The 119,462-nt window shown below is 41.0% G+C and overlaps 3 protein-coding genes and 1 long non-coding RNA gene across 8 annotated transcripts in view; 2 read left to right on the forward strand and 2 right to left on the reverse strand.

Moving 5' to 3' along the window:
• The first annotated feature begins 1,997 nt into the window (after nucleotides 1-1,997).
• igf2bp1 (insulin-like growth factor 2 mRNA binding protein 1) lies at nucleotides 1,998-49,622 on the forward strand. Of its 2 annotated transcripts, none has more exons than XM_020103674.2 (15): nucleotides 1,998-2,410; nucleotides 3,546-3,606; nucleotides 37,415-37,463; nucleotides 40,730-40,781; nucleotides 42,519-42,582; nucleotides 43,293-43,586; nucleotides 44,372-44,506; nucleotides 44,796-44,918; nucleotides 45,415-45,550; nucleotides 46,101-46,223; nucleotides 46,437-46,553; nucleotides 46,671-46,745; nucleotides 47,189-47,320; nucleotides 47,425-47,538; nucleotides 48,883-49,622. In XM_020103674.2, exons 1-15 carry the CDS (start codon nucleotides 2,236-2,238, stop codon nucleotides 49,033-49,035), a joined length of 1,803 nt encoding a protein of 600 aa, XP_019959233.1. In that variant the 5' UTR covers nucleotides 1,998-2,235; the 3' UTR covers nucleotides 49,036-49,622. The 2 variants fall into 2 exon arrangements, with proteins under 2 accessions (XP_019959233.1, XP_019959234.1); XM_020103675.2 differs by having other exon boundaries at nucleotides 2,084-2,410; nucleotides 46,107-46,223; nucleotides 48,883-49,182.
• A 9,255-nt stretch (nucleotides 49,623-58,877) lies between these two features.
• On the reverse strand, nucleotides 58,878-63,643 carry LOC138407791 (uncharacterized). Its single transcript, XR_011241125.1, has 3 exons — nucleotides 63,538-63,643; nucleotides 63,404-63,454; nucleotides 58,878-61,177 (listed from the first exon to the last, which is right to left on the reverse strand). It is a non-coding gene; the product is annotated as an uncharacterized lncRNA (long non-coding RNA).
• A 33,383-nt stretch (nucleotides 63,644-97,026) lies between these two features.
• On the reverse strand, nucleotides 97,027-111,996 carry LOC109639950 (coatomer subunit zeta-1-like). Of its 4 annotated transcripts, XR_002203457.2 has the most exons (11): nucleotides 111,531-111,996; nucleotides 107,464-107,532; nucleotides 106,416-106,500; nucleotides 105,375-105,466; nucleotides 104,370-104,425; nucleotides 103,051-103,128; nucleotides 102,791-102,842; nucleotides 102,459-102,563; nucleotides 101,829-101,867; nucleotides 100,849-100,881; nucleotides 98,153-98,194 (listed from the first exon to the last, which is right to left on the reverse strand). XR_002203457.2 is itself a non-coding variant. In XM_020103690.2 (10 exons), exons 1-10 carry the CDS (start codon nucleotides 111,879-111,881, stop codon nucleotides 98,147-98,149), a joined length of 903 nt encoding a protein of 300 aa, XP_019959249.2. In that variant the 5' UTR covers nucleotides 111,882-111,992; the 3' UTR covers nucleotides 97,027-98,146. The 4 variants fall into 4 exon arrangements, 2 of the variants coding, with proteins under 2 accessions (XP_019959249.2, XP_019959250.2); XM_020103690.2 differs by lacking the exon at nucleotides 102,459-102,563 and having other exon boundaries at nucleotides 97,027-98,194; nucleotides 111,531-111,992; XR_002203456.2 differs by lacking the exon at nucleotides 100,849-100,881 and having other exon boundaries at nucleotides 97,994-98,194.
• Nucleotides 111,997-115,598: 3,602 nt separating this feature from the next.
• praf2 (PRA1 domain family, member 2) overlaps nucleotides 115,599-119,462 on the forward strand; it is a 5,411-nt gene continuing 1,547 nt past the window's right edge. Inside the window, exons 1-3 of the mRNA XM_020103670.2 lie at nucleotides 115,599-115,828; nucleotides 116,673-116,890; nucleotides 117,268-119,462. The exon at nucleotides 117,268-119,462 is cut by the window's right edge and continues 1,547 nt beyond it. Coding sequence (XP_019959229.1) covers nucleotides 115,650-115,828; nucleotides 116,673-116,890; nucleotides 117,268-117,407 — 537 coding nt within the window. The 5' untranslated portion in view covers nucleotides 115,599-115,649 and the 3' untranslated portion in view covers nucleotides 117,408-119,462. The remainder of the gene's footprint in view (nucleotides 115,829-116,672; nucleotides 116,891-117,267) is intronic.

The following is a 119,462-nucleotide window of genomic DNA, read 5'->3' on the forward strand; positions in this document are numbered from 1 at the left end:
CAGAAATGCTCTTGAAGCTGCGATTACTACATAATCACACTAATAGCTCTACTCCATATTCTTCCACTTCACACAGCACTTCAGGCTGTTAAATCCAATAAAGATATGTCCCTGGCTTGGATGTGTCTTAACGTTACATGATTATTATCATTCATTTAAAAATAATATATGATACTTTTACTTCCATGTAGCTCCAGGACTAATACAACATTTACATATATGCTGAATTAGACAAATGTGTTCATAGCTTGAAAATATTCTAAATAAGCTTACACATGTACATACAGTAAAGTTCCCCTTCGCACAATAGATAGAGAACGTGACATAATTTCATGATCTAACGGTATTACCACCACATATGGACACAGCAGCCTGTTTATTCATATATGCCACTGAGGAAAAAAACACTGTTATGTTTTTATTTTTAAATTGCCCTCGTGTGTATGAAGCCATGGCGAGGCAACAGTTAGGCCGCTGTCCGACAACTTCCAGGGTTTGGATCCATTTTGTGGATAGAAGCCATTTTCTAACCAGGCGAGCGCACGCGTCGCCTCCTGGCCTGTGCAGTTGTGCCTTGAGTCTAGAAGGCGCCCGTCGTGGAGGACGGAGTGTTTTAAACGCCAGCCCTGGATCCGAGAGACGTGGAGGCAACACAGGCGAGCGGGAGACGTGCAACACACAGAGCGCCAGTGTGTGTGTGTGTGTGTGTTTGAGTGCGCAGGGGGAGAGGCAGGCCTCTGCGCCTCCATTTTGAGAAGCCGTCTTCCACGCTGTGTGCGCGGTGCTGTTGCCCGGGCGACTGCGCCACTTTGCAGGAGTGCGGCAAAATGGAGCAGGCGGAAGTTGTATGCTAAGTCATGTGTTGGAAGCCATGACCTCAGTGAGCCAGCGGTAACCGTAGCCATGTTTCAAAAGTGCCTGTGGAGCAGAGGGGGCGGTGCGGTTGAATAGCCAAAATGAGCCACAGAGACCCCCGCCCGCCTCCTCTTCACCAGCCTGCACCGGGTGCTGTCATCGCCGCCATATCTGGTGCGTTAGTTGCAGTGGATGAGGCTCCGGGCGGAGATAACAGTGTACCGGAGTGAGTGGAGAGATAAATACAGTGAGCCCTGGACTTTCTGCCCGGGGTTCACCATAGGTCATTTACGTAAGGTCATGACAAGTTGACCGTATTCATGTCACATTCACTGGGAGGGCGGGGGCCTGAGTGCAGGGCCACAGAACAGGGAGGCGGTGCTCGGGTAGTGAAGAAGACCCTGTGACATGACGGCGGAGTGGTTAGATCACATTACTCTGCAGCGTTAGAAGTCACGTCTCTCTACGTTGCCTGTAATCTCCGCATCAGAGCGCATGTGTTGTCCGCCTGTGCGTCATGTTGCGTAAAAAGGCCCCCCGCGCCGTGCACGCGTACAGTACGGAGTCGGGGGGGGGGGGTGGGGGCGAGCACAGCGCAGAATTGAGAGAGGAGGCGGAGGAGGGGGGGTGGGTCGCATGTAGACTACGCACGCGCTCATCTGGTGAATACCCCGGGATAAGATTGGAGAGGACCCCTCCCCTTCCTCATCGCTCCAACCTACTCCAAACGCACCACGTGGTTTCCTCTTTGCAAACAAAAAGAGAGAGAGAGAGAGAGAGAGAGAAAACGTGAATTGGAGTCGGCGGAGGGGCGGCGTCACCGGAGAGAGAGAGAGAGAGAGAGAGTGGGGCGGGGTGGCGGGGGGGGCGTTTTCTCCGGGCTCGATCCTGCCACAGTTTCCCCCCACTCTTCCACCGTAGACCATCATCCAACCCACCTCCTGCACAGTGCGGTACAGAGCCCATAGGCTGCTGCTGTTATTCGTCTGCTGGGGCTGCAAGTCAGAGGATTCCACTTCTTCTCCCGCTCCACTTGTTTCTGGATTTACAAGCTCGGTTCCGAACCATCTGCTTTCTCTTTTTTTTTTTTTAAACACTTTTCAAAATCTCATTTGTAGTTTGCTGTCGAGAATTAGTATTTGCCTCCCCCCCTCCTCCTCCTCCTTTTTTGGTTGCATTTATTTTAGTCTTTTTCTGTAAAGCGACCCAGCGTGATTTCCACTTTCAGTCAGTGTGGCAAGTGTGACACTGTCTTGTTGCGCTAAATAGAGAACTTTTTTTTCTCTCCTCCTCCTGGCTTCGATTTGACTTCTCCCCGGGTTTGTCCTTTTCTGAGTTTTCTTTTTTTCTTTTGGACTTGGGACACGAACAGTTTCCACCATGCACAAGCTGTACATTGGGAATCTAAGCGACAGCGTGACCGCCGAGGACTTGGGGAAAACCTTCGATGAGCACAAGATCCCATACTCCGGACAGTTCCTCATGAAAACCGGCTACGCGTTTGTGGACTGTCCGGACGACCAGTGGGCCATGAAGGCGATCGAGACGTTTTCTGGTGAGTTCAGGTGGACTAGTGACAATAGACGACACCCCGCTACTCTCTCCATCCTTAGTTTCATTCATTCGGCACGGGGAGCGGTACACGGCCGGTGTTCAGCCCGGGCTTCGTACCCACCCTTGAGCGGCTTGCTCCGGTTTAGCCCCACGTCCAACTCCGGGTCTTCTTCACGAACATGCAGAATGATGATCGTAATGATTTTTATCGACTGAGTGAATTGTGGTGTGCGGAGAGCGACGTCCCCAGGGGAGCCATTCAACTTTTGCAAGGGGGAGGGACAGGAGTAGTGTAAACGTAAAGCTACGCGGAGGAGTGTGAGCGTTGTGCTGCACTTCACAATACCGATCCCAATGAAGAGTGTTCTTTCGTTTCTAATGGCAGCTCCACGAATTCACGCTCGTGCTGTTTCTGGTTTTTTGGCTAAAAACGTGCACGTGAGTGGCATTCTGATGTGTCGCACGCCTCGCGCTGGCTCCTGTGGTGTAGAACGAAGCCTCGCTGCCTCTCCTCCCCCTTTAACTCGACTGTGACAAAGATAGAAAATACATCTTAACTCCTGTGTAGCCCACTTATCCAAACAGGCCCCCCGACATCCCCTCGGCGTGTGACCGATCGACGAGAGGCCGCCTGAGCTCCGTGGCTTATGCCTCATGATCTCCCACGTAGGGTGACTGTAAAGGGAGGAGGCAAGGTCGCCATGCCAGTCAGCGTCTTCCAGTCCACATGAAGCCTCACGAACACGAGCAGCCATACTCCCAGGGCCGCAGGACAGATCTTGTAAAACACCCACCCGCCAGCTGTAGGCTAAAATTAATATCAGTGTAGATGTGGGTCCTACATTAGATCAAGTGTGTGTAGGGGGGGGGCAGGGTAACGACCACTCGTTCTCTCCAGGACTCATAGGTCGTGTTTTGGGCCCTTTGAACCTTCCACCCTTCCCCTTGACCCCTTCACACACTTCCTCCTCGCTCAGTCGCAGCTCTAAAAGTAAAGTTGGCTGTAAGGTGCCATTTTCTTTAGCCACATACCCCACCTCCCTCCCTCTCTCCCCCTCCCCCCTCACATACATGACTGTTAGCATGTATAGCATGTAGCCCCATGCTGATCGTGACCTCGTCCTTTTTTCTTCCAGGTAAAGTGGAACTTCAAGGGAAGCGCATCGAGGTCGAGCACTCCGTCCCTAAGAAGCAAAGGTACTAAACAGTACACCCCCCCCCCCCCTCTCTCATGTGTTGCATCACCTCTTCCAGGGGCCCTTTTCTCTTTCGTGTGACTCTTGGTGGCTGTCACGCTTTCACTCATTACTTTGCTTTAAGTGGGGCTCGAGGAAGACGCCATGTCCGCAGCAGCCACTGTGGAAAGTTGTGTCCGGGCCCTAGTTTTTCGGGAGGGGTTGTTGTTTTGTTGGCGTGGTTGTGTAGAGAGCTTCAACTTTGTTGGCCATTGCTGCGAAACTGAAGCAGTGACAGCATGCCCCAGGTCCAACCCTTTCCTCCCCTGCTTATTAACGGGATTTAAAAAAAAAATACACTGGGAAATTCACATGTGTCACGGAGCAGCTTCATAGTGGCTTTTAAAACTCCGAGTTTCACACGTGACGCCATATCAGTGCGCATTTTTGACCATTAATCCAAATTCGTGCATGAACGTGTTTCAGGTTTCAATCGTCTCTGCTAATTAATCCATATCCGTTATGAGGGATTCACGTTAATTCACGTGTGGTTTCCCTGGTTCAAAATGCACTTCCACTCCAAAGGCTAAGTTTTCTGTGATTTTTAATTAGATTAAATTATTTCAAAATGCTCAACACACTTCCCATAAGTCTCCAGTTAAATCTAACTCATTTCTCATAAAAACACAGCCATATTTAAAAAAAAAAACTGCAGTCAGTAATTGTTGTATTTATGTTTTCTCTTTTAAAATATAGAATAAGAGTAAATATTTCACCATTAAACATAGTGACTGTGAAGCTTTTTAATAGACACATTATAACTGAAGCTTAGTCATGTGTGTTTATTTTCGATCAAATTACAGGGATAAACTGGCAAAGTGAGGTCCACAGCAGATCAGCTGCTCGGTTTTAAGAGCCTGACTTGACCTGCATTAAACTGTATATCGTGGAATTTGCCTATAGACCATATTTCATGCCTGTAACCTTTGGCACAGATATGAGATGAACCGTGAGCACAGCTCTCCCATGTTCTGCTGTTTGGCCACATGTGTGTATTCATAGATTTCAGCCTAGTGGTTACTTGTCTGCCACAAATGAAATCTAACATTGTTTGTGAATCAGCATTTAGAACATTTCTTTGTGAATGTGGCTGAATATTGAAATTGAGCTGGTTTTGGGTGCTTGCTCTTCGCCATAAATGTTGCAGCATGACTGTGTTGCAAAATAATGTCAGCAGTGTGTTGGAACTGTTGGATTTCTCTGTATCTGGTCTGGACCACACTATTTTGAGTGCCTTGAGATGATGTATGTTATGATTTGGCGCTATACAAATAAATGGAATTGAACTGATCAGCTGACCGAGGTTACGCAGGGAGGCTGAATCTCACAGTTTATGTCAAACTGCAGAAACAGGTCACTCGTCATGCTTAGGGAACCAACATGGCAGCAGGCTGTAATTTCTTATAATCTCTCAGCGGGTCAGTAAATTATTCTGATGGTGCTGTGTGTCGTGCACAGTGTCCCAGACCTCCTGTGTGATAACCTTGAAGAGCCATAATGATAAAGGTGATTTGTGAGATGAGGGGCCAACATGGGCGAGCCAAGGCCTTCAGTGGTTCCACAACACGTGGTGCCTCCACGCAAAGAGGAGTCACTGCACGTCAGCCAGTGAGGGTAAAATGGCGAAGCTCTGAATGAGGCAGAAACACTGCACAGGCTGCTGTTTTTTTCCCCTTTTTCTTTCACTGTAGTGCGTAGCTCTGGGTCTCCTCATTGCCCAACTTGCCCTGTAGTAACAAAGCAGGGTCCAGTAGTTGTTCATGTTGAAAAAACAAATGCCTAAGCACTGGGTAAATTTGGTGGAAAACAAATTTTTGAAGCCCCATTTTCAAAATGGCTGTTGATGTGATCGAGCTAACAAGAGAAAAATGATGCCCCAAAATGATTCTTTAAATATTTATGTCAAACATCTGTTCAACTGCTGTACCCATACATGTGTACATAATGTTTGAGTCCTCACAAATGTTTAAAATAACCCCTCTGTGACGCGACAGCGGCCTATTTCTGAATGTTAATCCGAGCCAACAAATGTATTGTTTTTCACAAGGTGTAAATTTAGACTAAATAAGCAAGATGATAATTAATAGTAACAATTGTTTAAGTGGCTTCAGTTTCATATCATTTTGACCTTTACCTTTAAATCTGACTGCAGTCGTGTCCAATTCTGAAAGTGGGTTTAAGTTGCTGCTGGGAGTAGTGGGTGGTGTGTGCAGTTTACTTTGTCATAGAATCCCAGTGGAGGTGTGTGTTTGTGTGGGAGGGGCCGCTGTTCAGTGGGAACTAAACCCTTTATTTGAGGGATGGGGTCTAGGGGGAGGGGGTACGGGGAGGTAATTTTCTCTGTTTCGTAAGAATCAGTGTTGAACCCCTTATAGGCTACTGTCCATGGCACCCCCCCACTCGAGCCGGACCCCTGGGTGTGCATGCTATGGGTGGGTGTATCACAGGGACCTGCTGTAAGATAGAGATGGAAGGGTTTTAAATTTCGGAGATGGTCATAATATTCGTCATTAGGCTGACTGAAATGTGTGTCAGGTTGGAGAGGTTTGTGGGAGGTCAGTGAGAGAGGGAGCAGGACGGGGGAAGAGTCGCAAGGGAGAGCAGGAGTGGAGGGGGGGTGGATTGTATGTATAAGAGTGTGTGAGTGTGGGGGGGTGCTCATTCAGAGAGAACAAGCCATCCTGTCTGCAGAGACCAAAATGTACACAACACATGTAGTGTAGAGATTGCTTGTGTGGGCAAAGCTAAACAACACAAACCAAATATCATCTTAGTATTTTCAGTTTTTGAATAATAAAATGTTTGTGTGAATCATATGGGTCAAGTCTTCAAGAAGCAAACATCAAAAAGGATTTATTTATTTCTCTATAATTACAATTTATTTTCATTTATTTTAAAGTTAGCGTTAGCTTAGAGTTGCTGAACTAATAAAAGCTTTAAAAAAATAAAATTAAACACAAGAAACATTTACAGGAAAATGTAAAATATCTATTTATTTAAACGTTTTTCACAAATCTAATTCATTCACATTTTAAGAAAAAAAAAGGATTTCAAAATGAGTTTCACATTATCTAGAAAGTAAAAGTAAGTTGACCTGTTTGTATAATTTCTAAAGAGATTTTAAAGTCTAAAATGAAGTGAAACTTTGAGTCTAAGTTATTTTTTTTTTTTAAACTTGGAGAAAAAAAATGCAATTTTGAATCTGCAGCCTGAATACATGAGAACCTACTGAGGTCTTTGTTTTCTACATTATACAATAATATGCTGTAAAAGGGTTTGGTTCATTCAACACCATCACCATCTCATTTTCTTTTTTTCTGTAAATATGCAGCATACCAGACTTTGTTAAAACCAGAGTTAATGTTGTCCAATTTTCTTAGTTAGCTTTGTCTTTTGGTTTGGACAGACAGGTCCACGTTTGCCATGAGGAGTTCCAGCTGGAGCCTCACTTCATTCAAAAAGTCAATTCAAAGAAAGCAACAAATCTAAATCAACTGTAGTTTTTTGGTTCTGCACTTTTACATTGTTCCTTAGATTGTCAAAAAAAAAAACAAGAATCCAAATACATTAGTTTTTAATCTTTTTGTCACTGCACTGACATGAAAACAAATTAGTAATTTAGGAAAATAAAAAGTAGTGTGAGAGTGTGTGTGTGTGTGTAAAACCAAAAGGCAGAATCAGACCCTTTCTCTCTCATCCTATCCATGTTCCCATATCCTCCCTCATGATGTAAGGCTGAAAGATGGTTACCTTCCTGTGAAGTACCATCCACACCCCCCAGCCCCCGACAGTAAACCAAAGATCCTCATGAACCAAAGCAACAACACTTTGGTTTTGTGAATCATTTCTTTTGTCCTTTCGCTGCCACTTCCAGCCCCCTTATCTGATAAACTCTGTCACATTCATGTTGACATTTTAAAAATAATCTTTAAATGGGTCACTGTTATTTAAAGCGCATCATTTTATTTGTGAAATGAAATTGAAAGACGTCTTTATTTTGCTTTGTAATTTTCACGAGAAGAATGATGTCCTCAGCTTCTGTGTAATTAGTAGAATAGTTTAGTGTGGCGTGGCGCCTGAAGCTCGAGAACCAGCCTGCTTGTTGCTCCTCTGGAGCTTTGAATATGGGGCAAGTCAACATATCAACTGTCACCACTTTACTGTCTTAAGAATCCCTCTTGATAGTTATGTCAGTGTCCTTCACAATGAGGGTGGTTTGATCAAATTTCGTGATTGAATAATAAGACCAGGATGTCTGCCTCTTCCTGCTACAGACAGAGAAATCACTTTGAAATAACACTTTAATCTCATAGGTTATAGTGGAAACCAGTCTTAATATTCTTACTTACATAGCTTCTAAAAAAACCAAAACTATGCAAATGTTGTTAAATATCACTTATCTGTTTATATCAGTAGTTCCTCTGCACCATCACAATAGCACATTCCTGAAATACAGGTTATAGTTTTATTGTAATCTTATACAGGTTGAAACTAGATTTTCCACTAAAATAGAAGAAGCTCAATCATGTCCTCTGTATTTGTAATGATGAACCCACCATGGGAGTTGTTACACCCAATCCACACCCAGCTGTGAAGATGCCTCTCTGGTCCAACAAAGGAGAAAGTTAACTCTAAAACAGCTCTTTTCAGAGTTTTCAGCTGTTTCTGTTTCATTTTGACATGTTCCCTGCACCTAATCTTTTTGTCGTGGAGAAATGTCTCACTTAAATTCATGTATTGACTGTTGGCCAATCTAGCCCATTTGTCATTATGCACACAAATGGCTTTGAGATAAGTTGTGCAGTGTGTGACGAAGCCTTGTGACGCTTGGCAGAGGGAAGCAGAGGAGACGATGAGTAGCAGTTAGACGACTTAAAAACAAGCACAGGACACCTTTCTGTGATTTCTACTGTAGATAAGTGAAACCAGCTCAGTATTCATGTGGACCCCCCCCTTCTCTTTTAAATAATACAGTTTGACCCAATGAGCTGTAATGGCCAGCTGATCTCTGTCTTTAGCTTTGTTATTTTGTATCACCTTCACAGACTTTACCTTCATGTCTGCATTTTCCCTTCTTTATAAAATCTGGGCTTGAAAAGGAAATTAACCTTTTTTTATTTGATTTATTTATACACATTAAAACAATTGCAACATAGTTTATACATAATGAGTCTAAACAGAAGCAAAATTCAACAGATAAAACAATTCAAACGTTCGGCTGCACCATCCTCCTGTATGAAAATAATTATTTGGTGTTGTATACAGATAAACATTGTGTGTTTCATGGCACAGCTTCTTTTATACCTCCCACACTTTGTAAATGTCAGCGCAAATTCACAATGAGTCTAATTGACTTGACAAAAAAATATATTTTTGATCCCTGTGTGTGTGTGTGTGTGTGTGTGTGTGTGTGTGTGTGTGTGTGTGTGTGTGTGTGTGTGTGTGTGTGTGTGTGTGTGTGTGTGTGTGTGTGTGTGAAGCAGAATCTGACATTCAGTACCACAGTGATTGCACTTTCTTTAAATCAATCAACATATCCTCACTCACCTGCAGCCTTGACATTGTTAATGCAAACATGTATTGAATGTAATAGCTTCTGTGTGATCAAACAGGTTAACACACATTTTAATCATCGCAGTGGTATTTTTTTCAACAGGCTAATTTTGTCCATTCCAATGTTCCTGATTAATCATTTGGTAAAATGGATGCTGCCCTCTCTTGCTGTCATTCTGTCCTGTTGAGTCAAGTAGGAATGTCACAGCCCACTGAAGCTGGTGGGGATTTGGTGTTTTGCTCAAGGACACTTGAGCAGGGCGGATGCTTTAACCCCAGGTTAGAATGGCTCACAATCCTATAGAATCTGCTGAAATCCCGCTGAGGCTTGTGAGTCATACCTCAACTCGCCTCAGTGGCCTCAATGGCTCTCATTGGAAACGGTTGTTGAGATCTGCGTGGTCTCACATTTTTACACTTTGACTGCTCATAGTGTGTCATGGTGTAGACTTGGCTCTGTGCCTGGTTCAGATGTGTACCCGTCTATGCAGGAAGTTCCAGTTTTTAGCAACAGGAACATTTATTTTTCTTTTGTCTGAGTTTGTGTTCAAACCTGACTGATGTGGCTTTTCACTTGAGGGAACGGGTGTGTTGTTTGTATTTCCATTCACTCTTACTTTGCAAATCGTAAAGAATTGTGTTATTCATTTTGTTCATGTTAAAGTTTGTATTTTGTTGGATTTACAGGATATATAAATATCTTATGTTCTATTCTCTAAGTAGAAGAGCGGCGGCAGCATTCCTTATTTCTTTTTCTGTGCATTATGTAAACTCTTGCAACTTTAAAGGCTCTCAAAATATACCGTGCATGTGAGGAACTATGTGTGTGTATGTGTGTGTTGGGTCTTTCAAACAGCAGCACACACAGAAACAGAGAGGGGCTCGGTGGAGCACACCATGGTCTGTCTTCCTCTCCTCTCATGGCTGGAGAGAAGGAAGAGGAGGAGGGGTCGGTGGGCGGAGGCAGTGAGGGGGGTGCGACCAATCGTCTGGCAGCAGCACCTGCAAGCAGCTTAAAAAAAGAGAGGTCCTTCCTCCCTCTCTCCCTCCTCCCTCCCTCACAGGCATGGACTGACTTTATCCTCCTCTCTCTCTCTGTTCATGCCTTCACTGTCTTTTTTTTTTTTTTGCTTTCTTCTCTCCCTCTCTCTGGTACAGTATGTTCGTTTCTCTCTTGCTCTCTCTTGTTTTTTTTTCTTCCACCCTCCCTCTCCCTCCCTACCTTGGCATGTTGCCATTTTCTCTGCACCATTCCAGTGTTTTCGCGAGCGAGACCAGAGCAAGCAGCAGAATTAAAGGCAGACAGACACATGAAGGGGTCCAGGGAGAGTGACTGCACACATAGATGCATGTGTTTTAGATTTGACTCGAGCCGAACTACATTTCTTCAGCGAAAAAAATGGAAAAAGGGATCTAGCTGAGTTGTAATCTGGAACATTTATTGCGTTCCTAATAAAGTTAAAGAGGGAATCCCTGGTGGATTTGGCAACTGAAACATGATACTCAGGCCTGCAGTGATGAATCAGAAGCGTAATCAGAAAAAAAATGGAAACTGCTCTGCTAAGTAGTGAATTTTCTTATTTTTTTTTCTTTTCCAAGCAAAAACATCCTCAGGTTCTGCATAATATCAAATTGGCCTGTGAGAAATCATAGGATATTTCATACTGATGAATCCGTTGATTGAAAAAACAAACAAACAATGGAATGTAAAGCATTGACGTACTTGTATCGACATACTGATCCCAAAAGAAAAGTATTTTCACATTTCACCCCTGGGAACTTGTCTGACAGCGAAAGTTAGTTGCACCACAGATTTAAATACTTCATACAAAAACGTGAATACCTCGTAAAATGTGATGCTGTGTAACAAATAGAAGAATTTAATATATGCCCCAGCTTGACTTACTGCAGCATTAAAATACAACTTATGGTCATGCATCAATAATCATAATAATGATAATTATACAATGCTATAAGCCCCTACCAGGGGGTCACTCTGCACTCTGCTCTTGTACATGTGTACTTAAATAACAAATCAAATAACCGCCTTAATGATGTATTTTAAATTTTGTTTCATATAGCATTTCAATGTCACCTCCACTTGCTTTTATTTCTCAGACAGGAGGTACACCTAACTAGTTAATCTGTGTGTTGTCAAAAGGAACTTCTGAACCTTTGGATGGTTTGTCCTTTATTAATTGTTGTCACACTAGATGATTTTTAAAATTTTATTTCATGTGTACATTTTATTGCTTATAGGGCCCAAAGCTTGTACATTGTTTGTGTGTGTGTGTGTGTGTGATTGATATTGCTGAAGTAGGTCTTCCTGTGACTTGTATCTCCTCTTCCCCTCTGGCTATGATTGAAGTGATCTAATTCAATGTAAAATGCATTTTTTTCTGTAAAAAGACGCCTGTTTTGCTGCTGTGACATATCCAGTCCTGACCCTGTTTTAGATCAATTAGACTGTTGAAGTCATGGCGACGTCAATGGAGTAGACAATACAGAACAGAACTCCTTGGTTACAAATGGAGGCGTGATGTTTGAGGGACCTGGCCATTTACCCGGAAAGGGAGCCAGCTGAAACGGTGCTAACATGTTGCATTCTGGGCAATGTAGGATCCAGTGGGTTTTTTACAGCTTGACTCTTATAGAGTCTAAAAAAAAATCCAGATATCACACACTCTTCATATTTTTGATAAATTTCGTTTTATGAGCACACACAAAAAAAAAGTACAAACGTAAAATAAAAAAAAATGAGTGTGTGCTCACACTTTTCTAAATCACCGGAGTTAGCCTTTAACCAATGAACGGTAGATAATAGTGAATGACTGTGAACATGCAAATGTATGTTCAGAATAAGCTGATTAAACCTTTACACTTGTATTTTGTTTTTTACAATAAGCTGTAAATGAAGCACTGGTGGTTTGAGTAAGCAGCGATCGTAATGAGGAAAAATAAACCCAGACTGACAAAGGTCTTATCTTATCTCTCAACGGTACAAGGAGGCCTTATGTAGGTGAAGGGGTAAATGGGTCCTGTCTCTTTAAGAGGGAAACACCCCCTTCCCCCCACCTCTCTCCTTCTGCTCCGCCCCATCTTTCTGATTGTTTCTTCTCTCTGGTTCTAACCATCTGTCCCCCCCTCTCACTCTCCCTCTGTGTCTCTCGCTCTTTTTTTCCCCCTCTCTCACTCGGGCTGTTGCGTTTTAATCACAAGCAATGCTATCAAGAAGGAAAAAAACGTAAAGAAAGGAATAGGGGGGAAGGGAGGGTTGTTTTGGGTGGGGGGTGGTTGGGGCCCAGGGGTCGGGGTCTGCTGGGGCCTCTTGTGCATATGTGTGTGTGTGTTGTAGAGATTGTATGCATGTACATAAGTGTAGAAACCGCCCCGGAGCCCTGCCCTGGTGGTCATCCTCAGTCATGTCATCCTGTGTGTGTATGTGTGTGTTTTGTGTACTGTAATCTTTTTTCCATACCTGTAAAATAGATCCAGCCGTTCCATTTTCTTCTGTAGTCCACCCTCCATCTCTTGCTTTTAAGGCACCAACATGTGTTCCAGTACCACTAGTTGGTTGTATAAGAGCAGGAGTCATATAATTCAGATGTAAACTCTTTAGTACTTGTGTTGTACAGAGACATGGTATAAATATGAATCTACTGTATCTAGTTTCAAGGGGAAAAGAATTCAACAGCAGGGAGGACAACAAACCATAAACCCCTGACAAAAACCTTCTCGAGGCTTTTGAGACCAAGTTATTCAACTTAAAACAGAGTAATTTAGGGTTTTCATGAACAATTAGCTCCTCTTAAATATTATTTGTGGTTTAATGTAAAAAATGTGGCATCACTAAACCCTCATGTGTACAGTTGTTTTGTCCAACAAATTGTTTCCATCTTAAAAGACTAAAATCCAACTTTATCATTTAATATATATTTGATATCTTTTAATCCCTTTTACAAATTTGCCATTTCCTGGAATTATATTTGAACCATGTAATACTATATGTACCTTTTCCTCTGAATGAGCTCAATCAGTGGAGTGGAAGACAGACTATGCCATAATTTATTGCTGCAACATTAACTCCATGATCGCTTTTGGAAATTCCACTTCACCACTAAAAACATGTCTTTGTGTAATTGAGGTGTGGGCCTAAGTGGGAGTTGTCTCTTAAAATAAATTAAACAAAGCCATGACCAAAAAGACCAATTTGAACGAAGTTTGCAATAACAAACTCATACAGATACGTGGAAACTGTTCCGTGGACTTTTGTGCTAGTTTTCTTTCTAATGAGATCGTATACCAGTCTTTAATTGAGTAATTGGCTGAGGAAGTTCGAGTTAGGGAAACTCTTCATGTGTAGTGCCTACAGACAAATAATTAATTGACTAAAATCCCTTTGTAAAAGGAGAAATAAAATGTCTGAAGGCTGTATTGTAACACTGTAAAACAGTGAAGGAAATGACCTTCAATATATCGAAGGAGGATACTGACTAACTTAACATTCAAAACCCCTAAAAACAACACATGCGTTCATTCTGCCTCAGTCTAGAATAAAATAAATTAATCAAGGGAAAACCATGTATTTTGCTGTAGGTTGAGCACACACACACTCATTTTTTGAGAATAGAAGTGGAGCTTTCGCCCCATGTGACTCTTCTTATAGAGTACACAAAAGAGGCCATTTTGCTTGTATTAAAAATAAACAAACCCCCTAGAACTGATTCAGATTTCAGATTTTAAACCACTGTGCATCATCAAAATACATTCATGCACTCAACACAATTTTATGAAGCTGCATTCAGACATTTGGAACTCCATATTTCCTTACGGACATTCTCCGGGGGGGCCGATGTGAGAACACAGCAGGAGATCCTCTGCAGAATTCACAACGAGCGAGTGAGAATTCTGGTGATGTTTCTAACACTCGGATGACAGAAAAATCAAACGAAGAAAAAGGAATACAAATATTTTTGGGTGATTTCAATCACAGAGAAGACACCAGGGCTTTTGTTTAAATACCGGTGCTGGATGTGCTGTAAACAAAAATGGAATCTTTAGACCAAAATGTATACGTTAGTCCGGCCTCTGCCTTCTGCACCACCCCTCACCTGAATGCTTTGGAGATTTTTGTGTTGTTTACGTGAAGAATCTCCTGCTGCGCTTTTAATATGTGAAAGAAAACCTCCAGAGAAAGTCAGAACCATTTTCTATCTGCGTCATTGGATTTTTTTTTGTCCTTTTATAAGCTTTTAAAATTTGCTCTTATGTCGTGGTTCAGTTTTGCACTAGTGTATCAACAAGGGCATGATCCCTCTCTGGCTTCCCACTCACAAACTGGGTGGAACTTTTACATAAAAACTGTAACTGGAATCGATGCAATTTTTGCTCAGTACATGTAAATTTGTACGTGCATGATTATATTTTAGGCGACAACCTGGGATGAGACAGGGACATGACAAAGAAATGATCCCTGACTGGCTTCCTACCTGTGGACATGTTGAAGTTTAAAAAAAATGAAGGATTGCTGTGTAAGTCAGCTGCTTGTGTGCAGTGAATTCAGGCTGCAGATAACTGCACAGAGATGTTTTCCTCTGTACTTTACGAAGGCCATTTTAATATTTTGCACGGTGTGGATCCTATAAATGTAAATTGTTTCCGTGCATAATTGTAATATATGGCTGTCACACTCACTGCAATGCATTGCTAATTTAGTCAGATTTGTCAAAACCAAAGATCTTTGGAATAGGCTGAACATAATTCACTCTGATTTAAGAACAGTATAAATTACATTTGTCATAACACAGTTTAAAGATGTGAAATACAAAGGAATTTTTAAACTAGTGTGAATAATTCTCAAAGCAAATGAAGAAACCAAATTTTAGACAAAAGAAGAATCCTTTATTATTCATATTGCATCTGATACAATGGGCTAATAATATTGGTATATTGGTACTTTCATAATTTTTAACTACAGAATACCAATACAATTGATTACAGAACATATTATCAGTTGATGAATTTTAAAGCAAAATCAGAATATGTAGTTCCAGTGTAAGTAAACACATGCCTTCGTTCTAGTTTAAGTATTTCCTCTTTTTGCATTTTATCTTGTAAAAAGTTTTAGTTTTTTTATGATTAAAAACAAATATCCACACAAATGAAAAAACTGTTTAAGATGCAGTTTAAGAATAACTTCCTCGATGTGTGTTCTCTGACGTAGAAAGAGTGGGAGTTATTCCCTCTTTGTTTTCAACTCACAGCCACAGTTTATTTACTTGTTCATCTCAGAAACGGAAGCGTTTTCTTTCTGTCAATGGAAGCGAAGCTAAACTGAAATGATTGCTGACATTCTCCCTCAGCTCCTCAGCCTCTGAGAGCAGCCGGCCTCTTGTAAACTGTTGGACTGCCTATTGTTTGTTTTTCCCTCGCTAACAGTTTTCCTCCCTTTGCTTTTTGTCTTTCGTTATTTCCTTAGTTTTCCTTTTCCTTTAACTCTTCCCCCATCTGAGCACCATCAGATTGAAGTGTGTGTGTGTGTGTGTGTGTGTATGCAAGAGGGGGTGGGGGTTCTTAAATTCTTGACATTTTTTGCTGCAGTAATGAGAAAGAAAGTGGAGGTTAAGGAGCCTATAGGGCACCCAGCTTTGGCTTGACCGGGAGGCATGTTCCCGCTGGGCTGTGATTGGTTGAGAGGACTTTCTATAGTTGCTGTTTCGCATATAGAACTTCCTGTGCTGGCTGCTTCCTGGTTGCGTGTGTCTGTCTGTTTGACTGGATTTCTCTGTTTACTTTTCCACTGAGTTTCTCTACAAAGTTTAAGGTCTTGACCTTATTATGATTTAGTGCTTAACATTGAACTGAAATGAATACCTTTTATTTTAATTCATTCATTTTTTGCTGTGGATTTTGTGGAGCACTTTGTAACCTTGTTTAGATAAGTGCCAAACAAATGAAGTTATTATTATTATTATTATATCATTACTTCAGTCGTATCGATCTCTATTATTTACCAAAGATGGGTTTGATCCTTAACAACTGATGGTAACAAGAACAAAAACAATGCTCTCCAAAAAATGCATACACACAACTAAATGAAACACACCCTGTTTGAGAGGGGAAAAGTACAATTACCTTTTTTCTTTTAAATAGAATAAAACATTTTAAGGATGGAAAAAAAATTCACTGACCGTATTTAATTAAGACCGAAATACAGTTTTTACACATCTCATTGCATTGTTGTCTCAGAATAAAACTGATGAGTGAATAACCTGTAGATCAGAATGCAAGTGTTAAATGTTGGGAGATGGAACAACAAGATTAGTTATACTCAAACTGAAAGGTGAAAAATCAGTGGAAGAGAATGCAGAGGAAAAGTGAGGAGTTTTTGGGGGGAATTTATTTTGCAGGCTCTGTAATCACTTATTGCTATTGCTGCAGCGTACAGTGATCTGTGAAGGCACCTATGGGCGAGCAGCAGAGATTTGAATGATTATTTTAAAACGATGTGGTGCGCGTCGTCGTTGTCTTTGGTGGAAAGTGCAGACTTGGATATGATTAGCTCAACAAAGTTGGGCTATCTTGCAAACACACAAAGCGGGGGATTAAGTAAAAGTCACATGTCCATAACATTACCGATACTCCAAAAAGAAGCAGACATGAAGAGAAACATTTAATCTATAGTCAACAGGCGCCTCCCTCCTGCCCTTTCTGCAGAACCATCAGCCTGTGAAATACACTCCATTCTGTTGCTTTGAAGCCTGAAAGACATCCATTCTGAATGATTATTGTGATTACAGAGCTCCTGTGCAACATAAAGACATCTATTCAGTTTTATTTATTGAAGATATGCAGTTTCGTTTTTTTTTTTTTATCACATGTTCTGGGGATCTCCTGCCTGATGGCTAAAATACTCCAAATGACTGCTTTGTTTGGATCACACTGCAGGAATTTATGTGAATAGAAAATACACTTTTAAATATCAGTCTGGAAAGGTTTCAGTCCACTTCTGAAGCACACTGAAGCTTTTAGGTCTCAATTTTATGCATTTATTTCAAATGGATTTAATGCCTCTATGTTGACTTAAGTCTTTTTTTTTATTACAGTAATATGTAGAAAATTATGTCAGCTGCCCCAAATTTCCACAAAACATAGCAGTATTTTTCTCAAACCTCATCGGTGAGGTAGTGCATCAATTGGAGGGTGTTAGGTTGGGTCCCTGTCCACGTGCTTGTGTTCTTGATTAAGACAGAGTTGCTCTCAGCGTGTGTTCATGTGAGATGAAAATGTAAGTCTCTTTTGATGGACGAGTTTGCCAAATGAATGCTTTGATAGGCTGGCTGCTCTATATTTAGTCATAGAATGAGGTGTTTTTCAATCCAAAGTGGAGTAATGGTGTAGCACTCTGGGCTCCAGCAAAAAGGCCAGTACTTGTTGAGTCCATCTCCTCCATATATGTCCATCTGTCTGTCATGCTTCCATTGCAGAGAGTCTGCAGTGTCTGCTATCCTTAATTTTATTTTGATGTTTAAGTAAAGATGGATTCTGTAACATGGTTTTATTGAGTCTCTAAAGCTTGAGAAACACATTTTTACTCAAATGTTACCCGTGTTTATTCCCACTTGCATCCTGTTGAGCGGATTGAGTCTTTGAGTCTTTGAATTGTTTAATTGTGGTTGTTTCAGGACTTTCAAACTTTTGAGTCAGGGAGATTCAGAAACAGCAAAGCAATGACGAACAGAGAAGGAGGGGCCTGATCAGGACATATCACTAAACAATTAGACAAAATATCTAACATGCACTTAACATTTTTCATTTGCATATCTGTTATTTTCTGTTACAATGCTACTGGTTCAGGTAAACATGAACATTATCAAGGTATCATAAGTTAAATTTCCTCAAAGCCACAGTGGTGGAAAGAGCCTGGCATGAGTCAGAGCATGACCACAGCAGGGGTTCCCCCGCTAGTTTCACCGTGAGCGAATGGGGGGGGTGGTTCTTGACGCTTCTACCGCGAGAAAGACGTAAACATGGTGAAAAAGTGTTGCCATTCATGTAGAGGACACAAACGAAGATATCTAGAGAGTTTGTGGTGATAAGAACCGACGATGGTGTCGAGTGCTGTAAACATGATCATGTGATCACTGCAGCGTTACTTCCTGTCTCTGTGTGCTGCACCCGGCTGCTCCACCTCTTGCCTGAATAATGTGGAGGATTTGTTGCTGTTATGAACGCATCTGCATTGTGCATGTGTGAAAGGCAAAGTCTGGGTAAAGTCCGGACCCAATTCTCCAACAAATTTTCCAGCCCAAGGTGAGAAAACTGTGAAGAGCTCACCAGGCTTATGCATTTTTCTTTTGAAACTTTGAGCCACAGAAGACATGAAGCTACTGTGTAATGTAGTCAGCCGTCCTTCACAGGCTGAGTGCTCCACATGATGTCAACACTTTACTTGTATTATTTAAGGCCTCAGTGTTTCCTGTCCACTCTGGAGAATCTTGAGCAGCTCTGTTTTCGGATGTGAAAAATACCAAGCCTATTGCTATTTGAGACAAAACGAATTCTGTTCAGTTTGTATTCTCCACTCAGGAGAACGCAAATGTCCGAATGAGCCCCTGTGAGAACACGGCAGTAGATTCTCTGAAGAATTCCCCACGAGTGAGTGGGTGGCGCAAAAACAGAAAAAATGAATTAAAACCAATATCTCAGACTGCGGTGCAATACACATAGAAGATAGAAAGATGTTAAGAGAGCTTTTGGTGATGAGGGCTGACGCTGGTGTTGATGTGATGTAAAGAAAGACATGTGATCTCTGCAGTGGAATGTATACGTCCCGGAGATGTCTGCGTTGTTGTGAACAAATGTGAGCTGAAAATCTCCCGCTGCATTGTTAATGTGCCGACAAACTCCAGAGAAATTCTCCAGACATTCTCCGGAATTCATGTCTGAAAATGTCTTAAGTTACAGAAAATATTGCAGACTAGGAACAGCAGTAGTAAAAAGTAAGAACAGGGTTGTCTTCTGTTGGCCTGAGATGGAACAGTTACTGACAATAAAGATGCTTCCAGACATGACCTCTGCAAAATGTCCGCGCAATGGGGTTCATTAGCTACGGCTGGAATCCGAGTCTTGACTGATATTAGCCAATCAGGAAGAGACTGTGAGTGTCAGCATGTAATTTTTTCCATAAGTCTCAGTTACTTTCGGTCCAGACGAAAACACAACGCTGCAGTTTTCAAAATAAAACAAAAGTCTCTGGAGTCATGTGGGTTTTCGAGGTCAATGTAGCACAAGTCATGTATAAACTAATGTTTGAGTGTGGACGTAACCTGCACATTACACATTACAACATTGTGCGAGGGCTGCTGGGACACAAATGTTTCACAGTCTCACTTTAACAGAGACGTTTGATCCCTTCCTGCTTCGCTCCTCTGCACAACTGGACAATCACCATGCAAATCGGGTTTGTTTGTTTTTAGAAGATTACGACCATTGTAGCATCCCTCCATCCTGACAGAGTTTGAAGGCTCTGGGGGCCTTTGAGTGGGTTACACCCATACGCATACATTGTTCCGTAACTGCAACTAGTATGTGTCGGGAAGGACACATTTGTAATGTACACAAACTTCAGTTGGGGACAATGCCCGCACCCCGGCAGAGAAGTGCATGTGCTCCTTGTTAGAGCCCTTAGTGGATGTGGTCATAGCTCAAAACTGATTATTTAAAAATGGTAAATTATTTATTTCATGATGTAATTAGTTGCTTATTTGGTGAATGACTTAACAAAAGATGAGCATTAAAACAACTCAGCTGATCATTCGCCTGTCAACTTTCCTCCCATGATTCTCTCCTTCCCCCTTCTCTCCATGCAACTCGGATTCTCAAAGAGTTAAAATGGAGGCTCTGCCTGCTGGTCACATGTCTGACACACTGGCATGTGCTACAGCACACGCACACACATACACACGCACACACTCAGGCACATATGCAGGCATGTATGAGCTGCAGAGGGAGGCAGCCAAAGGATAGAGAGCCAAGAAGAAGAAGAAGGGGGCTAGAGCAAGCCAGAAAGAGAGGGATCCCCTCCCCCAGTGCAGTAATGTGTGCTCACCTCCCCCCACTGGAAGTGGGTGTGTGCAAACGGTGGGTGTGCCGTATCACATCCACTGTACTCGCTCACGTGGTCTGGAGGAAAGAGAGTGTGTGTGTGTGTATGTGTGTGTGTGTGTGTGTGTGTGTGTGTGTGTGTGTGTGTGTGTGTGTGTGTGTGTGTGTGTGTGTGTGTGTGTGTGTGTGTGTGTGTGTGTCTCACAGTAACGGTACAATGCTATGTCGGGTGGCAGCCTTGGAGAAAATACTGTGACGGTTTGATAGGCGAACTTAGATAAGATGAAAAATGAAAGGACAGGTTTTAACAGTAGAATTCATTATTTTGATGACTGCCACTACTGTGTCTTTGGGATGCTACAGTTCTAAAGACAAAATCATCTGTGTCTGAACAGAAATTATTAAAAAAGCTGTATTTCCAGGCTGTCATTGTGCGATTTAAGAATCAGGTTTCTCAGCATATGTGTGAGTAAATCGAACTGGCATTTAAAAATAAAACAGAGCACCAGTAGATATCTGGGGGACAGTTTTTTAGAGGAAAGAATCTCAATCCTCTCATGGTCTCAGCCCCACTGAAAACATCTTGTTTTAAATGCTATTCATGCTGAAGTCACACTTGTAAATTATAATTTTTTTATCCTTTGTTATTTAATTGTCTGATTATTCGTTGACTTTAAATTACTGTATACGTTTGATGAAGGAGGCTCTACTGACCTGATGTTGCACAAAGTCCATTTATTATAATGTATTTGAATAATATTTTTGATTTAATTATTTTAATTAAGAATAATTTGTAACAGTCCCCCCCAACCTAAGTTAAAAAACAGTTTGCGATGAATCAATGTCATGAATAAGTCTGTTCAGCTTATACAGAGGCAGCAGTTATCTCTGACATGTGAATTCAAAATCAGGCTTGGGCATAAAATGCCACACTCAGGAATATATATTAATTTCTTTTGACCGGCACCGGTCAGAAATGCATTCTGCTTTTAGGTCCTTTCGGCAGTGGTTGAGCGTCACTGTGCAGAATGACGTGTGCACAGAGATTATCTTCACACATATCTGCTGAAGTTTTCTCTGTGCTCACCTCAAATCTCAGTTTGACACATGGGTGAACATGCATGGCTTTTGTGACATCACAACTACATTTTAAGCCAAACAAGGTCTAGTTACAACCCACAAGTGATTCAAAGCTCCACTTCACACACCTAAGTCAAAAGCAAGGATGCATTTTCTCTTTACATAATTTTATAATAGTAATTTTAATGCATAGTTTATTTGTGAAGTCACAGATATGTCGAAAGTAAAACTCAGGTAAAATGTTCACAAATAATATATAAATGTTTTTAAGAAAGTATCTGATCTCGCAGCACAGTATCAACTTGTTTTGTGGCTTTAGCAAAATTAAACAGTGTTTCCTAAACCTCTTCAAACCTTCACAACACCACCAGCTTTGACTAATTTTAAATAAAGTGCTTTTGTTACCTGAGTGCAACCACAGAAGGGACTGTGGATGCAAACCCTGATCTCTGGTGTGACAGTTTTTATTTAAGCGGGAGTGGCAGGTTCATTCGAAGAATAGTTATGTTATTTTGTTTCCACAAAAGGCCCTCATATCAGATGTCAATTATTATTTGAAACAGAGCATGTTCAAGTTTTAAACATGCATACAAATTTACCGTAATTACTTTTTCATGAAATAATATGGGAAAAGGAAGAAAAGTGTCAATGGCCAACTTTGACTTAAGCAGGAAAGTCACACCATGTGCACTGAGAGTGAGAAAAGAAAATGTAAATTAAACTATATCAGGTTTCTAAAGAACCATTAGATATAAATGGTCTGTATTTATATTGCACTTCCCTAGTCTCCATGACAATTCAAAGTGCTTTATAGTCGTTTTTCGGTGTTAGCCATTCACAGTCAAATACAATGCATCTACGTGCAGCACTTTTCTTTCAAGACCACACGTGACCAGAGAAATGATGACATAATTCACCGTATTTACAGGGACACTGAGGAGGGGGAGAGGGACTCAAATCTGCTTACAGGGCCCCAAAAAAGGTTTGGGGCGGGCCCTGCCCCGTGGTATGACTTCAACAATGTGTGGATGTTAAAATCTGAACTTTATCCTAGTTAAACTACCGTGCTCTTCTTTGCTACGACGCATTATTGTTATTTTAATATTACTCCATACACATACACCATATTATTAATAACAGTATTTAGACTGATATTTGTATGTATTTCAGCAGTTTATCACCAGCTCAGGTAAGTGGGAGGAAGAAGAATATCAGGATCAATTCCCCTCTTAGATCAGCATTTCATCGGTAATATTACAGTAACATGGTTTGCAGGAGTTAGAAGAGAAGAGCCGACCAGTGAGGATCAGGGTGACTCAGTCGGCCCTCTGCTGTTCAAAGCTGCAAACAAGGAAATGAAATCCAAGGAGGCGAGGCTGCTGTGTGTGCGTACATGCATGCGCTTGTGGTATAGAGACAGCTCCTCTCCATTCTGCTTCTCTATAGGCTGCTGTTGGTCACGCCCTGTTCCATGCTGATTCAAAACAAAGTAAAGGCTGACATCACTTACACACACACATGCACACACGCACACACAAACACACACGCATCATTTAGACAAAGCAGGAACCCCCTCCTTTCCTCCTGTCTTCCTCCTCTCTCCCCCATTTTGTTTTTGAAAAGGGGCGCCCACAGAGGCTGGGCCCCTGGTCGCCTTACATTCACTTAGTCCAAGTAGAAAAACCTCCAGGAAAAAAAATTACAATTAATCAGGTTAATAGTAACATGAACTATCAATAATCAATCAAGAAATCCAGAAGAATTTTGCCTTCAAGTGACATTTTCCATCCCATACACAGAACTGCTGACCTAGACAAAGTAAAATATATTTTTAACCAACAGGAAATAACTAAAGAAAGTATAAGATGTGAGGTAATTATTACAAATACTCTTATGGTTACAGAATAGTTAACAAAGATTGATTATTTGTTAATATTTATACAACTGTTATGACATAGAATCTGGCAATGCGAAGACAGAAATTAAGGAATAATTAAGCCGACTTTAACATGATTTAGTCTAAAACAATTTATGTTTGCATCAGAATTTTGAGGCAAAGCGACTTCCTGGTAGAGGGGTAACCGCCCGACTAGTAGTAAACTGCACGGGTTGAAATGACTGGGGCCTGTATGTATCAACGAACATCATCATGACTCACCCTGTGCTCCTATCGTACTATGTCCTCTCTGTGTTTGCTGAAATCCAGCTACAGCAGAAACCTCCTCAGCCTTTCAGCTGTGACTCCATCATAAAACAAGTTAAAAATAGATTGTTTTTCACCCTTTCCTCAGTTTCTGTAGCACTTAAAATCAAACAGGGTGAGTCTGATTGAACTTTTAAGACCAGGTTTAACAAATATTCTTTCAATTCATTTTTGGTTATAGAAGTCATGATACATATCCACTATAAACAGTCAGCAAGGGAATTATACAAAAACCAGTGAGTTAGATTGTGTCTGAGGTTTTAACACTGAAAAGACAGATAATGAATTGGTTAAAATGCCTTTAAAATATTATTATTATTCATTTATTTGCAGGCAAAAATTGAACATATTAGAATGTTTCATTTTCAGCCTTACTCACTGCTCCTAATGTCCTAAAATGACATTCATGTCACTTAGGCCTTCATGTGGAAAAAAGCTTTAAAGGCAAACCTTGTTAGAATAAAACATATCTCATAAACTAAACACATTTAAAAAAAATCCTGGACTTATTTTCCTTTCAGTCCTCTACACTTGTTCACCATGCATTTGAAATGTTGACAAAACATTCTGTCCTCTTTTCAGTTTTAAAAATGGCAAGACTGGTTATTAAAATGCTTTCTGAATGATTGAGTTTAGAAAATAGCTGTAGATTCACTGATGCGTATAAAAACCATTTCCATCTTATAATTCTGTTTTAACTACTCAAAGATTCACCGATTTACCTTTTTTCTTATGTACGTATTTGTTCATTTATTTTTTTAATCAACTATTTCCTTCAGATCAAGAATCTGCCTGGTCAAGCCTTGGTTTTACCTTTACCAGTCCTCCCTTATTTTTGAAAACAAAAAAAAAGTTCCTACTGCAAGACTGGACAAATTAAGTGTTTATTTTTCTTTATCAAATAATGCAAGTCCAGATATAAGTTTTAATTTAAAAAAAACATATTGCAGTTTAATTGCAAAAAGCTGTCTTGGAAATCAGAGTCCAACGTTCTTCTAAATATTAACAATAATACAAAATAATGCTCTTTCCTTTATGTAAGCGTGTTAATGACACGGTGCACATGTCATTAAGAAAGAGCGGTGTGGATTTCGAGGCGAACATTGAGCCATTGTTGGAGCAGGGAGTGGCCTTCGTGTCTGAATTTCTCTTTGAGTTTTTGACGCCAACATTGTTGAGCTCGCTGCTTCAATGAAGAAGCTCCTTTGAATTTGTGTGAAACCGATTTAAAAGGTTAAAAGAAGGAAAGAGCTCCAGTCTCTGATGTTTCCTATGAAATGATACAAACGGAGAAGGTGACTGACACCAGATTCATAAACTTGCTATGTGCTCATGTTCAGTCATTCTGCTTTAGCATGTGCGTCCTCCTTAATAAAAGAAGACAAACAGTGTTGATAAATAAAGGACACAGAGGGAAATGTCATCGTTTAGTCGTTTGGTTCTGAGATGGAAGCATTACGTGGCATGGATCTGTTGTTATTACGCCTCACTCCTTCAGTTTTGTGCCTCACTAAATTGGAAACAAATGTCGCCTCCTGCCAGAAAAGCGTCGGGTTTGGTTCTTTGGCTCGTTGTTTTCGATGTGAGACCTGATCTGTTCACACAGAAACCTCCAATGTGCGTCTTTAACTCAATTCCTCAACCTTCACCTGTGCGCCGCGGAGCGCGTCTCCCCCCGCGGTGAGCGAGCGGAAGCCCCGTGAGCTGAAAGCACCGGGACGGGGAAACCTTCCCGTGGCCGCCATGGCACCGACACCCCCGCGGTGTGTGGAAGGCGTGAGCGGCTCATGGCACACATTCTATAGCATGGATAATCCCCCTCCCCCTCCTCTGTCTCGGCCTCCCTCTCCTCCCCCGCCTGTAGTAACTCCCGAGTAGTTTTTACGCACTTCATGAATGGAGGGACGCGCGCGTGCTCGCCCGCTCTCCTCCTCCTTACGCGCAAAAAAAAAGAAAAGAAGCAGAAGGTGCGCGCGCTCGCGAGGATGAGGTGTCTCCGTGTCGAGATAATTGGACAAAATTAATTGATATGCATTTTTTTTTGACGTTGCCATAGAAACGACAATACCCACACAGATGCTGTTTGGTGCATGTGAAGTTGTGGAGAACCTCAGGGTGAAGGTGCGCGCGCACGAAGGGAGGTGTGTCTCCATGTTACTGGAGTTAAATCATTAACTATTTATTATTTTTCTCTTTATGATTCCATATCCACGAATCTATACATGTGTATGATCCCGATGTGTTCCCTGTGCTCCGGCGGGAGAAACCTGGGTGTGCATGATGGTGCCTTGTGCCACACAGCGCCCGCATGATCCCATGTTCACGTAATGGCGCATGTGGTTCGATCGCCTCCTCCTCTTATGTATGCTGCGTGCTCACCCACTTCTTCTGGTGAATTCTCCGTTGTCATGTGACCCGCACACTCATTGTAGTAAATGGGCGTTGCCTGGTCAAGATGGCCGCGCATTGGCTCTCACGTGCATCCATGGATTTGTGTGTGGGGGAGAGTGGGGGAGAAGACCAGGGAGGAAGGTGTTGTTTTTATTGAACCAGGGAATGTGGCTGCTGTCCACACACCTGTGGAAATAGAATGGTGGGAGAAAAGAAAGCACATATGGAAAAGTAGCCTGTGGAAAAGCTGAGTTGCGAGTTGTGTTTGACCTACAGCCTCTTCTGGTGAGGTTTTTCAGATGATGGTTTCTTCTCAAGAAAATATAAATCACGAATATGTACAAACAATTTCACGCAAAATAAAGGAGAAACATTCTCATGTCTCAGGCCTTTACTGAGCAGCCCCACCTTCCTTTCATTACTATTAGTTACACATCCACACTGGGTCTCATATTTGTGACGCCCTCAACGTAAAGACTGTTTCAATTTGGTTACTTAAAATCATAGCAACTGTAATAACTGTAAAATGAAAGCGCACATCAGAGTCAAACATGGCAACGCCACAGCTTTATTGCAAGGGTGAGTGTTAACTGAAATGTTGAGAACCCTTCTGTTACGTAGTTTTTTATATATACAAAATTCACCAACTTAAAGCCTATGAGTCATCAGGCCCAGAGTTCCGTTTATAAATGAGAACCATAGATTCATTTCACTGCCTTCCTGTGGGCTTGCAGCCCCCTCACACACACACACACACACACACACATCCCCCTCCCTTGCTCGCAGCGAGTCCATAACATGAAGCGGCGATATAAGCAGCACAAAATGGCTAATAGGGGGAGGAGGCTGAGGGGGAGGTGAGATGTAGAGCATCTCCTCAGCAGTGGAGGGCTTTCCTATCGAGGGCACAGGTTATGATTTGAGGGTTTCTTTTTAAGCCTAATGTATTTCAGTCAACTTTCTCAATCAATCAAATCAGCTTTTTCTCCGTACCATCTGCTCTTTGTTTGAACCTGAATCAATGTGAACATATTCCTCACATTTTTGACATGATTTAAAAGGTCAGTTATTTGAGAATCACCATCATCAATCATCATTAATGTTAAACGTATCGAGAAAAGGCAGGGGATTTATCCATACTTTTGTCAATAAGCAGATGTGTGACACGATTGATCGTTTCTCTTCAATTTTATTTGGAAAAACAAGAAAAAATCTACTTATTATGAATAATCTGACTCAAATTACTTGATTTCACAACTCTTTAGAATACCTTTTAGGATTAGCCGTATAAAGCAGTTTCTAGATAATTCTACATCTATTTGTAATTTAATTCGAAATTCTATTTCTTTCTTAGTTTAGAGGCGTTTCATTTATACTGTCATATAATTACAAATTAGAAATATGTCTTGCTTTTAGCCTGGTGTTCTTCACAAACTCAACTTTTTGTTTTATCTGGTAATAGTCACAAGAAAAACCTATACAATCTTTGCTCAAATTGTGTAATTCTAGTCAAACAATGATTCACAATGGCTTGTTGATGACCTTTGTGAACCCGAAGGTGTTTGTCACAGTTAGGGATGTGATTTCCTGCACAGTTCTTTGAAAGCAGGCAGAAAAACCAGTTAGCCTGTCTTCACTACAGCCTAAGATAACACTAGTGGTAAGAGATGTGCTGGAATACTGCAACAAGAAATGATAACGTTGCATACGGTCATTAATTAAAAAACATATCACTAGTTTTCCTGCTGCCATGTCCAGATTTGTTTGTTATCTATATTGGAAAATGATTTGGACTCTATCAGCAGTTTGCTCAGATAAAACCCTGCGAGTCAATATCTGCTTAAATTTAAGACAGACATTTGTGTGAACTGTTTTTGTGATGAATGCCCAGAGACATTGTTACACCTTTCTGTCCATACATTATTACTATCAGAAAAATGTGTCCCGATTGATTGTTGGTAATCGTTTCTTGAGTTTTCTCCTTTTCTGGAAAACAAACATAGTAAAAAAAACTTCCATGATATCAATTTGATCATTTTATTAGTCAAATACAGTATTCATAAATCTCAAGTTTGCTACTCCAAACCTTAATTTCTGGTAATTGAAGATGAGACCAAAATGTTACATTAAAACAGGAAACTTGTAAAACCAATTTATTTATGTCCTTACTTTAATATCTGCATCTGGAAAAATACCCCTGTTGTCTTTTATTCTAAAAATAAAAAGGAAAAAAAAAAAAACCTTCTCAAAATGGAGACCCTCGCTTCTCCAAAATGGAGGTCTGCCGCACCAGCTGCAGGCGGGGTCAGAGTGGAGAACGGAGCCTGAACTTTGACCCATACTGTTGCAACCCCCTCCTCTCTTTTCCCTAAATGAATTCCAGGGCCGAGGCCTCCCTCTCTCTCTCTCGAACATGTCGGCCACCCTGCGTTACATTGTAACTTCCCCTCGTGCCGCCTCCTCTTCAGGCTTTGCAATAGTAAAATGACGTGGAGCAATTCTACAGCACATGCACATGTTTTCTGTTCAAGTGTGTGTCTCTAAAGATACCTGCAAACACACAAGCAACATTCATCAATATCACTTAATGTGCATTTGTTTGAATGTTTCTCCTATATTGTGGCTGCGGCACTTTCTGTTGCGTGTTCTCCTGATATGATTGTGAGGAGAGCAGCCACAATGAGCATAATAAAAAGGATGAGTAGAAGAAAATGTGAGTAAAATGTAGATGTATTTTAGTTAATAGAAAATAAAGTGTTTTGCTCCACTATTTATGCCACCTTGAGTAATGTGAGGCTTTTCCTTTTCTTGCGCTCTTCTATTAGGTATAAAAACATTTTAAAATTACTTCATTGGAAGGAAATTTTGAAATTTTACACTTGAGTGAGCTGAGTGTAGATTACATCTGCACTGTCAGGCACTCTCCAATGGAAGAGTTGAGTTCAGGGGCATCATTTTTTGGGAGGGGGTCTCAATTTGACATAATTTGCAGGAAAAAGTAATCTTGTTGGCTGATAAATACCAATTACAATATCAGAACCACTGAACCCACTCCTCAGAAGTAGTTGTTCCTTGAGTAAAATTGTAATTTAAGATTTATGGTGAAGGTTGTAGCAGTCAACAGTATATTTATAGTATCAGTAAAAAACAAGGTAGTGTATTTTTTAAAAGAGAAAAGACAGTATTATGGGGAAAGCAGCTGAGACATTCTTAGTTTTAGTGAATAAAATGGAGCGAATCAGCTGCAGCTCCATCATGAGCATCATCTCAGGTCACTGAGGATGTTCCACCCTGAGCTCATAAATTACACATTTCAGTCACTTCTCAGCAGTTAACACGATTAGAAAGTGGCCTGTTTTATTAAACAGTAGAAGTATTGAAGAGTTTTATTTCAATGACCGTTTCACGCTTGTAACAACTATTGAAACATGATAAGTTTACTTGGATGATTATTTAACATCAGTTTGAGAGTGATGCCGGTTTCAGATTTACTTACCATGGATTGTGTCTTTAGGTTTCTAAATTTGATTTTGTTACTAAGTTGCAACTTCACCTTAATTCTATTATAAAACAAGTTTCCAGTTAGATCTATATTATGGATTTTGATTTATTATGAAACGCAGTAGAGGAGTAATCCTTCCCATCGTATAGGGAGTGTGAAAACACCCTTGCTCTTTTGCTTTACACTTCTTTTTCACACCCATGCATTTCCACATATTTGCAGCTGGCAGCTGCCACGCTTTCCTATACATGACTGATGAGCTCCGCTCAGGTTAACCAGTGTGGAGTCCCTCTCTTCCAGTACCATTACCTTCTCCGTCCTTACACTTCCTCCTCTTCTTCCTTACGCTTCATCTCACTTCCTCCTCTGACTTAATATCCTCTCGAGAAATATTCAGTTGATGAAATTAAAGGAACGCTGATGAGGAAGTAATGGCATACGTAAATACAAATGATCACGTAATCTACTCATAAATACTTATTAAGATTAATCTCACTAATTACTCTTTGATTGAAATTTAATTGTTGTATATGTTTCAAACCTGATACCACAATAATGAAAATCTGTTAAACATACAGTGTCTTAGCACAAGGTTACATTTTATTTTACCCGTGAGCTCTTCATCATATCACCCTCAGCTGGCTCTCTGTGAGCCTCCTCTGAAGAACGCGTGAGCCGCATTCTACCTGCACATGACTCTTGTTTAAATTCCAGTTCATGTGCAGAACATGGCGTAGGCATGATTTTTATGCATGCATCTGTCCCCAGGAGAGGGACTGGAGATGAACGGAAGAAGGGAGGGCAGAAAAGGAAATGGAGAGGTGTTTGGAACAGACAGTAGAAAGAGAGCGGGAGATGCGAGAGAGAGGAGACACAATTTGTGTACATTTTTTTGCAAAAACTACTCCTGCGATTTCCATGAAACCTTGTGGAGGGCTGGGGCACAACCCAAAGAAGAACCTAATACATTTAGGTGCAGATCCAAGACTCTCTTTTCCTCTTATAAACATTGCATGATAGATATCTTAGACAATACAAAACCCGCCATGTAAAGGGGTCTGATATTTATGAGTGTGTGAGGTTTGGTGCAGATTCAGATAAAAATCCAGATCTAGTGAATTGAAATGTGGTTTCATAAGCGGACTGTTGGGCCTGGGTGGAGGTATGTACACTCTGAGTGGCATTCTAATTCTGAAAATGCTTTTTTATTTTGCTATTTCTTGAGCAACTAAGACTGACGCCTTCAATTTTTCTGTCCAAGGAAGTGTTGCACAGCTCAAGAAAAGAAAAATACAACTTAATTGGCGATTTCTTTTTAATACTATTAGTAATCAGGAGGGGGCGCAACGAGTACATCGAATAGAGACAGTGTTGAAAAGCTTGTTAGTAATCTTTGTAGTGTATTGTAGTGCATCGCTGCTGTGTTCAAGGTCATTGTATCCAGGTTGAATTAAAAAGTGGCTTTATGATAAAGCAGAGGTGTCAATTTTTTTCCACATGTAGTAGAATATAACCGAAGCTTTCGCTTGCAGCTGACCTTTTTTCATCTGCACAGTATTTAACTTAAATCATCAGTAAATGAAACGGCAATGATAGTGGTGTGTCTCATAAGGGTCTGAGGGAGAAGCGAAGACGGGCAGATGGGGTTAGGCGACGGGATTTTTGGCCGCTGAGGAGGTTAATATAGATGCTGAATGATGGTGTTTGGTGGTCTCTCGCCATTAGAAATAAAAAATTCATCTGAGATTTTCTGCTGGCCACATAGCTCTTATAAAATATTAACCCCCTGCACTTCTCCTCGAGCTTGCAGCCAGCACTTGCGTTCTGTTAAAGGACGTCTGAGAGTAAACTGTGTGCACAGCCGTTTTCAGGATGGTTTACAGGTATGAGATATGCTGGACACCACAGTATCTCAATGTGTTTCATGTTCCATGCTCAACAATAGAAAAAAATAAATCCTGTCCCGTGATTATCTTTTAACTGCGTCATTCGCGGTGTTAAGTTGTCTTTTAGTAATAGTCGTTAATTGTTCATATCCTACTGAGAGTTAGAAAAGAAGAGAGCGATACCACTCCAAAGCTGTCCATTACAAATAAGATATCAACCAGTGGCTGATTAGCCTAGCTTAGCATAAACACTAAAAACAGGGGGAAACTGTTAGCCTGGCTCAGTCTAAATAATGTAGCAGAGCTCACTGATTAACATGTCTTTTGTTTGTTTAATTTGTACAATAACCAAAGTGTGTCAAGAACCAGTAGATGCCACGTGTGTCTCGAAGAATAGTTCTCTCCTTTGACTGTCTCACTGTATGGAAATTGTGTTTATATAAGTGTCGATTGTGGTTGGCCGTCTAACAAGAAGAGAGAAGAATGCCTTTATTGTCATTGAACAGGGTGTACAATGAAATTATAGAGCCACTCCTTCACAGTGCAAACAAATAATAAAAAGTACAAAAATACGTTACGATGACTGATCTGGAATAAAAGAGAATAGACAATGCTCGAGTTGTTTTAAATTTGACCGGAGCCAGATCTTAAACCTAGCAGCAGTGTCTCCCTTTGTTTATTGAGTCAGATGCTGAGTTGTTCAGTGTGGCCTGGAAGCAGGTTCGGCTCTTATCACCTCAAACTCTCTTGACGTCTTCCCCTGTGTCTTCTACATGTGCGGAGGTGCTTTTTCATTTGTTTTGTTTTTGTTTATTTTCCATTTTTACTTCTGTTGTGGGCTAGAAGTGTCAACCCCCCCCCCAGACTTTCTCCGCAGAAACTCTGGAGACTCTCACCTGAACATTTGCGTTCACACCTCCTCAGGAGAAAGTGTGGAGGATCCCTGGAGTTCAGCGCATGTCTGAAAGCAGCTTTGGTGAAGTCACTTGCACAACTGCAGACAGCTGCAAGGGCTCAGTACAGTAAAACATGTTACCGCAAATACTGTATGTGCTTGATCAGTATGAAAGAATCTGATGGTAGCATGTGAGAGAAGTAGTTATCGGAGTCGTATGCACTTCAGAAGAAAGTCAGTCAAACATGCCCCTTGTGAGTTCTAAAGCACAACACATTTATTCTGACGAGTAGGAATTCATCTCCAACTTGAAATGCTTGTGTGGCTGTGAGTGACATCATGCCCACGTTACATTCACATGAAGATATGTTAGTGTGTTTTATTCAGAACAGTTGTCATTGACTAAAATTGCTGCTTTTAATCAACTTAAGAAGCACTGCTGCTTACTACACTAACACACATCCTGTTAGTGGTATACTCATTTAGCTGCACAGCAAGTGGATGCATCTATGTGTTTATAGGAAAGACAGTATTGCCAGGGTTTTACTGTCAATTCGTGGTGGGCAACACGCTCAATAAAGCCAAATTTGTTCATTTGTGTTTTACGGTGCCAAGAGAACACACACACACACACACACACACACACACATACACACACACACACACACACACACACACACACACACACACACACACACACACACACACACACACATACACACACACACAGTCCACATTTAACAAATCTACATCCAACTGGCAACTTCAGTTGTGTTAATGTGAGGCCTCCAGATGTGGGAGACAAACAATTTAATTAAATAAATGTTATTTTTTCTACATTCTAAAACGTTTTTAAAAAGTCTTTAGCTTTTGATGGAATTCTTAGATTATCAGAAAAATTCACTGTTACAAAGCTGAAAACAGGGCAGTCGTTGTAGAATTAATGAAAGTGGACATAATGTTGGCAAATTTTAAAATCCCATGTGAAGAGTCTGAAGAACACAGTCGATTTTAGAGTTTGTCTCCCGTGTTTTTGATGTGATATCTTACATATTCACATATATGTCAATACAACAATAGAGCACTAGGGCCACTTAAAATCCAAATATCGGAGAGTCCGGGAAAAACAGTAAAAAATTAAGAAGGAAAAACTCATAGTATTTTACGAGAATAAACAAATCATTTTAGGCGATGTCATGATAGAGGGGGAACATCAGTAGATCAATCAGGTGAAGCATATGTCACCAAAGCAGCGTGAATACAATAATTTATTAGTAGAGACGACACATAAACAATAACTCCTGTGGCATCGAACAGGCTCCAAACGTTAATACTGGTACTGAAGTTCTTGGACAGTCTGTCAGTTACAGTTACTTGTTGCAATGAATTGTGAAACACCTCCTCCAGAAGCAAATAGCTCCACACGTCTGTGCCTTTTCACAATGAACGTGCAACGCTGTAAATCTGTCTCAAAATGAGATGTAACCTGGTTAACGTGGTAAGATTTAGATCCAGGTGGAGAGGTTGTTTATTCCTTGTTCAGAGAATGGAAAGGAAAGTAACGTTGATGTTGAATTTACTCTTTAAAGGTCATGCTGATTGGGTTTGCATTTACTCCACTGGCTTCTAGTTGTCCGGGTCCATGTTGTGTTTTGTGTCTATGAAAGGGCAGCACAACACCCTCGTACCCACAGACACAGCTCATTGTGGTCCTAGGGGGCCACCTCTGTCTGGTCTGAAGAGCTCTGACCCCTGACCCTTGACCCCCCCCCCAGAGAAGCAATGCCTTCCTCTCCTCTCACCACTCTCCTCCACCTCCTCCTAGAGGACCACACTCTTTTCATTCTCTTGGCCTCTTTTCTTTCTCCTCCTCTTTCTCTCCGCTCCTTTGTTCTGCTGGAGATGGGAGCTGAGCGTGGCTTTAACGCCTTCACAGCTGAGGGAACCTCAACACCGCAGTTTTTTTTCTTATGTTCATCTTCAGACATTTACAAGCATCATTGACAATGTGTTTCCATCTTTGCATATCAACAGTGAGTCAGGGTCTCAGCCAAACTTTACATTGTCTCCATTGACAGTTGTTACTCACTTCCAAATCTATTCAACTATGCTGTTGCTTTTCAAGTATATGTACAACAAAGGATTCAATTCAATTTATGGATGGCAACTTTTACCAAGGACGCTTCATGTACTTCTAAAAAGCCTTATGCTAAGGATGATAACACAATGCCATTGTGTAGAGTTATAATTTTTAAAGTGTATTCGGCATTCAGCTCAGGTTGAACGCAGATGGGAAACCTAACAAAGCGGGCTGCCTTGGGTACGGGTCATAGATATTTAAAATGACATGAGGTAACTGATGAGTACAAGCAAATGTGAAGCACGTTGTTTTGTCATCCATCCGCCCGCCCATCCACCTTCTTTCCCCACCCATTCTTAACCTGTTGCCATGGTTTCAGCCAATGGGGTAGTCCGTGGGTTGGCAGGCAGGGATGACAGGGGTCAAGCAAGTTGGCTTGATGGGGGTTGGGATGTGTGTGTGTGTGTGTGTGGGGGGGGTGATGATTTGGAATGGCGCAAAGAGGATAACCAGGGATTGATGTGGTGATAAGTTAGTTGTGTGTTTGTGTTGTGGGTCATTATTGGGGGTTTGTTGTGTATGGTGGGAGATATATATGTGGAGCTCTAGGGGACAGGGCTGTTTAATGTGTATATAACAGGTTTTGGGGGGGGGGGGGGGTTGCGATTTAACTGAGCATTGATTGAGGTTCAAAGGGCTTTTCCATTTTTTTTAGAATGGGGGGTGGTCAGGTATTCTCAATGCACAAAAGACTATTGTACTGGAACCTCCTGGGGGGGTTTGGGTGAGGTCTAGTTGGGGGGTTGGTTGTTGTTGTTGGGGTTTCAGGGCCACTGATTCTCACATGGGTGGGGCGTGGATAAGGAGCGGTGAATATCGGACACAGCACTGTGGCATTGGTACATTTAAGTTATTCGAGAGTGATTTCCAGTGAGGCCCACCTCCAAATATCCCACAGCTCTTCAACACAAGGAGGCCGGGGGTCAAAAATGCAGCACTAATACAACATATACAAATTTTGTTCTACGTAGGGTCGGGTATCAAAAACAGCTTCACAATCTCAAGAGTGAACCCTGTTCCAAGCACAAGACAATTTTCTAGAGTTTGTGTTTTACATGGGACTTTGAGTCTGGATAGAAACACAGAGATTGACACTCAGTAGAGCGCATACCTCCGCCAAGGTCCCCTTAAATACAATCAAGCTGCACCAAATAGCACACTCATAGAAATCGGTCCTCTAAAATAATCAAGATCCCTGAATTACCCTCTGGGAAATCAGAGAAAATCTCAATCTTAAAATGTCCTCCATCAGCCCACTGATCCAAATCTGCTCAAAAATGTCATTTGTTCTCTCCTGACCCACTCATCCTCCTGCCAAGTATGTGGTAATCCTTCCTGAAGTTTTTGTGTATGCTTTTTCTTACAAACATACAGGCCAACAAATGGACAGGGGTGAACACATATGCTCCTTGGAGGAGGAAGTGGAATTGTTTGGGTTTCCTGTATACATGGACCACTTTCTGTTGAGCTATACAGAGAACAAGCATTTAAAAGGAATGCAATAAAATGTGTTTGAACATCTTTTTCTGTGGACAGATATATCAGAAATAATTATTTCCACTCAGATTCTTCAGCATTTATTTGTGTCAATGATGAAAGCACAACACTGTGTGTTCCTTATGTATTGAAGAGGAGATGGGGTTATTTCAGAGGATGTGTATATGCAACAATGAAGCAGTCAAGGATAATACACACACACACACACAAGGGTGATTATGGGGGCAAATCTGTGTGCACACACACTCACTCTCAAAAACTGATTCAAATATATTTACTGGCAAAACTACAACATCAAGATGTACCTGTGTGTGGGTGGCTGAGCAGGACACTGTCCCACTGCTTGCTGTGGATTCAATGGTTTTTACTCAGAACGAGTGGAGCTGAATCCCCATCAAGGCAGACTGTGGCAGTTGGACTGGGATGGAGGATGTAGACATCCTGTCCTGTCTCCATCCATGTAGGAAATGATGTTTCACTTGTTTCCATGTGACCGAAGCAGCTGCTCTTTTAGGTACGAGCACAGTCCTTCTCCTGTTGTGTGTCATGTTCACTCTCATGCACATTTCCTGCCTGCATCCGTGCCAAGTCCACAAACAATATAGCTGTGAAAAGCAATGTGATTTGTGGCAAGACAAAGTAAACAATAAATCATTAGATGACAGGATAGACACTTTTCTCTGGTCACATGTATATATCATTATATCACACATCATTCCTATCTGGGTTCAAAGCGACAGTGATAAAGATGGTGTAAGGACATCAGAGGAACCACGTGGGTGATGTGCTGTGATGAGACGAGAGATATCTCCACACAACTCGCTTCTCAGATGCTGAATCTGTGAGCAGGTTTGTTTCCAAAGAAAATGTTTGGTTTCTCAAGGTGGCTGTGGCTCAGGGGTTAGAGTGGATCATCCACATCAAGCAGGCCGGTGGTTGGATCCCCAGCTCTCCCAGTCCTCTAGATTCGGCACCAGAATTGCCCTGATGGCTGTACTGACAGTGTGAGAAGCGCAGCATATAGAAACACTGTATGAAGATGTGTGTGAATACGACTTGTACTGTAAAGCGCTTTGAGTGGTCGACTAGACTAGTCCATTAACCATTTTATACACTGTATGTGTATAGGGGTTGTGCGGATGGTCACAACGAGCTCATTGTCCGGGTTCAAACATTCACTTTGAAGCAGTCAGAGTTGGTCGTTCAGCCATTTGCTTTAATTGTTGGTATCAGTGGAAGTTACTTCAAAAAGACTCGTCTTCCTCTTTCTGTCTGTTTTGTCTGCTTGTCTCTCCAGACACGTTCTGCTTTCATTCAGGGGCCTCCTCTTCCTTTCACTCTCTCATCCCCCCAACACCCTCAGTATAACAGCCGGGGCAGTGTTACACCTGTCATCGGCACACACACACACACGCACTAACACACACTGATGTTTGGTGTGTCTCTTCATTCTTTCACATCATGAAAATGTGCAGAATTGTTCAGACTTGCTCATACTGTGTGTTTTGTTTTCACAGGACTAGAAAACTGCAGATCAGAAACATTCCACCTCATCTACAGTGGGAGGTAAATTCCTAATTCTTTTTTTCTCTCGCTGTGATCATTTACATGTGTGTTCCTGTGACCTCAAACTCCTCACACCCACCTCCCATTACTACCACCTACAACAACATGTTGTGAAAATTGTTGTTCTGTAACGAACAACTTGTCAACGTTCTGCACGCCTGGTTTCCAACGAGGAAACTAACTTGGTTTCTTTTTGCAGGAGTTTCTTTAACGGGTGATTTGTGAATCCCCCATAATATTATCACTAGCTGCTTTCAGACACGCACAGATCTCCGGATAATCTCCTGACATTCTCTGGTGGGTGCTGTGTGTGAGAATGTCTGTGTTAGAGACTCCAGACTTTTTTTGGAGTTTCTCCTGCCAGCCCCCTCGTAAAAAAAGACACAGAAATTAAGAGAATACAAAATCTCAGGATAATGATAATGGTGTCGATGTGCTGGAAACAAAAACAAGTGATCTTCACCACAGAATTGATACGCCTGCTGCTCCACCCCTCACCTGAACGCTGCAGAGACTTCTGTGTTGTTGTGAACGCATCTGAGAGGAGAATCTCCTGCTGCGTTGTTCATGTGTGAACAGCACACTCCGGAGAAAGTCTGGTCCCAATGATCACGTCTAAAAAAACACCTTCTGGTCGTCCTGCACGGACAAAATCATTCAACAAAAAATTGCTGTTTTGATTGCGTTTGAAACATGTGTCCATCTGCTGCTGCATCGTGTTTCTAAGCTGATTGACCATCAAAAATGCTCCTGCATCTGTGTTGTTAATGACAAGTTTGAAAAGTAAAGGGTTTTCGCAAGCATTGAGGATTTGAGCCACTTTCAAACATAGACACCTTTGGAAATAAGTGTATTTTTCTGTTTGAACAGAGCTGAGCAGCCTCAATCTGTCGCTCTTTGGATTGTTAAAGCAAATGAGTCCTCGAGGTGACCAACAGGTCTGCGCTCCAGGGTTCTGTCAGTGTGACCTGCAGCATGAAGCAGGATCAATGTCAGGGCAAAAACTCTGAATTGTACATGAGTGTAAAGAAATGATGACTCTGGCAGCCATGGGAGGTAGGGAGAATGCGGCTCCTCTCAGATAGCCAGTGCTCTCTGCTACCGGCTGCTGTCTACTGTCTGGCTGCTATAAACTTATCATGCGGCCAAACAGGGCTGTGTTTATGACAGGATACAAAAAAATAAATAATCTAAATCAAACGCAACCTCCTCATCCAGTTGTACACAACCACACACTCGGTTCATAATAGATTTGTCTCAACAGTCACTCACGTAAAAAACAACACCACGTAGTTAACAAATCATCGAGATCACTGGCAACCTCCTCCCATCTGTTGAACCACTGCACCACAAGAGCAGCATCACAAAAACCATCCCTGACCTTCCCAGCCTGCTCGGCACCTGTTCCAACTGTTACCCTCTAAGAGACGCTGCAGATCCTTATCCACCGAATCATTCCATTTCAAAAACAGTTTGTTCCCCTCCTCCATAAGGACTCTGAACTCTCACCATCATGTACGTGCACTTTAAATACTCTGCACTATATATTGTGTCATTGTGTCACCGCTGTCTATGTTGATGTCTTTGTTATCTTTTATGTTGAGATGAGCTTTTCCATACTGTACTGAAAAAGAATTCCGTCAACTTGATGGAATTGTGTGGTCGTTAACAAATGATTTAAATTAAGGTTTGTTTTTCTAACTTTTACCATGAGAGTAATTGTATTGAATGTAGAAATTTAAAAAAATGAATTAATCCTGAGTAGTCTGGACAGTGTGTGTGACTGTGACAGCTACAGGTAACTACTTATTGCTTCAATGTAAGAATATTCTAGAGCAGTGGCTCCTCTACAGAGCTGAAGGACCAAACTCAAAAAGCATTTTAAAACACTGTGATGTTCTCTCACTCAGAAGTGAAGTGAATCTATTCCCTTCATTTAACCTGTTGCTCACTAAACCCCCACTGACTGCAGGAGCAGGGAGCGCTGGAGAATCAGGGTGATGGATTTCTTGTGTGAATGTCTGTGTGCAGAGGGGTCGAGCGAGAGCCATTTGTAACTCATGCTGGATCCTCGCTCTCCCTCTCAATAACTCTGCTGCTCTGATCCGGCCAACTGTGTCCACACGAGGGCGACATCTCACCCCCCCAAACAACTGAAATGTTTCAATTAGCATATAAATTAACTTAATGAACAGGGTTAAGTGTCAGACTCTCTGAAAGTAAAAGGGTTAATAAAGTCAGTATTGACTCCGAGGAGAAAGGCAATTATTCCCTTCAAAATAAAAGCATTTTAGGCACTGTGTACAAAAATGTAATTTGTAGAAGCTTCAGCTTTAGTATTGCATCACTGCAGTAAATTGCAAACATTGTGTAAATGTTTCAGAGGCAAAAGCAAAAGTAGGCGAAATTCCCATTAAAAACAGTGACGGCTTTGTCATATAAAGAAGTTTTATAGCACAGCTTGAATCTACACGAGTATTTGTTTTGTTGGCATTTGACCTCAGTCAGTCATCATGCCACACCGGATCATTTAAGTGCATCGCTGCCTCTAAATCTTCAACCTCTAGGAGTTAGAATCACATCTTCAGCTGCACATCGAGATTGTTCATAAGCAGCTGTGCTGTTTATAGCTGGAATACTTATCAAACATATTAACCTTTTTTTTAAGTACAAAAACTTCTGACAAATGTTCTTGAATCAGTGTACAAAATCTGACTGACCTCACTAACAATACATGATCAGAAAAGGACATTTTGGACATTAAATATTAAGGTTACGTCCATTAAAAAAAATAGTTTATCAGGGTTTCAAAAAATAAATAAATAAATAAATAAATCTGACATGGAGTTTAATTACAAAATCAATCACATCCCATGCAGCTTCACTGTTTGTGTGTCTTAGTAACATCTCTCTTGTGTACATTGTCCAGTAGCAGAATTGATTTACTTCTGCAGATTTAGTTTTCTTTCTCATATCTATATCTGCACATATTAATTATCCATTTGTTTGTTTCATCTTTTCTCCCTTTACATATGTTGGACAAAAAGATTTGTGTGTCTTCAGTTGCTTTGTGTTGTCCATGGAAGATGAACTGAACTTTCCTTGTTTCTCGTTCTGCTCTGTAGCTTTTTCCAGGTGTATTTTTGAGCTTTCCTTTGCTGCGGAGGCTCATTAATCATTGTTTATTCTGCATTTTCTGTCTTTGCCTTTTCCGCATGAACTGACAGTGTCTCTTTTCTCTCTCTCGCCTCCTTCTCCTCTCCCAGGTGCTTGATGGTCTGTTGGCTCAGTGTGGAACTGTAGAGAACTGTGAACAAGGTAACGCTTCACTGAACTCCAAGCTCGGCTGATCTTTACAACTCTAACTTACAAGGAGCCAACAAGTCGAAATTATTTCAACAACTATAACATGAGATCAATCTGCTGCCCCCAGGTGGCAGCAGATTGGTAACTGCAATGTTCATTCCCAGACTCATGCAAAGTGTCATTAGGCCTCACAGACACGGCCTCTCTGTTTCAGTTTGACTATTATTTCAAGAAAAATTATTCAGCAATTTAAAAAGACAACAATTGATGCAGGACGACTGCTACTCAAGTATAGATAGGCTAAAGATATTTTCTCAAACAAGAATGACAATGTTTAAAAAATAAATATAGACAGACATTGATTAACATTAATAACAATTGTAATGTCCCAGATTTAATCTATAATTTTGAGTTTTGCTGGGAAACCGAGCTGAATACTTAATTGTCTTATTCATATGTTATGGGACTGAGAGCAACTGTGACTGTGCAGCTGTTTGGGACAGATGTTTGGACATCATCTCCTGAATGGCCAGGATGAACTCGTAATGATGAATAAAAAAAGATCTGGGCTGCAACTTATTCTTTTTCATAACCAATGAATCTGCAGGTTTTCATTTAAGAAGTCCACAGTGATGTCATCAAATGTATTTTGTCCAACCAGCTTCAGAGTTGTCATCACTTAAGACAAAGGAAAGATGCAAATTGTCACAATTTAGATGCTGGAACTAGGAAAAGTTTAATGCTTTTGAATGCTGTGATCATTAAAATTGTTGCAGTTGATAAACAAAAAATAATTTCATCCGGAACTAAGAGAATGAAATCAAGTTTTTATGGTGACAAGAAATTGTTCATATGATTACTCGATAATTTGGAGTACACACTCATTTAGTTAACAATTCATTTTGAATTCTTAATTTATTTTATGATAAACCACAAGATCTATTCCGTTATCTTGCAATGATAAGATCTCTTTATTACGTCACAGATCAGCTGACACACCACAGAGTCCAATGAAAGTTGCTGTCAGTTAACATATTGTTTTTTGGAAGCTTCCTCTCTCCACATTCCTTTTCTCCTTTATGACACATTTTCATTTAAGTGACTGCAACTGATAGTGAACCCTGATGAATTCCCAGCTCATAGGCAGGAAGGACGAGTGGCATAATAAGCTGGAAAAAAGCAGCCACTTGAGATGCATTTGATCAGGAAACCTCCTTGATGCCTACCTGTGGAAGTGCTTTGAAGATAATCCAGCTCAGAGACATAAATGCACCTTCTGACTCATTATTTTCTTATCTTGTGCATTTTTCTAGAGTTTGCTGACTATCATCGGACTGGTGATATTTAGTGAAAAGGCCAAGCCCTGGGAATTAGCAATTCATTAACTTTAACATACATGTAATGTTGTTGAAACACAAGTAGAAGCATCTTAATCAGTTTTGCAATGTTCTATTATCACAAGTAATGTTTGAATTTTTCTTGCTGGATCCGTTTGGAAATGCCTCAACAAGTGAGTGAAACATATTAGCACTGGTGTGTTGTGCAGACCTCTGCCACTATGACACCAGCATTAAATGGAGGTCAGCTTAATTTTACTTGATTTAATAAACAAGACTGTCACGAAATTCTTGCAAATTACCAATGCTATTACAAAAAGCTGTATTTACCCAGTGAAGCCAAATGCACCCTTATTGTGTTTTCACCCATTATATAAAAGCAACGTGTGTCTCTCATCTTTCTTTCTCGTAGTGAACACAGAAAGTGAGACTGCGGTGGTTAATGTCACATACGCATCCCGGGAGCACGCCAGGCAGTAAGTTCCTCATCCCTCTCTAACATCCTGTTGCCACTCAGTGTGATTCACTCAATCTCTGTCTTCATGTATTAGAAACAGAATAGAGAGCTTTATGTTGAACCTATTACATCTGTGTCAAGATAGTTTATAAAAGCACAGAAGACTAGAAGGGTCATTCATCACTGTCACCAGTGAGGATCTCAATAAAGCTGCGGTAACAGCAACTTGTATGTTCTGTGCTCCACTTGTGACATCTAGTGGTCATTTGATTGAACTACTGTATGAAATGAGTTGGAGTTACAGTGGCGGAAGAAACTTTCCAACATTTGAGTAAAAATACCACAAAAAAAAAAGAGAAGTAAAAGCTCTGAAGTCATAGTGTTTAAAATGCCAATTAGATAATATAATGTCTATATCACTCTGTTTGATTCTATCACTCCATTAAACACAACTACTACAAACATAAGATAGTAAATTAAGTACTTTTTTAATGGAAAACCTGTCTCAGACCAAAGTCATAAGGTGTTTACATAAAATAACACCAGAAAGTAATGATACACTATATATATATATATATATATATGCATTATTATAATTTTTTCTTTCAGTGATATTGTGGCTACTGATAGTTTAATAATTATCATTACTGTTATCATTACTATGGTTTGAACTGTTCAAAAAGACACTACTGTCTTTGACCCCCCTGCTCACGTGCTGCCCCCCCCCAGAGCCATCCAGAAGCTGAATGGATACCAGTTTGAGAACAACGCCCTGCATGTCTCTTACATCCCCGATGAGATCTCCGAGCTGGAAGGAGGACAGCGGGGGCCTGACAACGGCCGGCGATCTGGCTATGGGTCTCGTGGCGGGCCCCGTGGTGGGTCCCCGAGCTCCGGGATGCCCAATAAACCACCACATGCTGACATCCCTCTGAGGCTGCTGGTGCCCACACAGTATGTCGGAGCCATCATCGGCAAGGAGGGAGCTACCATTCGCAACATCACCAAACAGACGCAGAGCAAGTGAGTGCAGTCTTAATATGTGCGCGTGTGAGAGATTCCACAGTACTGGAGTCGTATGTCTTCAAAAATAGATTTTGTGGATACATAAAACTCTGAACGTCCACTTATACACACGTCTACCTCAGAGGAGGACCTGAGAGTCATTCATGAAGTGTCCAACACTGATTCCTCGCAGGAAAAGGAATATTCTTAAGAGAAAATGAAGCATTCTCAGCAAAGTAGAGACTTTGATGATGTGCAATGACACTTGTATTGTGCAGTATAAGACAAAGGTTAATAACAAAATATAGCAACTAATAGCAACATTTGTATAAGTAGAAATGTACATGAAAATAACTATAATTGTTAAGGTTATACTTATGCAAAAATATGTATTTAGGGTTTGTTTGCAATCTGGTAATGATTTTAAAAGTAATGTTATATGATTGTAAAACCTGCTTTTTGCTCTGTGCTGTTCAGGCAAATGACAGAACCAGTGATCATTCAGCATGCAAGGCCGTTTTAACGACGGTGTTGAAAGTTAGATGTCCAGTGTAACATGTTGCTTCAGCAAAAGCAGGATGTTTAAAGCTCCATGGAGCTGCAGTGCCAAATGTGCCGAGCCTGAACTGTCATGTTGTCGTCATGAATGAGGAACCACTAGTGTTCCAGCCTGCAGCCACATATGTTCTGATTGCCATACAGACCTCCCATGAGCTGTGTCCTTGATACAATTGAAGTTAATTGAATGCCCGGTGAAGACGACTGATTTAATAAACTGTCCATGATCTTTTCCGTCGATGCAGGATTGACGTGCACCGCAAAGAGAACGCTGGTGCTGCTGAGAAACCAATCAGCATCCACTCCACCCCCGAGGGCTGCTCATCCGCCTGCCGCATGATCCTGGACATCATGCACCAGGAGGCCAAAGACACCAAGACGTAGGTTTTCAACAATCAATATGTAAATAATGTGACTCATCAGAGTAGCATAACATGATATTAGGCACAGTTTTCCTTTCCTTTGCTCCTTCCTTTAGGGTGAGAGATATGACAACAGACACAAACATATATGGATTTAAATAACAGTTTGATTCAATGATTAATTTGATGATAATCACAACGTTTGTGCAGTAATGGCCTAACATAACAGAATCGTCTCCCTGTGAAATATTGTTTTCTTGGTATTCAATATATATATATAATTTGAAATGCTGATATTTGTTTGCAGCGCTGATGAGGTTCCTCTGAAGATTCTTGCTCACAACAATTTTGTCGGACGCCTCATTGGAAAAGAGGGACGCAACCTGAAAAAAGTCGAGCAGGACACAGACACCAAGATCACCATCTCCCCGTAAGATACACACACGCTACATACTATACACATACGCTACTACACACACACACACGCACACAGACATGGGGGGGGGCATTTAAGATGTGCACATTTTACGATACTTTTTCTACGATCAGCACTTTTATATTATCTTAAAACAGATTTTTGTCTGAGTCTAAGGTCCGGGTGAACAAAAGTATGGTCAGGAAAAAAATAAAAAAAGGAGAGTTGGATGGAACAGAGAGAAGAGAAGCGGGGGGGGGGGGCAGGCACAGTTGTATTACTGTTATATTGAAGCTCTGTCAGACAGTTTTTTTATAATGAAAATAATAAGGGTGATATTTATATCTATATTAGAGTTTGACTTTGTAAAGTGTCCCTATGCACACATATGTCCCCTCCCAGTGCAAGACATGTTGGACAGCAGCTGTTCAGTTAGGGAGCTGAATTCACTTCAGACCAAAGTGATCACCTGTTTTTTACAATAGTAACCCCCCCCCTGGGGTTTGTTTAGTCTGCAGGACCTGACGCTGTACAACATGGAGAGAACCATCACAGTTACAGGCACCACTGATGCCTCCTGTCTGGCTGAGGGGGAGATCATGAAGAAGGTCAGAGAGGCCTACGAGAATGACGTCGCTGCTATGAATGTGAGTCTACACACACACACACACACACACACACACACACACACACACACACACACAGCAGACAATACGGTCGGGGAAAATAAAGTGTAATTCTTCTTCTTAGGATGCACTCAACAAACAAATTGTTATGCTATGAAGGATTAAAATCTTCCGACTTGTAAAAGGGAAAATTTTATTCCATAATTGTGTTTAGAGTTTTGAAAAGAAAAGGTGTTATCTCCCAGCATGCAGAGGGAACACCTGCCTGAAGAAGCTCTGGAGATTTCCCAGTGTAAAATCATTGCTCCAAGTCATGGTTTGAAAAGTGGCAGGACGTACAGTTACACCACCTGAGAGTGTGTCACATTGTGTTCCTGCATTGAATTGTTGGTTACACATGATACACAAAAAGATGTTTAAAGGAAGACTTTTACTCTTGTGTTTACATTTGAGTCAATGACCACGTTTACTTTTATTTCCTCATATTATCATATAGATTTTATGTTATTTCCACATTATTTTCTGTTCATTTTTATACACGGCCCGGAAAGTAAACCTGACTTCTTCACAGCAACAGACTCACCTGATCCCTGGACTCAACCTGGGTGCTCTGGGCCTCTTCCCCTCTTCCTCTAACATGCCCCCTCCTCCGCCTGGCAACTCTGGATCTGGTGCCCCCTACAGCTGCTTTGGGGTAAGAATATATGATTTGCAAATTCGCAACAGATGTCACCTGATCAGTCTTCAAACGCTCAGTTGGCTATTTTTGTATGAATGAAGATTTTATTTCCAAATCTGAACCTCAAATGAGGAAATCCACCAGCTGCCCTGCAATTGCATTTTCTTAATAATTGAGTCTCAAGCTGATCAGGTTGTGTGATGAAATTCTTTCTTTGCGTTTCCTCAGTCTCCAGAGCAGGAGACGGTCCACGTATACATCCCAGCACAGGCAGTGGGGGCCATCATCGGAAAGAAGGGCCAGCACATCAAACAGCTGAGCCGCTTCGCTGGGGCCTCCATCAAGGTTTGTAATGGACCACAAGGTTTTAAGACCTGCTGCCTGTTGACTATAAGGAAATGTACAACATGACAGGACAACATGCAACCCCCACATTTACCCTCCTCTCCTCCCCTCCCCCAGATTGCTCCAGCTGAAACTTCAGAAGCCAAAGAGAGGATGGTTATCATAACCGGACCCCCTGAGGCTCAGTTTAAGGTAACACTAACCAGACATAGCCAGCTGATCGCTGTTAATCACTTCTCATGGAAATGAATGTTGATGCTACATCCACACAACTACGTGTTCCTTTGAAAACACATCAGCTCTTCTATGGATCCGCCTGGCGTCCACACTACTCTGTGGTTTTAGAGCCACTAAATCTGAGAAGTTTGGAAACACATCAGGCCCTGTTTCAGTTTAAAAACTCCTGGGCAGCAATTCAGGCCTGGGTCAAAGTTCACCAAAGTTGAAGTCAATGCAAAGCCATGCTGCGTGCGGATTGTTTGTTTTATTTGTGCCCATATGAACGAAGATTAAAAACTGAGAAGCAGCCAGAACGCTGATGTGGACAGAGACTGTTTTAGTTTGTAAAAATGCAATTTTCATACAAAATGTAATAGTTTGTCTGAAGCCTTAATCTCTCCATCTCCCTCGAACAGGCCCAGGGCAGACTCTACGGCAAACTGAAGGAGGAGAACTTCTTTGGGCCAAAAGAGGAGGTCAAGCTGGAGACTCACATCAAGATGGCTGCAGCCGCTGCCGGAAGGGTCATCGGAAAAGGGGGAAAGACGGTTAGTGACCCTCTTCCATTAAGTCCTCGATTCTCAGCTTTTGAAATGACCCTCGTCATCATCAACACTCCACCTCCTGAAGTAACCAAACTGTGTGTCTCCAGGTGAATGAGCTGCAGAACCTGACAGCAGCCGAGGTGGTCGTCCCCAGGGAACAGACGCCAGACGAAAATGACCAGGTCCTCGTAAAGATCAACGGACATTTCTACGCCAGCCAGGTGCTCCTCTTTTTAAAGTTTGTGATAAAATCCACTTATGCTCACATGTTTGTAAATTTGCCAAAGGGCAGTAAACATGCAGATCCTGTGAAAAGTATGTACCGTATTTGAATAATTGCTTCAACCGCTGTTTCTTCCATACCTTGTGTTGTAGCTTCACCAGCTTTGCTACAGACAAATATTAGATACATCAGTGAACATCATCACATGCTTGACTTGTTGTCCTGACTTTGTGAAACTCACTCCCTTATATACAAAACATGTGGTTTACTGCCAATGCAGATTTTGGGCCCTTATTGGTGTCTGGATTTACATGCTTCCCCTCAGTTTAGAACATATACCAAGTACATCTACCAAGCACACTTACCATTACATTACAACCTCACAGTTTTCTCAGGGAGGGAAGCGTGAGAAGTTGTGACAATCATGGCCAACACAGTCACTTCTTTCATTGCGGTTGAACACAGGACTGATACGTTGGTTTTCCTGTGAAGACGTAGTGGTTTGTCGGGTTTCAAATGTAAATTCAGCAGCTCACATGTGATACCAGGAGCAGATCGTGTTTCTTTTGACTTTGAATAGATTTAGTAAGAAGTAGGGTTTTGAATCTGTTGTTGGTGTTTATTAGTCCTGTCATGACCTGATGAGGTTCCTCTCATTGCCTTCAGTGCTGAGCGATAATGGTATTTAGTCTTGTTTCCCCATTTTACATATATATATATTACAAACTATAATAACATCCTCATAATGAGCATATTCCTCTTATTTTTTTTACATAGGTCTAGGTTTAAACAGGGTTTCGGTGCAATCTGCTAATAAATCTAGGAAAATAGACCCACACTCATCTGATAGACTTGATCTGGTGAACCTGTTCATTTAGTAGCATCTAGTGGTGAAATCGCATATTGCAGCTGAATACCCCTCACCTCACCCTCCCTTTCCAAACATGAACGAGAACTTGTTGATCGTCATGGTCATTTATCATAATAATTAAAAAGATGTTTAGTTTGACCAGTTTGGACTAGTGTAAAAAACATGGCGGCCTTCGTAGAGAGGACCCCCTGGATGTAAACACAAAGTATTTAAATATAAAGGGCCTGTTCTACAGAAAACTACAATTCGTACAATTTAGATGAAACAGTAATGAAAACATCACAATTATTTTATATTCAATTTCTGCCAAAAGATCCCTTTCACCTGAATCTTACACACTGAACCTTTAAAACAGAGAGATGTGTAATGTTAAGTCACATTCATAGAGTTTTGTCTTTCTGTTGTTTGCTGCTATATAAGTTATATTTTTACACTGAAATCTTGATGAATAATCTTTCATCTGTCCTCCAGTTGGCTCAGAGGAAGATCCGGGACATCCTGACCCAGGTCAAACAGCCACAGAAAGGTGGGGGCATGGGCTCCGGCCCTAATCCACAGGGCTTCACAGAGATGGGCAGTCCTACACAGGGGCTGACTCCGGACCACCAGCCGCGCAGGAAGTGAGGGTCCCCACATCCTCCTCAAACACTGTGGGACACCCCTGCCTGACTGACAGACAGACAGACAGACACACGCACGGACGGATAAGACAGACAGACGGATATAGGAGAGCGACACACGGACCCAGCGATAGACAGGGAGAGATATAAAGAGGGAGGGAGTACGCCCGATAGCCAGAGAGAAAGATAGGTGTTTTGGAGAGGAGGGAAACATAAAATCAAAAGATGAAATGAATAAAAAAGAGGATTAAGATTGAAAAGAAACTTGACAACAGAGACCAGATGCCAGGCCAGAAAAGACTGATTGAAGATGGATGGATAAAGGAGAGGAGGGATGGAGAGAGGGACGAGTGGTGTCCTCCTAGTGTGTCTTGGTAGGACTACAGTCAGCTCCACTGATCCTGGATCAGATAGGTTTAAACTACATGGGCAACATTATTCACCATGTCAGGTGGAGCCCTGCTGCTGTGGTTTACACCTGTCTACAATCTATGCTCTCCTGGGACACACTAGCAGGGGCCCATTTGCCCCTCTGTCGCCCCCTACAGACCTCTCCAACCATCTGCGGTCAGTCCTATATTTTAAGGGTGGTTTTAAAAAAAAAAAAAACATAGAGATATATGTATAGAAATGTTTTATTCAGAGCTATTATTGATAATATGCAGTGAGGCGGAGCCGGGAGAGGGAGCTGGGAAACTGCTGCAGCGGCTCGGAGGGATAGGTCACAGGTCGGGGGCTAGCCCCACCCACCCCTTACCCCTGAGCCAATGAGAGTCTGGAAGAGGGGCCGCAGATGTTAACACTGCTCTTTAAAGACCTTTCTGAATAGCGGAGAGATTAGAAAATAAAAAAGAAGGAAGAAAATATGAGGTTGTAAATATATAATCTTTCAAGTAAATGTAAAGAAATGCTGCGTCTGGCCGTCTTGCCTTTCTTTAAAAGGGGTCCTCAGTTTATTCCCCAGTCCCTTGTCTATGAAATGTAGCATCATGTAGCCTACACCAAGGCTGGGGCTGGGGAGGCACTGAGCCCCCTCCTCCACATTTAGCTGTGTGGCGGAAGGCGCAGCGAGAGACAGTAAGGGGAGCTGAGGTCGCAGCTGGTCCTGCAGTTCTATTGCAGTGGCTTAGCTCACACATATGAAACCATTAAAAACAGCCAGCAGCTATGCTAGCTGGCTAGCGGCCCGCACCTTAAATGGCATATTTTATATATATTGTATATATATGCTATGTGAGTTAGCCCGGCCCCTCGGGTGAATGTATTGAAGGCAGGGAGTCAAGTGTGAGGTTTCGCCACACCTGTATGAAAAAGTCCTGCAATGACAGACAGACAAGAAGTGTCTGAGACTTTCTGCTCATTGTCGTCCTCTAGCGCTGGACGCTCAAGGCCAGTCTTAGACAGGATGGCATCCCCAGAAGAGCTGGGGTTCTTAAGACGACCACATAATTAAAGTCGTCTTTGTGTCTGACCGACATGGCCTCTAATGTGTGGCCTGTGGTAGTAAAGCAACTGTGAGACTGGCCTTAGTCGAGTGCCTGAACCCCAAAAAGAGGCGAAGTCTTCCAAAGCTCCTTGCCTTGAGCTCAGAGGAGGTAAAATCTGACCGAAGGGGAGCGGCTTCCTTGTTCTCTCTCCCAATCTGCCGAAGGCCTGTGGGCGGAGCCTCCGGACCCTGCCTGCGTATGATAATGAGGGGCGGGGTCTATGCCTGGACGCTCTCGCCAAGATTAAAACAGATTAGAGAAGAAATGAAAAAGAAAAAAACCTACCTCAGGGTAAATTTACCTCAGTATTCCTAACTTTTTTTTTGCTTGCTGGTGTTTTATATAAGAAGAAAAAAGAAAAGAAGAGCTGAAAGTCCTGAAAATTTTTATTTTTTTAAGGAAGAAATATTTTTTTTTAGGTATTGTCTTGTTGCTTTGGTTATTTTTTTCTGTTTTTTTTTGGTGTGATGCTGGTTGAATGAGCTCAGGATGATGAAGAGGCAGTGTTTTCTTTTTTTTTTCAAAGCAGAGGAGAGACAAAATGCTGTTGTTGAGGAAATGGGTTCAGTGCCATTTTGCCTTTTTTAGGTGAGAAAACATGCTCTCTGTCTTCCTGAAGTGTGACTGGAGCAGCTGTTGTCTGAAACAGAAAGTTGGCCAATGGGGAGTGGTATTAACTTGAGAGGGGGGTCCTAAAGTGCACACTGGGGTCTCTTGTCATCTTTGGGGGGGTGTTACTCATTTTTATCGTGCAGAATGACGTTCAGACAACCTCATCCTCAGGTCGCATTAAGTCACTGCGAGTCTCTTTTCTCGTGGCTCCCAGCCCAACCTGAAGGACCCTCTTCTCCTGCCTTATCGTGATGACATCATCATGAAGCGCCAAACATTATGACAAGGCTTTAAAACAACAATAATGAGTTAGTTACCCTGAAAGAGGACACGTGAAAGTGAGCTTTGGAGACAGATTTCACCTCGTCTTTCTTTACCTTTCTCAGTGGCAGGTTGGGAACTTGTCAGATAAGCAGTGGATGATCCATGTACAGTGTAACTGCACATGGAGACAGGAGAGGGCATTACACACACACACACCTACTCACACACACCTGAACTAGCTCTGACTTCTCTGAATGTGAATATTTATTACCTGTGCACTGACCACGACACCTCAGATGCTCCCTGTTGGCTACACGTGTGTATGGTGCATGAGTGTGTTTGTGTTCATTGGTTTTAAATGTTCATTTTTGTCAAGGGATGTGGTTGGGTGAACCTTATAGAAAAAAAAAAGCAGAAAAAAGTAGGACAAGAACCTATGGCCCCTCCGTCTGAGTTCCACCAGACCAAGGACAGAGAAATCCAAGAACCTCTTAGAAAAAATGGGAGCAAAAAAGAAAAGCAAGAGAGTTTGAACACAACAGTAACTCAGCTGAGTGATAGATGAAAACCTGTACATAAAAATGTTAAAATCACAATACTTTTTTGTATTTTTGGAGAAAAAAAGCATAAAAAATCATAATGGGAAAAGCCGTTGAGAGAGAAAAGTTTATGCTTAGCCAAGTCACTGAAGGACACTGCCAGATAACTCACGGATAACGCTCGGCAACATACACCGCTACCCTTCATCGGCTACCCAGACAGTTCACCATCACACAGGGACAAGTCTATTCTATTGTGTCTATGCTTCCATTTTTGTCCAGAGGTGAGAACTGCACAGCTCAACATGTTTGTCCTGTGTCAGGTTCCCACTTCTTTCCAAACCATAGAGCTCTGTTCATGACCACCAAGACAGTTAGGATTCTTTATTCAGCCCACAACCATTTGGATTGGTTAGGATTCATGTGTTTTATTTCATTTGTTTTGTTTTTTTAAAATTATGACAATACAGCAAGCTTTATTTGGACGTGACATCTGGGGACGTACTGTTGCACTAATTGATGAAACATGTCGACTACGTCAAATCTATGAAAATGACTGAAAACCTCCTGCAACACCTGAGGCAGTTCTGTAAAGAAGAAGGTGGAGAGTTGAGGGGGGAGGAAGAGTGAGGATAGGGGGAGGGGCAGGGGGGTGGCAGGGTGGTCAAAGGGTGCACCTTTTCCTCCCATTCTCGCAACAACTGAACGCCACCACCTTCTTTCCCCGTTTCTCCTTCTCCTCTCCTCTGTACTCTGGGAGAATATTGAGATCCTATTTACTTTTATTAAAGAAGAAAAAAATCATTTCATTTTTGGAGCGGGCGGGAACGTCAGGGTCCCTCGCCCTCTCTCGCGCTGGTCTCCACCGTGTTCGTTTCGCTCACTTCTGTTCAAGACCTTTTGATTTCTTACTTTAACCACCTTTTTTTTCTCCTCACTATCGTTCTGACTCCTTTTTTTTTGGGGAAAAGGAAATTTAAAATAGTGGAATTTTATAATGTTTTGTTATTTTATTTCTGAATGCACAAACCTATTAACAAAAGGCAGTTACTAAATACGAAGGACTGCTAACATGTAGTTCACGACACGACAGTAACTGTGCCAAACACACAGGAAGGGGCTCGGTCCAAAATGCAGTACAGAGCCATTTAAAACAAACAAGTTGCAACAGTTGAACTAAAGGTCTTAAGATAACTTCAGTTGTGTTTCAGAATCAAAGTTACTACATTCAAATGGTGGCATCTCATCTTGGAACTGAAATTCCCTCATCTTGTTTTTGTATGTACAGTAGAGACAGAAGAGAGAAAACATGTAAGGGTTGTTGTGACAGTAAAAGAAACTACACACACACACACAACTTGTGGCACTGAGAGCAGCTCACATTATTCTTAGCCTGCATCCTGACAGGGACAGAAATCGCAGATCCTCCTCAGATTTCTTCCCATTTCCTCTCCGCTGTGAGGAAATCACATCTGCATCATTTCTTGGCCTAAAAGTATCCTGTCCTTCTTCTAAATGCAGGTTGAGTGATCTATTATTAAGTTCTAGTGAACAGTTTGGCAGTGTGAGGTGCCACACCGTGTAAAAATATAAAAGAAATCAAAGAAATAGACTGCCACAAACTAAGAAGCATCAAACTAGATGATTTTAATCAACTTTATTCCAAGACTGTTTAGCCCATTCATTAAAATGTGCTGCTTAATATTAGTGCTGACCATTTTCTAAAACATATCACAGTATGTCACATATTTGCCCAAACATCAGCCACCGTCAGGTTTAGCTCAGATGGATTTTCTGTTTAAATAGATTTCACTATATATGAAAATCAACTAGACTGAAAAAATTCCCATTGAACACGGCCCAACCGTGACCTCTTCAAGGGCCTTTGTTGGGCCCCTGGTGGGCGTAACTCCACCCTACCTGTAGAGAGCTTGTGTTAGAAGAGGGGAGTCGGTATCATTCTTCGTTGACGATCTTTAATACTATGGCATGCTTTAGAATATGATCAGCACCAGTGTTAAGTCAGTGCTGTGAATGGGCAAAAATCTCACTGGCTAATGTCCCCTAATTGAAAGACTGGGGTCTTGATAATTCAAGAATTTCAGGGTGAACCATCTTGCTGATTTTCTAGTTTGCGGCAGCAGAGCGCAGCTTTGCTTTAGAAGCTCTGCAGCATGTAGCTCAGCCTGACAGACGACAGACAGAGAGAAATCAACACAGACGGACAGTTTTCAAAATCTAGTGAGGAGCATAAAACAACGCAAACTCCTCCGTGAAACGTATCGCCCCCGTTCCTCTGCAGAAACGGGCTCAGAGTCTCGACAGATCTGACCCGGCAGGGGGACACAATACTGAGATGAGACAAAAAAACAACCTCTTGACACATAACTAGGAACGCTACCTCAGAGCATAAGCAAACTCAGCTAGAAGATTGTTTTCTTTTCTTTTCTTTAGTACAAACGAGACGAGCAAACAGTCGGACAGATGTAGAATGGACGGACAGTCTCTGTTACAGCCATTTTTTTTTTTTCTTTTTCCACTCTTTAATTTATTTTTTCGGTATTTGAAATTTTACGTCTCCAGCTAAGAGATGGGACTGTAAAAATAAATGAGTTAATTAAATAAAATGACAAAAAAAAAAAAAACAACAAATAAAAAGAAGACAAAAACCCCAATATGGACACATTGTGGTGCAGGGTAGAGGGCGGCTGGGACGAGGACGTTCTTCACGTGTCGGGTAGGATTTAGGTGACCCCATTGGTCCAGGTGTGGGCCAATCATGACGAGGTATTAACAGTTTCTATTTCACAAATCTGCTGTTAAAAGCTGATTCTAGTCAGTAACCTCACTTTGTATCACAACTTAACGCCACAGTCTTTTATACCTGCCTCCGACTACTAAAATTACCCACAATCCTCTTTCAGCTCCGTCCCTCCCTGTGATTTCACCTTCTGAATCAAGGGGCACGACACCTGTAACCATGTAATTGTTTTGTTGATCTACCTCTTAGGAAAAAAAATAGGTAAATGGTAAATTTTTTTTTGAAAAAGGACAAAAATTAAATAAAAAAAACGACAAAAAAAAAAACAGTTGCTCGAAAGAAGTATAGGTAAATGAATAACTGGGTAGCGGCATCTCCATATACTGTAGTGGATAGTCTATTAAAGGAAAAATCTTTTACTTCTTCCAAAGATGATTTTGTTTTCTTTCTTCATTCTTAGTTGTTCTTGAAAGGATTACGAAATGGAATAAAAAAAAGTGACAGGGGGAGACGAAAGCTTACCATCTGTTTAAAATGTTCTTAAAAATCCAACATAAATGAGATTTCTTCATTCAATTTACATGTTCTTTTCTTTATTTCATTAAACTTACACTTAAAAAAAACTCAAATTATCCTTCATGTTTTATTTCTAATTTCTCTCTCTTTTTAATGACAGCAGATTGTATCCACTATGTTTGGGTGCATTTAGCGTTTTCTTTTTCTACAGTTAGAGCGCCCTGCGAGGACCTGCTACACTGATCGATGATCTATTTTCACTTCTGATGAGTTGTTTCAAAAAGCAAAAGGACCTGTTGTTTTCTGCCGACTGTGCCGCCGCTGCATGTGGAAGGAGGGAGGACCCCTGAGGCATGTCTGTTGTTCTCACGCTGCACAGAGCTGGAGTCTGACACCTTTAATCCGATCATCTGGCCTCTGCCTCAAGACTGAAAATCACAATCTCCATGAGCCTCAACGTGCAGCCGTGTTTTTGACTCTTGCATGTCCCAGGGACTTCAGGTGCAACGTGAGAGGTGCCGAGTCTCCCTCCCTTCACCAGGCGGCACCGTCGGTCTTCACTGTATATGGACTTTCACCTTCTGCCTGCCTGATTCCTTTAGTCCTCATCAACACCTGTTTTAAACTCCTTGTAAACAAAACAGAGCATAGATATGAATGTGTTATTAAAAGATGAGAAAACGGACCCTGTGCCTCGTGTCCTTTCTTTGTGTGTGGTTCATTTCAAAAAATCAATTAAAAAAAACATACAGGAGATATTTGAAACAGTGAAAAACAAGCTGTAGTGAAACGTGTTTATCGAACAATCACACTTGACTGTTTCAAATAAAAGAAATGTAGTTTGAAGAATAATTCTACAAAAACGTGACTATTATAGATCTTATTTAATTCTATTCTCTTTGAATCCTAAATGTCCAGTACTAATGAATGAAAACCTGAGAGAAATAGAGACATACAGACAATGAAGGTGCATGAAAAGAGTTTTCTGTTGCTCTTAATGAATCGTCTTCTCAGCTGATACTTTGACCTACCTTTCTTTAACACACTCCTACAGTTCTCCCAGGTTTAATGAGAGAATTTTCTCAAATGTTTCAGCTTCATCCAGTGACTCTGCTCTTAAACATTCAATGTTCAGGCTTGGTAGTGGGTTTTCTCTGGGTACTTTCTCCCACAGTCCAAAGATATGCAGAAAAGGATTAAGTTGATTGCAAACTGTAGATGAACCATGACTGAATCCAAAGACCTTCATTATGTTTTCATTCATTATATTATCATTCATTCATTATATATTCATATGTTATATTATATTACATTATATTATAAAAAATTGTGCAGTGCCAGGATGAGGAAGTCATTGTTAAAGGAGTAGTTTGAATTTTTGCTATATGGTGTAAAAAGTCACTGTCACATGGTCAATTTACAGTGTCTCCATGTTGACTGTGTGCTCCACCTGGCTCTGTGATGGATCACTGAGTGAATATTAAGATTAAGATTGTCATGAAGTCATGCACAGTAAGTTACACACAATTGAAATTTATTACCTTGCTCTCCCTCAGATCACACAACACACACACGCATTACAGAGGGAGAGCAGGGCATTTTATGGTGCCCATAGAGCAGTTGGGGGTTCGGTGCCTTGCTCAGGTGCAACTCGGCAGCTCACCAGCCACCAGTTTGCTCCAGCGGGGGACTTGAGCCGGCGACCCTCCGGTTCCCAGGTCGGCTCTCCCTGGACTGCGCCACCCCCCCATATAATATAACAATAAAGACACCAGTGATGTGAGTTGAAGACAATGAACTGCTTGAAATATCATTTATCTCCACCTGTGAGGGACTACCAGGTCTTTTTGAAGATCTTTGTAGAAAAGGCAATAATTCAACTCTTCTGCAGCTTCTTGCAGGGTCTGAATTGATTGGACATTAAATTCAACTCAATTTTATTTGTGAAGTGCCAACTCATGACTTACATGATCTCAAGGCACTTCACATTGAAAGGTCGAGATCTTAAAAACAACAATTAGTGAATGAACTGTGACAGAAAAACAGTTTTGAGATGACACATTTCTATTATTTAATTTTTTAGTAGTAACAGTAGTGACAGTAGTAGAAGTATAAGGTATGTGTGTGTTTGTCCCTGACCACTAGATGGCATCATTTATTAATCAGTATCATTGTAATGCTGAGGTACTGGAATGTGGGGAGTTTTTTTTTTACATAGACTGTACATGGTGAGGACGCCCCCCAGTGGTTTTGAGTGACCACAGCACCTCTGTGTGTATTGATGAGGTGATTGATCATTACAGTGATGCGTTCACGAACATTGTGTAGCAGTGTTTTATTATCACTGCACTGCTGATAGCTCATAACTGACTCTTGCATATGAATACATGTATTTTTATTGTTTTTATTATTATTTTAATGTATTTATTATAGTCAATGGTTTTCAACATTGACATAAAATGAAACAAAACAGAGCTTCTGCATTTTTGTCCTCATTTAAGCCAGAATCCAAACAGAAAGTGTCTTTTATCGTATTGCATTCCCTGATTTGACCGAGTATTGTTGTCGTATTGGGAGGTCATGCCTAAATTTTAGCGTTTTTATTCTTTGTCTGTTTTAAAGATTGTTACTTGTGTCTTTTTACTTGTGATGCACTTTGTAACTTTGTTTTGAGATGTGCTATATTATTATAGATATTATTATTTGACCGGCTGGGGATGTAGTGATGGGCCAAGGTCGCCCTCTGCTGGGCAACACTGTGTGCACGTTGACTGCTGTGATGTAGTTGGAGTCCAGCGTTGTGTTGGTCATTTACTGCAAAGTGTAGAGGACATGGAGATACTGTAGATAGGGAGGAAGAACGGATCGTACACTAACCAGGAGGTTAGCGGTTTGATTCCTGACTCCCACATTCCACATGCAGAAGTGTCCCCGTGAATTGTTTTATGAATGTGATCCAAAGTCATCGTCACCAGATCAACAGCTGGAGCAGTGAAGTGACACTTATTACATCATGATAGGGCTGACATCACTCAGATTAAAAGAGGTTATTAATGATCTATTATCCCAAATGATATCATAAGATAAACATCTGCATAAAAGTAACTTCAGACCTATTAAGGCTGTGGCAGCACACACCTTCTATATGTACACTTTGGATATGCTCAGCTCTACATTACTTTGTGCTTGTTGTGGTAATATGATGGATGATTTGATTCATGATTTCGTTCACAACATAAACACAAAACTAAAATAATCAAAGTAAAAACTAGGTTTTGAGGCAGGTGCATCAAGATCAGGTAATAAATAAAGTACACTTACTCCATATTGCATATTATGACACTTGATGTTGTGCTTAATAATTTGCTCACTTTGGGTGGTAATCCAGTTTCACTACTTTTTTAACAGAAAAGATAAATAGCTCTAGAAGCCTCATGACAGGGTGACAGGGTGACATGGCTAGTTGGTGACATATGTAGCTGGTAAAAAGTGAAGCACATCAATGATAGTGAATAAGGAATGATTCATGATTCTAACAATAAATGTAGATAACACCACTTTGGTCTGGAGCTCAAATGAGTAATCTGAGGGAGTGTTTGAAGAGGCCGGTCTAGTAATGACACAACAACATGACTCTTCTTTGATATGTTATCACAAACTCATGAATTTAATTTCAAAGAACTTTATTGCACATTTACCCAGACATTAGCCGTCCACCAATACAATTGGTTAATATGTAATAACTAAATATATACATGTACCTCATTAAAATCAATTTAGACAGTTGCAGTCTTCCAGGAGCTGGAGAGGTCCAGTCACAGAGTCCATTCTTAACAAAGTACAGTCACAATGATCCGGTGCTTCTTGTTGTGACAGAACAGAGTGACCATTAGTTAAAGAAACCCTCCAGTATACAGCACAGCCACTATGAACTTTTTTTACATGGAAGGATCAAATTCTGCAACCTTTGTTGTGGCTCAGGGGGTAGAGCGGCCCGTTCAATACCAGAAGTCTGGTGGTTCAACACTAATCCCCCCCATTCTACATGCCGAAGTGTCTTTGGGCAAGATACTGAACAACAAATTACTAGTGTTGGTACTGTATTTGAGAAAGTGCTGCACATAGATGCATTATGCGAATGTGAGGGTGAATGACAGAACTGTACTGTAAAGCACGTAGAGTGGCCATCAATAGTAGAAAAGCTCTGTATACATTTACCATTTGATGGCAGTAAGTGTGTGGATGTGCATGGACCTGCCTGAAGACGGAGTTCCTCTAATTTCTCCCCTTCACCTGAAGTGAAAGGGCCGTGACATCACATCTGAGCTGTCCTCTGTAACTGAACAGAACCTCTTAAAAGGTGATCTGCTGCCGCTGAACTTGTTGAGTGAGTGATGGTCGCTTGTAAAGACGTTCGGCCATCGTTGTGTTTACTACGCTCTCTGGGCAGGTCTGCTTTTTAGTGCAGACCGGACACTGTAGGAAAGTAGAAGCAAAAAAGTGATAGAAGCAAAGGGAAGACGTTCATGCTGAAACCGCAATGTTTCTGCTGAGAAATCTGGTTCTGTTAATGCCCACGCTGGCTATCATCAGCTAAACCTGCCAAACACATAGCTGCTTTAAGCGTTGAGTTCACTGCTCAGCTCCGCTACAGCAGATGCTGTCAATTTTAAAATTCATAATTACAACAATAATTATTGACACAGAAAAAACGGGGCTCGCCTCTTCACTCCGATGTTCATGGGAAATTGTGTTCTTTTAAGGCAGGTAACACTAATATTGAAAACAATGATTTAAGACTGTGGGAAGAGCTCTGTTCCAAGGTTGGATTTTTATTTATTAGTGCAGTTTCAAATGGGATTTTACAAAGTGGAAGTTCTAGTCTCACTTTGGCTCTATGAAGATATGAACTAGGCACGATTCACACTTCTCCTCTGTTTCTTAGTGTAACTTGAAACAGGTTTTATGAGAATATTACTGAGGAGATTCCAAAAGGAGACATGTAGCCACGTATTCATAGTTGTGTGTAGGAGTGTGTGAGACTGCAATCACACTGCCAAAACACTAGTGGCGGTATAATTTCCTTGCTGGTGTTGAGTGTCTTCTGTTTCTGGTCCACTTATTTAAAAACTCTCTGGCGTCTCTGTTTACAGCAGAACAATGACACCAAGCCGTTCATGTTGGAGTTGAAGCTGATGGATGTTGAAGAGCGATTGATTTTTCTTTTCTGCTCTGAAAATACAGATGTGGTCCGTGTTTGTTCTTTCAACTCAATTCAAAAATGGCGGTTAGTCTGCCTGACATACGATGCTACCGTGCGGACCAATCCCAGCTCTTGTGGTCTGTGTCGCATGAAGCATGAATTGGGCTTAATGCTCACTCAGGCTGAAAAGAGCAACAATAGCAAAGGGCATTATAAGGAAAGTGGTGCATCTTCTGAACATTAGAGTAATGAAGAGCGGCAATCCTTCTCGAGTAATAACACAAATTATGAACCTGAGGATGAGCAGAACAATAGTTTCAGTTTATGTTACCACCTCTTTGTGTGTGCATCTATGCTAATCTTTGGAGAAGTTGCGTGTCATGTCACTTCCTCGCCTTCTTATTGTCATTCCTCGCAGGGCCAACTTCTGCAAACATCTCTGGGTTCTCTGCCAACGTGGCTCGCACTTTCTTCTTCTCCTTGAACCTTCCGGAGCGCGACACCTTAACATGGCACCCCTTGCTGGCCGTCGTTTTATCTATGATTCTCTCCAGTCGGTTGGCCTGCTCTGAGTCGATCACAGAGACCTCTGCGGCACCAGTTGCTGCCCCAGACCCCTGCTGGCCAGTGGTAGCATTGGAGTCAATCTCTTCAGGGATCACGTTCATAACCTTGGGCTGGGATGTTTGTTTCCTCAGAAAGGGCAGCTGCCACCAGCTGGAAGATGAATCCGTCATGATGGATGTATGTGGACAGACAGAGGGCTGAGGAGAGCAGGGCACAAGGATAAAAAGAGTTAGAATTTAAAAAAATAGAAAAAAGTTAGGTAGGGAAAGAGAATCAGATATATATGCTGGGAATAAATCTTCAACACACAGTCACTGTGTGTGTTCACCTGCCTGTCTTTATCTGAATAGCTTTGTTTTTTGTGTGTGTGTTCCTCAGCACAGTTTGTGTGTGTCTCACAGCAGTTAATATGTACATGTGCTGAGAAAGAGAAATGTATAGCAGAGCAGACTAATGGATTGGCGAGTGTGTACAAGTGTGTTTGTAAAGTGCTTGTGTTTCCTGGCCACACAGCCGATGTGGAACCAGGAGCGGGCGCAGCCGGCTTCACCGCCATCTGAGAGGCAGGAGCAGGAGCAGGAGCAGGAGCAGGAGCAGGCCTCTCTCCGCCTGCCTCTGAAAAGTCTCCAGCTGCCGTCTGCTCTCCACTGCCTGTTCCTTGTACATGGCCACATACGAACCAGCGCCATCTCAAACTGCAGGTGAGTTTCTCTGGCTGTGTTGGTCCCCACGTTGGGCGTCACTGTCGTAGACAACGTTGCCACCGGGGTCTCCCAAACACCACCAGACACAAACCACTCAGATTTCAACTTGTTTATAATCTGCCAAATCAAGCAATATAAACTCAAAACTAGTAATTGAAAGTCTTGGCAGCTCAGCTGTGTTCAGTCTCTTCCATGTGTGTTTCTCTTTCTCCATCTTCTTTTCTTGCTGCCTTTTGGATCCAGGGAGAGAAATTGGCCTACGAGACTCGGCTGTGGCAATTAACTCTCCCTGGTTCAGCTGGAGGGGCTCTGACGATCGATGACAGACACAAAACAAACAAAAAGAAAAGAATTATCCCAGGATGAAAAAGTGCTGTCACACACGTAGGACACACTGGTGAAGATGTGACGGAGAGTTTGTGGTGATAAGAAGTGAAACTGTTGTAGATGTGCTGTAAACAAAAACTTCATTAATACGTGACTTCCCCCTCTGTCCGCTGCACCACATGAATACTGTGGAGAGTTAGTTGCTGTTGTGAACATGTCTGAGTAGAGAACCCTTTGCTGCTTTGTGTGAAACAAGAACTTAGGAGAAAGTCCAGACCCGATCCTGCAGAAATTCTCCGCAGGACATGTCCGTGCATGTGTGTTTCTAGTGTACAGCAGTTTATAATCTTGACAGGGCAGGTTGGATAAAAATTAATGGTGCAACATAGCTAATAAGTTACAAGACTAGATTCAAGGTTCAGGATCAGGCCCAAGCAAATCGAAACTACGCAGATAATCTGAATGTATTTGCACATGGATTCACATGGGCTTATTCAGACGTTCTCTGGAGTTGTTTCGAGGGAGCTTGCAGGAGATGCTCCAGAGAAAGTCCAGAACCTTTCACTCTGATAGTTTGTTCTCACGTGCAGCCCCTCTGGAGAATGTCAGGAGCTTAATCAGTGTTGGTGCATGTCTGAACGCAAAATACTCATGCTTTGGTCAAAAACGACCCACACCGTATTTGCTTTGTTACCTATAACTTGATAAATATCTTGTTCCAGCTGAGCAGTATTGTAGATTTATGAAGTGGAAGAAGTGTCCGATCATTTAGTTCAGCATTCAGAGTCAAATACAACAAAACGTTAAGCTACAGAAGCGTCACAAAATATATTTTGGGAAACTATGGGCCGACAGTAGTTCTGCAATAAAATATGTTTCCTATATGAAATTGGAATCATGCTTGGGCAGCATTTTTGGTTGATGTGGAGCTAGTTTTTATTGCTTTATATACAGTTCATTGGTTAAGTCCAATGGGTTCAAGATAAAAGTGAGGGAATGTGAGATGGTAGAAAAGAGGAAAACCTTCTGATGTAATTTCTTTGATTCCTTTCTCTACTTTCTTTGGTGAAATATTGAATGATTTTATTTTGAGCCTTTAACAGTTTGAACCACACAAGTAGACGAGATGGGGAACAGCTACTGAAGACATCTGAAACGTGAGAACCCCAACTTGACTCTTCTGGTTCTTTTCAAGGGGTCTCGACCCAAAGAAGTTGTAAAGCACTGGCTTAATGTTCAACAAAGCTTTGCATTAATAAGATTATATGTTTTGTGATGTCAAATCTTAATATGAAAAGTTACTGTATCAATCATATAGTAAGACTGGATACAGTTTCAGAGTAACACACAATGTAAAGTACAAACACCTCAGGGCTGCACTGCTCGTCTCACCTGATTGAAATGGATGTGGAGCTGTTGTCTCCCTCTGGCAGACGTTGAGTTCTGCAGATTTCAGAATCAACTTTTAGCCTCTTCAAAACTCCTGAATTCAGCTTTTCAGCCACAAATCGACATTGTGAACTTACATCTCACTGTCCTGTTGCCCTTTATCCTCATGTATTCTTTCCCTTCACATTTCTTCCTTCCCTCCTGTCCACAGTCACTTCGTCATCTGTTTCCACCTGTGAGGGCTGAGCAACAAGTGCTGTGGTTAGCCCCTCCCACTGACATACAAAAACACACACGCACTGTACAACACTGTACATACAATGCTTTTGAGGATCTTGGCTGAAGTCATAAAATGTGAAGCAATTTACTTCATATTATGAAATTAACAGTCAACTAAAGCTGACTCCAGACCAGATTCAGTTGTAACATAAAGGGATAGTTCACCCAAAATTGAAAAGTCACTCATCATCTCCTCACATTTACGTGCACGCACCGCACAAGCTCTCACCTAAAGGGTACGAGACAAGATCAGCGTGAACCTGCGATACCTGATCTCATCTCGCGCCCCTTGGGCTATAGCATAGATGCGAGAGCTTGTGCAGTGTCTGCGTGAACATGAACGTGGCTGTGATGTTTTTTGCATGAGCTCTTGAGACCCCAATCACCAGCCCAACCCCCCCAATTTATCTTAAACTGCACATGATCGGCAAGAACTCTGCCACTCTGTGAAATCACAAAATGAAACCACTCCCAAGCTGTCACATTTGGACACTTGGTTAGGACCCCTTACCACATTGTGTAGCTCTAAAAGATCCTCCTGTAAGTCAAGATCTGCACCAACATCAAATGGGTTCCTCGTGAAAATCTGCTCAGTTTTTTTGTGTAATCCTGCAGACCAACCTTACGATCAATTCCAATTTTAATTACACTCCGAATCCACATGCTCATCCAAAATGTCAGCAGTTCAATAAGAGTACGTTGTCATATCGGTTTCAAAAACAGCAACACATTTTTTTTCCTTTGAAGAATACAATTCTGAAAATTAAGTAAATTCTATAATATATTCTGATAATGGATGTGATCTGAAGGACATGGGTGTTTTTTCTTGTTCTTCTATTGAGCAAAGTAATGAGTTGAATTCAAGAAGAATGATTTATCTCACGCTATAATAATTCAACATCTTTTGCTGTGGGAAATTCCGGCTCTAGATGAATGCCAGTGTTGCTGAATACACTGCTCTCTGTATGTATTCATATTGGTTGGGATCGCTCCAGGAAGTAGGACAGGAGTTAATGAGTTACCAAGTTATAATTTTCAGGATGGATCAGACTTTGACTTCATATCTTCAAATCTAGGGTGTGTTTACTCTGTCCTGCTTTTATCTGTCTGTCTGTTCTTGCATATTCATGCATGCATCTCTCTCTATATATATAGAGAGATGCATGCATATGCAACCTGTGCACACACAGAAAGGTTCTATGTTGTATCTGCTCCCTCTTTACTTTCCAGTATATTTATTAAACTGGAATTAAAACCCAGGGGATCCATAAGTCTCAGGCCTTGTTAGAATCCCACACCACACATACAAGATACAAGATACACACACACTCCCAAAAGCTCATTCGCCCCAAAGATGTCACATGAACTGTGTGACAATTATTTTGAAATATGATATATTTCTTTTAAGTTTGCTAATGTGCTCTATAAAAGCACAATGTGAACATGAATTACAAAATAACGACGTCATGATGATGAATGATGGCATCAGGGCTACCTTGATTTTGGAACGCCTGAGTTACGACTAATGGTGAGGAGTGGGGGGGGGGGATCAACCAAGCATTTGTTGCATTATTGGAAATGAAGGACCTAATGTTTTTGCAAGATTGACCCATGGGATATATCTACCTCTGGAAAATGTGTGCATGCATTTTTTAAACATGGTCCACTATCTTGGGCTCCAAACCTCCAAAACCAAACCTGAAGGAGGCTGACTAGCCGTGGGTATCTCCACATTTTCTCATTTCAACTGCTTCTGTTGTTTGTGGGCTGCTTTGTCTCCAGGCTGTGCTCCATTTTCCTGACATGCCCTTAGTGTCCTTTATCTGTTTGAATAGACCATTCTATCACCTTCAAGAGGTCTGAGGTCGGTGACCTTCAGAAGCATTGTTTTCTTGCTATGCTTTTATAGAAATAAGCAAGCTTGTATTTTTGTGTAATTTTAGCAGTAGTTTTCATATGTCATGGTTCACGAGTAGATGTTGGTAACCTCCAGTGTTGGGGACATATCATCAGTTGTGTACAGAGCCATTGCTGCAGTCTCTGATATTTTCTTTACGGTCTGGTGCTGTTGTACTCCGCGGTCCCTTCTCTCTAGTGTCTCCACTGTGTTTCCCCCTCCCTTGTGTTTCTTGTGTGTCCTGTCTGTGCGTGGGCGGAGCGACAAGGATCTCCCTGGATTACGATCACACTGCAGCACTTCAGCTGCACACCTGCCACCCTTCACTATCAAGCTCCTGCAGTATTTATACCCGGCTCCACCTTCCAGTCTCGGCCAGTTCGTTCGGTTTACCGTTGAATGTTTTTTGCCTTGCCTTTCTTAGATTTTTGATCATATTCCCCTGTGCTTCAGGTGCACCAGCCTCCAGCCTGCCTCGTCCTCACCACTTCATTCAACCTGCAAAGATTCAGGACACCAGTCCAACAACTCTCCACCAGCCTGACTCGCCACATCTACCCTCATTCCATCTGAGTTTGGATTAAATCACTGTAAATCACAAACTGTCTGCCTCGGGTTCCATTATTGTGTGAAACTCAACAGGTGCAGGGCTTGTCTATGGATTCCTGATGGTGGATGTTGCAATAAAACTCCTGCAGCAGATCTCCACGGGGCAAACTTTTGGTTTCTGTTCTGCCTCAGATGTCATCACTGCTTACCACAGCCTTTTCCTCTCATTCGTTTCATCAACAGCATCCTCCCAGGGTACTGTCACTAGGAAGTAGATGACTCACAAGTTGTTGGACCAGAGTTACAGGTCTGGTCTGAGGGTGGTGCTGACAATTTGTGATGGGTCTATAATCCACTGGCCTTCATCCAGCAGCATTTCTAGTGTTTCTAGAATTGTGGGCATGGAGGGATTCTGCTGTTCTTGGTGGAAGAAAGTCTGAACATGACAGTTAAAAAAAGGAACTGGAAGACAGATGTCCACTGAATAATGATTTTGTATTGAATAAACAGTTAATTAAATGCTTTGATTTTAATAATTATTTTTCAAATGTGCTTTTTCTCAGTTTAACATCATAGAAGAGTAATACAAAACCCTTTCAATCTGCCATTCAGGTCAAGCTGATCAGTATGTTGATAAAGAGTGTGTGTGTGTGTGTGTGTGTGTGTGTGTGTGTGTGTGTGTGTGTGTGTGTGTGTGTGTGTGTGTGTGTCAGTGGTTCGTCATGCAAATCAGGAACAATAGCACTGCTGTGATCCAAATGTCCTCATATCTTTATCCACATCACAGCCGTTAAACAGTTTTTCATGCGGGAGAATAGGCTGTTCTTTCCTTCTTTTTGATTTCCTGTATTAAAATAAGGCTGAAGGAGATGAATGGGAGATATCCCATCAGAGGAGCACACAATCACACACACAATTACATCCATACTGACAGTAGTGGATGCATGTCATTATAAAAAGCAGTACATTTCAGTCATGTTGGAATAAATACACCTCTAATCCTATAACCTGGGTTTGCTGTGTTTGCACCAGGTTTCTTATTAAGTTTTCTGATGACACTGTCCTCTTATCTGTGCTTCAGGGTTCAGAGTCTGATTAGGATCCTGCATTACCCAAATTTATTAAATGGTACACTGAACCTAAAGCTAGCGTCATACACGTCCAGATTGGAGTTGTATAAATTGTATCTTGGAACAGTTTTTGACTTTCAATTTAAGTTTGATATAATCACTGAGTCTATAGTCAAACGTGGACAACAGAGAATCCATTTGATGAGGAAGCTGAACTCTTTCAATAACTAAATCTTGAGTAACTTGTATTGTTCATTTATCGAAGATCTTTTAAAATGTATTTTATTTGTTGTTAAATGGATTAGCCTGTTGTCAAGCTCTGCTCCAAGATGATTGGAGTCAAGCATAGAGACTTATATTCCCTGAGGGGGAATCAGGTGAAAAAGAAGGCAAGGAATAGTATCAGCCAACCTGATCATGTCTTGTCTCATGAGTACCTCCGAGGAGAACTAACTGGTACTCCAAATCCTTCATTCCTTCTGCTATCAGGCTACTAAACTCAGACAGTAGTCATTGTAAATTACATATTTTATGGCTGTGCTTATTGCATGATAACACATGTATCAAATGTCTATTTATTACCTAATTGTTCTCTTTTTATTACTATTTATTTTACCTTAAATCTTTATCTTGATCTCCTCCTGTTGACCTGTGCTTTTTGACATGTATCATGTCGGACGATGTTTGTGTGATCGTGAACGCGATGTGAACGTATATTGTCTCTGATATGGAGCTAAATCCCTCATCTGGATTGAGGTTTAAAACTGACACATAATGTGGATTTAGCCTAAGATCTAGTGTGGGGGAGGGTTGTCAGGAGGCTGATACTGGGATGGGATTGGCCAATCAGCCCAGCTCCAAAACATGCACAAGACATGCTCTCATGTGCACGAGGCACACACACACAGTAGGTGAAGTTACTTTATGATTTGACAAGTAAGTATCTTGATGGCATCAACTGTGAGTAACTCCTGCAGCTCATGAAGAATCTGGGAAGGATACTTTGTGACTGATAAGATCACATAAGGAAGCGAACATGGGTGTTTGCATTGTCTTTTCCAAAAGTCTCTGCTTCTCTCCGACCAGACTGCAATGCAACCCTGAGGTTTTCAAAGTGACACAGGGCCAGCATTGTTTCCAAAAGTCTCTGTTTTTAGGGCTTGAGCAGTTTGGACGTCAGTACTGACCTGGCAATAACATCCGCCTGAGGTGATCTGAGCTCATCATGTACTGAACCAACAGGCTCAATGCATTATTACTCTGCCATCTAGTGGTTAATTTGTGCTTAAAGTTTTAGCTTTCCTGCTTACTTTGGCACATCCCATATTTTCACAGTAGCATTTCCAAGATGTTTGAGCTTGACTTGATTTAAGTTTGATCCAAAAACATGTCCTCCAGTTCTCCTTTATACCCTCCCCTCCTCTGCTCATCTCTCTCCTCTTGCTCTTGTCGTCTGTCCTCTGCTGCATCTTTCATTACAGATGTTTCTCTACATAATTTCTTTTGCTCTGTCTACGTTTTCCTTCATCTTCCTTCCTGTGTCATATTTCTCCATTAGGCAGGATTTTTAACCACCTCTTGTATCTCCTATTAAAGAAAGTTCTGCATCATTTACCACGGCTGGCTATCAGTCACTGTCATGGACAGCTACAGCCCTCACACACACACACACACACACACACACCTCGGCTGTGTCCGAGGAGAGAACGAATGTAGAGATGCAAGTAGAAAAGGTAGAATAAAGAAAAAGCTGAGGCAAGGAGGGAGGGATGGAACGATCAAGGATGGGGAGTGGGGTGAATAAAAACAGGAAGAAGGACTTAAGAGAAAAAAAGAGAAAGTGGAACCCAGAGAGGCAGTGAGGAAGGTAGGGTCAGGGGGTTAAGGATGGAGGTGTGGAAATGGGGAAGGACAAAAGGATGGAAGGAGGTATGGGAGGAGTAAAAGAAAAGGTATCATTAGTTCTCTTTAGCTTCCATTATGAAGATTAAAGTGATGACTGTCTGCTCATTTTAACTCTTTCCACCCTCCCTGTGTTCCAGCTTCAAGATGCTCAACACACCTCAGGGGGAAAATGTTCTCAGAAAAAATCAAGACTTTCCAACAATCTATTTTCTAAGTCAGTGTAGCTAATCGTACCTTTCATTTTGTGACACATTTCACCATGAAGCTGACTGTAGGAGTGCCAAGAGAAATGTAAAGATGCTCATTCACCCTGAATGAAAATAATGGTAATTCAGAACTTGCTCCTGGTAGTATTGGTTATACTCGAGTCTTAGAGATTCATTCCTACTTATCCTTATTGCTACACCAGCTGCACAGCCCATTGGGAGCTTGGTTAACTTTTCTGTAGTGTGTTGGTTGGGCCTGCTCTTGTTTAAAAACTATACACTGAGCGTGCAGGCGTTCATCTAAAGCCTTGTTAGGCCTTCTTAGCGCCCAGGATCCCTTCATGTACTGGACCACTAGAATCAAGGTAGGTATTAAATATGGGTATTGCAAGTGCACAACATGATGTAGGAAATCCATGTGTGATCAATGTGTAGGACCACTAGTTATGTAAGAAAATATAATGACAGCCAGTCATGCAATGTGTGACTGCAAAACACACAGCCTGGACAAACTGAACTTATTGGGCAAACACACCATAGTTCATTTTACCTAGACTATAAAAAGGTGCTTGATAAACTATTAAGTTACATAGTGACTGCGTCACACAAGTTCGCAGTATGACTTTTGAGTATTTACACTAAGTACTAATTTGAATCATATACATTGAGCTGGAGCCGCAGTAAAGAATGAAATAAAGATGAATAGTTTGTCATCAGACATGAGAGACCCTCACATAGCCTACCAGCAGTTAGTAGTACAGGAATTAGTAATTAAAAGTAACATATAATCATCTATGATTAATCTATAATCATCTAAACATCAAAATAATTCAATCCAATACATTTTTGTTAATACTTTCTTCAGAATTGAGTTTCCCTCAATATGTGTATAAATTCCTACATAAATCGCTCTAAGATGAGCATTGATTTATGTATTTATTGAAGCAAAAGCTGTAAAAAGCTTATAAACATCATTTTGAAAAGTCTAGTTTCACTGCCATGTGAAGGTGACACCCAGCATATAAATACTATCTGCCTCTGTACTTTTATTTGAATTTAAACAGTAATTAAACTTTTTTATTTATTTATTTTCTCAAACTGCACACATAAATATATTCTTTAAAAACAATCTTTTCCAGCGTATAATTACCAGTTAAAGAAAACTGTGAGTGATGGGTCCGGTGTGGAGCACAGATAACACCCACCTCATGTTTCTCCCCTCCAGTGCCATTAATATCAAATTCTGACAATGAAATTATATTTAAAGTGTTCCTGCATTTGAAAAAAAAAATATTTTCTTTGAGGAAGGGAATTGTGTGTGTGTGTGTGTGTGTGTGTGTGTGTCTGTGCGTGCATGTGTGTGTAAGGGGGTGGGAGGTGGTCAGGGGCTGTTAATGCTGCGAGCCACTGAATGAGACGGCGTGGGGATTCGGTGAGTGCAGATAAAGCCCTCCTCATGTATCAGCCTGCTCACCTGTCTGCAGCCAGACCTCTGTAATGGATAGACACGAGCTGCAACCATCACTCATACTCACACTGCCTGCCTCTGTGTGTGTGAGTCTGTGTGTGAGACAGAGAGAAAGCAGGAGAGTGTGAGTGTGTGTGTATCTTGTGCAGTTTGGTGGTGGTGGGAGTAATTATATGTCTGCATGGGTGCATGACAGAGAGAGACAGAGACAGAGTGTGTGGCTGTGTATGCATTTATGTATGTGTGTGTGTGTGTGTGTGTCTTTAGTTGTGTAACTTGTGTCTGTCACTTTGATTGATACTTCTTACACTGACACCATTTTACTAAAAGAGTCCCTCTCTTTCCATCTTTCACTTTTCCTCATTCTCAGTGTGTGCTTGCCTGCATGTGTGTGTTCTGATGGGTGAGGGGGGATATGGGAAAGGGTGATTGGTGGGAACTGATGTGACGGACAGGTGGCAGTAGTAAGCAGTGATTCAATGCAGATCAAATCCATGCTTCCATCTAGTCACATCTCTACTTACATTATCTACATTTACCACCTGATTGGTGAAATTCTGCAAAAAACTGGCAGTTGCATCCTCCTGCCTTCTGATTTCGCTAATTAGTAGAGTGGCCGAAATAAGTTTTGTGTCTACACAACATGTGACAGACTATCCTTGTTTCAAGCCAGATGCCCACATGTCTTCCTTTTCAAACAACAGACATGATTGCCATGCTGACCTGACCTCTGCAGGGGTCGAAGGTCAGCTTCCCAGCCTGCTGCTGTTGCCACAGTGCTGAGAAGAGTGTGTGTGTGTGTGTGTGTGTGTGTGTGTGTAATTGTATATGTTCTCCATTAGTCATAATGTGGAATAGAATTCTGATAATTTAATTAGAGATTAATACAATCTAATTATCGGATAGTAGTGGGTCCTGTGTGAAAGTGGGCCCCACACACACACACATACACACACATATACACGCACACACAGACCAACATGTACACATGTGAGGGAGACACATGCAAACAGTGTCCAACAGAGGCTTCCTGTGTCCATGCCTCCAGAAGGTCGATTTGCCTAAGGGCCAAAGGAATGACATCACTTGGGGGTGTCAAGAGTCGTGACACAGGGGCCAATAGTGCTGTGTGCATGGATCACAGAGAAGGGGACAGGAGAGGGGTTTAGCCTTTGCTCAACAGATATCAGAATATAAAATTCCAAAAAGTAAAGCGATAATCCCCTCCACCTTTGATGAACGGAAAAGGATACTATGGGTTTGAAATTATAAACGGACAGATCCAGTGGAAGAACAAAGATCAATGGTAGCATGCTAATACTTTTCTGGGACGTGGACAAAGACTGTGGGAAATCCCTGTCAGACAGATCCTCTAAAAAGTAATGGTGGGACATGTTCATATTGTTTTCTATTAAAAGTTTTGATTTGAGGTGGGTTATAAAAACACAGTGCTGAATTACAACAATTACAATTAAAAATTTCTATAAATTTCAAGTGGTTATATTATATTGATGAAGTAACTGACAATCATACAGAGCATTGTCACCAACTCTGCAGACCTTACGTGCCTGAGCTGCGTTTTTTTCAGGTACTCCGACGTCCCCTCACAGCCCAAAAACATTAGTTGAGGTATATTGGATATTGTAAATTGTTTGAGGTGTAAATGTGAATGAGAAAAAGAAAGATATATAATTTAGACTTTATAGGAATAGAACAGAAAGCCTTTTGTCATTGTGTTGTACTACAACAAAATGCATAGTACCACTCCACTGGGTGCATAAGAAACACGTTCATAAAAAGAAAAAACACCTTTCATATCACAGTAAGAGTGCATAGATTGCACATGATTATTGCACAGTCTACAGTTTTCTTTTTGTTCCAGTCCTCGGTGACCTATAGCGCCTTCCTGAGGGCAGCAGTTCAAACAGACAGTGGCCAGGGTGAGGGCAGTCTTTGACAATGTTTTGGGCTCTAGAGAGATAGCTGGCATTTGTGATATTTTGTGAGATATGGGGGCAGCCAATGATTTGTCTGTGCTGTGTTAATGATCCTCTGTAGAGTGTTTTTTGTCATCTGCTGAGCAGCCAGCGTACCGCACTGTGAGGCAGTATGTTAGGATGCTCTGTTATTGCAGGTTTCTTACAAACCACAGTGTCTGCTGTTGACGCTAGATGTCTCAGAGACCTCAACCCAACCTTCAGGTTTTACAATCACAAAATCAGAATAAAATCACATCACTTCCACCTTTGCTGGGGAGATACAGCAGACAGAGACGACACTTTTCTTCTGAAGACAATGTCATTTTAAAACAATACTGACAGATGATACATTTTTTCAGTGTTTTGTGGGGACATTTTAAAAGGTGAAGATGAGATTGTGTCACTTTCTGACTTTCTAATTTCAGCGGGCTGTTTGAGGATCAATACTTGGTTTTAAGGTTCAGATCAGAGTCAGAATGCATTATGTCAGTGAGTGTCCTCACAAAGATAGTCTCTCCCTCTCTTTTTGTTGTGTGTGTGTGTGTTTGTGTGTGTGTGTGTGTGTGTGTGCGCAGTCAGTAGGAGAGGGGTGAAATCCACTGCAGGGATACACAGTGGGCTTTTTCACTAAGAAAATAGATATCATTAGCTAGTTGCTTCGCACACACCTTCACACACACACACACACACACACACACACACACACACACACACACACACACACACACACACACACACACACACACACGCACACACAAATGCACACACAATAGATATCATTAGCTGGCTGTTTAGTATTCATAACCATCCTTTCTTCCCCTCCTGCGAACACATATCGAGGCAGAAATTATCCAGCAGCACCTGACACTCCATCATGATGTCATAGTGAGATTTGGGTGTGTAGCTGTCCATCTGTGTGTGTGTGTGTGTGTGTTAGTGTGTGTGTACCAGCAGAGTAGTAGTAGTAGTAGCAGCAGAGAGAAATAAAAGCCCTCCAGCCATTAGCGACATTACACACATTCTGCTTCCTGGAGGGAGAAACATGGAGAGGCAGGGAGAGACAAAGAGGGAGATGGAGACGGACAGGTTGAATAGACCTTCACAGACAACAGCAACTACAACACCACGAATATATGATACCCTGCACATTTTATATTTAAAATGAACTATCCAATTAAATATTAAGCAAAACTAATCATGTACAGCCATGCTAACGGACCACTGAGGCTGCTTGAGAACAGTGGTGCTTGGAGCTAAACTCTATATGTAATCATTTCTTGAATTAGCATGTCAGTAAACTAAGATTTGCTAATTATATGTATGTGTTGGGGACCAAGCAGAGAGGTGAAGGACAAAGGTGTAAAAAGGAGTTTCCTTTTTAATAATTTTCTTTATTCAAATACTATCAACTAAATCCATCCAATTAAAAAAAATTGAAAATAAACCACAAAAATCAGGGCTGGAACTTAAACAGTTCAACTAAACAATAAGACAACAATATTCTCAACATAACTAATAGACCTCCTCTACAAATGACACACAGGGGGTATATATATATATATATATATATATATATATATATACGAACAGGTGGATTAGTCCAGGGCACACAGTTGAAACCTATCAAACATACAACATTAATTACCCAAATAAACATACACACATAAACAACCTATCAGAATAAGTAGATACACAAGCGAAAAAAAGATTAACTTTAAACAAAGTCAACCCTCCCCCCTCTTCAATCATGCTTTGGCCTCCTCCACTTCCTGTGGGCTGGGCTTAAAAGGCCACTTCCTGCAGGCTTCAGGCCTTTTGCCAGGGGAGCTTGATGCAAACAAAGGGTAAGTGTTATTGCAAATTAAAGAAAAAGACAGAATATTGACCAAATTGTGCGCACCCAAGAAAATAAAGATGCTATGAACAAAGAACTATGTGTAATGTTTTTACTGAAATGAAAGGAAATGTCTTTAAACTTGTTACAATTTAGTCAGTATTGTAACAAGTATTGGTTACAATGGCATGGCATTAGTAAAGTGAAGTTGAGGCAACATCAAAGTCGGTAGAATTCATCCTCTGGGGGCCATGAAGGCAAGTACCTTATGTGAGGCTAAATTTATCAATTCATTCAATTCAACCGTTAGAGACATAGCAGTTATTTCAGTTTGGACTGAAATGGTTGACCAACAGAGGAGCAGCACTGCTTCCCCACAGAGCCACTCCTCCAGCATAGCTAAACCCCCTGGCAGACACTTCATCTTTATTAAACTGCACAAGTTCTTCATCTCTGTTGTCTATGCCGGCATAATGAGAAGCTTAATGAGAAGAGCATGTAGCGTCCAATAACAAATTACCTACAGAGCACACACCAGTATATGAGCCAGCAAACTAAGGAAATGTGATGATCTCCCAGTCACCCGGAGACAACATATTTTTGTTTAATCTGTTTTCTTTATTTAACCACAATTAAAGCACTTAAACAACCAAAGTGCTTATTTTACTTAAAATGATGTTGATATTGTGTTGTGTTCTGATAGAATCAAATCTAACACGTCAGTGCCAATTTGCTTTTGGTAGGGTGGCACTCAGTAAAGGATGCTGGGATCAGGATGTTGGGGGTTGCTTGATTTTAACTCAAGAACAGTTTGTTTATCTTCTTAGACAAGCAGGGCCGTGCAGAGAACTTTAAAGGCCCATGTGCTCAAAGAAGAGATATGGTATGTTACAAAACATGTGGAACAAGATTTAAAAAAACTCTATGCTGACATAATTTTCAGCATGAGCTGTTGAGTTATTGCAAGTCATAGTCAGATAGAATGAATGTGGAATCTTATAACAAACGGCTCATGCTAATAGAATTCCCCCAGAACAGAACTAATCCTGAAATCGGCAAAGCCATTTTATTTATAGCTAAACTATCATTAACTGTTAAATGTTCATCTTGATAAAGGCCATGTATACATACATATACACATGTGTGTGTGTGTGTGTGTATGTGTTTTTAGCAAAGCTTTGATTTTTAGAGCTTCTCAGTGTGACCCCATTTTGAACTATTGAGCAGTTCTGCATTGACGTCTTCTCCCAATCAATGATCTTCTCTTCCATATCCTCCAGGGGGGGAAGGAGAAATTGACAAGTGAGAGGAGAAAAAGTGACATAAATGTATTAGCAATGATATTTCCAATCAGACTGAGGGAAGAGGAGAGGCTGAGTCATAGTTTGTTGGTTCTCACTCCAGGCTCGAAGGGAAAGGAGTCTTTACATGTTAGACACAACTAATAAGCAGCTTAACATCAAATGAATATTATCACCACAAAGTCCTCCATCTTGTCAATGCCTTCCACATTGACCCATCTGAGTGCTTGGCAAACTGGATGGAGAGAGATTGTGTTCATGAAAGAAAACCAAACTTAATGGCTTCAGTTTATAGCATGTACAAGATACCATATGTTAACTGGTCTGACTGAAGTCATGGACCACATGACCAATGCTGTTTGTGTGGTGAGGTCAGTCTCCACTAATGATTTACTGAATCAAAGATATTTATATATATCGGTGATAGATGTGAAGACAGGGAAAAATTAAACATCAATAGGTAAAGAACCAACTGTCTTAGTATACAGCATCAATGTGTAAGAAAAAGAGTGAATCATAGAGGTAAAAAAGAAAGATAGTAATATTGACACTTTGATGAACTATTGATGTCTCACCAGACAAATGGTATAGCAGTACTCGTAACTGCATTAGCATTTTACTCTCTTGTCATTGCTAATAGGACTGGATTGATGCTATGTGAGCAGATATTGATGCACAGAACCCACAGTGGTGTTGTTTTAATTACACTAGTGCCTTGCCCATCAGCCTGGTGCACGATCTTTGATGATGTCACTGATGACAAAATAGTCTTTTCTCAAGAACTACTCATTCTAAAGATTTCACACTTCAGCCTGAAATCAAAGAGATGAGCAGTTAACCAGAAAAAAAAAATGGGACTACACTGCTGCAGTTTTCTGTTCACAAAGGCAGCATTTCTTCTGCGTGTCTGTGAGGTTTCTGATATGGTCACTGTATTTCCTCCAATTACTCACGGCTATATACGTAACTAAATGTCAGGATGCAATGGTATGAAGCAGGGCCTCTTCCAGCCCTGAATTAACAATAAAAACCTAAAAACAAATGGATCAGTCAACAGAATTGCAAGAGTGCTTTTACTCTGAAATGGGTACAGGAAGTGTTGCAAATATTTATGTTGTGACATATTCAACAGATTTAGAGCATTTAAACTGTGAGAGATCACTTTCACTGTCTATCCTGCTTTGAAACGTGTGCGGTATGTGGAGAAAATAGGCGGGACCTCAATTCTCTAGAAGAGCGGATGCTTGCGCAGGCAGTCTGGATGCTCTAATCTGATAATATGGACACCGAAATGAAAAGCAAGTCCTTGTGCGGCTCACGCAGCCAGTGCGGCCCAGGCATAATGCTTTCACTCAAAAAGTCCCCGCTTGAGCAAAATACATAAACACCAAGGGTGTGAAATTATTTGTCAAAACTATGGCATTCATGGTTTAGGAATTTTAAGACTTTGAAAATCAGAAAATAGAACAAAAGCAGAGGAATCTGAGAATAGCCATTTCACACAGGACTACAGAAGTGGCATAACAGTGAGGAGGAGAGCCAAAGCTGGAGCACAGGAAGTCTGAAAGCAAGCACACAGTTTGAGCACAAGCACAGCAAATTTAAGCAGAAGCCGGTTGTATTTGCATGCGAGCGCAGGGTTTTGAGTAAAAGCATCACAAAATCTGAATTTAAGAGTTAGAGATCTCATATTTTCCTCAAATGACTTTACAATATGCAACATACGACACATTCTTTCTATAGAATTTCATTGGATTAAGATGTTGAATTCCTATAAAGTGTGCCACAAGTTACTGTGGACAATTTTTGCTCGTGTGTACAACCACAAAAACGCTTCAGATTCGATACTACTATAGTGCATACTACTAAAGTTTGTGCGAGTACTGTGTAGTATTCCAACCCCTTAAATGAAGACTTTTGGAAACGTTGCTGATGCCGTGTGAGTTTTTTGGAGTATGTGTTGCAGTCAACCACAGGTTTGGCATGTTTTGAGAGAAAGGTGAAATTCCTAGCTGTCTTCAAATACATTTTACAAACTAACAGGCTAGTTGACAAATGTACAAATGTACAAATGTACCTGTATATCTCTGTATCTCTTCATTCATCTTTCTAGCAAGTGAGCACTTACTTGTTACTAAAATGTCTCATCAGATTGGAAATAGTGTCTATAAAAGGAAATTTCACTGAAGCGAGTTGAAAAGTGGAGAGTAAAATGTATCTCTCTTCCTTCATTCACCTCTGTATCCATTCATCCATCTCTCTCTATCTCTCCCTCTGTTCGTCTGTTCGGAGCTGAAGAAGATGGAACAGACGTGACCAGCAAGTTAAACAGAAAGTAAAAGAGGAAAAACACGTTAGGAGGAAAGAAGAGAGAGCTGCAGGGGCGACATGGGGCTTTTTGTTTCTCCTGCCCTGGTGAGATTGTTCACACACACACACACACACACACACACACACACCCTCTAATATACATACATCGCATACATATTCCTTCATGACCACACACCATTTGTCCACACACATATGCACACACACTCAGCATAGAGTTGGCACAGCTGCAGCACTGGGTGGGGGTGCTGATGAGTGCAGGGTCTGACACTGTACTGCCTAAGGGTAAAGACTCTGGTGCTGTGCGTGCATGTGTGTGTATTGTCTCTGTGCATGTTTGTAATTCGTAACACAGTATTGTGAGTGTGAAAGTCTTTGTGTATATGTGGGTCTTGACCCCCATCAGTCCGACTCAGAACTCACTTAACAGCACATAGGGGGTCTCTACAACACAAGCTCCAGGGGTGTGTGTGTGTGTACGTGTGTGTGTGTGTGTGTGTGTGTGTGTGTGTGTGTGTGTGTGTGTGTGTGTGTGTACGTACGTGTGTGTGTGTGTGTGTGTGTGTGTGTGTGTGTGTACGTACGTGTGTACGTGTGTGTACTTGTGTGTGTACGCACGCGTGTGTGTGTGTGTGTGAGAGATTTGGGGGGTTGGTGAGCAAGAGATGAAGTGATGCCCGTCGCAGTCCTTTTGTGATACTGTGCTGAACAAGACGACAGACTCAAACACACAAACATGTGCACACACACCTCACTGTCATTCTGCTTTAGTCTTTCTTTTAAAATTCAAGGATTCAGTGTCAGTAAATTAAAACCATATCATGATGATTTGATTCCGAACTGACCGATTACTGCCACTTGCAAGTTGACAAGGTTGCACAAATTCTTTCCTTTTCTTCACTACGCAAATTTACATTTCAAAATTGAGTTCATGCTTTTGCTATTGCCATTTGTGCACACGTAGGCCTATGTTTGACATATACATACACATGAAATACAGTTACCTGTGGATTATTTGTATTCTTTGACCTGTTCCTCACAGGTTGAGGACAAGCCTTTGTTCATTGGAGGAGGTCTTGATAGTCCAGTACCTCTGGCTCTGTGGTTCGGGGGTGAAGAGGTGGTTAGCATCGCTAAAGACCTTGTTTGCACACCAGGCTTGAATTAGTTTTCATTTTTTTAGACACTGCCTTGCTGTTTTGCACGATGCTGTCTGCTGTTGGTCACGTGGGATTTTTCCAGGAGAGGTCTTCTGTGATCTACCCTTCCAGAAGCCTTGTGTTCTGACCCCACAAGCTTTCTGTTGTCCATGATAACCTTGTTTGTTATCCCGATTCTTATGTCAAGCTTGTTTGTCTTACACGTGCAGGTCCACCTCTTCTCTGTGCACTGTTTCATCATCGATGCTGATAAGGCTCACCATCAGCAAATTTAAGGGCTCATATGCTTCTGGACTGGTCTGGAGAGTTTTTATATGTGTTCTCTGTATGTCAGAATTAGCATGCTTGTGTTCAAGTTTGGATCAATACAAAAATCACACCTGTTTCCGTTTATACCAACAAAACACTAAGACACTGGCAGCAGTGGCAGCAGTGGCTCAAGAGGTACAGATGGTCAGTGGCTCTTTCTCTCGGCTCCTCTGGGCTGGATTCCTAAGTGTCCTTTGGCAAGATACTAAACCCTGTTCTGCTTTCCTTTGGGATCAATAAAGTGTCTATCGATCGATCTGGTTCTGCAAAACGCTGTGAGTGGAAAAGATCTATATAAATATCCATTTAACATTTAAAATGATATGACATGACTGCTTGCCAGCTGCTGCCACAAGTGGTCAGTAATTTACGAAATGAATGCAAACAGGCAACAGCAGATCTTTTATGGGACAGAACACTGTTCTGAGGTCAGACGTAAGGAGAGATAGTGCAACCATTTATTTGTTGTCTAATCAATTTAGCAATTTCAGCCGTACTTGACTTGACATGTCACTGTTGAAATTGTAGGTTTTCAAATACACTGTGTGCATGTCTGTGTAAGTGTGTGTTCACATGCTCCATTACAAACCTCTGAGGCTCCTCAACCTCTGTCAGCAGCTGCTCTGCACAGTGTCACACACTGTACGACAGGATCAAATCACACTGTTGGTTTCTTTCTGACACATCAGTGTGATCACAGTAAATACTGAGATCTCAAGATGCTGCCGCCTGTGCTGACCGAGACCCAACACTTTCCACTCTGTGTCAGCCGGTCAAATGTGGCAGAAAATCACATTCTCTGTGGAGACTTTGTTTCCTGTTTCAAACTGAAGGACGACAATATTTCTTTTAACCACCACAACCATCCGTCTACGACCAGCGTATCATTGTAACCAAAGTACAAAGTTCTTATTTTGACCTAAACCCTTGTTCACTGAACCTAACCAAGTCGCTTTCATGCAACTAACCCCACCCAAACTTCAACCATCAGATCAGTTCACCAATGTGACGCCCAAGTCGTAGATTTCAGCCGCGGTGGAAGATGACTTTTTCTGCCGATTTCTCCCACCTGAGAGGAGAAGTAGAAGAGAAGGAATTCAGACATTAAGTCATGTTTGGCCTCACAGAGCCTGACAGCCAGCACCCCTGCTTCCAAGTTTACATGCAGGGGGAGTTTGTCAGAGTCAGGATCAATCAATCATCTGTCATCTTAATCTGAAAAATCCAGCAAAATCACTAGAAATTTAAGATTAAACTAATTTAATAAGCACATGAAGCAAATTGTTATTTTTGAATATGGGCAATAAAAATGAAATTATTGATTTGAAGCTTAATTCCCATCTGCAAATATTTACTTGACTATTATGCCTTCAATATTCCTCTTAAAATGAATCCTTGCTGTAAAGATATAAAAAACAAACATAAAACTCAGCTGTATATTATTTAAATCTCATTTAGCATTTCATTTGAATCAGTCTGATGCAAACTTTTAGTTTAGTAAGTCAGCTGGAAAAGTGACTGATGAAAGCTGGATTCAAGTCAGTTGTCAGGGTCTGTGCTCTAAACGTTGTCTCTGCATATATCTCTGTTACAATTACATTGCATCCAGCTCAAAGATGTAATTGTTAAAGCTATGGTTTTCTTCAGTAGGTAAGAAATAAGTAAGTCAAAATAAGTAATAATATAAGTAAAAGAATACACAGATAAATATGGTACAAACAGGAGTTAGGATATTGTGTGCAACTAAATTAAATTACATATTTGAATAAATAGAGAAATAAGATGTAAACACACATGAGAATTATTGCACATGGATGAAATTGGATGTATTGATAATAGATAAATATAACAGCCATGGTGTCTTACCATTTAAAAACATGTAACTACATTTTACAGGTACATCAACACCCAATGTTATTGAAAGCTTGTCTTAAAGAGACCAGGTCTCGTGATCCCAGTGATAGTTTGTATTGAATGCCTTTGAATAGTAATACGAATGGTTTCCTCCAGTCAACACGCTGAAAGACAAGAAAGAACTGACTGAAGTAATGAATTTTGAGTGAGAAGATATTCTCTGTTATCGTCACATCATTCTCCTCCATCACAAGGACCTCATTCTGACATACAGTCAGTTATTTGATTTGGTTTGATTGTGTTTGTACAAGTACGTTTGTGTTTTTCTGTTAGGAATAATGATTTGTGTTACAGTCTGATCTCTCTCTCTCTCTCTCTCTCTCTCTCTCACACACACACAGATTGTTTTATGTATTTTGAGAATAATATCCATCAATGATCAGACTCTACTGAATTTTACAAAATACAAAATAACCAGAGGAAAAAAGAATGAATGCATGTATGTTGATATGCAAATTCAGAGTTAGTACATTGAGCTCAACTACCTCTCCAGGTGGTTGTTATCAAACCACTGATGATGATGTAATTACAGAACCTCAAACAAATGACAACAATATGGAACAACATACTGGCCAAATAAGATTTTTTTAATTTATGAAACAAGTGACATCACAGTCTCCTGATCAAATTACATGAAAATTGACAATGTAAAGAGAGAAAGGGAGAGAGAGAAAAATTTCAGATGTAATCTTAAATTGCCTTTTTTTTTTTTTTTAAAAGAACTACACTTCTTGTATTTAATATTTTACTTGAAGTCCATCATCATTTATCCCGATATCGTTTACAAGTCGAATCAACTTGGAGTTTTTACTTTTGGAAATTACATATTTTATTCATAAAACCAAATTCAACAAAAACGTTGAATTCAAAGGTCCTTTTACAAGTTTATTTTACAGAATAAGCACATTATTATTATGAATTAATTCTTTCTAAAATATAGAAGAAACTTTCCAAATGAACACAATAAGATCATGTGAACACCGTAAATGATTTCATTTAATTTGTTTTAGAGATTCATTGTCTGTTTCCTGTAATTAACTGTTTGTACATCTGTTAAATCAGTATATTCAGTACTGAGAGCCTTAGCTCCCATATTTAAGCTATCACCACTGGTCACATAAAAATGGAAGGAAATTCTAGTTTATAATTAAAATGTACTTGTATTTAAGAATTACTGATAACAACAATAATAACAATTAATTATACAATATTAATTTTACAATGACATAATTATTTTACTGTGAAATATGATTCACTAAATTTTTTTACTTGACATTACATTTTTCATTTATCTCATCTTCTGGGTTTGAGCTGTTTGGTTCTGTGAATCAAATACACACTAGTGTGCACGCATACTCTCTCTCTGTCTCTCTCTCTCTCTCTCTCTCTCACACACACACACAAACACACATATATAAATACACACCATCACAAAACAGAGAGATTTACTGATGTTGGCCTGAAATATGTGACAGAAAAAAAACATGAAACATTTAAAATATCTCTCTCTCTCCCTCTCCCTCCCTCCCTCCCTCCCTCTCTCTCTCCCCCCAATACTTCCTTTGGCTCTTTGTGCATCTCGAGTGGGGGATCAAACACTCTCTGTCTTTTTGCTCGACCATTCTTGCTTTCCTGGCATTGGTGAATCAACCCCTTTCCTGCAACCTAATTGGTCGACTGAAACTCTCCTTTTCTCTCTCTCACTTTTTTGTCCCCACCTACTTCTGCTCTAGCTCTCTCTCTCTCTCTCTCTCTCTCCACCCCTTCTCCTTGCTCTCTTGCTTTTATATATTTCCATCCAATCATTGTCATGGTTATCAATCAGCTCTGACTGACTGAATGTGGGGGCCCACATGAAAAGAGAGAGCAAGAGAGAAGAGGAGGAGGAGTAGAGGAGGAGGAGGAGACAGAGAGAAAGAGAGAGAGATGGAGAGAGAGAGATAGGGGGTTGTCCCTCTTGCTCACCATGTGTCTCTCTGTGTTTTGTTTTTGTTCTGGAAAGAGAGAAAGTGGAGTAATGATGGGGTGGATATTAATCAGACAAACCTCCAGGAACAGACTCTCTCTCTGTCTCACACACACACACACACTCACACACTCACACACTCAGTGACATTTAATAACACACACACACAAAGAGAGAGACAGAGAGGTTCACATAGTAATAATGCATTTCCCCAAACCCTTACCTCACCTTATCCAGATCCAACCCTCAAACATCACTTTATGATGTTTGAGGTTATGAGGACCAACTGAAATGCAAACCCATAGAAACACACACACACAGACACACACACACCTACAATGCTGACTAGAAACACACATACAAACAATGTGTGTGTGTGTATGTAACAGCATTTGTTGTGCACAAGGACAGATGCTCTCTCTCTTTCTTTCGCTCTCTCGCAGAGCTCAGCTGGTGGTAGAAGTGTATTCAATTCCCTACAGAAGAGGAGAGCAGCTGGCAGAGCTCTGTGTGTGTGTGTGTGTGTGTGTGTGTGTGTGTGTGTGTGTGTGTGTCAGGGGACACGGGCCCATTGGAGTCTGCTTGTGGTGGTCTGGCTAGGTACCACCTGACACACATAGATAAATGTGACACTAAAATGACGCGTGGAGCCATGAAAGTGATGCACCATGGGTGTTGTGCTTCCCTGCTATGCTCAGTATTGTGGGAAGCAGACAACATGAGGGGGGGAGGTGTTTGAGAGGGACCAAGAGAGAAGAAAGGAAGACGAGGGAAAGAGAAATACCCATTACTGGAGGCTCCTGATATGATAAAAACGTCTTCTCCTGACTGCAGCATGCTATCAGAGGACATTGCATCATTTGGTGGTCCTTGAGAGGTCCTCTGCTCCTGAGAAACAGGGCCAGGACTCACTTGATTGTTGGCCTCAAATTTAACTCATTAGTGCATGTTGTTTCTGACATGCAAATATATTACAGTGTGCCAAATATTGAACACATTTCCATGTTGCTTTATTAGCACAAATATGCAACAACGTCCAAAACCCAAGTAGGTCATTCACTAACTAGAAGATCGGCGGTTCGATAGCGACATCCTCCAGATCTGCATTCTGAAGCGGCTGTGCAAACAGTGTATGAAAGATCTGTGAATATGGCTCGTGCTGTAAATCGCCTTGAGAGTTTGATAAGACAAAAGGTGTGACACTTCATTTACAGGTGAGCCAAACAAGGTTCAGTTACCAGATTTGATCAAATTTGGGTTAGTTTGCTCACCAAAAAGCTGTGTGTGTGTGTGTGTGTGTGTGTGTGTGTGTGTGTGTGTGTGTGTGTGTGTGTGTGGAGAGCTAATACTCAGCAGGAATTCTAGTTATTTCACGGTCTCTGCTCTGGATCCTTTTCTTTTTCCTCCTGTCTTACTTCAGAATAAACAGACTAAATTGCAATTAAAGAAACAGCAGATTCCTTCGCTCTGTGTTTGGTTTGGACACACAGTCATTTTTGGTGTTTATATGTCTGAACACAAAAACCCTGTTATTAATACATCATTCTGCACAGAGTGTTCAACTAAACACTTTGACAAAGAAGAAAAGGAAAGACATAACAGGAACCACATCAGGTCGCATGATGTGGAGACACACACACACACACACACACACACACACACACACACACACACACACACAGAGTACTTATCAGCACTAGTGGCACGTTAATGGATTAGCCTCATGTAACACCAATAATGATAGTGTGGCGTGGGTGTGTGTTTATATGTGATAAGCAGATTCAAAGGACATATTGATTCCGTAACACAATGCAATGACCACAACATCCATTTGAGCCTGGTGCTCGATGGATCAAGCAGGATGATCATCTTACTTAGTGAACCACTCCTTAAGCTTTTACAGAATAACCCAAAAAATCCTGCAAATAAAGAAATGCAGCAACAAAACAAGCAAATAAAACAAATATAACAGCGCACTCAATGACATAAAACATAGCGTGGCAAGGAAATAGAATATATAAAAGATACAAACATGGAAAGAGTGTTTACGCACACAAACACAATACACAGAGCTGGTTAAATTAGCTTTTTATTCCTAGAATGCAGAATATGTTTGTAAACATCCTACAAGACAAACAGAGTCTGAGGCTGATGCTGAAATCTTTCCCAATATGAGAACAGGTCTGACAATGTCGGATAGATTGACAATAAACCCCAAACCATGCAGATAACACTGCCAACAGCCTCCTCAGTCTCTCCCAGGTTTTCCACCAGAGTTCGAGAAGCCACTCAGACACTTAAAACCAACGCTCGCTCATTTTAAAATTGAGCTGCACCAGATGTTGTTTGAGGGGGGGGGGGGGGTCTCCATGTCTGATTAATTGCTGGAGCCATCAGCTCTCTGTCTGTCAAGCAATCAGTCGTATTTCTGGCAGGTCAGACATTTTGCTTGGCTGTCTGCAGGTTGTGCGGCTCCGCAATCCGACTCTGCTCATGGCTGCTGTTCAGAGATCTGCTTTAAACCGTTATTTGGTTGTTTGAATATAATCAGTATTTTGTATGTTTAGGCTAAAACTTGTGATATAAAACTTAACTTCACTGCAAATGTGATACATGGCTGAATACGTTAGTTTGGCAAGACAGTGAGGTGAGAGAGCACCTCAGCTGTGATGTTGAACACAGCACATTTTGGTGTAAGAGAGGTGTAATACATCCCTTTCACTGGAACTAAGGGGAAACGTCAGAATTAAGAGAAACAGTCCTAGAAGAACATAAACATGTGGACGTTCTTTTGACCTCACGGTTCGCAACAGATGGGCACAAGAAATACGTTTCAAATTACAAATCAAGTTTCAGAAGAGAGAATCCTCCTTCACTCTGCTGTTTTAGGGAGAGTGGACATGAAAACCAGGCCGTTGTCAGTCGTTCATGTAGCAGTACAACAGAGCATTACTGTTATTCATGTACATATGTAAGATAAGATTTTATGACATTGTTTGCAAATATTTGTATTAAAAATACAGTGTGTACTGCACAGTTCAAGACAGTATAACTAATGGTGAGAGATAAATACAGCGTAGATTAGTATTCTCTGAATATTGGGCCTTTTAGAAGAAAGAAGCTGCTCTATTCAGCTTCCTGAAGCAGTTAGACAAGACACGACATGTTTCTTCCTGCTTTAAACAAGCAACAAACCAAATACTCAAGCATTAAGGCATAGACATGTACACACACACACACACACACACACACACACACACACACACACACACACACACACACACTCAGTGACTTTTAATAATGGTGTCAACAGAAGCCCTGGTGACAGTGATGGATGGTGTTGGGACCTTTGGGGGCCAAAGGAATGGCCTCTCCACCAATGAGAGTCCAGCCATATGACCTTTGGACCAATCACAGCACTTCCAGGTCAAATGTGACCAGAGGGCGAGCACCAGGACAATATGTCCATCTGGGAATGAATGGATGGAGGAGAAAATGGTGAGGGACCACCAGAGAGAGATAGAGACAGACAGAGAGCAAGAGAGTTAGAGATCTCCTCCTCCTTCATCTATTTATTAATCATATCGTACTCTATAATCTTTAGCATTGTTCATGTATTTACTCATGAACCATCAACCTTCTGTAAACTGTCAACAGAAATACAGATAAACTCTTTATCTATCTATCTATCTATCTATCTATCTATCTATCTATCTATCTATCTATTGAAAACAGAGACTGACTCCTGATTGGTTGAGTGTTTGTATCAGCGGGACCTTGATACCGCTGCTCCACACCACGATCACTACCGTCAAGACTCTGGTTGCAAATGATGTCCAAAGTGTAAAAATGGCAGCTTTTATTTTTTGTTAATTTTGTTGTTCAACTTAGTATAGAGTCTTTGGAGGTTACAGTTTTAAGGCTAATCAACCCCAATAGGAGATAGATAATATAATATCATATAATAAAGAAAATATTTATCTCCATAATGTCCAGTGGAAAGGGTATAGAAATGTGTAAGAAAAGATTTGGCCTTCAGTCAGGGTTTAAATCCTCAGGCTGGTAGTAATGGTTCATGCTCACTGTTACTGTCCACACTGTCCACACTGTCCACTGTTGAGAGGCTCTTCACCTCCACACTGAACAACAGTGAGCGGCTGTGGACGGCTGGTTACTCTGAGAAGCTGAGGCTTAATAAAACCTCACAACATGTGCTGTGGGTGTGTGTGTGCGTTGGCGGGGAGGTGAGCCTCACTACTTAAAACATGTGTTAAACATTACGGCATACACATACACACACATCCAGATTGAGTAGGCAAATCACGGCACATAGATTGTGGTGTGGTTAAAGTGATGGATAGATGCCGGGATTTCTTTCCTGCTTCTCATTCCACACCAGCCATATGGAAATCACACACACACCTAAGCGAGCACACACACCCCTGCACACACACGTGCACACACACATATATTCACTCACACACACACACAGGTTAGTTTATTTACAGCCAGTGCCAAGTGTTTGAGATTGATTATAAATGAACACTGGCTCATGATTAGCTTGAACATGGTGGTGTGTGTGTGTGTTTATGTGTGAGTGTGTGTGATATATATGAGTCTCAAGGAGTTGTGGGTTAATGACTGGCTCTACCTTTATCCCGGGAATACTGACTTTTTGTGGTGAACACAAGTGCGTGTGTAATATGACATAAGAGGAGATGCAGACCTCTGCCTCTAACAAGCGGTTGCAATTAGCTGTATTTTGTCCATAAATTACATAAGCGTGCACACACACACACACACACACACACACACACACACACACACACACTCAAAGCCAGCCACTTTATTCCTCACACACATGCCCAGGTTTGTCAATCACACAGTCAGGCTCTACCATCATCATCATTATCATCATCATTTGGACCTGCTCAGCTTACTGTTTGTGTTTCTGTGTCGATTGTAAGTGAAATAGTTCGTTTATATCTGTCAAAACTAGTTATTAGCTTATAGTTATTCACTTTGTTTGGAGAACCATGTTAATAAGTTATTAATTACCTTCATCACCATGTGTTCACGGAGATTCAAGAATACAGAGTGATGAGCTGTGTTCCCCTACATAGCAGAACCCACACCACTGTATACAGTTAGAATACACAGCATGCAGCTGGTGGAGCTTTGTCTCCTACAAATAAGATTCCTGCACAGATAATTCCCAATAGCAAGTAGGTCTGAAAAGAAATTTAGAGCATTAAGAACCTTTTTTCATTGTTACATTTTGGCACTGGCAGCTTTAAGTTAAGGTTAGAGAATGATAATGGTCTGGAAACACAATATGCTCATTGAGATTTAATGAAGACCACATCTTTCTCTGACTCTAACCAGAGGGATGCCTAAATACCCACAGCAGGAGGTGAGCATGTGAACTCTTCACTCCAGTGTTAGAGATTTACCTTCTGGATGCCCCCATCCACCCGGACCATACCAGCTAACCTGGTGAGGTTCAGAGTTATGGTTTCATATGAATTGAAATGAAATACTTAAATAGCAATCAAAATTAATCCAAAAATGTAAATGTTACAAAAAAGTGTCCCCAAGCATAATGCAGTGATTTTGCTTCAAAATAATTGGGAAAATGGTGGCACACCCACTGACATCTGGCTTTTGTCCAATGACACCTGGGTGAACAGGCTAACTTGCCAAAAAGCTTGACAGAGCGCCTCAATCATTGACGTCAAACATGATACACTGGGGAAAAAAACAGAAAGGCTCTTCCTCAGGGAAAAGGAAAGGAGCCGATAGCGAGTTTTAAGAGGTATAAAGTGAATATCCTGTCTCACCAGTACCTCAAACCACAAGCCCCACCTACATGTCTGTCTGTGTTTGGTCTGAGTCTGCCCATTGGTTTTGCTCTTTCACTTTGTTTTGTTGGTGGTGGCAATTACAGAGCTGGTCAGGATATGGAAAACCAACTCCAGCTAAACTTTGAGAGCAAAGGTGAAAAGTCCGTCTGACTCTGTACAACGTTTAAACACCCACCCACTCCTCCAGCTCATTCATTTCACATGATGTGTCTCATTCGTTTGTAAAAAAAACAAAACATAAATACAAATAGGGTTTTGATATATATTAAGAATGAAAGAGCTGAAAGGAGTCTAAATGTCAGTTACTGATAAAAGAAGCTGGAGGTGGGTCCTGGAAGAAATCAGAGCCAATTTTGAGCTCATAAGCTGAAGGATGATATTTGTTTGGCTGAAGAGAAAAATACTGAACTCAGTTGAAGTAAATCATGTAAGAAGATGCTTGAGCTGAATGTGTCTTTGTTGTTCAAAGTTGAAAGCTTAAAGGTTTGAAGGTTTCACACAAATTATAATCACTGAAAAGAGCTGAGAATGAATGTGAGGGGAGGATTAATGCGGCTAATGAATCACTGGTAAAATTAGGTTTTGAATTTCATTTGCATCTGCATCTACATATCTACATCAACATAAAGCAGCTAGAGATTTCACATATAATCAAATAAAACCAGTCAGTGCATATTGATTATTTGCAATGCATGTCTAATATATTCAATCTACTTCTGGCTGAAAGTCTTATAGTTTCTTTGTTTCTGTGTCGGCTGCTGCTCAGCAACAAACACAAACAAACAGCAGCATGGCTCCCACACAGCCCACCCAGCTGCCATCACATGTCAGTCAAAGTCTGCCATGACCAATCAGAGGAGCCTGTCACTCCCCCTTTGTCCTCCATACCCTTTGGTCATTTTAGACAGGCGGAACGGACAGCTATTCAAACCACCTGTCTGTCTGTGTGCGTGTGAAAATAAAAATGTGACTGAATGCCATTGTGACAATCACCGAGGAGCATTGACAACAAGCCTGTGTGTGTGTGTGTGTGTGTGTGTGTGTGTGTGTGTGTGTGTGTGTGTGTGTGTGTGTGTGTGTGTGTGTGTGTGTGTGTGTGTGTGTGTGTGTGAGAGAGAGCGGTCACCATTTGATCAAAGCTGATCAAGGCGCCATGTAACAACACATAGTAATGTCATGGCAACACACTGCAATAATGAATGTGACCAGTTTTCCATAAATCATTCCCCCCCATGCTCACAAACAGTGTGAAAGATGATACTTGATATTATTTTGGATTTTACGCACAATTCCTATTCTTTAAATGCATCTGAAGAGTTGTTTCAAGTTGTGCACCACATTGTTCCTGCATGTGGGCACAACTATGACTTTGGAAATATATTATAAATATAGTCCGACTATGAAATATGAAAATGCAGATGCTGCATTAAGATGGCACTTCTTTTGGCAGGAAGACAAGTTATCAAAACTCAAGCAGCAGGAACTGAGATTCTAAAAGTTCAGGCCCGTCCAGGGGGATGTGTGTGTCCCATTATGTAAATCTTTAAGGTGGAGACATACTTTAAGGTTAGGGTTAGGTTAAGTGAAGGTTGGTTAGGTTTAAGTATTTGTTTAGGTTTAGGCAAGTAGTAATTACAGTTAAGGTTAGGGTAAGCCTTTAGTAAAGCAATGCAAGTTTGTGTAATTAGGACATGTGTTATGTCGCTGACTGTGTGTGTGTGTGTGTGTGTGTGTGTGCTTCAAATGTATCGTTCAAATTAATTACTTTATCACTTATTATACACAACAATAACTGAGGCTGAGCAAGATGAATGTATGAACATTTATGCGAGCATCTTTCATTTCTCATGTGGCAGCGGGACAGTCAAAGGCCTCTGTTCAGAGAGATTCTGTGAGTGAATCAATCTGAAGCTCTGAAAGTGAGGGGCGCTTCATTTTGGAGGAAGATGATAGAACTGAACATCCATCAAAGGTAAAGCAGTGTAGCTCTTTGTCACGAAGATGGAAACAGCAGGCAGCATTAATTATGAGAAGCTATCAGGTCATTATCATACATAGTCATGTAGTTCTTAAACTCCAACTACTCCAACATCAAATACTGTGTGACAGCATCCAGGAGGGGGTGCATCTCTAACACGGAAGGTTTGTACAAGATGACGTAAACAGTAGATACACTACAAGATGCAGTACACAACTGATCATTCATTTTGCACAACACATGTAATTACCCACAATCACTATTAAAGATTGTTGATTAATGTGCAAAATGAGAGAGAGAGATAGAGAGAGAGACTGGTGATTGCTGTCCTTGACTGTAAGCTGTTTTTTTTGCACCATCTAGTGGTCAAATGGCAAAACTGCATGAATGACAAAAAATGACAGTTGCTGTACAAATTTGTCGAAACCTGAAAAACATTATAAAATTAAAAATCATCATAAATATAAAACTAACTGTTATCACCCATTCTATACACCAGGATAGACTGTAGATTTTATCAGTGATGAAGTGGTAAAAAAAACCTGCCAAATGGAAAATATGCAACATTTGACAAACAAAAAGACTTTAATTATATATAATAAGAAAACAAATATAATTCTTAATTCTTAAATCTCTGAAGGAACCCCCCAAAAACATGTTTGAATCCGATGTCTCACTGTTTAATTTGAGAGCATTCGTGATGTTATTATATTGGTTTATGAAAATGCTGATCACTTGACAAAACCTTTACATTTTCTAAGAATGTTGGGTACAATCCTGGTGTTTTGTACAGTTTACTGTCGTAGTGAAAGAATATAAAAGTCACAGAGTTAATCCAAAGCACTCCCCTGCTTTCTGGCTTTTTCACCCCACCTCTGCTTTCCCTCTATTTTCATTAACTTGTCTCTACATGTTTACCTTCACACTGGGATAAATGGTTTTTCTGTTGCTAATTGTGGCCGCGTGTTTTTTCTGCTGGCTGGTTTTGTGTTTCTCCAATCAGAGCATGAGACCCTGTGTGGAACCAGTTTGTTTTCTTAAGCACAGGGGCATCATTTATAACCTGTGAGTGAGCATTCGTTGTGTGCGACCCATTTTTTGCTGTCTCATGGGTTGAAAATGTCCCACAAAGTACAGCAGATCAAGTGGTTATGAGTATTTTCTAAGCCTGGTACATTTTATAGGCCTCAGATGGAGGTTCAGGTTTAAGGGATACAAAATTTAACATCTTTAACCCTGATTTAAATCTAAAAGTCGTCATAAGTGTGGTGTGTAGCTGTGCGAGGCTGGAGAGGGATGTGTGTGTGTGCTTCATGGGAAGGTAAAATGGCTTTTTAATATTGAGTGATTCATCTTGTACAGATGATCTTTGGCCAGATGGTGACGTGAGGCCCCTCACTTTGCTGCAGCCAAGACTTTGGTTATATTTATTTAGTGTCTATTTATTTGAGAAGGAGCCATGCGGCTGAGCAGCATAAAGGCCATGTGTTGTGTTTCTCTTTTCAGTGCTGAGGGAGGATTGATTGAGTTTGTCCATGAGGCCCACCTTGGCCACTTGGGCACACCGACAGTTCTGGATTGCTGCAAGTCTGTTTGGATCACGATTTAATTTCTTGTGGTGGTGATATAACCTCTTTGGGGCTGTAATGCTGAATAAACCAGACAGATCTGGTCTGACATTGTAAACCAGTGCAAAACCAGCCCATCTATAAAGTTGTCATACAGTATGGTGTGGAGCTCTCCAACACTCTGTGGAGGTTTTCAAAGGTTTCCAGACCTGAATTAAGTTTTCTACTTCTTAGACAAGGATCTGTGGACTGTTGGAGACTTCTCAAGGTTTCTAGATCTATCAAACCCTATTGAGAGTCACTGGAGTTGAAGGTATTCAAAGGTCCTCCAGTGGCAGTTCTCAAAATACCCATATGCTTTATTATAGGTATATGAAGGTTCAGTTCTGTAGATAACCAGAGGTTTATCAAAGGTTTATGTAGGTTTTGTCACAGGTTTCTAAAAAATTCTGGATGCTACAAAAAGTTTCTGTTGGTCCCTGAATGTTTAAAGGTTTCTTGGACATACGTTCCTGATCTTTAATGTGATTTCTGAAGTGAAATATTGGATTGTGAAGTTTCAGTATTTCTTAGCTGAAGTTTTTAGAAGAGAAAGAAGAGAAGAAAACCTTTTGTGAGATACACGATCAGATTGCTGCAGAGTTACATGAGGTTGTAGCCTGATTGAAGCTAATCATCTGCTAGAACCAGCTACATTAAATGCATAAACATGAGAATGCTATCACCTCATCTGATTTAACTCTTAACAAGAACATGAACATTAACCAAAATGTCAAACTACTACTTTCAGTGGCTCCTTCTGGGGGTCCCTAGGGGTCTTCAGATTTTTTCTCAGTCTCTCTGGAGATCCCTGGAGGCTTCTGGCGGCCGCGGTGTCTGGCTGTTGTTGGCAGTGACTCTTGACTCCTTATGGTGTCAGAGGCTTGGCGTTTCTTGGTGCTAATTAGTTTTTACAGCCAGGCTTCCAGCTGGAGCCTGCTGTAGAAAAAACCCATAATTACATTTCCACATCAGATTAAAGGTGATGGTTTGCAGGCTGAACACTTGGCTGTGCAGAGACAAGCCTAACACACACACCGCTCAAACATCACCTGGACATTTAGTCACACAGGCCACATGGAAAGTTGAAATGTCACGTCAGTGTAGCGACTGAGGAGAGAGCTCATCCAATTCAGGTTCTTAGATAGATAGACACACACACACACACACACACACACTCAAACAAAGCTTTGCCTATAGTTACACACCTCCTCTCTCTCTCTCTCCCTCTCCCTCTCCCCTCAAATTTATCCCACCCACTATCTCTATCATACTCACACTCTATGTCTCTCTCTCTCTCTCCTCAATTTTATCCCACCCACTAACTCTCTTCCAGTCACACTCTTTGTCTCTCTCCCCTCAATATTCCTATTCTCTCTCTCTCTCTCTCTCTCTCTCTCTCATGCTCTTTACCCCGCCCACTCTCTCTCTTACATACACACTCTATACCTCTCTCTCTCTCTCTCTCCCTACCATGCTCTCTCTCTCTCTCTCTCTCTCTCTCTCTCTCTCTCTCTCTCTCTCTTTCTTTCTCTCTCTCTCTCTCTCCTCTTTGGTGTCTCTCTCCCTGTTTTTGCCCAACCCACATTCACTGGCATCACAGCTTAATTATCCAATCAGAGGCTGGCCAATTTATCACTGTCAAAACCCCGGCCAATCAGCGGCTGTATGATAATTTTCTCCGGCCAGTGGTAGTGAGCGAGGCTCTGTCAGTGTTGTATATAAACCAGGCAGTGAAGCAGACACACACGTCATGGCAGAGAGAAGAAGTCTGCACTCAGCCCGTGTCTTTTGTCAACGAGGGGATGTGGACACAAACTTTAAGGAGTCCTACCTGTGCAGTCTGACAGGCGATCTGTCAAACTGTCTGCTTTTATGATGTCACTTCCTTCTCTGTGCTGTGGTAATGACTTCTCAATGAAAGGACGTCACAGACACACACACACACACACACACACACACACACACACACACACACACACACACACACATACCTGCACTGCTGTAAATCAAACCACCTGTTTAGGATGATGAGGATGATGATGAGGACGAGGATGAAGATGATGGGGATAATGAAGATAATGGGAATGAGGATGAAGAAGAGGATGATGGTGATGAGGATGATGATGAAGAGGCTGAGGATGAGGATGGTGACATCTGGTGAACACTTCACAGCCACAAACTGTTGAAGAAACATTGTCTTTGATTATATTTGATGACAAATAGAAGTCCCACTGTTATTGTTGTGTGGTACACTCAGTGTTTTACAGTCAATGATCAATATTCAAATAATATGCTGCAGAGAGTTACCAAGAACTTCAACATGGTAGACTGCTGTGTATTTCCAATTTACTATTGTAACCACGCCCAACCAAACTTTATTCCATTCACTCAACTGCAGTATAAACTTATTCTTAAAGTCTTGATATACATGGCTCAGTAAACATTGGAGCCCTTTTTAGACTCACTCAATTATTCAAATGTTATTAGGTGTAACATCCTCTGTCCGTAAACCTGAACAAGTAAAAGCTTCAAAACACAACAACCCAAAAACCTTTTATCAGGGGAAGAAACAGAGACATGAGTGACAGAGAGTGACACGTGAGGGATCCCTCTCACAGGACAGACAGAGGTTAAGTAGATGTCAAACAGAGCACATCTACAAAATAATAATATTTACAACTTCCATTAGAAAAGACCGTGTCTAACACAAATGGAGAGGTGAACGAGATGAATGGGAGCCATGCATACTGTAATGACAGTGGCAGTAATATATGTGTGCAGGTATATTGTATATCTGAGCAAAGTTATTCTTCTGACTGAAATATGCATTGATTTGTGTTGTTGAAATGATGCAGTAATCGCCGTCAATACTGGTCATACATGCTCACAGAGGCACGTTTCATTATTGGATTAGTCCTCTATACAGCAGCTTATTCACTGATTACTTGACCGCACAATCATGGCCTCCTGCAGAAGCAGGCTTTACTTGTCTGCTGTGTTTATTCACTGAAGGAAGGCAACTGTGGAGGCCGGAAACTGACTCGATCATCAGTAATCGTTTATAAATATACAGATGTATATGAAAGCTGAGATAAATAAGTCATAATAACAATACATTCATAAAGAAAGAAATGTTGGAGTTAAAATAAATATCTGAAAATTTATTCTACAAAGCTCAACTTGTTTATCTCTCTATTTCAATATTTCTTCATTTATTTATATCTGTATTTCTGCATCTATGTCAGTGACAGTTTGACTATAGCTCTCTCTCTCTCAGTGACAACAGTCAAACATCGACATCCTAAAATCCATTATTTAGCCATGAGGCAGTAAGTGGTCTATACTTCTTTCTGTCTTGGCTTCATTTTGACAAAGCTTTGCTTCAACGACCGCCTGTGATATGAAAACTGACCCTATAGGATGTACACCAATCAATTCTGGACAAAAAGTGACTGGGTCATCATTAAAATGTTGTTTTAACAAAAATAAAAAGGAAAACAAAATATGATCTGCTATAAGCCCTGTAGCCTCAGAGTCTGGTTTCTACACTAACGTGTCGTTCCACCATCTGTTTGCACTATAATTAATCCCAAGTGTTATTATTTCACATTCTGTGACCAAAACTAAGCTCAAATATACATGCAAAGAAAAGTTCCACGATTTTCAGCATCAAGTCAGCAACAAAACATTAGTTAGCCTGGGTAAGAAGCCACAGGTCCTAATGGAAGACATGGTTTCATATCACTCTTTACAGAAATCTATTTTATTCTATTATTTAGTCATTGAGAGTGTATCAATTAAAATCCTCCACCCGACGTCAGGAGCCTCATGTCGACCAACAGACACAGACAGACAGTGGGCTGGTCGTCATTCACTTTGGTCTATATCTTCCTAGTTCAGAGCTTCACTTCACTTCGGTAATAAAACAAGAAGCAACCATTGGCTTTCACATGTTTCTGGTCACACTGAATTAAAAACAAACATAAAATGAAGTGGGAGACAAAGACAGTTTGAAACGACCACAAATATACAGTTTTATTGTCAGTCTCACAAATATTAGCTAAACAAAATAACAGCTTCTTTTAATACCGATGTAAACAAAATTATTCCTTTGTCTTTGGCTATTTCTTCTTTTTTACCAAGTAAAATATTTAATATCTATAATACTTATGACAAAAAACAAACCTTAGTTTTAAGTCCTTTTCATTATAAAATCCATTATATGTGCAGATATGAACTTATTTTCATGTGGGAATTCTGTTCAAAGAAGAGTTTTAATAAAGGCTCCGACAGTGCAACAGTAACATACTGCCTTCAACACAGAACGTTATTTGTTAAGTGTTATTAATTATCATTACATTCATTTACAGTCTTTAAATAAACTTTACAAAACATTAATGTTGTTTAAGGAGCCTTCACAAAGTCAGATTAACGGCATCTTTATTAAACTGAGCAGTTAAGTGCACAAATCATGTCGCGGTGCTAATTTAACATCGTGGTGTGTTGCTTCTTATTTCCTAGTTTGTCCTCGTTCATTTTAATCTTTAAATCAAATACGGACTCACAAACAGTAACAATTCACAGGACGCAGCCTTGTGTCGTTGATGTAGATGCGGGCAACAAAAGGGCTCCATGATCTTTTGGATATGTAACATTTTGGGGGAAAGGTGTGTAATCTGAAAATGTTTGCACATCACCAACATGCAAACATGTGGTTGAATAAGACTGGAAGATCCTGCTCCGCCAAAATAAAAGCACAAACAAAGCTTCCAGTATGTTCGATTAGTTTAGTGTTTGACAGCTGCCCGGTTTTAACCAGAAGCCCCGATGGACTCTTCTTTTGATTTCTGAGACACTTTAGAGTGAAGAGCCTGGATTCATTTAGTGTGTATAAATGTAAATAACATCTCCACATGTGTTTAGACAATGATCATCCTCAAACCTACAACATTAATCACCCACCCAATGTAACAAAATGCCAGTGCACTGGTTCATCTTTATATAAAGCAGCCTACAACCCAACAGGCTCGTGATGAGCTTCCCTTTACTCTGTTACTATAAAAATAGCTTTGGGACAAGAAATATTCTCAAGGACAATTCATGTGAATCCTAAATTTGTCTGGTCCACGTCATTTCAGTATGGACCATTTGATCTGCTCCTTGGCTGACTGCAGTACCTAGAGACACAAAGCAAGAAAGAACATGTTATATAAGGTAGAACGATAGTAAAATATAACAAATGAAACATAAAAATATAAACTGCATATGTTTGATTACTGTGTGAATTGATATGACTGTTTGCTGAATTAGAAGAGAAAATCTCATCGATCTGTATTCGTTAGTTCGGTTAAAGGATGCAACAGGAAACAAAGCAGCTTTGAAATACTTCTTTGATACATGATGTACTACAATGCATGAACTGTACATGTGAATGTGATTTTAATGACTTTATTCAAAGTACTGAGTATTTTGAATGTTTTATTCTTTCATTGTATAAAAGTGCTATAAAATAATACTGTGCAACTGAATGCACCTCTGCAGGTTTTTATACATTATATAATTTTAACTACACTTAGAAAGAAAAACTGATGTAATGCAGTTTGTTAACTTTTTAATTATTATTAATGTTTAAGATTTCATGTTTGGAGTCAGTGCAGTGATTTCTATGAAGTGTTGCAGTATCACTATTGAAACACTAGAGGGCAGACATACAGTAGATAGTGCTACTGTAACATGTAGCACCTGTTGCTGTACAAAGATAAAGTTAAAAAAAAGTATATTATATTGTTATATTATATAATAAAAATGCAGCCATTTTCAAACAAATATGAGTTATGATTACTGTAGTACATTAATAAATTAACTTTACCAGAGTAGAAATTGTACTGAGGGTAAATTCATAGTCAGCAGTCAACATTGTCAACAAACATGATAATTGTGAGATCATGACGACAACAACAAAAATGTCTTTTGAAGTCAGTCAGTAATTTCACTGTTGTATTTTAATTAGAATTTTATAGCAATTATATATATTTTATAGCATTTAAACATTATTCCCAGCAGTAACCAGAATCAGTTGACTGACTATTGAAAAGTGAAATAAATGCTGTCACTGTTAAACAAATAAATAATTATATTTCTCTCACAATTGTTGGGAGACATGTTCTTTTCATCAGTTTATTTGAAACATTTAACAACTATGTCCTAAATTAAAATGTTATTTTATTTTTATGTGGAGGCTGTTAATTTAAAATACAACAGAGAGACAGAAATGATCATCTCTGCACCCCCAGCATTGTTTCCACTGTTAGTACAGTTCTCGAACCACTTGGCCCACACCCAGACTGTTCACCACTAAGGTTGTGCTCCCTCCTCGTTCTGACAGCAGGGGGCGCTTGGAGCTCAGGTACCAGGCTCTATCTGCTGCTCTGACTGACTCTGCAGCACATGTGTGCAGTGCTGTGGTCTGAGGCTTACTGCAGTTCTACATCATGTTATTTTCTATTACATACAGTGATCGTCTGGTTTTTTGTCTCTATATTAGCAGGATTATGCAAAAAACTCCTGAAGGCCTTACTAAGAAACTTGGTGGAGGGATGAAGTCAGGACAGAAACCATTACATGTGTGGTGCAGATCTGTATCAGGGGGCGGGAAAGGAAGGAAGGACATTTTCTTCCTCTTTCTTTAACATTGTGAGAAATATGTTTACAAAATCAGGCATGTTAAGACGACTGATATTTAGGGTGTTGGGCCTCAGTGGAGCTATTCACTCTACAGCCGTCACTTTTTAATTTTCACTCTTAAAAAAACGAAGAGGAGGAATGAGGATACAACTATTTGCATGTTCAGAGTCTGAAATCTCAGCATGCATCTGTAATGACACCAGTGACGGAACTATACAGCATTTCATGGTGCTTCAACAGTATTTTGCAAAAAAAAATTTTTGCACTACTTAAAAGCTTTGAAGTTACTTGACAGATTTAGATTTTGCATACATAAAATATGAGTTTATAAAATATAAAAGTGAGAAAGGTAAATGCTATTTACACTTTAATGCATCACTAAAAAAAAAACAATGTTTTACTCTGAATCTAGTATTTTAAGATATAATAGAATGACACTTTTTACTAATGATATGTATTTTTAAGTGATTTTTTCAATTGAGGACTTGTAACAGATTATTAGAAATAGATATATGAACACTTCCTCCACCACTGATCGACACACAGTCCTGCAGTGCAGTATAACAATGCCTCTTCCTTGGCGTGTAAACTTCATACTGGCAGTTGTGTGTTTTTTGCCATGCAGCTTATGTGTTATGGAAAACAGCAAAAAGGGGAAACATTTGTCCCTAGATTTTGTTTCCTCTGGTTGTGGTACGCCTTCAAAACTGAAGTAAGCTCACCACAGATCAAATGAGAGTGTAACATAAAAGACTGCAGTCCTTACTCCAAAGTGTGTACTGACACTTATCTGTGGCCATTTGTAGCTGGATATAAGGAACTACACCTCTGAGACAGTACATTTATGTACATCATTAGTACATATGATAGGTATGACTGTGTGGAACTGGGTTGGTATGTCATGTTATACTTTATTCCACAGCAGTGTTTCTCAGTCTGCTTCCTTGTTGCTGCATACCTGCCACAAATAAATGGCCACTGTTGTCATCTCATGTTTACCTACATATAGACTAAATGAAAAGCTGTAAAAATTGCCCCAACCTTCCACAAGCTTTGACAGGCACTGCAGCGATCCAGTGTCATTTCATGCTTTTACTACAATAGACAAGTTTTGAAATGTAGCGTGGAGCTGTTAGTAGAAACTTACGTTAGAGGTCAGGGCCAGTTTCTCTGTTATGTGCTGTGAGGGTTAAAGCAACAGATAAAGAGAGGCTTAGAAGCTTGGGCGCACACACACACACACACACACACACACACACACACACACACACAAACACACACAAGTCCATGCACATGCTGATTCTTGCAAACAATCAGACATCAGAAAAACATTTGATTCAAGCAATGACTACAACTAGAGCCATAGTAAATTCATGTGTTTTGGCAGAAGAGGCAACTCTGCTTGAGAGAATGTTGATAAAACTATCTATTCTTTAACCCATCAATCAGTTCATTAACTATTGAGCCAGTTAGTGCTGTGCAGTGCTTTGCAAATGAAGCCATGTTAGTTGCTACCTTAACGTGCATGGTGATCCACAGAGTTAGCATGCAGCCTGGCTAATGTCATCACTGGGAGGCAGGCTCACATTCGTGCGCACACACAAGCTCTCGCCCAAGGGTGCGTGCGGTAGCATCGCTACTTCCGCTGATGTTGTCACGTGCCCCTTGGGCGAGAGCAAAGAGACGCAAGCTTGTGCGGTGTGTGCGCACGAATTCGAAAGTGACTCCACAGGAGAATAACTTTGGACTTTAAAGCTTTAAATACAGTGTAAATTATGCAGTTTCTAGGCAAATATGAAAGTCAGGGCACCACAGGAGCAGTGTGGAGACATTTTTAGGGTTAGGGTTAGTAGAGTCCCCAGTTATTTCATTAGGATTGGATTTGGCTGCAACATTGTTTACCCCTGAAACTCCAAAAGTCTTTTGTGGACTCAAACATTTTACCCACCCTCCATTGGCAGAATGGTGAGTAGATAATGACTGAATTAAAAGTTTTTTCCTTTAATTTGCTTGCGAGAAACATGATAATAAGACTGTTAAAGCAATGAGAAAAAGTAGTCCGCTCCATAGTGAATTCATTGTTTCAAGTGTGTAAAGTAAAGGTTTGTGTGTGTGTGTGTGTGTTACCTGAGCAACGCTTTGTTCAGATAATGGGTTCTCATCCGCCTGCAAAACACAACAACATCGTTGGGTGTACAGAAGAAATGCAAAACCCATATAGAATGCAAACTACTTAATACACACAGACACACACACACACACACAGAGACACACAAACACACAAAATACCCAAGAGCAGCAGCACCAACACCATGACATACTGTAAGTCAGTGATATTAAAAGTGTGCTGGTTAGCGGTCAATCACTACTCATATTAGAGGTTTAGAATTTTAAGCCATTTATGTGATTTTTGTGGTTCAAGAGTCAACAGTGTTGTTGATCCACAAACTTAAATATCTCTTTTTAATATATTTGCTTATTTTCTTTTATTCGTGGTCCCCAGAGGATAAGACCTGAGCGATTTTGTGGTCTCTTGACTTTTCCTCTAGCACCACCTGTTGGTAAAATGTTTTTATATTTAAAAACTGTTTTTTTGCACCCCTCTGTTAGTCATCATGCTCTCTCACCATGCATTTACCTCATCTGTCTCGCCCATCCCTCCTTGGTCTCTCCACTGTCTCTGTCACACTCTCATTCATTCATGCACTCGCTTCACTTCACTATCTATCTCTTTGACTCTCTCTCTCTCTCTCTCACCCTCTGTCTGTCTGTCTACAGCAGCTGGCTCTTGTCTGTCTGTCCCTCTAGGTTACCAGTGATGTAATCAAACAGGACGAAGCCATAGGCTGGCTCTGACATTAGCTGACACCAATCAGAACAAAAGACACAGGGAGAAGGAGAGAGAGAGAAAGGTAAAGCAGGTAAGAGGAGGCCAGAAGCCAAAGAGAAAAGCTACAGAGTCTTCATTTAGTCTGCTCTGATTTTTTATATAATATAATACTTAATCTTTTTTTTTCATTTTGCATTGATCAACATAAAGAAGCCAACGGATATGACAGGTAGGTCAGAATAATTCACAGTCTTCTCACCCTGTAGTTGACCTTCTGTAGGACCTGCTGGGGGTCACTCTCCAGAATCACCCTGGCAACAAGATTAAGCAGACAATCAGACCCAGAGGTACAATAACATAAACTGAACAAATATTTTAAAAATGACCAACTCATTGATCTATGGTAAAAACAAACCCAAGCTTAGCTTACACAGTCAATTGCCATAACGTTTTTGCAGAGCGTATGTGTTGCAGAGGGTAAAGACAAAAACGAATGCACACTTGGACGTTTTCTCTTACCCTCCATCGATAATTTCATCCACAATTAGGAACACTCCCTCCATGTTATCCAGTAAGCATCTCCGCTCCACATTTTTCCTGCAGAAAAAAACCAAATCAATTGGTCCCACCCAGTCCACAGTCTGCATCCCCATTAAGTTTTCACTTCTAGTACAATATTCTTCTAAATAGTTATTCCTCATAAGTTGATGTTTACTTAGAGGGACAGTTAGACATTTTGGGCACGGCGGTTATACACTCTTGCCTCATGTCTGCACTTTAAGTCCAAAGTTGGAGGCAGTAAATGGTCCGTCTAGTTTAGCATAAACACCAGAAACAGCCTGTATAAATAATAGCTCAGTAGTAAAAGTAATGAATAACATTGCTTGTTAATCCTACTTGTACTCTTTGTCCCAGCAATTAGTAGCAATCTTCATATGTTCTGGGATGCCATGTGTATGAAGGCTCTTAACTCTCTCTCTTTTCTCTTTTACCTCATTAAATGCTATAGGAGTCGTCGCCTGGATCCAGGGAGTTTGTGTGTGTGTTTTCGTTTTTTGTTATTTCCTTCGTTAATCTGTTTTATATAGTTTCACATTTTCTCAATAAAATAAAAGAGATTTCAGCTCTCTCTTCTATGAAAGATGCCTTTAAACAGCTCCAGAGCCTCCACACTCACATGTCTTCTTTGATAATTATACCATCACACTGAATTCAAAATACTGACTGTTAAAAAAACATGATACAGTGGTTGGATTTCTCGATTCACTTTTGCAGCACAAACAAATGTTTTCACCAGAATGTCATTGTAGCTACTTCGGCTATTAGCCAGTTGGTATTACCTGGCCAGTATGATGAAAAAACATTTTTAAACAGCCTTTAGAGACCATTTACTATTCATGCTGAAAATAAAGTTCAACAGCTTCATTGATTTTATATTGTAACACTAACATCTGCACATTATTCTGTCACCTTTCATACTCTAAGATAATATAATCACTGATTGTCTCCATCGCGCGCACTCTGCATTGCCACAGCATTGGTTCCCATAGCAACCACATCAGCCACGCTTTGGCTGTTAATGTTGCGGTCACATTGAGCGATCCCAGTGTTGAATTTTACATCAGTCTCAACATGAAGACTCATTATTTCTCTGAGAGGGGCTCTGGTAGTGTTGGTGTGGAGGAGTATGTGGGCTACCATGAGCCCTGATGGTGCCGTGGCTACACACAGGATAAAAGCACTAACACCACAACAAGGCACAATGCATTGGTGAGCACTGTTTCATGTGTGTGTCAGTGTCAGAACTATTTTTTTTATGGTTTCGTGAGTGAACGTACCTGAGGATGTGACTGAGGGACTCAAACAGGCAGTTCAGCACTGACATCAGCATCAGCTACAGAGGGGAGAAAAGAAAGATTTAAAAGGATTCTGACTTTACAGCTGCATTCATGAGTTCCTTTATGATCACTTGGGGGCGGAATTCAACAAACTAAAACGTTTGTCATCACATTTTAGCTTGTTAAGAAAATGGGGTCAGCAGAACAAACTAAAAACACAACAGATGCAGTATTTCCTTAAACACAAAAACATAAAAAACATGCTGGCAAACACTTGCCTATGTACACATGCTACAAACCCAGAGCATAAATAGCATATCGTGTTCTCCCAATTTTAAGGTCCAGTGTGTCAGATTCAGCTGAAAGGGATCTATTGGCAGAAATTTTATGTAAAACAATCCTCATGATGTTTTCACTATGAATTGTAGTTTTCTTTACCCCAGAAAAGATCCTTTATATTCAAATACTTTATTTTTACATCGTGGGGACCCTCTCTACGGAGGCCGCCATGTTTTTTACATTAGTCCAGACTGGACAAACTAAACACCTTTTAAGTTTTTATGACAACTGAAGTTCAACACAGTTTCTTTTCATGTTTGGAAGGAGAGGGTGAGGTGAGGGGTGTTCAGCTGCAACATGCAACTTCAACACGAGATATCACAAAATTCTAAAGACTGTACCTTTAAGTAGTTAAGATACTCGTTCTCTTGTTAGCTCTATTTTGTTTCCCACCAGCTCTTGTGAAAATAGCTTTAGCTGCTACATACTCCACAATAGTTTCTTGACACAAGGCAGTTAGCATACAGTGGGTTATCAGAGCTTCTTTATTTTCCTTTTTTATGCTGAAAACTGTTGCCTTAAAGATCACATGTAGTGTTTGTGCACAATTACCAATCTAATATATAAATATATATACATACATGTATATATAATAGAGTGTTTCAGATCATTATTATTTTCAGGAAAAAATGCATTGTTGCAATGAGAGAGCTAAGCTGACCCTACCTCATTCTCCTGAGCACTTCCCACCACATAGAAGAAGAGGTCTATACTGCCTTTATAGACAATGGTCATCCCCTCCAGGAATGCTATCTCATCTAGAAATAGAAGGAGAGAAGGAAGGGTTAGGGATGAAAGGTAAGACACAAACCTCTGTTTTTATTTAGGAAGACGATATAAGTGAGAGAAAAAACTGAGTTGGAAAGGAAAGAAAAGAAGAGTGAGAGAAGGACACAAGGAAAGGAGAGAGAAAACAGGGAGTGAAGAAATGCTAGACACAGAAGAGCAAAACAAAGGGATGATGAGGTGGGAGGGAGAGAGAGGGGATATAGTGTGACAGGTGGAGAAGAAAGAGGAGAAAAGGAAGAATGAAGGAGGAGTTTTGGACAAAAGGGGGAATATAGTGGGCTGGTGATAAAGAGGCCTCGGGTAAAGACTCAGGTATCAGCTGTGTGAAAATCAGAATCCCACTTCACCTAAAAAATACTTTTTCTGCAGTGGCACGAAAAGCATCAGAGAGCGTGTGGTTTCTCTGAACAGAGATATTAATGTGATTTTGGTTTAAAGGTTATAAAAGAGAAAAATTACGATAAGTCACTATTTCTATAGATTTTCAAGAACTGTGCTAACACCTCCATCAATAGGTCATGACCAAATATGGTTTAGCTCCTTGGTGGCTTGTGTGAAAACTGCTTGAGGCTCGTATCCTGTACTGCTGGGTCACTAGATGGTTGAATGGGAAGCAGATGACACAGGAGATGTGTGTGAGTGTCAGTGTTTAATAGCCGAATCAGGCCAGGTTTCAATGGAAAAAATGAGGAGATAAAATCAGTTATTCTTCTACCATGTCAATTTTTGCATTTCTTTTTCATCTTGCTGGAGGTAATATAGTTGCATAGGTGCAAACAATTCCCTATCTTGAGATCTGGAACAACTGGGGATAACAACATAAATTTCACTTCTAAACTTTAACTTTAAATTTTAAAGCTGTGCCGCTGAGAACAGTTTGGATGGATGGTTGAGAGAAAAACACAGAGAGGGGCTTACTGTCTGCTTTGTGTGTCTTGTTGAAAATGTTCCTCTCAAAGTTCTTCTGCTCCTTCATGGAGGGGTACAGCTCAGGGTCATAATACTGGAACAGAAACATATACGAGTGAAGTTACTCTGGCTCCTTTCATGTGTTTTCAAACCTTTGGGGCTACGAGTACATGGCACCGCAAGGAGGTGTGACTAATCAATTTAGTAGGGACCATACCATTTTAAGTCAAAATGCTTAAGTTCCATTTTTAAGTGATGCGTTTCTTTCTAGAGATTCACTGTAAGCTATTAGGATACAACATACAGAAAAATATTATAAATTATCAAATATTATGCTTATTTAAATCACATTATTGATTCATTAAATTGCACAAGCATGTCAGTTGTCAAGTGTGTACAAGAGTTCTCTTAAAGGGATAGTTCACCAAAAATTTTAATTCACTCATTATCTACGCACCACTATGCCCATGGAGGGGTGGGTGAAGTGTTTGAGTCCACCAAACACTTTTGGTTTCGGGGGTAAACTTTGCTGCAGCCGAATCCGATACAATTGAAGTAACTGGCGAGTTATACTTCAGACGTAATAAAACAACAGAAAAAACATAACATGCCTCCAAACTGCTCATGTGGTGTCATCCAAGTGTCAGCAAGCCCTGACATGTGTGTTTTGTGGACTCATACACCTCACCCACCCCTCAGTCAGCATAGTGGTGAGTAAATGATGAGTGAATTTTCATTTTCGGTAAACTGTAAGTGAGCGTAGATTGTGTTCTTGAATAAGAACAAATCCCAGGTAAGAAAACTTTGGTGAATGTTAGAATCTCAAAAAGTGGATTTCAAGAAGAGATTTCTTGGAACAGTTGGTGAATGAGGCCCATTGTTAATACAAGTACATCAATTTAGAATGGTAAAGAAATAGTAACGCCATTAGTGTTAAGGTTGGTAAAAGTTAATCCACACCTTCCAGCCAATCAGAGTCCAGACTATTCAGCAGTCACAACATATCATTTGGTAATTTGCAGTAAATGGGCTTGAGATCATTGCCCTTTAAATTTACCTTTGACAGAAGTCTGTTGCCATCATTGTCAAGAATGAAAACAGCTTTCACTGTGTAGAGGGAAGGTTCCTGCAATAATACAAGACAGAACATCTTAAATATTTCAGCTTTGCTGAGTCACTTCAGGCAGATATGTAGGACATAATGCCACAGTCAGCCAGTCCTCCCACACCTGGTCACAGTGTTGTTTCAACCTATATTGTCAAGATAAACACTGATACACCAGCTACACCCTGCTTTGCAATCACTCTGGGCCACACAACAAACAACCCGCTGACCAGTCCAACCAGTTTATACACTTAACACCAGGCTACATTCACAGTTTCTTCCATTTTGGAATGCTTCTAGGATTTAGTTCAGGCTGGGTTCATATTTCCTTGCGAAGTGTTTTCAGACCCGGGACAAAGTTCTGTTATGCACTGACTAGCATAGATTCACAGTCAGAGTGTATCACAGAACTTAGTCCAGGAACTTACTACATCCAGAATCCAATATTACCACAGTAGTTTTAGTTACATAAACTGAACTTGAAGGGAAGATGAACTTTAGAGCTTTGTTTAAGAAAGTCAGTCATGAAAATGTATTTATTAATGGTGATCATAACCACATGTCTAGAGGTACATTCAATTCCATTGTCTGTCATCCTTCAGGTTGTCTTAAGACTGGTGCGTTGCTGATGTATCAGAAGACTAGTCAGCTGTTATACTTTTTTTATTAAAAGCTACCATTTTAAAGGTGGGAAATATGAATATTACTACAATTCCAGGACAACTGACAAAGTATATGTGCTGATGAAGCTCTTGCAATATAATACATCTTCAGAAAGGCTAAACAATGAAATTAAATGAAAATATTCAAAAAAAGATTGCTTTGCAAAGGTTTGCCTAGGAAATGCATTACAATTTACTGTCTTGGGTTTTATTTAAAGAATCACTTCCTCTGTAGCAATTATTCTTCAAAGTAAAAGCACAATGTTTGTTTTGTTCTTGTAATAGTTTATAAAGAACTAAATTATAGAGCTTTAATTTTGAAAACTTGAGAAATATGTTCTGAAGATTGTATCGATTGCTTAACAGACCTTTGAACTAGCCGACATGCAATGTATGAAAAAATAACAGCAGTCAAGTCAAACATTCCAACTTGTACAAGCCACACACATGAACATTAATGAAACAAATTCAGCTTCATTTCATGAAACACATTCAAAATGTCATCAGTGCAGAAGGTTGATCATGGGAGCACAACAACTTCACTGCAGATAAACCAGGTAGGATGAACACAAAGTCTATAAAAAGCTCTGCACACAAACAGCCCATTCCAAAAAGGCAGGTTTAGAACAGGCTCTGCACTAGTTTAGGAAAACAAGTCAAGTTAGTCCTTCAAGCTAAACAGCTGGCTGTACCAGTTGCAGGAACATAGTGGATTATAGTGGAGTAATTTACCCCCGACAGCAGTGTGACAGTGTGGAGCGCACACTGTGCAGCAACTTCAACAAAAACAAGAAAAAATAATGAGAGAGAAAGAATAAATGCTCTACTTGAACAATTTCTGTCAGCTGAGGGGTAAACAAGTGATAATTCAAACCTTCACCTTTGAAGGGGCAGATGAACAATTTTAACTTGTGCTCTTATGAGATGGGGCCTGCATCCCATAACTTTTTCTATTTGTTAAACAGAATTTAAATGAAGTGTCAGTCAGGTCAGATATTTCCCTCTAACTGCTTTGTATATTAGAAAACTAGTTTCTAGTTTTGTGAGAATGAGAGTTTGTGTGATGCAACCTGTTAAATTTATGACACATTCATTCCCACTTTGTAAACATATGAACAAGACAAAGATGAAACTTCTTTTTTTTTTTTTAAACTGCCGGCACAACCATCTGCTGATCCAGGGGTAGCAGCTCTGTACATTAGATGACAGATGATGACAAACACACCATGGGCATATACAGTTTAACAGCAAATATACAAACTTAATGTCTATTGTAAAGGGAGAGGGCTTATTCGACTCAGTATTGTAAGTGACTCTGCATCAACATGACAGCTAATTTCCAAAACTGTCTGTTTGGTTAAAACATAATGACAGATTTTGTCTGATGTGCGTGTTTAAATAGGTCATGGATTCAGACTAAACCAGAAGACTGGTTTAGCAGTCTGGAGTCTGTTCCCTGAAAAAAAAAAAATACATAAAAGACTGCAGCCTCATGCAATTTGGCCTTTGCTATATTTCTAGACTGCTATTTTCATTTACTTTTTCCTTTTTACCACATTATGGGCATGATACACTGTACATACAAGACGTTCTAGCCATTTAGATGGTTTAATAATACAGAATTACTGGCAGTGACCGATTTATGGGAAAAATCAGGGAGAGGCAGTATTCTTTCAGAGCAAATATGGCACAGCAAAACATCTTAAAGGACAACTTAGTGAGATTTAAGGGCCTTTTAGGTGACTTTTGTAACCTAGATACAGAGCCAGGCTAACTGCCTCCCCCTTTTCCAGTTTTCCTAAGCTAGCTGTCGTCTTATATTGGTTGAAGATTAGACACTTGTGTCAATCTTCTCTTCCACCTGGGAAACAAAAGTCATTGCTCATGTGGACTACATGTGATATGAAGCTGAACCTTGTAAAACGAAGTTGGTTTTGATCTGAATCAATTATCTTACTATTTGGTATCAAAGTAAAAGGGCTCATTATGCACAATGCAGCTCCTTCAACAGTGTTATATTATTATTCAGCAAAAGTACTGATTGACTTGTACCGCTGACACCTGCTCTTGTGATAAACCTAGTGAACACTAACTGAACTGCTGTGAACTGTTGAGTATTAAACAATTGTGTGAGGGTATTAAAATAAACTGTTAAGTAAATCAGAGATGTGCTCCTATATTTAATTTTTTGTTAAAAAATGTTTTTTTTATAAATAATTATATATATATATATATATATATATATATAGAAGTGCCCTTTTTCTCACTTGAGCCCCTGCCCCCCAAAACGTCTGTGCACGTCCCTGCTCGTGTGTGTACCTTCACACTGTCGTTATCAGTGCGCTTGCTTAGGTAAAGGATCCGAATACTTAATGCACTCAAGGAAAAAGCAATGAATGAATTCTTCAAGTTAAGTCATGTATTCAAAAATGAAAGAATGACATGGAAATACAAACAAGACAAGGCTGAGAGACGTGCTGCATACATGGTGCGCAAGGCAAATATGAGAGAGAGAGAGAGAGAGAGAGTGAAAGAGAGAGAGAGAGAGAGAGAGAGAGAGAGAGAAAGAGAGAGAGAATGGTGGACGTGGCACGTACTCTGCTCTACACGTCAACCGATCTGTGCACACACATGCTCGACACAAGCAGACATTTAAACACCCAGACCCGCTTTATCCACACGCACGCGCACACGCACGATCGTGTCTCCTCACTGGTGTCTGTCTACAAGTGATCCCTGCAAGATCTGGAGCTTTGGCTTATGTCCTGTCCAGTTGAGCTCTGCACGGGATTCTCTCTCTCTCTCAGTGCGTGTGTGTGTGCGTGTGTGTGTGTGTGCGTGGATAAGTGTGTAACAGCTGTGCCAGTTACCCACTTGTGGCAGCCAGTCTATTGTAATGGAGTTAACTTAACACCCTAATAAGTTGTCGCAGTGTAACCAGCACAGACAACCTGGACTATTTTTACACTCTCAGAATGAAATCAAACTGTGTGCGTGTGTGCGTGCGTGCGTGCGTGTGATCACATCAGGCCTGTGCGTCCACAGTGAGACGGGCCACACTGAGGACCACCCTCCCATGAACGATGAGGAGAAATAAAACCTCCTGTATACAAACAACCTGCAGCTGAGCAGCTGAGCCCCCCCCCCCCCCCCCCCTCTTTTCCTCCGGTGTGTTGCTCACCACCGAAACTGCCACGATGCAACAAATGTCCCGCACGCTCACGCAAACACTTCACATGTACACGCATAGACACAACACTATCAGCCGACATGACGCCCCTCCGCCCCGGCAGAGCTTGAAGCTCCCCCGGGGCTCGGAGGGGAGAGGAGAGGAAGGAGAGGAGAGGAGAGGCTCACCAGAGACGAGGACTCCATCGCCGCCGCCGCTGCTCGCTGTGTTGACGTGGAAGCTCTGACTGTCACTCCGAGATCTCTGCTGCCCGCGCTCCCGCTGCCACAGCAGCCAACCGGAGAGCAGCACGGGACGGAGCGTACAGCCGAGCGCGCTCCCGACACTCTTCCTCCTCCTCCTCCTCCTCCTCTAGCTCTTTGGCCTTTCACAATAAAACTCACTGCTTCTTCAGAGGCGACATGGTGTTCGAGCAGTGGCGGCTGGTGATTCGACATCACAACACACAGTATGCCAGTCCTGTAGCCTTCATCGAGCTGCTGAGCAATGATCAGCCTGCCAAAGAAATGTAGCCTCATGGTGTTGTCAAAGGCCCAATCCCATTTCTGTCCCAATGCCTGTTGGGATGAAGGGGTAGGGCCAAGTGTTAAGGCTTTATAGCCCTATTTTGCTGACCCTCACTTCAAACCAAGGGGTAAGGAAATACATCAAAATGCTTTGCAAATCACCGGCAAGCTGGGAGAGAGACCCACAAATGTAGTATTTTCTCCATTAATAAGGATTTAAAGAATTATGATAATGATTGTAATATCTTAGTTTAATCCCACTTAGTAGGGGAAGATTTCAACCACTTCTGTCACAGTTCATCTCTGCCTCACCACTCTGCACTGGCCTGCTTCAATCTGCCAATCAGACACACCCCTCTCATCAAGCCAACTCCACTCACCGGTGCTCTCTGCTCTGGCTGCATTTAAGCCCCAGCTCCACTCTCACTCATTGCCAGATTGTTCTCGATGCTTGCACCAGACTCTCCAGCGTTTCTCTGCCTGATCTCCCGGTTTCGACCCTGCTTGTCTCCGACCATCCTGCCTGACCGATCTCCTGGTAATCAACTCGGCCTTCCGTCCCCGACCACGATCCTCGCCTGTCCCTTTCTGGATTCTGCCCGTCTGCTCCCTTGGTTATCCGGTGATTACCTGATTCAGCTCTGCATAGAGAGCGTCACTCTCGTCTCCTCTGTGGCATCCTGCAGTTCTGTGGCTCTGACTATAAAGTTTGTTACCAATGATACCCGCATGTCTTTGTGCTGCTATTGGGTCCAAACCACACCCTTTACAACTTCCCCTTGTTACTCTATTTCAAGGGGCAAGGTAACCCTTAAAAACAAGGGGTAGAGGTAGGGAGAAGGGATGAAATGGGATTGGGCCTAAATGACTGGGGCAACTTTCATGTCGTTTTTCAGAGAGGTGTTTTAGGTCTTGCACCCCCATCGTTGTCAGCAGTACCTGCGTGCCAACACTTCTAAATGGGTAACAGGGGAAGCAATACATTACTGACACTGCATCCAGTTAGTCAACTCTGTCTCTGAGGTAGACACTGTCTCAGCATTTAAAGTAAAACTAAAAACCTTCCTCTTTGACAAAGCCTATAGTTAGGGCTGGATCAGGTGAGTCCTGAACCATCCCTTAGTTGTGCTGCTATAGGTTTAGACTGCTGGGGGAATGCCCATCATGCACTGAGCACTTCTTCACTTCCCTCTGTCTCTCTGCCCCCTCACACCTGTTTATTTATTTATTTATTAGTTTTAACATGTCATCATGTCAAAGTGTCACTTTGTCCTCCCATAGTCCCTCTGGCTCTTCTCTCTCTCTCGTTTCAGATAACTCCGGCACCGGGACTACAGGACCACAATGACCACCATCACCATTGTCTGCATTTATTACAAGAACTCAGCAATTCATTAATATATCTAGTCATGTTGTAGATCTATACATTGTTATTGTTATGGTTAGCCTTGATTTTGATGGTGCCAAATTGTTACCGGTCTCTCTCTCTCCACCTCATCTCTCTTCTCTCCCCCGCTTTCCACCCATCTCTCCTTTCCTCCCCCCTTACTTTTCTTTCCTCACCCCAACCGGTCGAGGCAGATGACCGCCCACATTGAGCCTGGTTCTGCCAGAGGTTTCTCCCTGTTAATGAGGGAGTTTTTCCTCTCCACAGTCGCCTGTGTTTGCTCATTGTGGGAACTGTTGGGTTTCTCTATGTTAATATTGTTTTAAGGTCTTGACCTTTAAATGTAAAGTGCCTTGAGATAATGTAAATTATGAATTGGCGCTATATAAATAAAATTGAATTGATTTCTGAGCTCGTTTCTTGATAACTTGCTGTCTGCTCAATCTTTAAATCGGCCCAGTCCAGGTCAAGCTGCTTTATCCTCTTTTTCTCATGAAAGGGTGCTTTTGTAAATAAATTAACGGATTTACAGCAGTTCCACCTGAAGTTGCTGATACTTTGCTGGTCAGCTAGCAGTGGAAGTAACTCAGTGATGGTGGATTTACCTGAGATGGTGTCAAGGGTTGACCAATCAAATTAGATTGAAAAAAAAAAAAAAGTTAATCAATACCAATTCACTCTAAATAAAAGTGGAAGTGGCTGGGGTCAAAATCCAATGGAAAATCTGTAACAACCAATTAAAGAGCAGCCTCAGGTCCTGTGGTTGCCAAAATGCTCTTGTTTGGCCGGCACCCCACACCAGCAGGTATATGTATTAGACAGAAATTAACAAAATAAAATTTTATAAAAGAGAATAGTTTATGTTCAGTCTACCAGGATGTGGTTGGCTGTAGGATAACTGTCAGGAGTCAGTCAGGTGTTGGATTAATGCCTACATGATCACCGATCTACAAATACTGAGTTTGCCATCTTTATCATGATATCTTAATGGTGTAGCTGTGGAACCATATGGAAAGAAAGATTGGTTACAATCCTGTCCAGAGCCATGTTCTCCCCTCTAACCTGTTTTTCTTTTTCTTTAGGCAAAAGGATGTCTCCAGACCTTTTCCTGTTTCTCCACTGTGTCTGAGATTCTGCAGATAGTCCTAAGTGATCCAGTCATAAGTGGACAACCCTAATGACATGTGTGAATGCACCCCAGGGCATCCTCAATGGCTCTTGAGATCTGATCACTTACATCAACTTTTGAGGTGGTCTGAGACATGTTGCCACATCCTGTTAGAGGTGTGAACATAGCATATCCTGATATCTGAGTATGAGTAAAGTTGCAAAGCAATTTCTTATAATGCAACTTGACAGAAGTTTTCATTTTCCCAATTCCTTCTCACCTGACAACCACAGAACCTTGATGTTCCAATTCCAGGTAGCAACAGCTTTCTCTTGAAACATTTGAAGCCTGAACCTTGATGACATTATCATGGGTTATTTTATTATATTTTGTATTTTCTCAGACTAGATGAGGAGCCACAAAATACATTATTCGACTGTTATTAATAACTATTCTGCACAAAACCAGTCAGCTCAACTCTGTTTGAAAAAACTAAATCAGTAGAATTTAGATCACTATTAAATAAAAAGAGAAAATTACTGATTGTTGTAAGTATCATTCTTTTTAAAATCAATGACCCAAGGTCTTCTTACTTTAGCCAACTCATTAAAAAAGTCATCACGGAGCCTAATGAACATCAGTAAATGTTCATTAGGCTCAGTTCAGATCAGTTCACAGAGAAGGATGTTTATTATTAATTTTAGCCACAGGTTTGTTTCCGACCCGGCCTTTTGCTGCTCTCCCCTTTCAGGAATCTTTCCAATCAATGTAGTGCCCGAATGCAACCTAAACTACTACTACTAATAATATTAATAATAATGAAAACACCCTTCTCTGTGAAATCATTGTTTTGAAGTTCATTAGGTGCCATGATTACCTTTTTAATTTGTTGGCTGAAAATAAACGTCTCAGCGAGAAAAGAAAAGAGAAAAAGGGAAACTGTGTACATTTGGATCGTTCCTTTTTTACTGTCTCTCAGTCTCTCAGTGGGGTCTTAATATATTCTTTGTGTTCACATAGAAGTCCTGTGACACTGGGGGGATTGTTTGTCCTCCTGCAGTTTTGGATGAGACCATAAAGAATCCCTCAGTTTGTAATGACGTGATGTTTTAAACTTAGAATCCTCCAACAGAGTCAAGAAGACTGAATGAATCGCTCCTCCCCGCGCCCCGCCCCCCTCCCGAGTTACTGTTCGGGTGACGTCCACACCCTCCGCACAACGCGACCCCGCCCCCTTTCCCGCGTTGCATCCTGGGAAGCCCAGTTTATTTATCCCGGGGTAAAAATGGAGGACGTGCGGCCGCCGCCCCTGCGGCGCCTGGATGATTTCCTCCTGAGCTCGGCGAGGTTCGCGCTGCCCGACGTTCGCGACCTTGACCGCTGGAACAACCGCATCATCAACAACCTGCTCTACTACCAGAGCAACTACTTCCTGTCCGCGCTGGGCCTGCTGCTGCTCGTGGGGTGAGTTGTGTTGTTCTGACGTGTCCCTCTCCTCCCACACCTCCCCCCCCTCCCTCGGTCTCTCAGAGCCCGGCTCACTGGGAGTAGACCATCTGGACCTGTGCGAGTCCTCACCTGCAGTTTGACAGATGAGAGAAGTCCATTCAGACTGAATGTCCCTCTCCTCTTTCAATGTGTTCTCACTGATGGAAACAGAGGGAGGCTGCAGATCCTCTTCATCTGTCGGCCAGAGGACCACTCAGTTCAGAGGACTCCTTCCATCTTCATCATCATCATCATCATCACTGTACTGTACAGTGTTGAGCACTTCAAGTGTGAAGAGAAGATATGACTCTATTTGTCCCACATCGGGGAAATTCACTTGTGTTCACACACTTCAGTGTAAACATGAAACAGTGAGATATTCCATTATCATGACTATAGTGGCAAAAAGTGTCACAGGTATCAGTGCTGTGTTCTGTATGAATATATCTCAAAGTACTTCACAGGAGAGTTTTACCAGCCATTCACACACATTCGTACAGTGCAGACATCGACCATAGACAACAACATATCTGCGCTCGCAATTTGGCGAACAAGGGGTGCTCGCATTTTCTAGCTATTGTTAAAGTCAAAGTAACACAATGCTCTGTCTCTTATGCGGAATAGACCTGCATTCCTGTAAATAATATGTTTAACTGATCCATTGATTGTATTCTTCCTCTCAGCCTCTGAAAACCAGTTTTATTAATGTGCGTCCCAGTAAGTTGTGATAACACTCTGCTCTGTTGAGGTTCTCACAGACGCCAAAGCAAAGATATTTCCATCACTTCCCATATGTTGCTTAATGTCTCTTTGCTCTCAGGTATTTCCAACCCTTCCAGTTGTGTGTTGGGGCAGTGGTGGTCTCCTTGTTGTTCCTTGGCTTTGTCTTGGCGGCTGAGAACCAAGCTCCCATTCGCCGTTTCCGTAGAAACCACCCGCTGATCTGTGTGTTGGCTGTCCTGGTGGCCAGTTACCTCTTCATATTGGTGCTGGGAGGCGTGGCTGTCTTCCTGTTTGGCATAGCCTTCCCTATACTGAGTAAGAAAACAGGAACACACACATACATTTGTGTCTCCATGACTTCAATACAATGTGACTGTTGTATACCTGATGGAATTTATGCCCTGTAAACAAAAACACAAGTCAATAGGTAAACATGTATCAACAGAAATTTAAAAGTTTTCTATCAAATATATTTACAAACGGAAACATTTAGAAATAAAGGCCTGTCTGAAACAAGTTGCAAATAGAGGGCATTGTTCACTCCTTGGAAAATGTTTGGTAATTTGAGGTTCACCGTGTTGTCACTACTCAGAATCAACAATTTTTAGTTTAAAAAGATTCAGCTCAGTTAACTTTAATAAACTATTCACAGAGCATAACTTCATCCCTCTGTCTGTATCGCTACTTCACAGTGGTTCTGGTCCATGCGTCGATGAGACTGCGGAGCCTCAAGAACAAGCTGGAGAATAAACTGGAAAGCATCGGTTTGAAGAGGACACCCATGGGACTCCTGTTAGAGGCCCTGGGACAGGAACAGGAAGCTGGATCCTAGAGAGGAAGAGGAGGAGGAAGAGAAGGTGTGTGCGGGTGTGGAGGAGGACAGGCTGGGTGCAGTCAGTGAGGAATGAAAAGAGAAATTGAGGTTAAGAAGTGGGTGGGAAGTTGGAAGAGGAGAGGAAGAACATAGGCGGAGGAGAGAATTACATGCAGTGTAAGGATGAGACCTACTCTGTGGTCCAATAGGAAAACGACAGGAATCATTATTAACATGTTTAGAGCATCCCTGACTGTTTCCTGCCAAAACTTGCACTTTCATTGATGGTCCATTGTATTATATCATTTATTTTGACACGACTTCTTTGTTTTTGCACTACATACATGACGTGTGCAGCACTGTAGTGTGAAGTGTGTTCTGCTTGCTGTTCACCATAGTCATATTGAGGCCTGATATGAGAGCGTAGTAGTCATCATAATTCATTTTTATTTTATTCATCAATATCACTTCTCAGAGTTCTCGTGAAAATGTAGCCTAAATCTTGAAATTTAAATTATGAAGATTCTAAAAATGTAACTACTTGATTCTCGTAACATTAAGACTCTTTTTAAAATGTATGGGTGTTATTCTTAAAGCCTCTGCCATACTTTACCAAAGTAATGTTATAATAACAGGTTTTTCCACTCTTTTTATTATAGCAGTCTCTCATAATACCTTGTTTAAAGAGATATCATTCATGAGGAACAACAGTGATATGCAACTAAAGACTATAACCTCCAAACTCACAGCACGAAGCATTAAATACAAGTGAAGTGATCTCCCCACCGTGCTTATAAACTGAAGGAAAATCTGGTTGTAAAGCTTGAATTCTTAAAAGTGCTTAATTTCAATGAAATCTGAGTATTCGTGTGAAGAGAAACTCTCATCAGCTCCCTGGGCTGGGAGAAGCAGGGAAATATGAAGGAAACAAATAATTTTAGTTCCCACATTTCTTAACCTGTATTTATGTCAGAGACACAGGCTTCACCCACACTGCTGGTCAGTGGGTTCCACCCAGTCTCCCTGTGCTGGGAGAAGCTCTACAGTATGTAACTAACAACAAAGCACTTTGAACGAACCTTTATTCCTTAATCATTTCAATTTTGTTCTGTCATTTCTTGTTTTTAGACACTCTTGCTGCAGCTTTTGGTGGATTTGTTGAATTGAATAGATTGTAATTTAGCACAAGTATTCAGTGCTTAACTCCCCAGCGTATGAATCGTATTGGCTCATTTCCAGCTCCAATATGCCACAATTGTAAATTATTCAGTGATGTATCTCCATATCTACTAGATGTATGGAGACCAAAGACTCTAGATTATGTAACTACATGGTATCTCCAGTTTAGGGTTTCTTTAATGAAAACAATGGAACCTTTTGTGAATCTTTGCTGGGCTCCGTATTCCAGTGTTTCCCATGAATTATCTAGACTGTGGCAGCTCACCATACTCACATTTTTCATAATGAACAAAGTGACCTTCGTTGGTGTGCACGTGCGCCCCCGTTACCATGATAGGTTAAATAAATTCTGTGGAAAAAACTGATGGTAATTGGTGTCTAGTACACCATAAGTTAATTTGGATGAATTCACAATTTATTCAGTTAGCGTTCAAAACCACTATGACTTCCTTGGCCCTTGTCCAAGTTAGATTTATGACCCATACTGCTGCCAGCCACCAGGGGGCAATCAAGATAGTTTGGCTTCACTTATGGGGCGTTGTCATGCTTTCCATCTTTGTATAAAGTCATAGGTCTAACTAGTTAAGACCACTCGCCTCATCATGAATTGTGTTGTGTCAAACTCGTGACAGTCAGAATAATGGGAAATGACTATCGATGAAGTACAACAGAAATGACACTATTATGTAATTTTATGGTATATATGATGACATATATCATGACATAATCGTATTATTGCTGTTATGTTTTGTCTTTGAATTATTATTACAAGTTATTATTTATTTAAATCAATAGACTCACCTCAAAGTTCCAGTTTCCAAACCAATGACATTCCCAAGGCCTAAATTTAGTCCTTTGATTGAAATATAAAGAAATGTTGAATTACAAACCAGC

The sequence above is a fragment of the Paralichthys olivaceus genome, chromosome 5 (assembly GCF_024713975.1).
Source record: "Paralichthys olivaceus isolate ysfri-2021 chromosome 5, ASM2471397v2, whole genome shotgun sequence".
Classification (NCBI taxonomy): Eukaryota; Metazoa; Chordata; class Actinopteri; order Pleuronectiformes; family Paralichthyidae; genus Paralichthys; species Paralichthys olivaceus.

Coding starts and splice junctions, on each gene's coding strand:
- LOC109639950 (XM_020103690.2), bottom strand. CDS start 111,881: ATGAGGCTACATTTCTTTGGCAGGCTGATCATTGCTCAGCAGCTCGAT. Junction 101,868..102,790: donor TACAGAAGGTCAACTACAGG/GTGAGAAGACTG, acceptor TGTGTTTTGCAG/GCGGATGAGAACCCATTATC. Junction 98,195..100,848: donor AACTGGCCCTGACCTCTAAC/GTAAGTTTCTAC, acceptor TTGTGTCTCTAG/GTACTGCAGTCAGCCAAGGA.
- igf2bp1 (XM_020103674.2), top strand. CDS start 2,236: ATGCACAAGCTGTACATTGGGAATCTAAGCGACAGCGTGACCGCCGAG. Junction 46,746..47,188: donor CCCCTGAGGCTCAGTTTAAG/GTAACACTAACC, acceptor TCCCTCGAACAG/GCCCAGGGCAGACTCTACGG. Junction 47,539..48,882: donor GACATTTCTACGCCAGCCAG/GTGCTCCTCTTT, acceptor TCTGTCCTCCAG/TTGGCTCAGAGGAAGATCCG.